We start from the raw sequence: 144,179 nt of genomic DNA, 5'->3' as shown, positions 1-144,179 counted from the left end.
TTTGCACGGCCTAGGAAAAACAGCCTTGTCGAGCGAGTGGGGACTGCACCCTCAAAATGAACTCGTTTTCACGACCTACATTATACACGCTTGCCAACAGCCTACATTACACATTCAAGCACGATGGCCGAATATAGATCATATCGATTATCCATAGTTAACTTAATGCTAATATGCATAGCAACTAATCATCTCTATGTGCATATGTCTGTTTTCTTACCTCAAGTCATGTGTTGATGACAAGGTGACCTCAAGTATGATCCTCTTTCCCAAGCCTCACGGAACTCCAAGTCACAACATAGATGGCACGCTTATTAAGGACTAAGTCTCAATCACAGGTTTCAAAACAAAACCCTAGCTCTTAGGACCTCCCATTCCATTCAACTGGGTAATGGAATCGTCCCCCGAGCCCCCAAATGAGCTCCCAAATCCCTAAAAAAATACACCCTAAAATAGCATTAGCACCACGAAGTGCCCCCCCCCCCCCCGGGCAGTGCCGCAACTATAAACGTACTGAGAACCCCTTCTAAAATTTGTGTATTTTGAGCTGCAGCGCCCCTTCTAAAGGGTCGTTGCACTCCCACAAATAGAGAGTTTTCCCTATCCTAAATTCTCACATTAGCATTGTGACACCTTCTGGAAGGGTTGCGGCACCATGACAGTCAGAGGGCAAAGCCTGCCCTCAAGGAAACGCAAGCGGGCTGCAGCACTCTTCCCAAGCGTCGCGACGCTACCGCGAAAAACCTAAAACTGCGTTTTTCCAAGCATTCCAATCCCAAAGTTTCGATCCCAAAACAGATTCCCAGCAGATTTTACCCAATAATTTTACCACAATGAGGATTATAACCCCAGAACAACATCCAATCCTCTCTAAAATGCCCAAAAACACAAAGATACCAAGATTTACCATTTAAGCTTTGAACTTTAAAAACTTACCCAAAATCTGAGAATCCCAGCCAAGATTGCGAATTCAAACTCAGTTACAAGCTCAGAATAGCCACCAAATCACGTCTCCATCATCACTAACTACTCCAAAATCCCTTAAAAGCTTCAAACCAACATGATTTATCTTACACTCAAAATAATCAAAAACACCTCAAATATAAATGAAAACAACAGCCACTAATCCCACTTTACTAGCTTCAATTATTTCCAAAGTCCTCAATTTTGTACCCATAGCCTTCTGCAAACTTCCCCATGAAGCCCTAATAGACTTAGAAGCTCCATGAAGGCGTACTATCTCTTTCACATAGAGATCATCGTAGTGATCCACTGTAAAATCCATCCTCACAGGCAAGAAATGGGCTGATTTGGTATACCCATCCACAATCACCCAAACTGAATCATGCTAACCCACGGTCCTGGGTAATCCCACTACAAGTCCATAGTAATGTCCTCCCACTTCCACTTAGAAATACCTAAAGGTTGTAATAGCCCTGTTGGTCTCTGGTGTTCAGCTTTCACCTGCTGACACATTAGTCAATTAGCCACATATTCAATCACATCGTTCTTCATCCCAGGCCACAAATATAGCGATTTCAAATACTGATACATCTTCATGGTGCCTGGATGGAACGAGTACGGTGTGGTATGAGATTCATCTAGAATCTCTCGTCTGATAGCAGAATCCATCGGAACACGAATTCGTTCTTTATACCTCAACAAACCCATGTCTGAAACGGTGTTTTCCTTAGCCACTTCAACTAGGACGTCCTCTCTATGCCTCATCCAACTGAGGATCATTCATCTGACTTTCCTTTACTCTCTCCAAGAGAGTAAAATGTAAGGTGATGTTGGCTAACTAGCCCACCACCAACTCTATCCCTGCTCTAGTCATCTTGTAACGCCCTACTACCTAGGGATTGTTACACTGTGTATTATAAATAGTGCTAAAGTCATTAAACGAGTCATTTGGCCATAATCATGTAGCTAAATGTGATTAACAGTTTAGGGTTAAAAATTTTGGTCAAGGATACAAACATTTCGCTAAAACATTTACTGTATACATGGGATCCCAAAATACATTTGAAAGGTTAATTACAATAAAAGAGTTACAACCTGCCGCCCTAAGCAGCAAAAAATGGTTTAACCCTAGTTCCTCTTTAAACCCTCGATCGTGGTGGTCAAACAGCTGCATATGTACACATCGTCACCTAAGCTCTCCAACTCAAGGATGGTCCAGCTTTCTTTTACCTTTACCTGCACCACATAGCACCCATGAGCCAAGGCTCAGCAAGAAAACTAGAACATGCTGATAAGCAGTTAATAACATGTCACCAAATCATAATAAGCATGCCTAGCAGTAATAACCCTACTCATGCATGCAGGCAAGTACAAATAAATGATTATGAAGTCATTTTGGCTCGACGCCCTAGGATATGAGACTAATAAGTCACCTTGGGGCCCTGGGCCCTGTCCTTTGTGTGACCAGCTTTCAAGTTGATCTAGCATACTCGGCGCCAGGTTGTCTTCGATCAATAGATCGGTCAAGCGTATGATGTGCTTATGGTTAGCCTAGATCATCTGGACTGGCACTTAGCGTGTTATTGCCCTGCTTGACTAATACGTCAATACCTTACGACCAGCATTCAGAGTGTTATTATCGTCCTTGACTAATAAGTCAGAGTCTTTCGACCAACACTCACCATGCTAATGTCGTCCTTGACTAATAAGTCAGTGTCTTTCGACCAGCGCTCAGCGCTATTGCCGATCTTGACTAATAAGTCAATGATAGGATATGTGACTATTAAGTCACCTCAGGTCTCTTAGCCATATCCTCTGTATAAGCATACCTAGCGCTGACCAGCACTCAACGTGCTAAGGTCATTCTTGACTAATAATCCAATGCTAGGATATGTGACTAATAAGTCACCTCATGTCTCTTAGCCATATCCTTTGTATAAGCATACCTGATGCTTCTGGTTAGCCTAACCAATACAACCAGCGCACAACGCTATTGACGTTCTTGACTAATAAGTCAATGCTCTTCAACCAGCACTCAGTACTATTGCCTCTCATGACTGATAAGTCATAGCTTTACGACTACAATTCAGCACTATTGCCGCTCTTAACTGATAAGTCAATGCTCTTTGACCAGCACTCAGCACTAGTGTCGTTCATGACTGATAAGTCAGAGCTTTATGACCAGCGCTCAGCACTATTGCCATTTCTGACTAATAAGTCAGTGCTTCCTCAATGAGGTAATGCAAACAGGCATATATCATATGTCAAATATCCAGATATAAGGCATTCAACATGCTCAATCAATAATCACGAGCATAATCATAATCATGCACATTTACATAGACTCAAGCTCTGATCAATTCCATATTCAACAATCATGTCATGCCATAATCACATGTATCACATGCATCACATACTGGGTGCAGTTTTCTTACCTTTGGCCCAAGCACTGGCTACCAATAAACGACCCTCGAGCACGATCTTGATTCTGAACCCCTAGCGATCACCTAGTCACAAACATAATATAGAATCCCATAAAAAAATGAGTAAATAAAGGCTTCCGGACAAAGTCCTAGCCTCCGGGACATCAAACTGGGTAGTAGGATCGATCCCAAGCCCTTAGGTTTAAGTTCCCACGACTAAAAACCCAACCTGGCCAAAAATGCACAGCCAGATTGCGTCTTGGCCCTAAGGGTCGTGGCGCGCCTCCTAGACAGACAGCCCTCTGCCTGGGCTTCAGGGCACGGGCCGTGACTTGCCCCCTAGAGTCGTGGCACGCCCCCCAGGCAGAACCCCTCTTAGTTCTAGGCTCACACAGGTCACGACTTCCAAGAACAAGGTCGCGACCCAACCTCGAACCCAGCCATTTTATACGTTTTCTCCATTTAAAAACCTTCCAAAAACTTATCCAAACATATCCAAATCCCAAAATCAAAGTTCCCAAACATCTCAATTTCCCAAAACCATTAAAACTCAAGTCCCAATCAAATCAAAAACTCCTCCAAACGCAAAATCCAATCAAAGCTTAAAATCTCAAAACTTAAAGCTTGGATTACCTTTGATTAAGTCGTTTCCCAGTTAAATCATCCGGCTAATAAGCTTCTAATCTTCCCTAAAATTGTTATGACTCTAACCTTTCTTGAATCTGAGTCCTAAAACTTGAGTTTCCTTCAAAAATGATAACGGCGTCCAAAAGGGATAACGGGGGAGAGAGAATGTACTGAACGTTCTTTTTATATTTTTGATAGGTTACTTCGAGCTTAAGTAACCTCAAGCAAATCCTAATGCTCGGGGTCTCAAAAACGCCCCCTGGGGTAAAATAGTTAAAATTCCCTCTTGATCTCACTAACTCCCAATATATCATCAAATAATCATTCCCATTACCCAATATCCCGGTAATGTGCTAAATACCCAAAATACCCCTTGACTCACATCGAGTCAAATATGGGTCCCATTGTGACTTTCCCACTAGCTTGCTCCCTAGGATCATCTCGTGCCGAGTGACCCAAACATATCCACATAATAATGTGGTCTCACACATATATCATTTATATGTCAAATATACCCATAACCCAAACATATCCACGTAATAATGTGGTCTCACACATATATCATTTATATGTCAAATATACCCATAACGGGCCAAATTACAACAATTGCCCAATTAATCAGAAACAGCCCCACATGCATATCAAGTCATATTATAATATAACTCACATAATCACATATTGATACACATATATATCACATAATCACATAATTTCCATAATTTTCCATCCTGGCCCCCTAATCAAGGCCCTAAGCCTTATTACACATCTCCTCAGCCAACTCCTTTGATATTTGGTTCAAACTGAATAATTTCCCCGGACCTCTCCAACTCAAGGCATCTGCCACCACGTTGGCTTTCCATGGGTGGTAAATAATCACACAACCATAATCTTTCACTAACTCCAACCAATGCCTCTGTCTCATGTTCAAGTATTTCTGAGTAAAGAAATACTTTAGGCTCTTGTGATTAGTGTATATCTCACACTTCTCCCCGTAAAGGTACTGACACCATACCTTCAACGCAAAGACCACCACTGCTAATTCCAAGTCATGTGTAGGGTCCGCTATTCATATTCATTTAATTGTCATGATGCATATGCAATCACCTTTCCCGCTTGCATAAGAACATAGTCTAACTCTCTGCTTTGATGCATCGCAATAGACCACAAACTTCTCTTGATCTAAAGGAAGACTTAGAACCAGAGCAGCGATCAATCGCCGCTTCAACTCCTGGAAACAGTTCTCGCTCTATCTAACCATTCAAAATTTAGGTTCTTGCGTGTCAACTCCGTCAGTGGTGTCACAATCCTTGAGAACTATTCCACAAAGTATTAGTAAGGAAACTTCTGATCTCAGAAGCACTCCTTGGCCTTAGCCAATCCCTGACTGCCTCAATCTTGGCCAGATCCTCCTTGATCCCATCTTTACTAACGATGTGACCGAGGAATGTCACCTGAGGTAACCAGAACTCACACTTCTTGAACTTGGTATACAATATGTGCTCCCTCAGTCTCTGCAATACCAACTGGAGATGCTGTTGGAAAAAGCTTATACAGGATCTTTATTTATTTTCATGTATATCTAATATTAAACAAATTAATACGAGATAGCCTAAAACATGTTTCTAAAATTGAATTCAAAGAGAAACAAATAATATAATATTTACAGTATACGCAGCGGAATTAAGAGTCCTTCCTTCAGTTTCTCTAACTCTTGTATCCTTTCTGTCGTAGAGTATTATCAAGAAACTGAACCGATCTTCTATTTTCTTCACGATCTTCCAATGTATCCTTAGAACCACCTAGACTAGTGTGGGCAATTCTCAACACATGAGATAGATATAGAGAGAAGAAGAGAAAATAACAAAGAGGCTTAGAAAAGGACTTGTGTTTAGAGAGAATCTAAAACTATCAGAAAATCTGACGTGTGACTTATCTGCCGTCTTTGAAATCTTCTCTCTAAGCACTCCTTTTATAGACTCAATTAGGCCATTTAATTTAATTAAAAAAATCAATAAAATAACAGCCATTTTGAAGCCCTAGGTCGAAATTATCATGGGCTATAGGCCCGTGAAATTTCCCATTTGATTATAAACCCATTGGACTTAAAATCAAGGCCTGTATTATTTTCTATTGATTTAATTAATTAAATAATTATTTAAATCCTTTATCAAATTAATTATTTATAATTTGAACCTTGATTTAAATTTATTTATTAATTTAGATACCAATTTATCTTAATTAATAAATCTGCCATAATTTCTCTTTTCTTCTCAAAATTATACAACTCCGTGAAACTATCCAAAATTGACCTGGTCAACTTTGATAATTCTAATTGATAATTAAATCAATTAATTGAGACTATCTAGATGATTTTATCCAAGGTACAATGGGGACCATGGGCCTATGAAATCAAGCTCCAATAAGTTATCATAAATCTAACAAATAAATTTACTAACTTATTAATTCCTCGTGACTCCACTATAGACTTGGAATTGCACTCTTGAATTCATAGAACGCTCTATAACAAATATAGATACGCTATTAATTATCCATTGTTACAACCATAATTGTCACTCAATCCTCTATAGACGGTCTACAATGAGATAGGACTAAAATACCGTTTTACCCCTCATTGTATTTTATCCTTAAAACACTTAGTTCCTTGTAAATGATATTTCAGTAAACTAATTTAATTACTGAAATGAGATCTCTATCATTTAACACCTTGAACCAAACTAAAAGGAAACCATCGTTTCACTTCTTCATCAGAAGCTATAGATGTTCATATCTATGATTAACACTCCCACTCAATTATACTACCGAGTTCCCAAGATGTAAGTATGGGCTAGTCCGTAGGGTAAGCTGGTAACGAACAAGTCAAAGAACTCAAATAATACAATCAGTTAGAATACTAACCACTCAGAATTGAGATTGAATTGACCTATGGTCAACTATATGATATGACTAGAATAGATAATAACGGCATGTTTACTTATCTTATCAACTGTCAATATCGGTCCTGTCCGATGTAACATATACATCCGATCTTATCTACTTTGCTAATGTTCTGGAAAGAACATAACACTGTAATGTGTAAGTAGATCATATCGTAGATTGGCAAGTCAGTGTAAATCCGGTGCACTAACTAATCTTAGGACTAACTTATTTTGAACATATAATCATATTTATATTCCACTGTGATTACGTCACTATAAATAAGATTAGCTATATGCTCGGGATTTAATAGAAGTTTATATTAAACAAATAATCATGAAAATAAAACATGTGAGCAAAGTGAATGACCAAGTCAAAAAATGATTTCTATTCTTTTATTGATAATAAAATGAGATTACAAAGAATTTGAGTTTTAATTAGGGCATAAAACCCCAACAGATGCTACTCATGCTCTACCTCCGACTGAGAATAAACTAGAATGTCACCGATGAAGACAATCACAAATCTGTCTAGGTAATCTTTGAACACTCTGTTCATCAAATCCATAAAATTTATTGGGGAATTAGTCAATCCTAATGACATGACTAAGAACTCATAATGCCCATACCTGGTAGGAAAAGCTGTCTTCGGAATATCCTCATCTTTGATCCTCAGCAGGTGATAACCAGATTGAAGATCAATCTTTAAGAACACTGTCTTGCCCTGTAGCTGATCAAACAAATCATCAATTCTAGGCTGTGGATACTTGTTCTTGATAGTCATCTTATACAGCTCTCTGTAGTTGATGCACATCCTCATGGATCCATCCTTCTTCTTCACAAATAAAACCGACGCACCTCATGGCAAGAAACTAGGCCTAATAAACCCCAAATCCAGTAACTCTTGTAACTAAACCTTCATTTCTTTCAATTCTGCTGGAATCATTTTGTATGGCGCTCTAGACATTGGTTCTGTCCCCAGTGCCAATTCAATAACAAATTGTAACGCCCTAGATAACCAAGACTGTTACATTGTTAGGTTAAATAGTGCAAGACTTGCTAATCAAGTCATTTAAATAAAAACATGATCCTAAGGTTAACCATCAGATTAGGGTTAAAAGATTTTGAACATAAACGGTTAATTTTCATTAAAACGGATGTTTAAGACATGGGATCCCTAAAACAAGGTACAAGTGATAGTTACAATTCTCAACAGTTTTACTAAAAACAATAGCCACTCTAATGGCAAAATACAAGTTTTAGGCCTCTATCCCTGTACTTTCCCTCAGTCGTGGCGGTCGAGCAACTGACTATGTACATTCTGCCCCAAGAGCTCTCCAGCTCATGGTTGGTCCAGTTTCCCTTTGCCTTTACCTGCACCACGTAGCACCTGTGAGCCAAGGCCCAGCAAGAAAACCAGAAATAGCAAACACATGTAACAATAAGGATATTCAATCAAGCTCATCTCATTCAAACATAAAACAGAGTACAAATATACAACTAATCAATGATAAACACATAATCTCAAGTTCTCAAATAATCAGGGTTAGCAAACTTAGGCCAAGCCCCCTGTTGATCTAGCTAGTCCCAGCTCGCTTAGGCCAGGCCGCGCTCAGTACGCTTACCATCAACCCCATCTCCCTTAGGCTGGTCATTCTTGTATATCACATCAATCTTATAAGAACATAGTATAAGAAATCAATAATTGGGAATCTCAGTCTCATTCATAACCACGCAGGGGTGCAGTTTTCTTACCTTGAATTCCGAGCAAAGGACACAGAATGGTCCCGAGCATGATCCTCAGTCCTGAGCCTTGGCGATAAACCTAGTCACAGTGGCCAATGGGTAATAATCAATTTCTAATCCAAATAAATACTTAGGAGACAAAAACTAGCCTCTGGGACCTCGATTTCTACTAAACCGAGTAGTAGAAATCGTCCCGAGTGCTTAGGTTTGAACCCCCGAGCCTTACCAATTCTAGAAACCATCCTAAGGTAAAATCCCCTAGGCGGGCCGGGCCCTGACCTTAAGGGTCGCGACGTGCCCCCAAGTCAGAGGCTAAATCCCCAAGCCTCTGGGGGAGGCGGGCCGCGACTTGCCCCCCTTGGGCTGTGGCGCACCTTCAAGTCAGAGAGCACACCCAGGCGCTCTGGGCATGCGGGTCGCGGCGCACCCCCTTGTATCCAGAATTTCAGGGTTTTCCCCAGCATCTTTCCCAGCCAAAACCACATAATTCAACTTTAATAAACACTCTAGCCTAAAATCAAGCTTAGCTACGAACTTACGACCTTTAATCACATATTTTAAACACTAAATCTTATCAATCCTACTGAAACCTCTATTCCAATTCAGTAAAATTCTATACTCTTTCTAACACCCAAAATCAATCATCAAGTTCACACTCATGCCAACCCAAACTCTTAACACAAACCCAGCAGAATTAGAGAATTAGACTAGAGTTCTTACCTCAAATTGTAGCCTAGTCTCTCCAGCAGTATCCTTGCACAAACTCAGCTTAATTCCTTAGTCTAACCCAGCCAAGTTCAGCTTCAAATCCCAGCTTGTGTCCTTAGCTTTTCTTTCGAAATTCAGAAATCCTCTTAGGCTTCTTGAGAGAGGAAAGCGTGAGATGGAGAGATAGTAGGAATTGGGAGTTCTCAAGTGGCTTCTAGCTTAATTTAGAATCCTACAAAGTATAACCTTTAACCCCTAAAAAGACAATATTGCCCCTTTAAGCTTATTAATCCTCTAATTAACTCTAAGGGTAAAATGGTCATTCCGCTCCCGGTACCCGCTAATTCCTCAAGTGTTCCTAATATTTACAAATTAATCCTGTCATCTAATTAATTATCAAATACCTATCCCATATTTAATAAATCCCAAATATTCTCTAAATTCCCAAAAATACCCCTAGGCTCCCCTCAAGCTGGGTATTAAACCCCGATGTGACTATTTCACTAATCCGCTCACTAGGACCGCCTCGAGCCATATGCTGTAAATATATCAGCATAATAATGTGGATATCACATATAATCACATTTATGCCCTCAATGGGCCAAAATTACAAATATACCCTTATAAGTTATAAAGGGCCACATGCATATCTAATACTCGTAAACATGCTTATCACATATTCATATAATCATATTAATCACGCATGCCACATAGTCACGCATTTAACCATTTAAACACATATATGAACCAATTATGGCCTCTCGGCACGCTAACCAAGGCGCTAAACCCTATTAGAAATTTTAGGTCGTTACACAAATTCTATCTCTTTGTGTGGTGGCAACCCTAGTAATTCTTCTGGGAATACATCCAGAAACTCACAAACTAACCTGGTCTCCTCAGGCCCAACTGGTACAACCCTAGTGGTATCCACCACACTAGCTAGGAATACTATGCAACCATCTCGCAATAGGTCTCTAGCCCTCAATGTTGATATCATAGGAATGTGGGGTATGTGCAGTTCTTTCAAATACAAACAGGTCCTCGCCCACAAGTTCAAAAGTTACAATCTTCTTTTTACAATCTATGGTTGCCCTATACTTTGCTAGTTAATCCATACCTAGAATCATATCTAAGTCATCCATAACCAGCTCAATCAAATCCACTGATAACTCTCTACTATCCACCTCTATCGGCAACAACCTGACCCATCTCTTGGAGAATACCAAATCCCCAGTAGGAAATAAGGTCCCAAATCCCATAGCATAATAATCACATGGTCTACACAATCTACCAATCACTCTAGTGATACAAAGGAATGTGTAGCACCGGAATTAATCAACACAGTATAAGGTATACCAGCACTAGAAACTTGACCTATCACTATTGAGGGCCTAGCCTCAGCCTCTGACTATGTTAGTGCAAACACTCGAGCTGGAGTCAACTTGTCTGCCTTCTTTGGTTCTTCAATCTTTACCCTCGGGCAATTTTTCTTGAGGTGCCCCACTATACCACATAAAAAGCATGCCTTCACTCGACATTCTCCCAGATGACATCTCTTGCATCTGGCACATTCTGGATAAGTCCTCCAGCTCTCATTGCCGCCCTGGATGCCAATCTGTATACCTCGTGGCCTTCTATCTGGGCATGTAACTATAGAAGTATCTAGGGTCTTTCTCTTCTGGTCACTAGGGCCTCCACCCTTACCAGACCCTGAGTATGGAGGCACCACCCTCCTAGTATCCTTTCTGGTTGCGTTCTCGCACCAGATCTTGTTCTTTGTGCCCTCAGCAGTAAAGGTCTTCTCTATCATCTGAGTGTAAGTCGTTACTCTAGGTACATAGGTAATTCTGACATCCTGGGCTATCATAGCATTTAGCCCACGAACAAACCTTTCCTTTCTTATTACATCAGTTGGCACCAAGTCAAAAGCGAACTTGGCCAACCTATCAAATTTCAGAGCGCACTCTGTCACTGTCATGCCATCCTGCACTAAATTACTAAACTAGTCTACCTTTGCAGCTCTAACTGCATCGTTATAGTATTTCCCATTAAACAGATTTTTGAACTCTTCCTAACTCAGAGTTTTCACATTCCTTGTTTGGGATACCACTTCCCACCAAATTCGAGCGTCCTCCTGAAACATAAACATGGCACATGCCACTTTCTCATTACCTACCACCCCCATAAAGTCCAGGATGGAGGTGTTCATATCCATCCACTCCTCAGATCGTAGTGGATCTAGCTCTCCCTCAAAAGTAGGAGGGTGTTACTTTTTGAAGCGCTCATATAGAGGCTCCCACCTATTCTGAGCCCCCGGCTGCTGCTGTAAAATTTGTACCACGACATGTGGCATAACTGGCGTGATGTTCCCTACTAGAACCTAGTGTTATCTTGACAAGAGGATCTCATCCTCATGTCTCTGTAATTTGGCTTGCATTTCAGCAAGCACCTGTTGCCAGTTCTCAGGGGTTGGCAAAGGATTCTGACCCTAATCATTATCTCTGACCTAAATTGTGGTGCCAACTAGTTCATCTGATTTACCTGGAAGCATGCTTTCAGTCTATCTACAATCAATGACTCAACTCATCACCCCAAGGTCCAAAAACTGAACCAATAAGCATACACATGCAGTAACAATGCTAATAAGTATTTCAATAGCTTTTGCATTCAGTAATCATGCTATTAAGGATGTCTTTTCATATTCATGCTCACTCATAGTGCTAATAAGCATGTTCTTAACATTAACAAGCAAATAACAGTGCTAATAAGAAAATAACAGGGCTTTGAAAGGAAAGACATTAAGTGAGGGCATTTCTGTCTTTTGGACCTTTTGATTAACTTAGCCCAGCTGAGTTTATTAACTCAGAAACTACAAAGTTCCCTCTCTCTCCTCTCTCATGTATTCTCTCTCTCTCTCTCTAAGTCTTTGAATTTTGATGAGAGTTCTTGAATTCTAAAGTTTAGAAGCAACTTTGGTGGGAATTGAGTTGCTTTGGGAGAATTTAGAGGTTGTTAAGCTTAGAGAACAACTAGGAATCGTTCTTTGCAGAGGTATTCATTTTTAGCTTTTAGTTTTAGTTTTGGGAGTCTCTAAAGTTTTTCTTGAATTTTGAGTTTCAGATGGGTTTTGTGAGTTTTAATAGTTATTTATTGTGTTTTCGTACTGTTGGGACCATTATAATGGTCAATTCTGTGTAAAATTGTGTTTTGGGATGGATTTGGGGTTAGCTGCAATTTCTGAAATCGCTGGAATCTAGGTTCGTAGGGTTGCGATGGAACCCAAACGTAAGGACTCGGGAATGGTTCTACTACCTGGTTTAGTAGAATTCAAGGTCTTGGAGGCTAGGATTTGGTCCAGAAGCCTTTATTGGTTTGTTTCTTGATAGTTATTCCTTGTTATGGTTGTGACTAGGGTATTAGGCTCAGGAGGAAATGATCACACTCAGGGTCTCCATACACTATCTGCTCGGGACTTGAGGTAAGAAAAATGCACCTGGACTGTGGTTAGGGCTTGAGCCCTAGTTATCAAACATGGTTATAATCGTGCTTAGAATGTTTTATTAAACATGTTTTACTACGCTGTTCATATCTCTGTTAAGTAATGTATGCTTATCTATTATATTTGATTGGAAAGTTCAGCTTATAAGTCGATGCACAATGATGTGGCTAGGCCAACCCAGAAGTGTGATATATGCTTGTACAACCCTATGGCCTCTTGGAATATAAAGCCCACTAAGGGAAAAATCAACATTTTGACTCTCTAATCCCGCATTATTCACAATTCCCACTTAATTCCATCATATACCAAATACTACTAATTTTCCCAAAATATGACTCATACTCCAATGAGTCCCGGTAACTCACTGAATTATCAAAATACCCCCTTGGCTCACCCCGAGCCGGGTATTAATCATTGTTGTGACTAAACCGCTATCTTGCTCTAAAAGGACCAACTCCTCCTGAATATCTCGAATATGTCCACATAATAATGTGGTCTCAATCACATAATACAATATAAACACCATTATACCCCCCAACGAGTCAAAATTACAAATATGCCCCTTTTAAATAAAAGTGGGCATTTTACGAACATTTAATATACTTAAACATGCATAACCAGTCATATCATAATGCAACTCATGCAATTCACATAATCAAATAAATATTCAATTAAATCACATATTAACACATAATAATCCAATAATGCCCTCCTAACACCTTAATCAAGGCACTAAGCCTTATTAGGAACTTTGAGACATTACACATCTTACCCACAATACTAGGTAATCCATCCATAAGGTCCATACTTATATTTACCCATGTCTAAAATGCCCACAGGTCATAATAACCACGATGGTCCCTGGTATTTAGCTCTCACTTGATGAAAAGTTAGGCGCTTAGCCACAAACATACAGATTTCAAATCTTGATACCCATTCATGGTTCCTGAGTGTAGCAAACATGGAGTGGCATAAGATTCATCCAAAATCTCTATCTTGATGTCAGCATCTATAGGAACACATATCTAATTCTCTCATTTCAACCCATCCATGTCAAATTAGTAGGGCCCTTAGCCACTTCTACTAAGATTCTATGTTTCACCATTTGTAGAATTATATCTGTCAATTCATTAATCCCAAATTCTATACCAATTCTAGTTGTTTCTTCAACTGACTTTGCTGTGATCTATTTTGAATCATACACATGGCCTGGACCTTTCCAACTTAAGGTATTAGCCTCCACATTAGTTTTTCCTGGGTAATAAAGGATTTCACCTTCAATCATTCACGAGTTCTCACCAAGCTCTTTATTTCATATTCGAACCCCTAAGGGTAATAAAACACTCTCTAAACTTTATGCCAATGTATGTCTCACACTTCTCCCCACATAGATACTATCGCCACACCCTAAACACAACATCATGACTGTCAACTCAAAGTCCTGTGTAGAATATTTTTGTTCTTATTCCTTTAACTGCCATGAACCATAAGGAGTCACCTTCCCAGCCCACATACGGATACATCCTAGTCTCTGTCGTACCGCACCTCGAAATACTACGAACTTTTCATTATCAAACAATGAATATTGTATCCACCATACATATGTGGTATATCAGTTCACCACATACTTATAATGATACCATGGTGCAATGATCAGCCTCTGTTTCAACTATTGGAAACTCGATTCACATCTACCGATCCAGAAAAACCTTAGGCTCTCACGTGTTGATTCAGTCAAGGATATTGCAGTCTTCGAAGATTCTTCAACAAAATGCCGGTGGTATTCTGCCGGTTCCAAGAAACTTCTAACCTATGAAGTGTTCCCTTGGCCAATCTTTTACTGCTTCTATCTTAACTAGATCAAGCACAATCCCATCCATTTTCACTAACGTAACTCCAAACATCACTCAAGGTAATCAAAACTCATCCTTTTTTAACCTCTTTTGCAATTTATGTTCCCTTAACCTCTGTAATACCAAACAGAGATGTTGCTTGTGTTTTGTCTCTGATTAGGAGTAGGCCAATCTGTTACCGATAAACTCAAACACAAATAGTCCAAATTCTTCTAGTCCACGTAGGCCGCCGGAGCATCGGTCCACAATGTCCATACTTAGTGCGGGGTAGTAATTCTTGAAATGTCTTTTCTCTTGATCCTTAGCTGGTAATAACTACATCAAAGATCAATCCCTAGGACCATTGTCTTGCCTTTCAATAGGTCACACAAGTTGTCATTCCTTGGCAGTGGTTACTTATTCTTGATAATCACCTTGTTCAGCTATCTGTCTTTGGTACAAATCCTCAATGACTTGCCCTTCTTCTTAACAAATAATATTGGTGCACCCTGTGGTGAGAAACTCGGTCAATCAACCCCAACTCGGGTAGCTCCTTCAACTAAACCTTTAACCTTTCCACTCTGGTAGTGTCGCTCTATGCGATGACTTGAATACTAATTCTATCCCTGATGTTATTTTGGTAACAACCTCAATCTCCTCACGTAATGGCAATCCCGGTAGACCCTTCGATCCAACTGGTACAATCCTTGTGGTATCTACCACACTAGCTTGGAATCCCATGCCCCCTCCTTGGGATAGGTCCCTAACCTTCAATATTAAATTCATAAGAATGTGAGGCCCGCTCATAGCACCCATGAACACAAACGGGTCCTCTCCTTCAAACTCAAAATTCACAAGCTTCCTCTTACAATCCATGGTCGCTCCCCCTTGGCCAACCAATCATACCCCGTATCATATCAAACTATTTTATTACTATTCTATCAAGTCCTCAGATCACTCCCCACTTTCTTACCTCTACCGGTAAAGGTTTAATTCCACCTTCTAGAGGCTACCAATTTCCAGTATGCAACAACGTCCCAAATTCCACAACATACATATCACGAGGTCTACCCAATTTATCAATAAGCTCACTAATTAAACAATAACATCTTAAGTGCCAAAATAAATTTGTATTATATAAGAAGAATCAATGCTAGGAATCTGACTTATCACCACGAAGGGGCTAACCTCAGCCTTCATCTATGTCAAAGCAACTACTCAAGTCAGAATTGAATTGTCATCTTTCGTCGGTTCCTCCTTTTCCAATTGCGAGAACTCTTTCTTCAAATGCTCCACCACGTAGCACAAGAAACATGCTTTAACACGACTTCCTCCCAAGTGGCATCTTCTACACCGAGTGCACTTTGGGTAGCCCTCTAGTTTTCACCCCCACCCTGATGGCTACTCTGAGCACCCAGGAACCCTTTCTCTGGTCCAGGGGTGGTAAATGTGTCTATAGCCTTTATTTTTTTATCATTAGGGCCTCCGCCCTACCCAATCCAATAAATGGAGGTACCATTCTTTGAGCGACGCACCCTACAACACCCTCTATCCACATCTCTACTTCTGTGCCCTCAACAGCAAGGGCCTTCTCTATTTCTTGAGCATAGGTAACAATCTCAAATACTGGGGCAATTCTGACGCCCTGGGCTACCCTAAATTTCATCCCTCGAACAAATCACTCCTTCCGAGCCACATCAGTCGGCACCAAGTCAAATGAAAACTTGGCCAACCCATTGAATTTATTGGCATACTCTATCACTGTCATGTTTCCCTGAACCAAATTCATAAATTAATTCGCCTTCACAGTTCGTACTGCGTCATTGTAATACCTCTCATTAAACAACTGTCTGAATTCCTCCCATCCCATTGTAGCGACATTCCGAGTTTGGGATACCACTTCCCACCAAGTTCAGGCGTCATCTCATAGCATACACGTGGCACAGACCACTCTATCATTATCCGCCACCCTCATAAGGTCGAGGATGGAGTTAATCATGCCAATCCACTGCTCAGCTCTAAATGGATCTAGGTCACCCTCAAAAGATGGAGGGTAGTGTTTCTGGAACCTCTCGACCAGTGGTTCCCATTTGTTCTCAACCCCAGGAAGAGTCAAAACTGGTGCCACTGCCAGCGGAACAAACGGAGCAGCGTTCCTTGGCAAAACCTTTTGTCTTAACCATCTGATTTCTTCCTCTTGCCTCTGCAATCTCGCTTGCATATCGGTAACCCTCTGCTGCCAATCCCAAGGGGAAGGTGGAGGGTTCTAGACATGAATATCATTTCTGGCCTCTAAATCAACATTGCCTAGTCCAACTCACTGCCTTGGATGCATAACTTGCAAGTACATCTGCCATCAATGACTTGGCCTATCAGGCATGATAATCGTATCCAAAAACTGTCCCATGCTCAAAACCAAACAACACAGCATCCACATGCAATAACAATACTAATACACAAGTCTATAACATTCATGCATCAATCAATAGGCCCTGCTACAACAATATATATCATGCTCTCTATTATAGCATGCAGATAAGGCATACAGTTCAGATGAACAATTAAACAACTATTCAACCCATTAACAACCTAATCCTAAGTCGAGCTTGTCTTTAGCAGTGAGCGTACATATTCAGTCAATCTTCAGGAATCATAAGTCTTGGCAGCTCTGATACTAAGTTGTAACGTCCTACTAATCCAGGACCATTACATTGTGTGTTTAAAATAGTTCTTAACTCGATAGGCGAGTCATTTGGACTCAAAAGTGTAATTTCAAATTAAACGATGGTTTAGGTACTAAAAATTTTGGTCAATAAAATTAAACTTTTCATTAAAAGGATTGAATATATACATGGGATCCCAAAAGTTTATAAACAAAAGATAGTTATATTAAACATTACAAAAATAGTCAACCTAAGCGGCAAAATCGAACTAATGTTCTAAGTTCCTCATAATACCTTGACCATGATGATCAAGCAGGTCGAATATGTACGCATCGCACCAAGGCTCTCTAACTCATGGCTGGTTACCATTAGCTTGCCCTTACCTGCACCATAGAGCACCTGTGAGCCAAGGCCTAGCAAGAAAACCCCCAAAAGGCATAATAATAATCTAATTATTCATAAGCAATAAACATATGCTTCAAAGACAATAAATATATTCATTCCAAGCATATACATCATAAAAACGCTTCAAAATTACAAGTATATTTATTTCAATCATATGAATCATTTACACAACCTAGGAAAAACAGCCTTGCTGAAAGAGTGGGGACTGCACCCTCAAAATGAACTCGCTTTCATGGCATGCGTTACACACTCTTCCTGATGGTCTACGTTACACACGCTTGCCGACCTGCCCCATGTTCAAGCACGATGGTTGAATGAAGATCATATCGATCATCCACAAATAATTCAATTCTAATATGCATATCAACTAATCAACTCTATGTGCACAACTGTAACGACCCAAAATCACTAATATGGCTTAAGGGCCTTGATTAGTGTGCCGGGAGGGCATAGTTGGTTTATGTGTGAATTTATTGATTTAATGTATGATTATATGAATGTAAATGTGGTTAAATGTTATATCTGTGAGAACCGCATTATTATGTGGGTAGATCTGCAGCGAGTGATTTAAGGCGATCCTAGGGAGCTAAATAGCAGGAAAGTCACAACAGGGCTTAATATTTGACTTTGGATAAGTGAGGGGTATTTTAGGTATCGGCTAGTTATTTAGACTATCAGGTTATGGAAATAAATATATGGAGATATACTTGAGGTTAGGAGGCTTAGGCGGGAATAGTGGGGAATTTTACCATTTTGCCCTCGGGGACGTTTCCGGTACCCCGAGCTTCGGGATTGATCTAATTAGCTAAGATTAGACTAAGTTATCAGAAAGTAGTAGATCAAAAGACCCAAACCAACCCATGTTCTCTCTTCTCCTCTCTTCTCTTTTCTCTCCCAAGAAAACTATAAGGAACTAAGGTGAATTCAGCTGCAAATCTTGTGATTTGAGCTGAAGTTTGAGGAATTAGCTCAGCACTAACCAAGGAGCACTCAACAAAGGCCAAGGTAAGAATTAAGTTTTGTTTAAGGGTGTTAGAATTCTGAGTTTTGGTTAAATATTAAGGGTGTTTGTGGTTTGAATATTTAAGGACTGAATTGGAGCTAAGAAGCTTGGGTTTTGGCTCAGAAGTTGTTAAGAAGGTGGTTCATCAAAGAAGGTAAACTTCAATTCGTAATCTACAGGTTAAAATTTGAGTTTGCATGACTGGTTTTTGTCTTTTGAGCTGCTGGGTTTTAGAAATTAAAATGAGATTTTAATGGGTTTTAAGTTGGATTTCTGTTGGGTTATGCTGTTAGAATCATGTTAAAAGTCTTGTGATTAATAGGTTTTGGATTTAGGGTGCTTTGGGGTGGTTTTGAATAAGGTTAGGATGTTAGATAGGGTGGTTTTTTGGGCACGAAGGGTAGGGTTGCGGCTCTGTTCTAGAGTGTTGCGGCCCTATGAAGCGGAGAAGTTAGGGAGGCTCGGCCAAAGGGGAGCGCCGCGGGCCACAGGGCAGGGCCGTGGTGCGTGTCTGTCTTCTGAAGGGCTTGTTTTCTGTTTTAGGGGGGGTCGCGGCTAGGTTTCAAGGGCCACATACCTTAGGTGCATTTCCAATCTTTTGGGGATTTTAAGCGCGGGAACTTAACCTAGGGTGCTCGAGATCGATTTCACCACCGTGCTTGGTGGAATTTGATGTCCCAAAAGCTAGCATTGTACCCAGAAACCTCTATTTGAATATTAATGGAATCCATTGCCTTGGTTGTGACTAGGCGATAAGCTAGGGCTCAGGAAATGGATCGTGCTCGAGAGACGTTGCTTGTAGACACTGAACGTGGAAATTAAAGGTAAGAAAACTTCACCTGGTTATGTAATTGTAATGGGACTAAGGGTTCCCTAATATGTATGCTTTGAAAGGATGGTATTACGCCATGTAAACAGTAAACCAACGGCCTAAGAGTGCCAAGGTTACACTAGCGCACAGGGCGCGACTCGGCCATTGGTAATCGAGGATAGCTTATTATGCACTGAGCTCAGTTTAAGCGGGCCAGAGTCAGTGGGGTAAACAGAGGGTGCGGCCTAAGTTGTCGGCCCTGATAATCATGTAGCTTAATTGTTATTAATGTTTAATTGCATCTTTGACTCTGAGTACATGTTATGTGGTTAATATGAGTGTTAAGTGTTTGATCATGCCTAAAGAATTAATTATCTGTTATTGTTGTTTGTGATGCATATTATGTTTTCTTGCTGAGCCTTGGCTCATGGGTGCTACGTGGTGCAGGTAAAGGCAAGGGCAAACTTGATCATCCCTAACTTGGAGAGCTCTGTGAGCTTATTGTACATGACTAGCTGCTCAGCCGCCACGGTTGAGGGGAAGGCAGGAACAGGGGAACCAGAAATATCTGTTTTGCCTTAGAATGGCTGATGGTTGTCTGTATTTTAGAAATTCTGTAAACCGACTTGTAAACATTATTTCCTTTTTGGGATCCCATGTGTAAAACTGTTTAATTATATAAAATGTACCTTTTGAGATCAAAACCCTTTTTAACCCTAGCACATTCATGGTTAGTGACACGTTTTTAATTAAATGACTTGATTAGTAAGTCCTGCACCTTTATAAGTACACAGTGTAGCGGTCTTGGCTATCCAGGGCGTTACAACTTGGTATCAAAGCATCCTAGGTTTAAGGGTTCTTGAAGACCGGCTGGACATGTACATTCTCTGCTAGAGACAAGCTCGATTCAGGGTTTGGTAATGTGTATATGTACTTATATGCTTATATGCCTGAAATGAGTTATGAATGTTGTTATTTATTGGATTAATAGGATGTATGAGATACTGATAGGGCGTAGCCCTTGACGAAAATATCAAGGCTTGCTTATTAGGATCACAGTGCATGTAAATGAATATTTGAATGATTAATTGTATATTGTGCATGGATGAATGCTTTTATCTTAGCTGTTGTGTGGTAATGTTGGGGCATGCTTATTAGCAGTCGGTGCATGTGGATGAATGCCTATATTTTGATTGATTGTGATTGGTTATGTTCCTTTGATGGATTTTGGAGAAACTTTTGCCCTGTCATCATGGTTTGACTGTCGAGTCGTTGATTGCAGATTGACTTGGATAGCTATGCGTCCAAGAAAATCTACTCGACTAGCCGGCACTAGGTCTGGGACCGGGGGTGATGACCAGGGCCAGATCCTCCGCTAGTTCCTGAGAACTGGCAACAACTCATGGCAGACATGCAAGCTCGATTACAGAGCCAAGATGAATAGATTCGTCTACTGTGACAGCAGGCTCCATCAGGGAGCACTGCCCCTATTGTACCACCTGCAGTGGTACCAGTTGTACAGTCTGGGGAGGTTGGGAATAGGTAGGAGCCGTTATATGAGCGGTTCAGGAAGCAGCAACCTCCAATCTTTGAGGGGGGACCTGATCCATTGAAGGCTGAGCAATGGCTAACTATGATCACAACTATCTTGGATTTTATGAGGATAGAGGGACATGATAGAGTGGCCTGTGCCACGTATATGTTGAGAGAGGATGCCTGCATTTGGTGGGAGGTGGCTTCACAGACCAGGGATGTCACTACTTTGAGTTGGGAAGGCTTTAGAGACTTGTTTAGCCAGAAATACTACAATGTTGCTGTGAGGGCAGCAAAAGTTAATGAGTTTGTGGGTTTGGTGCAGGGCAATATGACTGTTACAGAGTATGCCCTAAAGTTTGACAGGCTTGCGAAGTTTGCACTAGATCTTGTGCCTACTGATGCTGCTAGGCATGATGGATTTATCAGGGGGCTTAATGCTGTGATATCCCGGGATGTTAGGATTACAACGGTACCTGGAGGAACAACTTATGCCCAGGCTGTTGAGAAGGCTCTTACCACTGAGGAAGCGGAGAACAAGATTTGGAGGGAAAGTGTAGTGAGGCACGGGGGTCGTAGAGTGGTGCCTCCTTATTCAGGGACAAGTAGGGGCAGAGGCCCCAGTGACTTCAATAGAAAGACTCCTGACACTTCGACCGCTGCTGGTCCTGATAGGAGGGGTCAGGGTGGTCAGGGTGGCCGTCAAGGTGGCGGCGAGGCGTGGCGGACCTATCCAGAGTGCCCGAGGTGTAGAAGGCGTCACCTGGGCGAATGTTGGGCCAAAGCTTGTTTTGTGTGCGGAACAGTGGGGCATCTCAAGAAAGACTGCCCAACAGTGAAGAAAGGTGAGGTAGGGAAAGTGGATAGCTTGACTCCAGCTTGAGTATTCACTTTGATGCAAGCAGAGGCCGAGGCTAGTCCCTCGGTAGTGACAGGTCAGCTTTCTAGCGCTGGTTCTCCTTTTATCGTATTGATTGATTCTGGTGCTACACATTCCTTTGTTTCTAGTAAAGTGATTGGTAGATTGTGTAGACCTAGTGAATATCGAACTACGGGGTTTGGGACTTTACTGCCTACAGGGGAACTGGTAATTTCTAGGAGATGGATTAGGGCACTGCCAGTGATGGTGGATAGTAGGGAGCTTTCTGTGGATTTGATTGAGTTAGACATGGAGGATTTTGACATGATTCTAGGGATGGACTGGTTGGTCAGATATGGGGCTACTATTGACTGTAGGAAGAAGATGGTGACCTTTGAGCCTGAGGGCGAGGATCCTTTTGTCTTTGTGGGTGCGGTAAGTGGACCCCGCGTACCCATGATTTCTGCATTGAGAGCCAGAGACTTGTTGCAGGGGGGATGCATAGGTTTTCTGGCCAGTGTAGTGGATACCACTAGGGTTCTGCCAGCAGGGCCAGGAGAGACCAGATTGGTGTGTGAGTTTTTGGACGTATTTCCTGAGGATCTACCAGGGTTGCCGCCGCGCAGGGAGATTCAGTTTGAGATTGAGTTAGCACCGGGGACGAAGCCAGTATCAAGGACACCATATAGAATGGCACCAGCAGAGTTGAAGGAACTAATAATACAGTTGCAGGAACTTCTGGATTTGGGGTTCATCAGACCTAGTTATTCACCATGGGGCACTCCAGTGTTGTTTGTTAAGAAGAAGGACGAGACTCTGAGGATGTGTATAGACTACAGAGAATTGAACAAGTTGACTATCAAGAATAAGTACCCTCTACCGAGGATTGATGACCTGTTCGATCAGCTACAGGGAAAGACGATGTTCTCAAAGATTGATCTACGATCTGGTTATCACCAGCTGAGGATCAAAGATGAGGATATACCGAAGACGGCCTTCCGGACGCGATATGGACACTATGAGTTCTTGGTCATGTCTTTTGGTTTGACCAATGCCCCGACAGCTTTTATGGATTTGATGAACAAGGTGTTCAAGGACTTCTTGGATCAATTCGTCATTGTCTTCATCGACGACATCTTGGTATATTCCAATTCAGCAGCAGAGCATGAACAGCATCTTCGACGGGTTTTACAGAGATTAAGGGAACATCAGTTATATGCTAAGTTTAAGAAGTATGAATTTTGGCTACTAGAGGTGACTTTCCTTGGGCATATAGTTGGTGCAGAAGGGATTAAGGTGGATCCGTCCAAGGTGGAAGCAATGAGAGATTGGCCGAGGCCAAGGAACGCCTCAGAGGTGTGGAGTTTCCTTGGGTTGGCAGGTTATTATAAGCGGTTTGTGGAGGGATTCTCAAAGATTGCTTCACCGATGACAGAATTGACAAAAAAGAATCAGAGGTTTGTTTGGTCAGAGAAGTGTGAGAACAGTTTCCAAGAATTGAAGCGACGACTTATTTCTACGCCTGTGCTGAGTCTTCCTTCGGAGGAAGGAAAGTTTGTGGTTTACTATGATGCATCGAGGATGGGTTTAGGTTGCGTGCTGATGCAAAATGAGAAAGTTATAGCTTATGCATCGCGGCAGCTGAAGGAGTATGAATAGCAGTATTCTACTCATGATTTGGAACTAGCAGCAGTGGTATTCACACTGAAGGTGTGGCGTCATTACTTGTATGGGGAGAAGTGTGAGATATACACTGACCATAAGAGTCTGAAGTACTTCTTCACCCAGAAGGATCTGAATATGAGGCAAAGGCGTAGGCTAGAGTTAGTTAAGGAATATGATTGTGATATACTGTATCACCCAGGGAAAGCCAATGTTGTAGCAGATGCATTGAGCCGGAGGGGCCCAGGACAATTGTACAGTTCCACCCAGATCTCGAGAGAGTTAGCTGATGAGATGGCCAGGGCAAAGATAGAATTGGTGGTGGGTCAGTTGGCTAATATTTCCTTGCAGTCGACCCTGCTAGAGAGGATAAAGGAGGGACAATTGGTAAATGCGCAGTTGCAAGATGTTAGGCAGCATGTCCTAGCTGGGACAGCTAAGGATTATTCTGTTTCTGAGACTGGCATACTTTGATATCAGGGTCGGATTTGTGTTCCGGCAGATGAGGGGATCAGACGAGAGATACTGGATGAGTCTCACACTACGCCATACTCGCTTCATCCGGGTACCACGAAGATGTATCAGGATCTATGGACATTATATTGGTGGCCCGGGATGAAGAAGGATGTGGTAGAGTATGTGTCTAGATGTTTAACATGTCAGCAGGTAAAGGTTGAGCATCAGCGGCCAGCGGGATTGCTTCAGCCTTTGGGTATCCCAGAGTGGAAGTGGGAGGACATCACGATGGATTTTGTGGTAGGACTACCCAGGACAGTGGGACTTTGTGACTCGGTGTGGGTGATAGTAGACAGATACACCAAATCAGCTCATTTTCTGCCAGTGAAGTCGACCTATACAGTGGAACAGTATGCAGAGTTGTATGTAAGGGAGATAGTTCATCTCCATGGGGTTCCAAAGTCTATTGTATCTTATCGAGATCCTATCTTTACCTCTAATTTTTGGGGAGCTCTACAGAGAGCTATGGGAACCCAGTTGAAGTTTAGCACAGCTTTCCATCCTTAGATTGATGGACAGTCTGAGAGGATGATTCAGGTGTTGGAAGACATGCTTAGGGCGTGTGTGATTGATTTCGAGGGATCTTGGAGTAAGTATCTACCATTGATTGAGTTCTCGTGTAACAACAGTTATCAATCCACGATTGGAGTGGCTCCTTATGAAATGTTATATGGGAGAAAGTGTAGATCACCCATTCATTAGGATGAGATGGGTGAGAGGAGGTACTTAGGGCCATATATGGTTCAGAAGACTAATGAGGCTATTGAGAAGATTCTTGCCAGAATGCTTGCTTCGCAGAGTAGATAGAAAAGCTACGTTGATCCTAAGCGTAGGGACATGGAGTTCCAGGTTGGGGACCACGTGTTTCTGCGAGTTTCACCATTGAGAGAGGTAAGGAGATTTGGAGTAAAGGGCAAGCTGAGCCCTCGGTTTGTTGGACCTTTCGAGATCCTAGAGAGGATTGGACAGGTGGCTTACAGGTTGGCCTTGCCACCGTCCCTATCAAGAGTTCATGATGTGTTACATGTCTCCATGTTGCAGAAGTATGTTTCAAATACGACGCATATGCTGAAGTATGAGGACTTAGAGTTACAGATAGATTTGTCCTATGAAGAGCGACCAGTTCAAATTTTGGATCGAAAGGACAAAGTTCTACGGAATAAGACGATTCCGTTAGTTAAAGTGTTATGGAAAAATAGCAAGGTCGAGGAAGCGACCTGGGAGTTAGAGGCAGCGATGCGGGATCAGTATCCCAAGCTATTCAGGTAAATTTCAAGGGCGAAATTCTCAGTAGGAGTGGATAGTTGTAACGACCCAAAATCACTAATATGGCTTAAGGGCCTTGATTAGTGTCCCGGGAGGGCATAGTTGGTTTATGTGTGAATTTATTGATTTAATGTATGATTATATGAATGTAAATGTGGTTAAATGTTATATCTGTGAGAACCACATTATTATTTGGGTAGATCTGCAGCGAGTGATTTGAGGCGATCCTAGGGAGCTAGATAGCAGGAAAGTCACAACAGGGCTTAATATTTGACTTTGGATAAGTCAGGGGTATTTTAGGTATCGGGTAGTAATTTAGACTATCGGGTTATGGAAATAAATATATGGAGATATACTTGAGGTTAGGAGGCTTAGGCGGGAATAGTGGGGAATTTTACCATTTTTCCCTCAGGGACGTTTCCGGTACCCCGAGCCTCGGGATTGATCTAATTAGCTAAGATTAGACTAAGTTATCAGAAAGTAGTAGATCAAAAGACCCAAACCGACCCATATTCTCTCTTCTCCTCTCTTCTCTTTTCTCTCCCAAGAAAACTATAAGGAACTAAGGTGAATTCAGCTGCAAATCTTGTGATTTGAGCTGAAGTTTGAGGAATTAGCTCAGCACTAACCAAGGAGCACTCAACAAAGGCCAAGGTAAGAATTAAGTTTTGTTTAAGGGTGTTAGAATTCTGAGTTTTGGTTAAATATTAAGGGTGTTTGTGGTTTGAATATTTAAGGACTGAATTGGAGCTAAGAAGCTTGGGTTTTGGCTTAGAAGTTGTTAAGAAGGTGGTTCATCAAAGAAGGTAAACTTCAATTCGTAATCTAGAGGTTAAAATTTGAGTTTGCATGACTGGTTTTTGTGTTTTGAGCTGCTGGGTTTTAGAAATCAAAATGAGATTTTAATGGGTTTTAAGTTGGGCTTCTGAAGGGCTTGTTTTCTATTTTAGGGGCGGGCCGCGGCTAGGTTTCAAGGGCCGTAGCCCTTAGGTGCATTTATGATCTTTTGGGGATTTTAAGCGCGGGAACTTAACCTAGGGTGCTCGGGATCGATTTCACCGCCGTGTTTGGTGGAATTTGATGTCCCGGAAGCTAGCATTGTACCCGAAAACCTCTATTTGAATATTTATGGAATCCATTGCCTTGGTTGTGACTAGGCGATAAGCTAGGGCTCGGGAAATGGATCGTGCTCGAGAGACGTCGCTTGTAGACACTGAACATGGAAATTAAAGGTAAGAAAACTGCACCCGGTTATGTAATTGTAATGGGACTAAGGGTTCCCTAATATGTATGCTTTGAAAGGATGGTATTACGCCATGTAAACAGTAAACCAACGGCCTAAGAGTGCCAAGGTTACACTAGCGCACAGGGCGCGGCTCGGCCACTGGTAGCCGAGGACAGCTTATTATGCACTGAGCTCGGTTTAAGCGGGCCGAAGTCAATGGGGTAAACAGAGGGTGCGACCTAAGTTTTCGGCCCTGATAATCATGTAGCTTAATTGTTATTAACGTTTAATTGCATCTTTGACTCTGAGTACATGTTATGTGGTTAATATGAGTGTTAAGTGTTTGATCATGCCTAAAGAATTAATTATCTGTTATTGTTGTTTGTGATGCATATTATGTTTTCTTGCTGAGCCTTGGCTCACGGGTGCTACGTGGTGCAGGTAAAGGCAAGGGAAAACGTGATCAGCCCTGACTTGGAGAGCTCTGTGAGCTGATTGTACATGACCAGCTGCTCAGTTGCCATGGTTGAGGGGAAGGCAGGAACAAGGGAACCAGAAATGTCTGTTTTGCCTTAGAATGGCTGATGGTTGTCTATATTTTGGAAATTCTGTAAACCGACTTGTAAACACTGTCCTTTTTGGGATCCCATGTGTAAAACTGTTTAATTATATAAAATGTACCTTTTGAGACCAAAACCCTTTTTAACCCTAGCACTTTCATGGTTAGTGACACGTTTTTAATTAAATGACTTGATTAGCAAGTCCTGCACCTTTATAAGTACACAGTGTAGCGGTCTTGGCTATCCAGGGCGTTACAATAACTCTATGTGCATATGCTAGTTTTCTTACCTCACGATGGTCGAGTGTGATCCTCTTTCCCGAGCTTCACAGAACTCCTAGTCACAACATAGATGGAACACTTATTAAGGACTAAGTCTCAATCACGGGTTTCAAAACTAAACCCTAGCTCTCAAGACCTCTCATTCCATGCCACCAGGTAATGGATTTGTCCCCCGAGCCCACAAGTGAGTTCCTGAATCCCTAAACAAATGCACCTTAAAACTTCATGAGCGCCGCAACTCTAAACGATCCGTGAACCCCTTCTAAAATTTGTGCATTTTGAGTCGCGACACTCCCACAAATAGAGAGCTTTCCTTATAAAAAATTCTCACATTAGTGTTTAGGTGCCCTTTGGAAGGGCACCGGCACCACGACGGTCAGAGGGCAAACCGTGCCCTCAAGGAAACTCAAGCGGGTCATGGCACTCTTCCCAAGCGCCGCGACGCTACCACGAAAAACCCCAAACTGCTTTTTTCCAAACATTCCAATCCCAAAGTTTCGATCCCAAAACAGATTCCCAGCAGATTTTACCTAATAATTCGACCACAATGAGGATTATAACCCTAGAACAACATCCAAACCTCTCTAAAACACCCAAAGACACAAAGATACCAAGATTTACCATTTGAGCTTTGAACATTAAAAGCTTACCCAAAATCCGAGAATCCTAGCCAAGATTTCGAACTCACACTCAGTTCCAAGCTCAGAACAGCCACCAAATCACGTCTCCATCATGACTAACTACTCCAAATCCCTTAAAAGCTTCAAACCAACATGATTTAGCTTACACTCAAAATATTCAAAAACACCTCAAATATAAATGAAAATAGAGCAAATAACTTTCTTACATCCTTTGAATTCGAATTCCCTAAGTCAAATGGATTTCCAACAGCTACCAATCCCATTTTACTAGCTTCAATTATTTCCAAAGCCCTCAAAATTCCCAAGACTTGGTTTGCCTTAAGTCTTTCTTTGTGCTTAAGGAGTGAGAGAGAATAAGATCCCCAAGGATAGTGGCTAGAGCGTAAAGGAGCGATGGCTGCCAATACTTAGCCTATTTTCCTATCAAATAGGTTAAATGACCATTTTGCCCCTAGCTCAAATACCCCACTAATTAACCCCAAGGGCATTTTGGCCATTTAGCCTAATTCCCCACTAGACCTCAAATTGTACCCTTAATCTCCAAATTAACAAACCAATCATCCAATACAATTTATTTCCCATCAAATACTCTCATTTATCAATAAATCTTGAAGTGTGTAAAATTACCAAAATACTCATTGGCTTATCTCGAGCCAAGTATTAATCTCTGTTGTGACTTTCCGCTAAAATTGCCCAAAAAGATCCACTCCTGTCGAATATCACAAATATATCCACATAATCATGTGGTCTCAAGCATATAGCACATAAAATACAAATATACCATCAACGGGTCAAAATTACGAAAATGCCCATTTTTAACAAAAGCGGGTCTTTAAACACATTTAATACACATAATCATGCATACTCGATTATATATTAATATAATCCACATATTTGTCCCACGTGCCCTTTCGGCACACTAATCCAAGCACTTAATCTTATTAGGAGTTTTGGGACGTTACAACAGGTGTTGCATTGTCGCTCAATCACTAATCGTTCTCCATGGGAAGGATGACGTTTATTCTTAGGCCTTCCTTGTTTTATCTTCTTTGGGCGGCTGAAAGGATTTTTCTCATCTAGTGTTCTTACTGTCATGCACTTGATGTCTTCAGGGATAGTCCATTCATCCTCATTACCATAAGCGTATATAGTTTCTACATAAGAGGCTTTCCTTGACTCTATCTTGTAATACTCAAATTTCATGGAGTATATGTTCACATTTCTTTTTAATGATGTGCATAATGCATGACGACATATAATACCAATTATTTGAAATACACAACATGTACAGGCCTTATTCAATAAATCTACCTCCCCATTGTGCTCACCATCCAACACATGAAACTCATGTTGCCCCATAGTATAAATAATCTGGCCTTTTCTGCCATTGCAACTAATTTGACCTCATATGTCGGTGCCAGAAAAGTGTTACTCTTCTTGCTAGTTTCTCTTCTATCACAAAACCATGTTTGGAGTGTGAATAGAATATACTCCACAAATGTAGTTATTGGGTAGCTTCATGCGTCCCTAGTCTTGTTGTTAAAGCTTTCGACATAATTGTTTATCATTATATTGTACCTAATTACAAATGAAATTAAACTATTGTCTCTATACATAAATTAAACCATTACAAATGAAGTTAAATAAATGTAATTAGTTCTTATACCTATTTCCGGGAAAGTAAGCTCGTGACCACCTATTGAAACCAATGCCTTCTAAATATTGCGCTATAGCTAGGTCTTTCGCCTTTATCTTCTCAAAATGATGAGAAAACTCGGATTTTCTAAAAGAGTATGCCGCCAAGTACATCTCTTTATGACAGTGATCTATCTTGAATTTTGCAACAACATTCATACTAATGTGGTGGTAACAAGCACCATGATATGCATTTGGGAAAATTTTCTCCAACACGTGCGTAATACCTGCATGCCTATCAGATACAAAAGCCAAGTCATCAACTTCTTCAAGTGCTTCTTTCAACTTTGACATGAAATACGTCCAAGAGTAATGATTTTTTCTATCCACAATCCCAAAAGCAACTGGATACAAATGGTTTGCATCCAATGCAACTGCACATAACATTTGTTCACCGTATTTTGTCTTCAAAAAAGTGTCGTCCACACATAGTACAAGACTACATGTATGAAACCCCCTTACACTAACTCCTAATGCAAAAAAAAAAAAAAATACTTGAATCGGTCATCCTCAGTTACAAAATTTGTCAATGTACCTGGGTTTTTCTGTTTTAGCATGTACAAGTATGACAGTAGCTTTTGATAGGACGATTCAAGTGTCCCCCTCACATACATAAGAGCTTTATGTCGGCATCTCCAAGCTTTTTTGTATGATAACTCAATTTCATAATCATTCTTTATGTTCACTCTTATGTTGTTTGTCATGTTGTCATTCGATCCGGTTTCATATTTCTTCCTTATGTAGTGCCCAATAACCCAAGGTGTTGCTTGATGATGGTCTTTATGTCTAAGTTCAAGTGAACAAGTGTGTTTGTTGGTGAAGCGAGTAATGTTAAACATCTCAGATTTGGGTAACTTTTTCCCCCTCAATCTCCACTAGCAATTAAGATCCCTACAAGTAATATACCAAACTAATATACCGGATTTCTTCATGACAAACTCAAATTTCTGCTTCATTGCATACAAATGGGCTTTTGTTTTCAAGTCTAGCTTGTTCTCAAAAACTTGGCTTACCTTTATTGCTCCACAACTCACTCTAGATGACATTGGGATAACATACAATGGACATGGGAGATCTTCTCCATAATATATTGGAACAGTCCATCTTTTGTCGTGATACTGGGTATGTGGCTGACTACTTTCTGATCCAATAGTATTTCGTTCTTGGCTTTTTCATTATGTGTGGGTTTAGTTGGATTTTGATTATCTTCAATTGACTATCTACGTACGATGGCATGACCGTCGACCCTAACATCCTCAGTATTGTCTTCGGAACTACTACACCCCTTAACTACGTCATCATCCTCAACCAAATGAAAAACTGGATCATCATTGACATAGGGATCGTACTCATAACATTTCCCAAGCAGATTTTCTGTTTTTGGATTAAAAGTCTCTTGATGACTACGACCCTCCACCCTTATACTTGGGCGAGGAGCTGTATCTGGAGCAACTGTTTGGATCTGACTCACAAATTTTGGGTTAACACTTGCTCTAGGAGATGGATCAAGAATGCCATTGTTCTTTGGAATCTTAGTAACACATAAAGGAACTCGATGTTTTATGGACTTGGAATTTTCTGATACAAAAGCGGTCACTCCTTCATCATCTTTGATTTCATGGGGATCTAAGCAGAAATCACAGCATGTAACAGGGATTTCCAACTTTAAGTCAAACAATGAAGTATCCACGTTCAGCTTAGAAGACAGCTTATCCAACAATTGTGTGTAACTAACATCAGTTTGTACTTGAATAATAACATTAGAACCCCTTTTGAAAGTCCATTTATCTCCTTTTTTTCCTAAGGAAAAAGTAGCGCGGTCTTCCACGTTTGAGATCACCGTTTACAATAGTGTACATATATGTGCTCACTAGAAGTGCAATAGAAAGACCACCATCAAGCAGCACCTTGGGTCGTTGGGCACCTTATCAAGAACAAATATGCTACTGATGGCACTAGCTACATGGAAAACAACATAAAGGAGGATATGAAGAAATCTTTTGGGATTGGTACGAGTTATATGAAGGCATGGAGATGTAGAGAGAAGGCACTTGGTTATGTCAGTGGGGCATCTGAATAATCCTACTCCAAGTTACCTTCTTACTTTCACATGTTGCAGCAAAAGAATCCAGGTACAATAACCGATTTTGTCACTAAGGATGGTCGCTTTATTTATTGTTTCTTCTCACTTGGAGTTTGTAGAAAGGGATTTACATCATGTCTTCCTGTGATATGTGTGGATGACACTTTCTTGAAGACGAGGTATGGAGGCCACATGTTGTGTGTTGTTGCATTAGATGCGAATAGCCACATTTATCCGATTGCGTTCGCATTGGTGGACAGTGAGAATCACAATTCTTGGAAGTATTTCATGATGAAATTGAAGGAAGTCATTGGAGTTGTTGATATTCTGGCTTTTGTATCAGACAGGCATGCTAGCATTATTCATCCTCTTGAGATAGTCTTTCCTGATGCCTACCATGATGCATGCTACCATCATATAAGTATGAATGTAATCGCTAAGTTCAAGATTGATCACTGTCACACGAAGATGTGGAATGCGGCATATGCATTTCAGAAGTCAAAATTTCATAGGTTCTTTGACAATATAAAGCAAATGGATCTTGCCATAGGTCAATATCTCAAGGGTATTGGCTTTGATAAGTGGACTCGTGCTTACTTTCCTGGGAATCAATACAATATAATGACAAGCAACTGCGCTGAAAGCTTCAACAACAAAACCAGAGACAAAAGAACCTTCCTAGACACTACTTTTGTGGAATTCATTCGTTTCACACTTCATTCATGGTTTTTTGGGCGCCGTGATGAGGTATAGAAGTGCACATCCAAATTATCACCAATAATGGAGAAAGATTTGGCAGGTATTGCAGCTGATGCAAGGTACTTGAAAGTCCAGGCTCTTGGACATTTCAAATTTTATGTGGTTGACCTAAATGGTGATGGTGAAGTGAATTTGATGACCAAATCATGATCTTGTGGCATGTTTGAGATTATAGGGATACCTTGTGTTCATGAAGTGGCTGCAGCCATCAACCGTGGTATCAACATTTACTCATTGTGTTCCCCATTCTACACTACTAAGATGTGGAGGGAGTCGTATAAAGAAAAATTTACCCATTCAACAACGGAAGGACGATCAACTGCAAACAACATAAGACATTGATTTAATTAAAATAATAATAAAAGATAAACATATAGCTAAACATAACTTATTAACGTCAATCAAATATAACTTACAGTGCCCTTCGATAACATCGGTGAGAGAACAACCTTGGTGAAATCCTTATTCTTCCGGTTCAACCAACTAAGCATCTTTGGGACCATATTTCTTGAGCTCACAACAAACTCCATCGCAAGCTGCTGAATGGCCTCATATGCCCAATACTGTAACGCCAGGGCATAGCCATAAAAACTATACTTTGACTCTTGTTGCACCTTGGCATCCTTCTTTTTTTCATGGTTAGCCTTCTGGCGCTGCATGTCATTCTTACAAGAATTTAAAAGCCTCTTGTAAGAAAACTTCCCCCATGAATAGTTGAAGAAGTAGCCTATGTCCTCAACCATTTTCAATATATCTCGCCATATATTCAACTTTCCCTCTATGGTATTTAGAACCCCCTCAACCAACAAATAGATACCTAGCTTGTACACATCTTTGACCACAATACAAGTTTTGAAAGCATTCTTCAATTGTAGGAGATTTACTTTCTCAGCATCATTGAAATACTCCTTTATCAAGCGGTCACTGGCCATACGCTCATCCAACTCTGCTTGTGACGATGCAGAACTAAAATTCAACCCTGTCACTAGAGCAAACTCTCCTATGCCGAATCTACATGACTTGGAGCCCAAAAAGAAATGCACCTCTTCTTCTTTTTTACTTGTGATAACTCTAGCAATTAGAGTTATTTTTATGCTTTTAAACTTATATTTTTATCAAGAAAGAGTGGTTTAGGGTGTTTTGTAGTGTCTTTATTTTAGTTTTGTCAAATATTAAATATAATAAGATAATATTAAATATTAGTATAATGCTGGAAAAATATATCCTCAATTATGAAATTCGGCCTTGGTAGGTGGTTGGTAGAATTTTGGACATTTAGAAAGAAATTGAAGTTTTAAATGGTCTCAGCAGGAGGGAGTGCTGCAGCATTGCAGTAGCATCGCGTCTGCCCAGTCAGCTGCTTCAAGGGCCCACGTGGGAAAGTAATTGGCCAACTCGGTTTTTTATTTATTTATGTAATTTGGGTTGAGAAATAATTAAAAGGGTTTTGGGCCATTAAAAGCTTGTGGACCCATTGGGCTTTAAAAGAAAGAAGAAAAGAAGAAGAAGAAAGAAAACAAAGGCCCACGTGGGGCAAAAAGGACCAAGGGATAGGAAACCTATTATCATCATCTTTTTCCCTAACTAGAAAAAGAAACACGTTGAGACCAAGAAACAAGAGCAGCCGCCTGATATATTTGGAGAAGTATATACATATATATTTGGGGTAGAGCTTTAAAACGTGAAGGAGAAGAAGAAAAGCAAAGAGAAAAAGCTAGAAGAAAAAGACAACTTGGAGACATCCAATTGGCTTGCCTTTCTTACTCCACTCTTAGTTTTTCTTTAATTTATCTTTTAAATTTATGATTATGGATTGTTATTATTTGGGTATTTTTGAGATTGTATTCATGAGCTAAACTCTATATAGCTAGGATAATTTGAACCATATTATGTGAATTTTCTTGGTACGTTGAGATTGATGCTTATGCAATTTTAGGTTTATTCATTCAAATATTTCTCATGATTAATACTTGCTAATGATTGATCACCTTTAGTAAGAAGTTGGGTTATGTTCAAATTTGAAAAGTTTAGAATTAATTGACACACTATTTGAACGGTGCGTGCTTGAATTCATTGATTTCAATATTGTAGTGATATAGACATATATTATTACCATGCATAGTCTTATGGAATTGATGCTTGAATTAAATCTTTGAAATTGAATTAGCATAGACATATGTGATTTAATTAAAAGATTAGAATCATAGTTCTTTGACGAAACCCTATGAAAATTAATTAAAATTATGGACTACTAGATCACCAGTTGTTGCAGCATCAGTCCAGCATCATTGTCAGGGTTGCATATTAGGGGGATAATTATTCTAGTTGCCATCATACCATTTGTTACTCCTTGAATCAATTTTCCTAAGTCGTTTCTTTTATTTTTCCGCATTTAATTAGTATTTAATTACTTAGTTCTTAGACGACAATCTCTTTAATTAATTTTAGTGCTTTTAAATCATTTTGTTAAAACTTAGTTTCAAAACAAAAAAAAAACTAAAAAAATAGTCCTTGTGGAGATGATATCTAGTACTTGCTACTGTATTACTTGTTGTTGACAGTGTACACTTACACTTTGCTTAAATTTACGCAACAAGTTTTTGGCACCGTTGTCAGGGATTAAGTCATTTATTGTGAAATTAAGTATATTGAAATTTGGTTTAAATTTATTTTGTGCTAACTTGGGTGATTCTCATGCAATTTCAGGTTTACACAGTGTATGAACAAGAATCAAGACCCTGAACTACTTCCCACGGATCCAGAAATCGAGCGTACATTTAGAAGAAGGCAAATGATACAAAAATCAAAAAGGGGAGTAGTGATGATGGATGCTGAGCAAGGAGCTCAACAAGGAACCGCTCAAAGGGCAGCAAATCAAGTGGGAGTTGCTCAAGAAAGAGTAGCTCAAGAGAGAGTAGTTCAAGAGGGAGTAGCTGCCAATAATGGGAAAAATGCAGTGATTGTGGCTGATGACAGAGATCGTGCTATTAGGCAATATGCTCTCCCACTCTTCAATGAGCTTAATCCGGGCATCGTTAGACCAGAAATCCAGGCTACACAGTTTGAGTTGAAGCCTGTTATGTTCCAAATGCTTCAAACTTTAGGCCAATTTAGTGGGATGCCAACAGAAGATCCTCACCTTCATCTTTGATTGTTCATTGAAGTGAGTGATTCATTCAAGCTGCCCGTAGCTACAGAAGATGCCTTAAGACTGAAGTTTTTCCCATACTCCTTGAGAGACAGAGCGAGAGCTTGGTTGAACTCTTTGCCATCTGATTCTGTGACTACTTGGAAAGAGTTTGCTGAGCAGTTTTTGATGAAGTATTTCCCTCCCAATAAGAATGCCAAACTCCGCAATGAGATTACTTCATTTCAGCAACTTGATGAAGAATCTTTTTACATGAGGCATGGGAGCGGTTTAAGGAGTTGTTGTGCAAATGCCCTCATCATGGCATTCCTCATTGCATCCAGATGGAGACATTTTATAATGGTCTAAATGCCCATACTAGAATGGTAGTTGATGCTTCGGCAAATGGGGCTCTTCTTGCTAAGTCCTATAATGAAGCATATGAAATCCTTGAGAGGATATCCAACAACAACTATCAGTGGCCCACTACTAGATCAGCTACAGGTAGAAAGGTGGCTAGTATTCATGAGGTAGATGCCATCAGTTATTTGGCAGCCCAAGTTTCCTCTATTTCGAATATGCTCAAGACAATGAACATGGGAATGAATCATTCAATGGGGCAGCCTATGGGGATACAAATGGGGCACATGGAAAACATTTCTTGTGTGTATTGTGGTGAGGGTCATACTTTCGACAACTGTCCTTCCAATCCAACAACTGTGTGTTACATGGAGAATCAAAATAGGAATGGTCTGTATTCTAATTCCTACAACCCATCATGGAGGCAACATCCTAACTTCTCATGGAGTAATCAAGGGGCTAGCCCTAGAAATTCTTCTATGCCACCAAGACCAAATTTCTCACTGGGTTATTCCCCACAAGCACCACAACAACAAGCAATGCAATCTAGCTCTCTTGAGAACATGTTGAAGGAGTATATAGTGAAAAATGAAGCCATGATCCAAAGCCAAGCAGCATCATTGAGAAACTTAGAAAACCAAGTTGGGCAACTAACTAATGAGCTTAGAAATAGACCCTATGGTACGTTACTAAGTGATACCGAGAATCCAAGAAATGTGAGCAAGGAACATTGTAAAGCCATCACTTTGAGAAGTGGGAAGGAGTTGGAGAATTCCAAGACAAATTCTAGGCATGAGGGTGAGCCCTCTTCAATTTAAATAAATGAGGATCTAAAAAGATGCTGAAATTCCTAGTGTACAAAAATCTGCCTCTGCCCAGAATGCTGCAGGAATGCCGCAGCATAAGCGCTCAGATAGCTCAATTTCAAAGCAGCCACCTCCATTTCCCCAACGTTTTCATAAGTAAAAGTTGGATTCACAATTCAAGAAATTTCTAGATATGTTGATGCAGTTGCATATCAACATCCCACTTTTAGAGGCACTTGAGCAAATGCCTAACTATGTGAAATTCATAAAAGATGTTCTTACAAGGAAGAGAAGGTTAGGAGAGTTTGAAACCGTGGCTCTAACCAAAGAGTGTAGTTCATTTCTACAAGACAAGTTGCCACCAAAGTTGAAGGATCCTGGGAGTTTCACTATTCCCTGTACTATTGGAGATACTTATTGTGGGATGGCTTTATGCGATTTGGGTGCCATCATTAACTTGATGACAATGTTTGTTTTCAAGCAATTGGGGATTGGAGAAGTTAGACCTACTACAGTTACTCTTCAACTTGCAGATAGATCTCTTGCTCATCTAGATGGGAAGATTGAAGATGTGTTGGTGAGGGTAGACAAATTCATATTCCCTGCTGATTTTATTGTGCTAGACTATGAGGTGAGTAGAGAGGTGCCCATTATCTTGGGGAGGCCATTTCTTGTGATAGGAAGAACTTTGATAGATGTGCAGAAGGGTGAGCTTACTATGAGGGTCCAAGATGAAAAGGTGACTTTTAATGTTTTTAAGGCTATGAGAATTCCTGATGAGGTCAAGGAATGCTCAGTGGTTTCAATGGTAGATTCTTTGGCATCAAGGGCGTTTGAGACTAGTAATGTTGATGATCCATTAGAGAGATTATTGTTGTTTGACTCTCACAATGATGAAGATGAGGAGGAGTACTTAGCTTGGTTGGAGGCTAATTCTCAAGGTTTAAGAACAAGAGGCCAATTTGATTCATTTGAGTTGTCGTCTAGGGAGTTCAAAGCTCCTAAACCATCCATTGAAGAGCCACCTAAGTTGGAGTTGAAAGTCTTGCCATCACATTTGCGATATGCCTACTTGGGTCCATCATCCACTTTACATGTGTTGACGCGGTTCTTCGCCAACAGGTAATTAAGAAGATAAGAGAAAGGGATTAGTGCTTATGTTGAACCGAAATAGATGAATGATCTTTTTAGAAATGGGCTGGTGACACAACTACGTTTTTAGGTGGTTCAAAGGTTAAAATCCTTCTACTCCACCAATCAATATTATTGCTATATGCTTGGTATTCTTTTACAGGGTATTTTTTTACATAATAGAATCCAACCATTTGTAACTCCCAGGGTCTCCATATTTATAGGAGAAGGCACCTAGAAGTTGGTAAGAAGGTCATCCCGTGACCTTCTTACCTATCATGTCAACTCTGTGACATTCATGATTAATTCCTAAAACCTGACACATAAGTGTGGTCTAATCAATAGGTAAGGGGATAATGGGCCGCATGGCCCAACCCAGTCGTGGGTGTCTGAATACGCACGTTCATACTGCGTGTCCAAGAAGTCAGGGATATATCAGACACGTGATGTCTGATATATGCACGTTTACTTTGCATGGTTGACTTTATAAAGGGTCACAGCCTCCAACTCTAGCTCGTACCACAATCTGGATGCTTCACTCGTCCTGTGGCCTTCAAAGTCCAAACTCAGCCTATTCTTGGCAAACCCTTAGGTTACCTCGAGCTGAGGAGGTAGGATCTTTCTATGGCAGCTCCGGTCTTGGGGATGTCCACGTGGTAGACATGATTAGGCCGAATCTCATGATTAGGCCGTATCTCAGCTTGCTAACAGCCCGTGGGAAATCCAGGGCATACATTTTCCCCCCAAGCCCCTGCTCGTGGTTCACGAAGTCGCATAGGGCCACAGTAGGATCTTTTAGGCTTCCCCATGAACTCTTCATATTCCACATTCTACGCAGGCGCTGAATACGTGGAACATCGTGGTTGGCGACAGTACGTCTTCCGAGAATCGCATTTAATGGCCTAGCCTATACTCAGCTGTCGTTTCGTCTTTCGAGTGGAGGGCCTTGGATCCCACATCAGGGCAATCCAACGGTCCTCCTCATGTGGCCCTTCACGTATATAAAAGGGGTGGCCACCTTACGCATGGGCCACCCGTTTATTTGAATTTTTTCATAAATTTTCTTCTTCTTCTCTCTTCATTTTCAAAAGAAAAAACCCTCTTCTTTCCAGCTGTCATTCCTAGCACTCAAGAAGTTCAGGTGTAAGGGCCCCTTCGAAGCCTTGGAATCAACTACTCCGATGAAGCCCCAACCCAGGCGATCCCTTCATCCTCTTCTCAACTAGAACATTCAGTAAGTCTCCTGACCATGCATGTTTTGAAATTATTTTTCACTGTAGCTTAGGTAAATATTTACTATAGCCACATGCAGGGTTTTGTTGGTTTTTTTGTGGGCATGAAGGGTAAAAGCCTTTTAGGTTAGGGTATCGTTTGCGGTAGGAAACCTTGTAGGAACACGGTTTATAGGGTGCTTTTTCTGGGGAGATTTCTCGGTAGGATTTTTGGTGTGCTTGTTCAAAATATCCAGTATTTTGGGTGCAAAATCGGGTAGCTTAGGGGACACACTTCACAGGCGGTTTTGCCTCTCTTGCCTATTGGAACTTTCCCTCCAAGGAAAAATTCTATCCTGACCCTCCTGACACATGAATTCCGAGTAATCGGGGATTTGTTGGGGGCATTGGCGCGTGTTCATAGAACCGCGTGGTCTCACTCTCCACGGGCTAGGCTTACCTCAGCTCGTGTCAAGGAAACACACTCAGATTTTTCTCCATTTTAGGTCGCCTTCTTCTAAACTTTCTTCTTTTTGTTCGCTAGGCGACCAGATGGGACCCAAGAAGAATGCTCCCAAGAAGCCTGTAGGCAGCTCATCCTCCCGACAAGACAAAGGAAAGGAGGTGATGGCTGAATCCCCGATTCCCAACTTCGGGCCAGCAGTGGAACGGAAGCTCGAGGTGGCCCCCGACGCATTCTTTGAGACGGAGAGGATCGTCTCGAAGATCACTAACCAGGCGAGGGTAAACAAAATATTCCTCTCCCACAACATCGAGCTGGGGAGGGGAACCGTGGTTGCCCGACCTCCCTTAGAAGGCGAGCGGAGCTACGCGTCGCTTGATGAGGTGTTCTCGGCCTGGAGCGACGAACATTTCAAGGCGGGGGCCTTCCTCCTGTTGGATCAGTACTTCGCTGATTTCCTCAATTACGTGAGGTTGGACCCATTCCAACTCCCCCCCAACTCTTATCGTTTGTTGGTGGGGTTAAGATACTTGTTCTTGAAACAGGAGTGGGAGGTCCCCACTCCTGCGGACATTCTGTATTTCTTCTGCCTCAAAGCCAGCCCGGAGCAGCGGGGGCAAGGTGACGGGTTTTATTACTTAACCCGGTTCCCCAACACGGCTGCGGTCATTGAGCTGCCCAGCCACCCCAATGACTTTAAAGATCAATTCTTTATGTCGATGGGGTTCCGAAACTGCGAGCTACACTACTTCAACCGTCCTCGTAAGTTCCTTTCAACCTTAGCTCGTAAGTTAAGTACCAGTTAGCTCCTCCTGTATCCATTTCTGACTTAGATTAATTCTGCAGCTATCTTCGCGAGGACAGAGAAGTCTGTGATCCTCGGGAGCCAGTACGAGACACTGGCGGGCTTGCCCCCCAGTGAAAAGGATTATCGCCAGCTTGTGACAGACGAGACGATGCTGGCCTGTAAGCTGATCTCCCTAGGCCAGACTCTGAACCTGAGGAGGCCCCGAGTGCTTCCCCCAGCCCGCGATACGAGGCCTATCATCGTGGAGGAGGTCGCGAGGGATGAAGATGAGGAGGACGAGGAGGACGAGGTGCCTCTCGTGAGGACGAAGAAGCAGGCATTGGAGGTCGCCCAAAGAACGGACGAGGAGAGGATCCGGTCCGGAGCAGCTGCAGGTCCCTCCGGCCAAGGTAACCCTTATACGTTTAGGAACTTAGATAGGGCCACTGCAGACCCCCGGCTAGCTAGGTTCAACCCCAGACAGATCGTCCAACGCCATCGAAGTGACCCAGACTTAGATGAAACCCTGCTCCACTGCGTCGACCAGCTCGTGTTGGACTACGAAAGTAGCCACCCTAGGGGGACCATAGTTGTAGACAACACCCTAGCTTTTAGGTCGGTCCTATTCGAGGAGTATGGGACTAACCTTCGGTCATGGCTATCACTTCGCGAGGGTACTGTAGCTCCAGGGCTTAGGCAGTACATAGAAGAGTCTAGTCCTGAGCCAGCTCGAGAAGTGATTGTCTTAGATTCCCCTAAAGAAGCTCCGGGGCCGACGGTCGTCACCGTAGACTCTTCCTCTAGCTCGGGGGGTAGGATTCCCTTTAGTACATATATATACTTGAATTTCACATTTTTTTCCCTTTGTTTCTGTTTTTTTATGACTGCTAACTTGTGTACTAACCATATATTTGTTTTGCCAGAGGAGATGTCTCAATCCGGGGGAAAAAATCTGCGGGCTGTGTTCACCAGGGGGAACTCCCCAGCTGGGGCCTCTGGGCCCAAGATGAAGAAGCTCCGGATGGTGAAGAAAGCCGCCGGGACCCCAACCAAGTCTCCTGCAAAGGAGAAAGAGCAGCCCCCAGCCGCCCAGGTCGAGAAAACCGTACCTCCTGCTGTAGGAGGGAGCATGCCTCCACCCCTTCCTCGAGCTCCGGCCTTCGTCCGGGGCACAGGGGCGGAACCCGGGACTCCGACGATTGTGCCTTCCGAGGTACGCATCCTGGTGGACCCCCAGGATCTGGAGAAGATCCCAGATGTCTTTAGGGGGATGGTGTACGAGACAGCGAACTACGCCATCAGCCACTTCTACCGCTTCAAAGAGACGGAGCTACGGGCCATCAAAACGATGAGCCCGGTGGGCGTGCTGGAATCCTCATTGGGCATGGCCCTTACGGTAAGCTGACCTTATCCTTTTGTGATCTTTGATTAGCATGCCTTGCCCTGTTTTTCCTTTCTCCCCTCTTTTTTTCTTAAGGTCGTTGCTTCTCCGTTCACAGAGCGCCTTGGCCCTTCACAGGAGCATAGCCAGGACCAAGGCCCAGCTCGAGGATATGAGGGGCGAGCACCAGTCGGTTGTGGCCACCCACCAGACTTCCTTGCAGGAGGCTAGGGATGCCCTGGCGGCCGCGCGGGCCAGGCTGGAAGAAGCCCGCCCCAAGCTTCAAGAGGTTGAGGCAATCAAAGCCGCCCTCGCCGCTGCGCAGGTGGAGCTAGAGACCACGAAGGCCGGGGCCGAGGAGGCCAAGGCCGCCCTGGAAGCCGAGAAGGTAGCCTCCAGCACCGCCATGGAGGACATGCTCTACCACAGCTGGGTCTACAACCCGGACGGTGACTTCTCCTTCTTGGGAGCGGACGTCTGGGAACCCTTGCTGGAGGGGTTTAAAGCTCGCCTCGAGAAAGAAGCACCTTCAAAGACCGGGGAAGTCTCCGGCGCAGCTGAGAAGGAGGGCGAGGCGGCGATCTCCACGGGGCAGCCTGGCAGAGCTTAGGGCCTTCCTCTTTTGCACCCTTGCCTTTAGTATCATTTACTTTCTTTTTTTTTTGTAACTTTTGCATGAGGTGTTTCCACCTCGAGACAATCTAATTATCAATTTTATTTTTAATTGACTTATTTCCTTGTCTTTACGCACTTTAGTTACTATTTCGAAAAAACTTAGTTCGCGTTAATTTTTGTCGATATCTCGTGCTCTTTAAGAAAAACAACGATCAATTGATTTAAATTAACTTCTAAGTTTTATGACCTGGTTATATCCAGGAACTTAATTTGAAAACTTAGTCCATGTTAACTTTTATCAATATCTCGTGCTCTTTAAGAAAAACAACGATCAATCGATTTAAGTTAACTTCTAAGTTTTATGACCTGGTTGTATCCAGGAACTTAATTTGAAAACTTAGTTCGTGTTAACTTTTATCAATATCTCGTGCTCTTTAATAAAAACAACGATCAATCGATTTAAGTTAACTTCTAAGTTTTATGACCTGGTTGTATCCAGGAACTTAATTTGAAAACTTAGTCCGTGTTAACTTTTATCAATATCTCGTGCTCTTTAAGAAAAACAACGATCAATCGATTTAAGTTAACTTCTAAGTTTTATGACCTGGTTGTATCCAGGAACTTAATTTGAAAACTTAGTTCGTGTTAACTTTTATCAATATCTCGTGCTTTTTAAGAAAAACAACGATCAATCGATTTAAATTAACTTCTAATTTTTATGACCTGGTTGTATCCAGGAACTTAATTTGAAAACTTAGTTCGTGTTAACTTTTATCAATATATCATGCTTTTTAAGAAAAACAACGATCAATCAATTTAAATTAACTTCTAAGTTTTATGACCTGGTTTTATCCAGGGTACAGCTTAGTTCGCGTTAATTTTTATCAATATCTCGTGCTCTTTAAGAAGAACAATGATCAATCGATTTAAATTAACTTCTAAGCCTTTTAAGGCGACCTGGTTATATCCAGGTACCATATGCCCCCCAAGTAACTGGGAAAGGGTCTTTCATGGTTACTTTAGATTACACTTGTAAACATGTACAATCATAAATGAAAAGTTAATTCGCATTGCTTAATACATAATAAATGGCCTTTTAGGCCTTACAAGGGAATCATTGATAATATCTCTTCAAATGGATGGCGTCCAAGTTCGTGGGACTGCCCCTCCATCAAGCCGAGCTAGTTTATAAGTTCCCTCTTTAATGACCTCGATGACTTGATATGGTCCTTCCCAGTTCGGTCCCAATACTCCATCTTTGGGATCCTTACCAGCTAAGAAAACTCTTCTGAGGACCAGGTTGCCAATGCTGAAGGCGCACTTTTTGACTTTTGAGTTGAAATAACGAGTGTTTTTTTGCTGATAATGTGCGAGCTGGAGCTGTGAATCTTCTCGTCTTTCATCAATCAAGTCGAGGGAAGTGCATAGTAGCTCGTGGTTATGATCCTGGTCATATGCCTGGACCCTATGCGACAGCACCTTAATCTCCACGGGGAGGACCGCCTCACTCCCAAAAGTCAGAGAGAAAGGAGTATGACCCGTAGGAGTCCGGTGCGAGGTCCAGTATGCCCAGAGAACCTGAGGGAGCTGTTCTGGCCAGACCCCCTTGGCTTCGTCTAGTCTCTTCTTGAGGCTCGCCTTTAACATCTTATTGACGGCCTCGACCTGGCCATTCGCCTGAGGATAGGCCACGGAGGAGAAACTTTTCACAATTCCATACCTTTTGCAAAATTCGGTGAAGAGGTCTCTGTCGAACTGAGTCCCATTGTCAGAAACGATTTTCTTGGGCAGTCTGAATCGGCAGATAATGCTCTTAACCACGAAGTCGAGGACTTTTTTGGAAGTTATCGTTGCCAAAGGTTCTGCCTCAGCCCACTTCGTAAAGTAGTCGATGGCTACCACGGCATAGCAGACCCCGCCTTTTCCAGTAGGGAGGGCGCCAACTAAGTCGATTCCCCAAACTGCAAACGGCCATGGGGAAGAGATCATCTTCAGCTCGACTGGGGGAGCTCGGGCAACTGAGATGAACCGCTGGCACTTGTCTCACTTCTTGACATACGAGATCGAATCCTTAGACAGAGTGGGCCAGTAATATCCTTGCCTCAGGACCTTTAGGGCCAAGCTTTGCCCCCCAGTGTGATCTCCGCAAAAACCCTCATGCACCTCCTACAGGATGGCCTTTGCCTCGCCTGGAAGAACACATCGTAGGAGAGGTAGGGAGTGCCCACGTCGGTATAGCACCCCGTCCACCATCGTATACCTGGGAGCTTGATACAGTACTCGTCGCGCATCATTACACCCTTCAGGTAGCATCCCCTCGGTGAGATACTCGAGGATGGGGGTCATCCAGGTCGGCCTAGCGTCGATCATCTCGACCTCCGCCCGGGCTTCTTCTATACTTGGTTTTTCCAAGAACTCTACCGGAACTAACCCCAGAGCTTCCGTCTCTCCGGAAATGACGAGCTTGGCAAGACCGTCTGCGTTAGCGTTCTGCTCCCGAGGTATCTGCTCGATTGAGCCTCGCCCAAACGTGGACAATTCAACTTTTACCTTTGCTAGGTAGGCAGCCATCTTGGGTCATCGTGCCTGATATTCGCCCAGAACCTGGTTTACCACGAGCTGGGAGTCACTGAAGCACTGAACGGAGCTCGCCTTCAGCTCCTGGGAAATTCTTAGGCCGGTCAGCAAAGCTTCGTATTCGGCCTCGTTGTTGGAGGCCTTGAATCTGAATCTCAGTGCCGAGTGGAATCTATGTCCCTCGGGGGATATTAAAATGATTACAGCCCCAGAGCCATTCTCATTGGATGAACCATCCACGAAGATCCTCCACGACGCCTGGGCCGAGGTGACCTGGGGTGAGTCTTCTGCAGGATCCTCCCGGAATCCTATGCATTCTGCTACAAAATCGGCCAGGGCCTGGCTTTTTATGGCAGTTCGTGGGGTGTACAAAATCTCGAACTGACTGACTTCGATAGCCCACTTTAACAGACGTCCAGATGCTTCAGGTTTTTGCAAAACCTGCCTTAAAGGCTGATCGGTCATGACGTGTATTGAGTGGGACTGGAAGTACGGCCTGAGCTTTCGGGAGGCTGTGATGGGGCAAAACGCCAATTTCTCCATCAACGGGTACTGGGATTCAGTTCCAAGAAGTCTTTTGCTGATGTAATAGACAAGTTTCTGAAACCGGTCTTCTTCTCGGACCAATACAGCACTAGCTGCATCCTCTGTGACAGCTAGGTAGAGAAAAAGAGGCTCTCCTGCTTTTGGTTTGGATAATACGGGTGGCTCGGCCAGATGTGCCTTCAGGTCGAGGAAAGCGCCTTCGCACTCTTCTGTCCATTCGAACTTCTTATTTCCTCGGAGCAGGTTGTAGAATGGCAAGCACTTTTCGGTGGATTTTGAAATAAATAGATTGAGGGCTGCCACTCTTCCTGTCAGGCCTTGGACATCTTTGCGCGACCTGGGTGAGGGAAGCTCGAGCAATGATTTGATCTTGTCGGGGTTTGCCTCAATTCCTCGGGTATTGATGATGAAACCCAAGAATTTTCCCGACGCGACTCCAAAAGTGCACTTCTGCGGATTAAGCCTCATGCCATACTCCCGTAGTATCTTGAAGCATTCTCCCAGGTTGGAAACATGGTTATCGGCAGTCTTTGACTTGACTAGCATGTCATCAACGTACACTTCCATGTTCTTCCCGATCTGGTTTGCGAACATTCTATTTACTAACCTTTGGTACGTAGCACCGGCGTTCTTCAGCCCGAATGGCATGACCTTGTAACAATAAACGTTAGTCGGGGTCATGAAGCTGGTGTGCTCCTGGTCCGCCAGATTCATAGCGATCTGATTGTAACCTGAGTACGCATCCATAAAGGACATGAGCTCATGCCCCGCCGTGGCATCCACCAGTTGGTCAATCCTCGGCAATGGAAAACAATCCTTGGGGCAGGCTTTATTCAGGTCGGAGAAGTCAATGCAGGTCCGCCACTTCCCGTTGGGCTTCGGGACCAGCACGGGGTTGGCGACCCAAATCGGAAACTTGGCTTCACGGACAAAGCCGCACTTCTTGAGCTGGGCTACTTCTTCCTCTAAGGCTTCAGCCCGGGTTTTTCTGAGGCGCCTCTGCATTTGGGACTTCGCAGGAACGCTTTTTGTAACGCCCTGGTTACCCCAAAACAGTTACGGTGAACAGTGGACCGGAAATTTGACTCGCTACCCGAGTCCTTTGGTCAAAAACGTGCTCTAAGTGTAATTAACAGGTTAAGGTATAAAACCAACAAAAAGGAAATGGAGATTTTCATTACAAACTGCTCTGCAGAGCTAATCAAAACATTTACAAGCTGTTCTCAGTACAAAATGGTCGCTACTGTTTTAAATTTACAATCCCGCCGACCTAAGCGGCAAAAATAGGGTAAACCCCCTACTTCCTCTGAGAACTCCTTGGCCGTGGTGGTCAAGCGGCCGCATATGTACACATCACCACCTAAGCTCTCCACTCAAGGCTAGGTAAGCTTTTCTTTTCCTTTACCTGCACCACATAGCACCCATGAGCCAAAGCCCAGCAAGAAAACATAACACTATACATAAGCATTATCAAATGATTATCATTATAATCACACTGAGCATAAAGCTTTCAAACAAATGAGTGAACATCACATGAGGTCCTGATAAACCATACTGAGTGACTGACAAGCAAGTCACTAATTCAAATGGAAGAGTGGCTGCTAGGTAAGCCACTAGCCTTCAACGGGTTCTGGTAAACCATACTGAGTGACTGACAAGCATGTCACTGGTTCAAGTGGGAGAGTGGCTGCTAGGTAAGCCACTAGCCTCCAAGCGCTTATTTCATTCATCGACCCTTGGGGTCGGTCTGGCATTAATGCTCTTTGAGTCATTCAATGCTGATAGTCGATTAGATCTAATCTTTATTGGCTTGCGTTAACACACTAAGGCCGTCCTGACTAATGAGTCAGCTCAATGTGACCAGTGCCCAGTACCACTGCCGAACCTGACTAATAAGTCAGTACCATGCACAAGTGAGCAACATATGCTAAACATTCTATATTCAATCCAAGTCCATATTTACACAACCAGCATGCCTCATGAATATCCATGCATGTCACACTTGGGGTGCAGTTTTCTTACCTCTGGTTCGAGCTAGAATGAATAAAAGAACGACCCCTGAGAACGATCAACCTTTTGGTCTTTTAGCGGTTACCTGGTCATAACCAATTATGGATTCCATCAATAAAATGAATAATAAAAGGTTCCCAAACCAAAACCTAACCTCCAAGACATCAAACACTACTCAACCGGGTAGTAGGTTCAACCCCAAGGCCTTAGGCTTGAATCCCCAAGCTAAAAACTCCATTCTGGCCAAAATTTCCCTAAGGGCCGCGGCCCGCCCTAGCTGCGCTGCGGCGTGCCTCCAAACAGAGGCGGCCTAACCCTCACAGGCACCTTGGGCCGCGGCTCACCTATGCCATGCCGCGGCTCAATATGCAAAATAGCCCAGAATTCAACACGCACCAGCAAGCCTCCTCCTGCGTTTTCCCTTGGAACCAGCCCTTCAAACCAACCCAAAACCTCCTCCAAACACTCAATTTAACCTCTAAACATCACCCATAACTCTCCCTCATCAAAACCCAAGAAAAACATCAACCTAACTCCCTTTAATTCCAACTATCCACCAAAGAATTACAAGCTGAAAACTCAAAGCTAAAACAGAGATAAACCAGAAAGTTATGGCTGAAACTCACCTCAAATTCGAAATCAAACCCTCTTCAATGGCTTAACCAAGTCTACAACCTTAGCCCCTTGATTTCCTAGCTTGATTCCACACTTTGAGCTCAAAAACTCCAAAGAAGAAAAGAGAGAAATGGATGTACGGGAAAGGAAGTTCTTGCTCTGTTTTTGTTCTATTTCTACAGCCATCTAAAACTTCACATATATCCAAACCCAATGACCTAAATACCCCTAGGTCATTTAAGGCTTCTAAAATCATTTCAAGGGTAAAATTGGTACTTTCTACTTATCCCGTTAATCATAATTAACGCTTCCCAATTCCCGTCAATCTCAATATTCTCAAAAACCAATAATTCACATCCTGTTACCCTTTAACGCCCGGTAACATTCTAATCATTAAAACACCCCGAGACTCACCCCGAGCCCTGAGTTTAAGCCTGTTATGACCAAACCGATAATTAACATACCATGATCGTCTCATGCCGAATAGCTCGAACTAACCCACATCATAATGTGGTCTCAAAATATATCACCAACATGCATCCAAATAAACAATTTACCCCCAACGGGCCAAATTACCATCACACCCCTGTAATTAAAAATATTGACTCACATGCATGCATTTCACATCATATTATAATATAATCAACATATACATGCATTTTATCAATTAATAACATAATTAAGCAAGTATGGCCCTCCCAGCCTACTATTCACGCCGTTAAACACATCGGAGATTTTGGGGCATTACACTTTTATCTAGATGAAGGGTGTGCATGATGACACTCGGGCTGATTCCCACCATGTCCTCGTGTGACCATGCAAACACATCCATGTTGTTCTGCAGGAATTTAGTCAGCTCTGCCTTCCTCTTGCTACAGAGGTTTTTCCCGAGCTTGACCATCCGTGAAGGGTTCTGCGGATCGATGTTTATTTCCTCGAGCTCCTCAATAGACTGGAGCTCGGACCTGTCCTCGCCTATTCGGGGGTCAATATCCTCACTTAAGACGATATTTTCCCCTTCGGCGCTCTGAGGTTTTTCAATCTCAGGATCAGCTAAGGGTTCCTGAGATTCCTCTTCACCACCTTGGATGGCCATTGCTAGCTGCCCAGGTTTCGATTTTCCCTTCATGGAAATGTTGTAGCATTCCCTGGCAGCGAGCTGATCGCCATAGACAGTGCATATTCCCGTGGAAGTAGGGAATTTCATCGCAAGGTGGCGAATGGAAATGACGGCCTCAAAGGCTATGAGCATGGGTCGTCCCAAAATTGCATTGTATGCGGCGGAGCAGTCGATGACCACGAACTCAAGGAGTTTGGAGACTGTCCGAGGTCCTTCTCCTAGGGTGATCACCAGCTCGATAGTCCCTATAGCCGCTGATCCCTCTCCCGAAAAACCATACAGCATCATGGAGGTCGCCTCCTGCTCGGCGACAGTCAAACCCATCTTCTCCAATGTGGACCGAAATAGAAGGTTTATCGAGCTCCCATTGTCGATCAACACCCTCCTAACTCTCCGATTAGCGAGCTGAACTGCTACGACCAGAGGGTCGTTATGAGGGAACTGGACATTGTCCCCATCTTTTTCTGTAAAAATGATCGGTTGCATCTCCAATCGCTGCTGCTTTGGCAGACGCTGCTCCGGAATGAACTCTACTCCATTATGCGCCTTGAGTTCATTTACGTACCTCTTCTGGGCACCCTTGCTCGTGCCAGCCATATGCGGACCTCCAAATATTGTGTATATTTCTCCTCCTATCACGGGAGGAGGGACGTCCTGATCTACCCGAGACCCGGGCTGACTGACCGGGACTTTCGGAGCAGATCGACTTGCTGGAACTCTATTCTGCGCGTATTGGGCCAAGGGGCCGGCTCGGATGAGAGTCTCGATCTCATCTTTCAAATGCCTACAATCATCGGTATTGTGGCCAACATCGTTGTGAAAACAGCAAAATTTGGAGGTGTCTCTCTTCCCCTTCTGGTGCTTCAACGGCTCCGGCCTCTTCCAGGGGAGACGAGTAGAATTTGCCAGGAAGATATTCACCCTAGAGTGGGTGAGTTTCGTATAAGTCGCGTAGATGGGCTTAAACTTGTCTACGGGCTTATTTTTCTTTGGGCTGTGCTGGCTGCCCTCGCCGTTCCCCTTTCTTTTGCCTCCACCGAGCTGGTTGTTCTGTGTGACGTTTTGGGTCGCTGTCGCCACCTCCGTCCCCACTCCAGTGGGCTGCTCAAGGGCCTGGCTGGTCCCTGCAGCTGAGGCTTCGGCCTCCTCCAAGTTGATCCATTCTTGGGCCCTATTTAGGAATTCGTTCACTAAGCTAACTCCCTTCCTTTGTATATCTTTCCAGAGTTCCCCTCCGACAAGGATTCCAATTCTCAGGGCCATGAGCTTGGAGCTGTCATCCGCGTCTCTAGCCCGAGCAACGACGTTCGTGAACCTGCTCAGGTAAGCCTTCAGAGTTTCGTCGGGCTGCTGCCTCACGTTAGCCAAAGAATCGGCCTTGACGCGGGCATCCTGGGAGGCTCGGAATGCCCTTTTGAAGTCAGCAGAAAAAGTCTTCCAGGAACTGATTGATTGTCTTTTGCTTTGTTTGAACCACTGCCTGGCTGGTCCAGTCAGTGTGGAGGGAAATATCAGGCACCTCAGCTCGGGGCCAATGTTGTGAGCCATCATCAGGGTGTTGAACATCCCTAGATGATCCGACGGATCTCCGTCTCCATTGAATTTGGACAGGTGCGGCATACGGAAACCGGGTGGGTAAGCCGTTGCTGCTATGCTGGGGGCGAAGAGCTCCATCTCGTCCCCCGAATCATATTCATCTTTCTCTTTCTCCGACACGAGCTTCCTCATCAACTCCTCCATCTGAGCCAGGCGCTCGAGGGTTTTGTCCTGATTTCCTTGGTTATTCCAAGGCTGCTCAACAGCTCCGGATCCATTGTACATATTTGGTGGGTTATTGCCCCTCCTATCTTGAGATAGCTTATTTGGGGCATTCCCACCGTTACGTACTTCGGACAGGTCTCCCCCTGAGCGAGCATGGCTACCACCTCCTACTGGCTCTCCTCTATGAGAGTTAAGGTGATCTCACAGGTCGCCTCCCTGGGTGGTTTGAGGACTTTGTACCGAGCTTAAACGCTAACGCAGGTCTCTGCCAGAAAGGTCGCTTCGGCGACTGCCGGTCCAGTAGCTCCCGTTAGAAAAGCTCGGAGTTTGCCTTTGGTGGTGAGGATCCGTGCTTTCTCTCGGTGCCCTGCTACGTCAGGAAGGCCCTGCGGATGGCGGGTTTCTCCTGCTACTTCCGTAGGCTGGAATATCTCGGATGGACCGAGGTGGAGATGGATATCTTATTGGAGAGGGAGGATGCCTGACCGGGGATGCAATCCTGGTTCCATCAGCACGGATCAAGTTAGGTGGGGGCCTTTCGGCCCTGCCAACATGTGGGTCCCGCGCTTGGCGATCTGGATGAGACGCAGGACGGCTGGTGGGGATGGGCTGATGCTGTGAGCCCTCCCCGGATCTCCTTATGGAATTTCCTCGAGATCTCGTGGGCACGCTCGAAGCTGGTTGGGAGCTGGGAGTTGAAGTTCGGACCGAACGGTTGTACTGTTGTTGTTCGGCTCTAGGCATTCCTTCGAAGTTTGCCTCTCGACGGTGCGATGAGGGAATGGAGTTAGCTGTCGGAGGTCTGTCCAAGTGGCTATGCCTGGACCGATTACCCCGGCGGGACTTACGAGTCTCGCCTTGCCTCTTTCCGACGTTAGCGTCGGTTGTAAGAGGGGGTAGTCGGGCCAACACATCCTTGATCTGTTGATTAGCTGTTGCTAGTTGGCTTCTCAGCTGAGCATTCTCCATCTCCACCGCAGTGTACTAACCTGGGTTTGGATTAGGTGGCCGGGGCGCCGAACTTCCAGTGTCATCTTGGCCCACCGGCTGCTTGCCCGGCCGCTGTTGAACCTCAGGAATTTGTTCGCCGGGGATGGCGATATGATGAGCCTCCTGCCCATCAGGAATTTGTTCGCCGGGGATGTTTGCGACAGCACCAATCTAACTTGCTCTCAATGAAAGCACCAAACTGTTGACGCGGTTCTTCGCCAACAGGTAATTAAGAAGATAAGAGAAAGGGATTAGTGCTTATGTTGAACCAAAATAGATGAATGATCTTTTTAGAAATGGGCTGGTGACACAACTACGTTTTTAGGTGGTTCAAAGGTTAAAATCCTTCTACTCCACCAGTCAATATTATTGTTATATGCTTGGTATTCTTTTACAGGGTATTTTTTTACATAATAGAATCCAACCCTTTGTAACTCCCAGGGTCTCCATATTTATAGGAGAAGGCACCTGGGAGTTGGTAAGAAGGTCATCCCGTGACCTTCTTACCTATCATGTCAACTCTGTGACATTCATGATTAATTCCTAAAACCTGACACATAAGTGTGGTCTAATCAATAGGTTAAGGGATTATGGGCCGCACGACCCAACCCAGTCGTGGGTGTCTGAATACGCACATTCATGCTGCGTGTCCGAGAAGTCAGGGATATATCAGACACGTGATATCTGATATATGCACGTTTACCTTGCGTGGTTGACTTTATAAAGGGTCACAGCCTCCAACTCTAGCTCGTACCACGAGCTGGATGCTTCCCTCGTCCTGTGGCCTTCAAAGTCCAAACTCAGTCTATTCTTGGCAAACCCTTAGGTTACCTCGAGCTAAGGAGGTAGGATCTTTCTATGGCAGCTCCGGTCTTGGGGATGTCCACGTGGTAGACATGATTAGGCCGAATCTCATGATTAGGCCGTATCTCAGCTTGCTAACAGCCCGTGGGAAATCCAGGGCGTACAACATGTCATTATTTCAGCGGAGTTGAATCATGATCAAGAAGAAAAGTTGCTTGAGGTGTTGAGAAAGTTTAAAAAGTCCATTGGGTGGACTATTGCAGATATTCAAGGTATTAGTCCTTCTTTGTGTATGCATAAGATCTTGCTTGAAGACAGTGAAAAAGGTTCTATTGAGGGGCAAAGAAGATTAAATCCTATCATGAAGGAAGTAGTGAAGAAAGAAATCATCAAGCGGTTGGATGCTGGCATTATTTATCCTATCTCTGACAGTTCATGGGTGAGTCTTGTACAGTGTGTACCTAAGAAGGGTGGGATCACAGTGGTGAAGAATGAAGACAATGAGTTGATTCCTACTAGAACTGTGACTGGATGGAGGATTTGCATGGACTACAAGAAGCTAAACAAGGCCACTAGGAAGGATCATTTCCCTCTTCCTTTCATTGATCAGATGCTAGACAGATTTGCTGGGAGAGAGTACTATTGTTTCCTAGATGGGTATTCTGGTTACAATCAGATAGCAGTGGCCCAAGAAGATTAACACAAGACTACATTCACTTGCCCTTATGGCACCTTTGCATTTAAGAGAATGCCATTTGGTTTGTGCAATGCTCCTGCTACATTTCAGTGGTGTATGATGGCAATCTTTACTGATATGGTTGAGCAATTTCTAGAAGCTTTCATGGATGATTTCTCAGTCTTTGGGAATTCTTATGATGAATGTTTGAGCAACTTGTCTAAGGTGTTGAAGAGATGTGAAGAGACAAATCTAGTCCTTAATTGGGAAAAATGTCACTTTATGGTTAAGGAAGGTATTGTTTTGGGGCATAAGGTATCAAAGCAAGGGATTGAAGTGAAAAAAGCAAAAATTGAAGTTATTGAAAAGCTACCACCTCCTAATTCATTGAAGAACATTAGGAGCTTTCTTGGGCATGCAGGTAACTATAGAAGGTTCATTAGAGATTTCTATAGGATTTTCCAAGCTTCTTTGCAATCTGTTAGAGAAGGATACACCATTTCATTTCGATGGAGCATGTTTGAAGGCTTTTCAAGAGTAGAAAGAGAGATTAATTTCAGCCCCTATCATTATCGCACCAGATTGGAGTTTGCCCTTTGAACTGATGTGTGATGCTAGCGATTATGTTGTCGAGGCTGTCATGGGGCAGTGAAGGAACAAGGTGTTTCACTCTATTTATTCTGCCAGCCACACTTTGACAGGAGCTCAATTGAATTACATTGTAAATGAGAAGGAGCTACTAGCCATTGTCTTTGATTTTGAAAAGTTTCACTCCTATCTTGTGGGAACTAAAGTGATTGTCTACACCGATCACTCAGCCATAAAGTATTTGATTGCCAAGAAGGATGCAAAGACAAGATTGATTCAGTGGGTGCTTTTGAATGTTGAGATTCAAGATAGAAAATCAAGTGGCTGACCATTTATCAAGAATGGAGCGTTAAAAAGATTCCAACTCTCTTGTCCCCATCAAAGAAACATTTATTAAGAGTATGTCCTAAAAGCATGTAAGAAACATTTATTATTTCAATGAATAAATAAATACAATGGTCTATTATTGTTATATTTAGATTATTTAAATTATTGTTTGAATAATTTCTTTGTAAATATCAGAAAAATTCCATATTTATTATTGAGAATGTGATCTTGTATTAGTATGAGAGAATTAAGATCACATGAATGAATAAAAATAGTCGACAACAAATTGAAGTTATGGAATTCTTTAATTAGGGTTGTAAGTACGGTTTACTGAGTATCATGTTGATACAAATAATCTAGATTCGGATTATTGTTGTGGTAAGACATCTTGGTAAAGGTGCTTTATATAATATGATTATATATGACAATGACCGATATGAATAAAAGTCTTTATCAAAAACCATTTAATAATAAAGATTTGTAATTCATATCATAACTAATGATCATTTATAGATCAACCTAAATACTGAGTGTTCGTGAACTCTTGTTTATGTTTATTAAATCTTTTGATTCATTTGTTAAGGCCTCTTCATAGATTGAGGCTAATGACTTTTGTTTTGGAGATTTAATATCATGGATGACTGGGAACATGTATCAACAATACGGAATCTAATCTTTCCTAACGGATCGTATATTGGTTCCCTTAAGGGTTAATTCTGGAACCACTACAAGAAAAAACAGTATTCATAACACTTAAAAACTGCTAACCAGAAGTATTCATAACACTTCTCAAAACGCTAACATAGCCCCTGTTATTAAAAGTCATGTCTTTTCTATAACAGTTTTTGAATGTTATGTTTGATGTTATCTTAAAGTATTCAATGACACATTTTTAGTTGCTATCATATTAAAATAATAACGCTTAGTTAGAGTAATTGGTTATAAATTTGAAGGTTAATCTTAAACGTTTTGTATAACACTTTTCAACTGTTATAATTGATTATTTTGATAGTGTTTTTAGTTTGTTATATGATATAAATCATAACGTTTTGTTACACTTATAATATGTATCCAAGACAACCATAAATACCATATTAAAAGTCCAGTAATAAAATTTTGTTATTTTAGTCTAGATAAAAGATTTTTAATTTTGTTGTGTAAGGATAATTATAAGTTTTCTTTTAAATTAAAAGGTTTTTATTATCGTATTTGGATAAAAAAAATATCAAAATTAATCACAAAATATAATATTAAATAGATTGATAAACCATAAGTATTACATTAAACAAGAATTACTTCATGAGGTCTTAGTTCTAACTTAAGTTTGAAAGCATACATAATAAAGCTCTATAATCTTGAACATCTTTTACTTCAAAAATGAAAAACAAAGCCATAGCAAGATACACAAAAAGTAAACCATGAAACTTGCTCCATCCTTCAATTCATCATCCACTGTGCCCTTGTCTTTGTTGTGGGTCGATTTGCTTAGCTACATAAAATTTAAATAATTAATGCTTAAACATAAAGTTAATAGTAAACTAAAAGAGTACATAAAAAAAAGTAACATAAGGGTAGGTATGTTAAGACATTGAAAAACATGCATCATATTTCACAACCAACTATACAAAAGTTTCTATAATCAGAGATAAAGAAAACTAGCAAAATCAAACTATTATCTTCCTTTAGAATTTACAAGCTATGAAAAAAAAATAAGAAGTTTGAAAAATCAGCATTTCCACAATTTCTTATTTAGATAACTATTGATAAACATGACGTGTATATATTATTTATGTCTTAATAATACAATTTCTTCAGTTTTATCATGTTTTTACTCTTTCTTGCTAACTAAAGTTTAAATGAGCTACATGTACCACAAGAATAAGACTACAAAAATAAGACCACAAAAACAAATCAATAAATAACAAGAACAAATAATCAGAAGTAAGAAAGATACATGGCTAATGGATTTAGAATATCATTCCTATAGATCTATTTTTTATGAAAATCAATAGCAACTTTTAAGGAAACTTACTCAAGCAACAAATACAACCAACAAGAAAGTAAAAGTCAGTACAACTCTAATTCTGTTCAATTAATTTCTCACCACCATCACTACTATAAACTGAAAAATATAAGGAGACAACTAAGTATGTTCTCACATCAACATCTAATTCAAAACCTGTTTCGTACATATAACCCCAGAAATTTCATACTAAATTCTACATCCCTAATCTTATATCAACAAGTATTAAGCACAAAAGAAGTACTCTAATTCCCTAATCATGGATCAACAAATATTAAGCACACGAGAAGAGATTAAAAATTCTAACACTCCACATTAAGTTTGAAACTATTAAATAATGAACGATGAAAAGTTATTATAAACAAGAGAGTATCACCAACTAATATGTAGCAATAAAATTTTATTTATGTACATTTCAATTTTAAAATAATTCTAAATCCCAATTGAGTTCTTTCCTCTGAGCAAATAGCAATGCAAAAAAAGATAAGCATTTACTAGTTAAATTTCAATGCCATAACAATCTCAGACCTATCAGCCTATTAAAAAAGAAAAAGCTAAGCAATAGTGATTTTTCCACAAAACAAACATTTAAGTTCAGAAATGAAAGAGAGGAAATCAGAGCAGAAGAGAATACAACACTTACTTATAATGATCTAAAAAAAAAGAGTAAGACTAACATATTCATAGTAAACCATAACAGATCAATCAGCTACCACTTAACTAACTGTCAACTTGCTTAATCAGCCAACTAACTAAGTTAAATAATTTGCAATTTGGGCAAGTTTATATCATATGGTAGGAAAAGAAATTGTTATTACAATAGCTTACAATCTACTGACTTGGGCAAGTTTATATCATTGCACCCTATGTATACTTAAACTAATTTAAAGATGAGAGAAAGTCTGGGAAGGGAGTTAGGTAGACAAAAGAGTGGAGAGAGAGAAAATTCAAAACAGAGACAGATTATGCATAGAGAACAATTTAAACAATAAATATTTACAACAGGAGCAAAGATCAAGACTTCAAAGTCAATTTATACACTTTTTTGCATAACTCAATATGAAACAGCCACTCCTTCATAGAAAATTAGACATATTAAATGACTCAAAACATAAATTAAACGAACAATTATAATATCATTCTCTCCTGTTTAACTTAGTCCCTGTCATTGTATTATAATTTTACTTAATCAAGTTCTTCATTCCTTCATACCAAACAATAAGAGAAAGATATGTTTCTTTCTATCACTCTTATTTTCTATCAATCTTTATGTTTTGGCATCATCTTCGTTTTAACATCATATTATTTTTATTGACTTACTTTCTGATTAAAATTAGCTCAATGAAAGGGCAAATTTAAATATATGTAGGCAGCGAATGAAAATAATATGAAGTCACTCAATTTCTTAATTGAATAAAGGTGAAATAAAAAGCTCAACACCTTGGATTTGATCCAGACTAAGTGGAATTTCTTAAGCCAAAACTCGAGTCTCAAAGAAAATAAAGATGGGATCAAAAGCAAGAGCAAACTCAGTAGGTCATTTCTTCAAATGCTGAGAGTAGATAAACCATATACATAAAAGAATTTCATGATTATAAATGAAGCATACTTGTATGAAAATATTTCACCTTGAGTTTTCCAATTGCCTTCAAGCTTAAGATCACTAGATCAGAGTCTAAGTGCATGCCTGCACAAAGAATTAAGAACAATGTCATCCTAAAAAACATTAAGAAAACTTTCAGCATCACAAATGTACTTACTTCAACAACCATGCAAAAGATAGAAATAAAAGCTAACTAAGTGTTTCTAAGTCATAATATAGTGGCCAAAGTTATAAATAAAAAGTGCAAAAAGTAAGAATTAAGTATTCATCAACCAAGAATGAGACAAATTAAAAGCATAACTAATATGAGAGGGATAGGTATATGTCTAAACATTCACAAAGTTTTTTTTTTACCAAACCAAGAATGTTCATATGAAATGAAAGATACAAATGCTCAAAAGCAGAAATGCAACAAAGTTGAAGGGCCACTAAGAAATGCAATGTTAAAGCGTCAAAAACAGAAAAGAGAAACATATAGTTCATCATATATTATGTGAATGGTTTTCCTCACTAACTATAATTAAGAAACATGTAACAACAAGGAAGAGTACTCTATTATTGTATCTCAATATGTTGAGGTAACTGAAGCAAAAAGACCAAATAATACATATTAGAGAAATGGTATCAAACCAGAGAATAGGTAAAGTTAAACATATATACATAAATAAACAAACATAAAATACACACATAAAATAAAAGCCAGATTCCCTGTCTTTTATTTCTGTTTTGGTTTGTTTTGATGGAGTTTTCCTTCTTTACTTGTATTTTTCTTAAGTAATAATACAGGTAGTTTTGTTTCAAAAAGAAAATTATGTTGCACCAATTTGTAAACAATATATTCTGGAGATCATCTGAAACTCAATAAAAAAAAAGGTATATGACATAGTATTTTTTTAGCAACTAACCATTTCAATGTCAGAAAAATATGGGCTGCCCAGTGTTAGGCTCCTGAAATTCTCCTCACACCAATGCTCCACATACATCACAAAAGTGAAGTAGGAGTCAAGAATCTATACACACATGTTAATGAAATTAACACATGCCTACAGCCAAACAAGGTCAAAAGGCCACTAGAAGTACAGGAAGAAAAATTTAAGAAGAGTATGAAAGCATCGAAACTCACAACTGCGGACTTTGCAACTGCAAGATAATCAATAGAAAGCCAAAACACCTAGGAACGTAAACTTGTCAGAAAATGAGAAAGAAAGCAACAAAGTATCACATATATTAATTTCAAAAGTAACAAATCAATTGCAGAAAAGCATTGTGCCAGATCCATATATATGTAGTATTGAAAAAGAAAGATTCACTAATAATATTACTGAATGTGTTTTTATTAATTGTTGTACATAGTATTACTCACTATTATAAATATGCCTTAGTTTCTTGATCTTGTACTAGTTACCTGTTGGTGTCTATAGCCCTTGTTCTAACCCCAACTTTAAAGCCAAATATAAGCCACAGAGAGGCCTTTAGTGCTACTGCAAAGAATGTGAGACACCATTCAGGATTCCTTAATTATAATATACTTAATAAGCTAGCTATAACAAATAAAAACACTTAGTGACACTATAATAAATAAGAGTTCAAGCAAGAATTAATCACATGAACAGGCTTAGACCAAAAATTTACCAAGCTGAATTTCAGAACAAAAGGGGCTTGATTTCTTGGAGGAGAAATCCCAAGCTGGATTTCTACAAGTTGACCTTTCTACAAGAACTGATCATTATCATCATAGGTAACAAAAAAAATCGATTCATTTCTCACTGTAAGTATAGAATGAATACTTCTCATAAACTTTGGAAAACATACATATTCATATTGGCAGTCCTTATTCTTAACCAATACCCTAAATGTGATTGATTCAACCCTTGTTTTTAAGTTTGCTACTATGTAGCAATGAGAAGCTTATGTAAAAACAACAATTTTTTTTTTCTTTGTCCTTAGGCTCTCCTAATTGTACAGTTATCTTTGGCCTCCATAGCATGCAATTATATTTGGAGTTTTAGTGCAAAAATTTTCCAACTAATCAAATCGAAAGTCGTCTCATCATTTCACAGAGATTTTTCATCAATAAATTGAAATGAATCAACCAATTACTAGTCATATAGTCGCTGGTCTTTTGAGATAATTTAGTACAGATATAACATAATTAAGGTAGGAATAAAACAAAAAATGATACCATTTTCAATTTTTCTCACCCTAACTACAAAAATAATGCTACTAAATAAACACATCAAAGATTTTTTTTTTTTTTGTAAGTAACACATCAAAGATCATTCAAAGGAGCTTCCAATAGAAAACTTACTAATTTCCAAGAAATGTGGATACATTGTTGCTGCTAATTGTTTTGTATTAGAATCTAATTGTTTTATGTAGAGAAAGACAATAATTCTCTTAGTTCACTAAAGACAAGCTCATTTTGAGCATATATGCATATCAATATATATTCAGTGTATTTCTTAGGCATACAAAATTATGAAAATATACATGAATTAATGTCATCAGCGCATCTTGGACACAGATCCATCCACATATACTTGGAACTATAATGTTTAAAGTATAGTGATATTTAGAGTGCAAACCAACAAAAACAAAATAACTTTCAATCTCTATTAAAATTTGTAAAATCGTGACACATTTTATCAAACATATAATTCTAAGTTAAAACAGAGTATGACCTTTGATAATTTGTTTTAAAAAAAAACATTACTAGTAAGCTCACCTTCTCTTTATTTTCAACATTGTTAAAAGTTTAAAACATGACCCTTCATGATCCAGGAGCTAAATTTTGTTTGATAATACCCAAAATTCTCCTTGAACAATAAACCAAATAGCAATAACAAAAAAATATAAGAAATTGATATTCCTTTGTATACGTATTAACTCAACAATGCCAACATATTAGAGAGAAGCATGCTTTTTTACAAACTTAATGAGCTTGAGAAAGATATTGTTACCTACTCTAATCATTTGGTGACTTTTCTGTAGGATTGGTAGAGACGTCAAACTCAGGAAGAATGAAAACAACTACATCATTCCACTTTGGTGTAGAATTCTCCTGCAATAATGTTGAGTTTTATTTTGAAGAACAAAGAGATAGAAAGTCAAATATGAAAAGAACTAGAACTAAAACAATTGTACAATGTAATTTTATACCTTCATTCCCTTTATTACATCCTCAAGAGTAATAACCTGTAACAGAGACAAAAAAAATAAGTCTGGATTAATAAAAAAAATGTTTTGCAACTGTTAATGAGAACACAAAACAGTAGCACCACCAACACAAAACATAGAACATCAAAAATCAATATCATATTCAAATTTCATGCTAAGATCAAAGTAGCCCCTCACTTCAAAAAAAAAAAATCAGCCCCTCTTCCTCACGGAGTAGGCTCAATCACCTTCATCACTTAAAAAAACAATATATATATATATATTACTATACTACAAACACAAAGAATGTATATATATGTGTGTGTGTCTATATTCATATTCAAATGATTTATTCACATTAAACTGAAAACTGAACAAACGAAAAGATATATGAGCACCTGAGAGAAGCGAAACCCATTAAATCTACCACTACTAAGGTTATTCATAAAGACTTTAAGATTGGAGCACTCATAAGAATATCACACGAATGGAAGAAAAAATAAACAGTCACTTAATCAAAAGGCAAAACTAATCACTGTTAAATCAAAATCTTGATATTCTGTCAATGATTAAAAAAAAGGCAGATTAATAAATTATCAAATGATATTTCGCTTCTTCCAAAAGAGCCATCATCAATTTACTCAAAAAACTACTAATAAAAACCCAAAATAACTATTTATATCTTAGCCGAATCCTTAAACTAGCTAACAACAATAGGAAATTAAAAAATGCCTTTAATTAATACATAAATCCAACGAGAACCTGTGAGTGGAATGAAACAAAAATAGAAAAAAGAAGAAACTAAACCAGGAGTGTTTATTAGTTTCAGTATCCCCAAATCAACAAAACCCATATGATTAATGGAGCTATAACACTGCTTAAGGGTTTCAGTATCCCCAAGTAAAAAAATTTAGCATCTCACAAATAAAAAACAAAACTAAAAAATAGAGCACATTAAAGCAAATAAGGTCCGAAATTTCCCTTAGAAGAAAGATTTGTAGCTGAAATTTGAGGCAAAAAAACAGAGGTAATGGGTGAAAGCTAGTAAATCCACTCAAAATAAGAGCATAACCGTCGAAAGCAGGGAGAGAGAGAAATACCGTCGAGCCCACACACCGTTGAGCCCCGTTTCCGTCGCTGTCCAGCCTCTTGCGCCAGCCACCTACATGAGAAATGGTAAAACTTGAAGACAGATCCAAGAGGTTAGATGTGAAGGAGATAGAGAAGTGAGACTGAGAATAGAGAAGTGAAGGAGATAGAGTTGACTGAGAATAGAGTTGAGAAGTGAGAGAGGGAATGAGAGACTGAGAATAGAGTTAGGGATTGAGAAGTGAGAGAGACGGGATGAGAAAGGTTGGGTTAGATAATAAAACCAAAAAAAGACGCGTGTATTTTAATTGGCGCCTATTATTTCAGTTGCCGCCATTTGTCTCCAAAAGTTTGTATGTGTTTCTTATTATTTACCCATAGCATTAATAACGCTTTTTAAATTCTATCATATTTGACCGTAATATTTGGTCAAAAATGTTGTAGTGAACTGAATGATTTTGAGCTCAAATCTATAATTAGATTATAGATTAATTATTCACTAGTGAATTAATGGTACTTAAGGAATAAGAAGTAAATTAGAAAGGTAAAATAGTAATTCTTCCATTCTAATTTATGAACTAATTAATTAGAGGGTTGAACTATTGTAAGATGGTTATATCAATGGACAACTTAAAATAAGATTTCTGTAAAAGTATATCTATAACATAAAGAGTTCAATTCTGAATTTATAATGGAGAAATATCAGAATTAATAAATTAAATATTATGATTAAATAGTTTAATTATTTAGTTTTAATTTATTGGAGCTTAATGTTATAGGTCTATGGTCCCCGAAATGGCTCAAACAAACACTAACAAAGATAAATAAAAAAATGGGCAAAAGGACTTATTTGATAAGTAAAATATTTTTCTATGCACTAAACATAATTATTGTATGATTATGTGTAATTAATTAATTATTTGATTTAACAAAAATATAATTAATTTTGAATTAATTTATTTTTGGGAATTTTGGTATTTAAATAATGATGAAAAAAGTGGGAAAATCGCATGCCCTCCTGGCATGGGTTGGGCATGTAGCACAGTGCACAAACACTGTGCTACACGCACAAGAAGATTCCAGAAGAATCTTGGTTCAACAATTTTAGTTATTTAAATATTAAATAAATAATGAGATATTTTAATATGATTAAAATATTATTATTTAAACAAAAATCTGATAACTGATTAGTTGTTTTTAAATTGTTTAAAATAACTAATATTATTTATTTTAATATATATTGGATATATTAAATATAGGAGACCAGTTTTTCCAGAGTGATACTTTTCAGAGATAGAAAATATTTCGTGAAATCTCCCTGAGAGAAATAGAACAGTGCTACAAGCATAGGTCACTGTTCTTCACAAATTTAGGTCCAAACTTTATCAGATCTTATGTGTTGAGAACATCTGATAAATAGATTTTGCCTATTGTTTTGTATAACGAGCCCACACTCGTTCTTTGTGTGTTGAGAACATTTTGGAAGATCTTGGTGTGAGATCTCAAGGATTTTGTCGTACAAAAAGATAGCAGCAAGGAAGGACTTGAGGAAATTTTTCTATTCATCTCTTTGATTCAATATATATATGTATGTGAAGAAGTAGATCTAGAAATCTTGTGGGATTAAATTAACAATTTTGATTGTTGTTCTGCTGCGTATAATCTCTTATTTGGTCTATAAATATCAACAACATTCCCCAATGAACAAGTGTTTGAGGTCAACCATTCTCATGAGCTTCCTTGGTTTGCTGGTTTTGCTAATTATTTGACTAGTTGGTTGATGCCACCAGAGATGACTAGCCAACAAAGGAAGAAATTCTTGCATGATGTGAAGTCTTATTTTTGGGAGGAGCCCTTTCTATTTAAGCAATGTGTAAATCAGATGATTAGAAGATGTGTTGCTGGACATGAGGTAGAGGGTATTCTGTTTCATTGTCATTCATCACCTTGTGGTGGTCATTTTGGGGGAGCACATACCGCCGCCAAAGTTTTACAATCTGGTTTCTTTTGGCATTCTCTATTTAAGGATGCTCATGCTTATGCCGCTAGTTGTGATCGCTGCCAAAGGGTTGGAATCATCTCAAGAAGACATGAAATGCCTCTAACTAATATACTAGAAGTTGAATTGTTTGATGTTTGGGGGATTGATTTCATGGGCCCCTTTCCACCCTCGTATGGTAATTTGTATATCTTGGTGGTTGTTGATTATGTTTCTAAGTGGGTTGAAGCCGCTGCTTATCCTACCAATGATTCCAAGGTGGTCATGAGGTTCTTACACAAGCATATTTTCACTAGATTTGGCACTCCAAGAGCTATCATAAGTGATGAGGGAACCCATTTTGTGAACAAAGTGTTGGCTAGCTTATTGGCTAAGTATAGTGTGAATCATAAGGTGGCTACAACATACCACCCTCAAACCAATGGCCAAGGGGAATTGTCTAATAGAGAAATCAAGAGTGTTCTTGAGAAGGTGGTGAATCCAAATTGCAAGGATTGGTCCAAGAGGTTGGATGATGCTCTATGTGCCTATCGAACAACATTTAAAACTCCCTTGGGAATGTCTCCGTACCGCTTAGTGTTTGGAAAAGCATGCCACTTGCCAGTGGAACTTGAACATAGAGTTTATTGGGCACTCCAACAACTCAATCTAGACTTGCAACTGGCGGGGGAAAAGAGAATGCTACAACTTGATGAATTGGAAGAAATGCGCTTGTTTTCATATGAGAATGCAAAGCTTTATAAGGAAAAAACAAAGAGGTGGCATGACAAGCATATCCAACCCCGTTCATTTGAAGAAGGGCAGCAAGTTTTATTGTTTAATTCTAGACTTAAACTGTTCCCTGGGAAGCTCAAGTCAAGGTGGTCTGTGCCATTTACTATTACTAAGGTTTATCCTTATGGGGCTATGGAGTTGAGAGGAAACGAAGGAGGTGAATTCAAGGTTAATGGACAGAGGTTGAAACAATATTAGGGTGGTGAGGTTGAGCGAAACAAGACCTCGCTTACCTTAATTAATCCTTGAAGAGTCATGTGTTGAGCTGATGGGCTTAAAGCTATACTTGGAGAGCAGCAAATTAATTATATATATATAGTATTCTATTTTTGTTCATGTTTTTCACCTCCTTCCTTCATTGTCTATGTTGTGGATTTGAATAAATTCATGTTCTAGGGTGGCTATGAGGATTCAGGTAGTTTTATGGGTCGATTGAAGCAAATTTGGACATGTTTCAAGTTAGGACTTGGTAATATTTATGGTTGGTTTGCTGATCATTTGAATGATGGAAAGTCTGGAAGCGATGCTGCAGCTATGCTGTTAAGCTCTTTAGTGATGCTGCAACATTGGAGGTAGGTGAGATTTGAGAATTCTTAAGAAGGTTTGGGCAAAGTTCAGAAACTACCCCATATAAAAAATAAAAATACCAATCCCTAATTTCACCCCTCCCAAAACTTACAACTCTGCCCCAAACCCGATACCCACCACCTCCACCCGACTTCTGAAGCCCCATCATCTCCGACCACCCTAGACAAATCGCAACCACCTCCCTCCATCACTCACCCACCTGCACCACCAAGCCACCACTAAGAACCACGAACCCCGTCCACCCAAACCCATAGCCCCAACTCGCCACCACGAACCCACAGTCCCGACTCGCCACCACAAACCTCGCCCACCCGAACCAGCAGTGACTCACCCACCTTCACCCGACCCCCCCTGCCGTGAAGTTCCCAAACCCACCTCACCCCCATAGCCCACGACACCCATCCAAGCCCCGAAGTTCCCAAACCCATAGTCGCGACCCACCTACAGCCGCCCCCGACCCTAATCTGCCGAACCATGACCCGTTTCATCACCAACCCAGTCAAACACTGCCAACCAATGTCACCCAAGACCCATTCGAAGCTCTAGCACTCTCTTGGCTCCCACTTGCCCATTCAAGATACATATTTGGTAGCTCATTGCTTTGTTCTTCCTTGGGATTTCAAGCACATTTTTCCAAGAACAAGAGTTCATCCACAAGTGTAGCCCAATCCTTCAAGGTACCATATTACTCTTGTTTCATCAATTTGAGCATTGCAATTGATTGTGGCTGGGATTGGTTGTTCCTGCGATTTGAATGGCTACTGTACTTGATTGGTCACTGTGCTCACGACTATGAAGAGGTTTATTGCTGTATTCTAGCCAATTTTTCTTTTTTTGGGCATCTGTTGAAGCTGAAATTTCAGAGGCATATTACAATACTTTGGGGATATATTTAACTTGATAAGCAAGGGTTGTTGATAAGAAAAACTTTTGGGCTGCATTCTATTGTTTTGATTCTTTGTTGAGAATGCCTCGAAGAAAGAAGCAAGTCGCTAGGAAGCTCAGTTCTTATGTTAAGTTCAGCGGTACTGAGGTTGTTGATCGCTATGAGAACACATTTCGCAACCAAATCTTTTTAGCAGACAAGGGATTTAATTTGAATAGTGTTGATGAAGTAGAAATGCCCCTTTATGTTCGCACTCCTATTGAAGCACTCTGTTGGCAGCTCTTTTGTAGTCCTCGCCTTATGCCTGATGATACTATTGTGAGGGAATTCTATGCCAACCTTTGGCCCACCCAGTTACCAAGTGTCCTAGTACGCGAAACCGAAGTCCCACTGACATCCGCTGCCATCAATGCTCTTTATGGGTTACCGGATATTGAGGATGATGACTATGCAGCCATGTTTCAAAACTGTGATCCAGAGTTATGCCAACAAGTATTAGATGATCATACGGTTCCTGGCACTCAGTGGATATCCTCCCCCACCCAAGGTTTCCTCACTTGTAGGTGAGAATTTTTATCACCTGAAGCTAAAGTATGGTTCTACTTTGTCCACAATAGTTTTATGCCCACCATGCATACTTCCACTGTCAATATGGAGCGAATGTTCTTGTTGCTTGCCATCATCGGAGGGCATACCATCAATGTGGGTAGAATCATTGCCCAAGCAATACGAGAGTGTGCTGGTAAGAAGACAGGGCATACCTTCTTTCCCTCTCTGATCACGCAACTATATCATCAAGCGGGTGTCCTAATGGTTGAGCAGTGCCCTGAGAAATATTTATTTCTGATCATATCACCCACTATTACATCTCTTGAGTGTCGCAGACTTCTGATTCACAGAAGCGTGGGGAAAGTTCTTCTTTTGCCCTAGATGTTGACCATAACCCACCTGTTGCGCCACCAGTTGAGAATGAGGCCCCTGCTATGCCTACTAATGCCTCCTCCAGCGCTGCTCCTGTAGTTGACCCTCACCACTGCCATATGATGGAAATGATGCATTTTATGCATCAGCAGCAGCAGGTTTACTGGCGCTATGCCCAAGTGCATGACCGGTCCATCGAAAGCATACTTGAGTGGAATTTCACCAAGCCTTTCACATTCTTGCCTCAATTTTCGGATAGCATCCTAGCACCATGGAGAGGAGTTAGCACCGAAGACAATGAGGAGACTAGCGATGAGGACGCCAATGGTGGTGATCAGTGATAGGAGGGAGTTTTCTTTGTCTTTTTCTTTTATTTAGTTTTTATTTGTACTGTTTCTTGTTGCTGTTGTTCTTCGTTGTGTTGTGTTGGGTAGAAATGAGGACATTTCTCTCTCTTAAGTTGGGGGGGGGGGGGGTGTTGTTTTTATTTGCTATTGTGTCGTCTTACTTTCTTGCAATTTCTTGTCTTAAGTTTTAGATGTTGCTTAGGATTGTTTTATGCAAGTCTAGAGTCTAGGTTGTATTGGAATCAATTTTTTTAATGGTTTTGTTTAAGTGTGGTATGGCTCGATGATAAAATTTCAGAAAAACAAAATTGCAATATTGGTTAACTCTTGTGTATTAGTGAGCCTTTGGTACTTAAAGATTTTGGTGATAATTCAACAATAGTGAGATTGTGTCCCAATTGAGTGTGCATAGTTTGACCATGAATCCCTCACCCTAGATTAAACTAAGTATTCATGAAGGTTTAAGTTTTTAGAATTGGCTTGATAATTCCCTTGAGGTGAAATCGTAGGAGGCTTAGTGATTTAGAGAGGATTTAGGTCATTTTCTTGGACCGTTTGAGATTTTCATGCCTACTGTGTAATTACTATCCTTATTGACCCAACTTTGAGCTTATTGGCCTGTTTTTTTTTCATATAACCTCAACTTGATAGCTAATTCCATTTTGAATATCCCATTTTTTATTCTCACCGGGGGGGAGTGAAGAAAGAGAATCTTGGTTCTTGGGGTGTTCATAATTGGTTAATTACTACACTTATATGCTCAAACTTGTTAATTGTGTTTAGGCCTTATTATCTTCAGTGCTTTTATTTTAAGAATATTACTTGTTAGTTGTCTTATTTTCATATTATTAAAAAAAATATGAAAAACATAGAAAATTCAAAAAAAAGGAAAAGAAATATGTGTTTATATTTAGTAGTGTCAATAGATAAGTTGTTTGTAGTTGTTTGTAACCATATTTGAGCATATAAGTGTAGTATTCATAGAAAGAGGGAATTGAGTACTATTGAGTGAGTTGGGGAGATTGAGTTCACTTGTAATGGGCAGAGGATGTGAATTCATTAGATCCAAGGCAAGCTAGGTTTTAAGATTTTCGCCTACAAATTCCATCTTAATCCATTCCTTTAGCATAGCCTACATTACAACCATGTAAAGACCTATTGATCTAAATCACTTTGCCAACTACATTAGTGGAGAGGGGTTATTGAGTTCAACATATGAAAGCATAGATTAAACCTTAAGATTGTTGCTTAGTTCAATCTAGGGAAGATGGGTTGATTGGGAAGAACTAATTGTGCACTAATTGGGAATACATTGAAAACTTGGTTGGGTTAGCATCTTAATACTTGAGAAATTTGGCTTGCATATACACTTGAATTATTAATTGAATCTTTGATTTGAGAGCTTTATCCCCACTTTAATATGACCATTTTCAAATTGATTCTAAGCGTCTTGTTTTGTTTTGTTGTGTCTTTTGTGTTTCTTGTGTGTTGTTAGGTAGTAGAGTCATCACTCGAGAAGAGCAATGTGATAAGTTTGGATGTGTGATAATTCTAGGAATTAGAGTTATTTTTATGTTTTTAAATTTATATTTTTATCAAGAAAGAGTGGTTTATGGTGTTTTGTAGTGTATTTATTTTAGTTTTGTCAAATATTAAATATAATAAGATAATATTAAATATTATTATAATGTTGGAAAAATATATCCTAAATTGTAAAATTTTGTCTTGGCAGGTGATTGGTAGACTTTTGGACATTTGGAAAGAAATTGAAGTTTTAAATGGTCTCAGCACGAGAGAATGCTGCAGCATTGCAGCAGCATCGCGTCTGCCAAGTCAGCTGCTTCAAGGGCCCACATGGGAAAGTAATTGACCAACTCACTTTTTTATTTATTTATATAATTTGGGCTGAGCAATAATTAAAGGAAATTTTCCAAAAATATAACTTTTATACCATCAATGTGCAAAAATATGGGAGTTATACTTTTCTTAATTTGTATGAGGAAATTTATTAAAGAAAAAAATTAAAGTATGAGAAATACAATTAGTAGTTAACTAAAATATGAAAATGCCACATTTTTTTTATCATAGTAATGTTTCCTTTGATTTTTAAGGTAATTTTATTTTATTTTTTTCAATTTTTTATTTTTTCCTTCATTTTTTAAGTTATTTTTTCTTTCTTTTTTTCCTTACTTATTTTTTCTTCCTTTATTTCCTTTTTCTTTTTCTACCAATTTTTTCTTTTATCCATTTTTTTTCTTTCCATTTTTCCATTCTTTTTCTTCTTCTTCTTTTTATTTTTGTATATTTATCTATTTATTTCTTTCATTTGTATTGTTTTTTTTTCATATTTTTTCAATTTTCTTTCTTTCTTTCTTTTTTTTTCCTTTTTTTCCTCCTATTTTTTCTTCATTTTTGTATTTATTATTTCTCCTTTCATTTTTTTTTTCATTTTTCACACCTATGAGCTTTTTTTCTTTCTTTTTCATTTTTTTCTACCAATTTTTTCATTCATATTTTTTCTTTCCATTTTATATTATTTTTCTTCTTCTTCTTTTCATTTTTGTTCATTCATCTATTTTTTTCCTTCAACATTTCTTTTGTTTTGTTTTTTTTCATATTTTTTTAGTTTTTTTCTTTCATTTTTGTACTTATTCTTTTCTCATTTCATTTTTTTTTGCTTTTTTTCACACATATTTTAACATTACATAATTATTTTACTATTTTTTTTATTTATTATTGTATTTTTTTTTTATAGTTTTTTCCACTATATGTAAAAAAATTCAAGTAAATTTTTTCAGCATTTTCTTTTTACTGTAACCCTTATAAGAACACTAAAATTTGGAAAGAAAACTAATAAAAATATGAAAACGTGAAGTTACCTTGATAGGAACATTCAAATCTAGAAAAATAAATTATATGAAGAAGATGGGAGAGAAGGGAAAGGAAGTGGATATGATTTTTTTTTTATTTTGAGATCTGTGGTAACTAATTACCTTCCCGTTCTTTGTGTATATATTTCTGGGGGTAACTGGTTACCTTCACATTCTTTGTATGTATATTTCTGAGGGTGACTGGTTGCCTTCACGTTCTGATTTGTGTTTATATTTATGGTTTCTTTATGGTAACTGTTTACTTATGTTACTAAAATCATAGTTACTTCTTCTTCATTTTTTAATGAAGTGTTCTTCCTCTTTTTCCTTCAAATTTGATCTTTCTTTTCATATTTAATATGAGTAACCCGTCACCCCTCTTAGGGTAACTGGTTGCCCTTCTTATGGCAGAAAGTTACTCCTCTCAGGATAACTGGTTACCCATCCTGTTACATGTTATTTAACCTAGCTCTAGGATTTTTTTTACATAACTGTCAAAGATCAATTAAGTAACTGGTTACCTTACCAGTATTTGAAAAAAGAAACGTAAATTATAAAAAAAAAGGAAAAATTGTTTATGATAAATAAAAATAATTTTAAACACAATTCATATTACAAAATAAAGAATTTTTTTTTTTTTGCAAAACAACCGATAAAAATTTAATATAAAAATAATACTCAAATTACAAACATACCCTTCCAAAATAATAAAATTTGATTAAAAGTAAAACTATGGCATAAACAAAATTAAAAAAATATGGGAAAATAAACCCATAAAAATGAAAATTCTTAAAAAAAGCCATAGATTAACTTTTTTTTAAAAAAAAAACCATATTTTTACACAATCTATTAAAAATCTTATATAAAATATAATTTCCTCATAATTAAAAGGGTTTTGGGCCATTAAAAGCTTGTGGATCCATTGGGCTTTAAAAGAAAGAAGAAGAAAACAAAAAAACAAAGGCCCACGTGGGGCCAAAAGGGCCAAGGTATAGGAAAACTATTATCATCATCTTTTTTCCTAACTAGAAAAAGACACACACTGAGACCAAGAAATGAGAGCAGCCGCCTAATATATTTGGAGAAGTATATACATATATATTTGGGGGAGAGCTTTAAAACGTGAAGGAGAAGAAGAAAAGCAAAGAGAAAAAGCTTGAAGAAAAAGACAACTTGGAGACATCCAATTGGCTTGCCATTCTTACTCCACTCTTAGTTTATATTTAATTTATCTTTTAAATTTCTGATTATGGATTGTTATTATTTGGGTATTTTTGAGATTGTATTTATGAGCTAAACTCTAAATAGCTAGGATAATTTGAACCCTATTATGTGAATTTTCTTGGTACGTTGATATTGATGCTTATGCAATTTTAGGTTTATTCATTCAAATATTTCTCATGATTAATACTTGCTAATGATTGATCACCTTTAGTAAGAAGTTGGGTTAATGTTCAAATTTGAAAAGTTTGGAATTAATTGACACACTATTTGAATGGTGCATGCTTAAATTCATTGATTTCAATATTGTAGTGATATAGACATATATTATTACCATGCATAGTCTTATGAAATTGATGCTTGAATTAAATCTTTGAAATTGAATTAGCATAAACATATGTGATTTAATTAAAAGATTAGAATCATAGCTCTTTGACGAAAGCCTATGAAAATTAATTAAAATTCTAGACTACTAGATCACCAGCTGATGCAACATCAGTCCAGCATCACTGTCAGAGTTGCATACTAGGGGGATACTTATTCTAGTTGCCATCTGTGCGCCCTGAATATCAGCACGTACTTTGTTGAGGCAGCTCGGGAAAAGCGAACTAAAACAAAGCCATAAGCAATACGTCACGTGTTCACCATTCATCCGAGGAAATCTGGTACGTTCCCCTAGATGAATAGCTCGAATTGATGAATCATTTAGTAGCTTATCACCTGGAACCATTGTATAAACATGGCACCAAAAGACACGAGCTAGATTTACATTAAGCTCGTAGTACCTCAGAGGCTTGACATACCCCAGGGTCTTTGTAAAGTTGGCCATGCAATATAAACGTGCCTATAACAGACATCACGTGTCTGTTTAATTCCCGAATTCCCGGATACACAATTTAAACATGCGTGATCAAACATCACGCCCCTGATTAAGGCCATGCAGCCCATTACCTTTTTATCTGATTGAATAGACCGCACCTCCGTGTAAAATTTAGATATTAATCATCAATGTCACAAGAATGATGTGAAGGATCAAGAGATCACGAGATGACCCCAATACCTACCCAGGGATCATTCTCCTATAAATACCAGGATCTTGGGTAGTGCAAGGGGTTGGATTCTTTCTGTAATGCAAATACTCTATAAAAATAGCAAGAGAGAGAAACAGTAATAATATTGACTCGTGGACTAGGGGGATTTTAACCTCCGAACCACGTAAAATTGAGTGATCATTTCTCTCTTCATAGTTGACTTCCAGCATCCTTGAGTATTATCATTTTCTTATTACGGTTTATCATTAAGCACTAATTCATCTTAGTTATTCATATAATTCACTGTTGGTGAAAAACCGCGCCAACAGTTTGGTGCTTTCATTAAGAGGATTTAGATTAGTGCTATCACAAAAACTTGATCATGGTGGTCACCCATTCGAGACATGGTAACGAGGCAGATCAACATGGTGGGCAGGAGGCTCACCATACCGCTGTATCCAACGAACAAGACCCGGAGATCCAGCAAAGATCGGGGAAACAGCCGATGGGCCATGACGACACTGGGAGTTCAGCGCCTCTACCGCCAAATCCGAACCCAGGTTACCTGACGACAGAGGAAATGGAAAACATGCAGTTGAGGAGTCATCTAGCCAAAGAAAATAAGCAAATCGAGGAAGTCTTGGCCCGGCTACCCCCTCTTGCAACCGACGTTAACGTCAAAAAGAGGCAAAACAGGACTCACAAGTCCCACTGGGATAGTCAGCCACTGGTTCAAACCTAGAAAAAACCCACTAAATTGACGAACCCATTCCACAGATCACAGATTCAACATGCATTTCGCTTAAAAATGGATTTGAGTTTGAGATCTAACCTGAGGAAAAATGTGTCGTGGGTCTCAGGTTTGAAGGGAATGAGTTGTCGTGTGTCTCAGGTAGATGGAGGTAGACGGAGTTAAGGGAGATGAGGGATATGAGTCGTCTGAGATGCTCGACAGGGTTTGGGCTCGACGGGAGTTGGGCTTGATGGATTTTGGGGTTTGTTGTGAGAGAGAGAAACCGAGTGTAGAGAGAGAAGTGAGAGGTTCAGTTTTGTTGGGTGGAAAAATGAGAGAGATATTTTGGGTAGACTAGGAATGTTTAGCAAAGTGAATATTAGTAGTATTTTTTTTGTAACAGTAGAGACTAGTGTCCATTGCTATGCGTAAAGAGTGCATGAAATTTTCCCATTCAAATTTCATGCCACCTATGGTAAATAAGAACATCATCACCAGTCATCTCAAAGACTGAAACTAAACCCTTAAACCCCCGTTTTTGGCAACCCCACTTTTTGGTCTAGTGTAATATCAACGCAACCTCTTTTGAGTTCAGAACAAATATGGCTGCCAGCTCAGTTCCTATAGCACGCAAATCCCCGCTCCTATCCCGTTTTGTGGGTTTTTCTCGCAGACCCATCTCGCCTACTTCTGACCCGACTCGAATTCCGGCAACCCGATCTCAGACGAGGGAGTTTAGATGCTGTTCCTTGTGTTCCTACGTGAAGAAGCCTCTGAAATCTATTAATGGTGGCGTCCTCAAAAGGGATTTGAGCTATTTTCGGATTGTTTCGGGGCCATTGGGTTTCGATGGTTTTCGAGTTTCTGCGGTTTCAGGTGGTGGGTCAGATGGAGCTGGCGGAAGTGGCGGTTCTGGTGATGGGAATTATGGTGGTGGAGGTGAAGTTAGTGGTAGTGGTGGTGAAAACAATTGGTCTTTGATTTCATGGTAGAGTCTTACCGTTCTTCTTCTTCTTTTTTTCTTCTTCTAAATTTCTGTCATGTTTTATCTGCGGTGTTCTTGTTGGAGTTTGTGTGTTTCACCTGTCTCAGCTGGCAATTCTGCTGACACAACATTCTTAATAACTCTTAGTTTTGTGTTTTGAGTGAATTGTAGAGCAGATAATTATAGAATTCCTTACTTTGGAATTTGGATAACTAGAGAGCTAATTCATGTCGATGTTTCTTTCAATTAGTCATATATATGAAATGTCAAATGGTGTTTTATGTCATCGTACTTTAGTGGACTTCTAAACAGGGTGTGGTATGAAATGTGTTGTTAATGGTTTTATGCTTTTGAGATTAAAAGAACAAAATGAGATCCTCATTCTGCAAGTCTAACTTGGAACTTGTATCGTTACAGGTACTTGGGTCTTCTTGCAAAATATCCCGTGGCAACAAAAGCTGTAACATCTGCATTGTTAACTTTAATCGGAGATTTGACCTGCCAGGTAAATTCTGCATTGTAGAAAATACGATTATTTGGTTTTTCAAGGTGCATCTTTTTTTCCCCTGCTAATGTACCTTTGGTTGCTATCAATATTACTGTATGAATAATACTATGTTACTGCTCCTTAGAAAATGGGACTAAATAGAATTAAAAACTTATAGTTCTTTGATTGATTTCAATTAAGCCTTATCTGCTATCCATAGCTGGTTGCAAAGTGCAAAGGATTAGAAGAGAGAGATTTTAAAGTCCAATCTTACATAGGTTTCCAAAGCAGCTAAAACAGTAAAAAAAACAAAGGGAAAGGAAAAGGAAATCACACTCTCAATGGCTTTTTTTCTTTCTTGAAAATTCTCATATCACTTGTTATCCCCAAAATTTCAGTTCGAGGACGTGACAATTAGAAGTGACAAGTGGCAATGCATGGTCAGTAAATGACACATTAATAGTTAATGAAATGTGTTGGCTCTTCGGAGTTGTGATAAAGTGATCTAACTGATCTGATAGAATTTATGTCCGACTGGTGAAGATTTTTGACTGACCAGTCAAGTGTTTTGTTAGACTAGAGATGTGTCATGCTAGATCAGAGAAGTGTCCTACTAGACCAGAGATGTGCCATGTTAGCCAGAGATGTGTCATGTTAGACCAGAGAAGTGTCATGCTAGACCAGAGATGTGCCATGTTAGACCAGAGATGTGTCATGTTAGACTGGTGGAGTGTATGGTCGACCAGTGAGGTGTTTGGTCGACCGGTGGAGTGCATGACCGACCAGTGAGGTGTTTGGCTGACCGGTGGAGTGCATGGCCGACCGGTGAGGTGTTTGGTCGACCGGTGGAGTGCACGGCTGATCGGTAAAGTATTTGGTCGACCGGTGGAGTGCATGGCCGACCAGTGAGGTGTATGGCCGACCGGTGAGGTGTTTGGCCAACCGGTGGAGTGCATGGCCGACCGGTGAAGTATTTGGCCGACCGGTGGAGTGCATGGCCGACCAGTGAGGTGTTTGGCCGACCAATGAGGTGTTTGTCTGACCGGCGGAGTGCATGGCCGACCAGCGAGGTGTTTGGCCGACCTGTGGAGTGTATGGCCGACCAGTGAAGTATTTGGTCGACAGATCTTTCTTCAAGGAGTGAAGTTGGCCGACTAGACAGATCATCATTATGCAAGCGAAGTTGCAGTAACGGCTTCGCCTGGAATTAGTTGTACCTAGGGGTGAACATTTGACCCGAAAAACCCGCAAACCCGCCCGACCTGCAGCCCGAAAACCCGTTTTTTGGGAAAACCCGTCAAAATCGGGTGAAATCCGACCCGAACCCGACAAAAGTCGGGTCGGGTTCGGGTTTGAAAATTTGTTAGCCTCGGGTTCGGGTTCAAACCCGAAATCCAAAAAAAAAAATGGTATTTTCGAAAAAAAATGGTATTTTTGAAAAAAAGTGTAAAAAATGGTATTTTTGCAAATTTTAGCTTTTCGGCCCAAAACCCAATAGGCTCAGCCCAACCCAAAATCAAACCTGAAATCTGAAAAAAAAAAATGGTATATTTGAAAAAAATGGTATTTTTGAAAAAAAAGTGTAAAAAAATGGCATTTTTGCAAATCTGTGATTTTCGGCCCAAAATCACAAATGGCCCAGAAAACCCGAAATTACACCCGAACCCGAACCCGAGTGAACCCGAACCCGAGTGAACCCGAACCCGAAAAAACCCGAAAATTTCGGATCGGTTTCGGTACCATTTTTCTTAACCCGAAACCCGCAAAACCCGAATCCGATGAGCCCGAAACCCGAAAATCCGACCCGTGTGCACCCCTAGTCGTACCTATGCGGGAATCTCTCAGTTTATCCCAAAGAAGTCGCATATTGTTGTATTTTAAATGTTATTATTAATTAAATATTGTTGCAGTAATAGTAAGGACCCGGTCAAATGGAATATCTGATGTACGATCCATGAGCCTATAAATAAATGGCTCATGGCATCATTTTAGGGATCTGATCTTTTTAGACTGAGAAAAACACTCTAGTTTGGAGACTTTGGGACTGTTACTTGGGGTATTCTTGGGGCATTTTCTAAGAAAGTTTAGAGAGAGAAACTATGTATTTTTCTACTTATACTTAAGAAACTCAGTTGGGTCAAGTTCTAAGTATAGGATATATATCACAACTCCAAGTAGATTAGGTTATTACCAATAAATTGGAGCTGAACCACTATAAAATTATCAGTGTCGTATTTTTCTCTTGAAGGTTTATTGTAGTTTTGACGTCTACTCGTCGTTGGCCAAAATCGTGGTCAACATTTTGGTGCTTTCATTGAGAGCCTGAAGAGAAGAAACACACGACTATCGTATCAAGATAGCGCCCAAGAATACTAGTGTGGCATCCAAAAAGTCAGGCACGTCAAAAGAGCCTGCTAGATCAGAAGGTCCTGGACCGTAGAACCCAGAGACTGAGCCCAGGGTCTTCCTCGAGGAGACCACTCCAGAAGTTGAACAACTCCAGGAAGCAATAGGTGCTTTCCAAGAGGAGATGGTGCAATTCAATGCTCGGCAGGAGTCTTTCGCTGAAGAGATGGCCAGGCAGAGAGCTGCGTTAGAGCAGCAAATGCGCGATATAGAGGCCAGAAGCGAAGAGCTCAAACAGCGACAGGAGAAAGTCGACCGGAGACATCGTGAAACAGCACTTGCTCTAGAAGTGGCTACCCAATTGGCCCAAGCCAATGCTCAAGCCGCAGCACAAGCAGCCATCCAGGGAGCAAGATAATAATGCTGGTCGAAGGACCACTGACAGAGCCAATTCTCGGGGACTGGACAGAAGCAGGAGTGTAACGACCCAATTTCGCTAATAAGGCTTAAGGGCCTTGATTAGCGTGCCAGGAGGGCATGATAGGAATTATGTGTGATTTTATGAGTTAAATGCATGGTTATGATTTAAAGCATGTTATATGACTATTTGTTTATCTGAGATGCATGACTATGTATATTAGTATGCATGTAGGCCCAGATCGTGTTAGAAGGGCATAATTGTAATTTTGGCCATGATGGGCATAACTGTATTGATATATGATGATTGTTGAGACCACAGTGGTATGTGGGTGTATCTGTGATTTGTGACTCGAGACGATCCCAGTGAGCAGGCTAGCGGAAAGTCATGATAGGAATTTATACCCGGCTCGGGGCGAGCCTGGGGGTATGAACAGGAATTCAGAGAATAGATTGAGATTTATTTTGATGATGGGGAATATTTATTTGGTGGTTTATCAGGTGTTGGAAAGCAACGGGAAAATATTAGAGACACTTGAGAATTAGCGGAAATTGGGTAAAATAACTAAAATGGCCCTATTTGGACAAAAGGATTTAGAGTTAATAGGAAGGGCATTTTGGTCATTTGGCTTTTAGAGATTTATTTATGAGGCTTTACACTTAGGGGGGATTTTTAGAGAGTGTGGGCTGTGGAGAGAAAGAAAGAAAAGAAAGGAAAAGGAAAGAAAGAAAAGAGGGAAAACAGAGGGGTTTTCACAAGGGACGGTTTGTGCATTTTTGCACCATTCCGCTCCATTTTTCTTGGAGCAAAGCTTAGTGGAGAGCAACGGTAGGCTGAGCATCAAGGATCTTGGGTTAGACTTGAAGATTTGGCAAGAACACATCAACTTTTGAGGTAAGTTTTAGAGATTTTCGGTTTTAAGGGTTTTGATGGTGTGAGCTGTGTTTTGAGCTGAGTTGATGGGAATTTTAGGGAATTTCTGGGCAAGCTTTGATGATGAACAAGCTAAGGAGGCCTAGGGTTGAATCAAGGTCGAAATTTGCATTAATGGTAAGAATTCTAAGCTCTCAACTTGTTGTTGACTGAATTTTTGAGTTTAGGGTTGATCATGGTAGATTTTGAGATTTGGGATAAATGTTCTTGGGATTTGAGGATTTGGGATGCTTGGGATGAATGGAGAGTGTTCATAAGCTTGATTTTGAGTTTGGTAAAGATTTGGAGAAGTTTGGTTTGAGATTGGTTGAAAGAAATCGCAGAAATGCGATTTTGGGTTTTCTGGGCTGCAACTAGCGCTACAGCGCTAGTCAGTGGGCGCTGTAGCGCTAGCCCCTGTTCTGGGGAGGTGAATTCTGCTTGTAGCGCTACAGCGCCCTCTTTAGAGCGCTGTAGCGCTGCACTGTTCACAGAGGTGAATTTTGGGTTTTTGATGAGGGATTTTGACCTAGGGTTCGGGGCTCGATTCCGCCACTTTGTTTTGGGGATTTAGGACTTCCCGGGGGCTCGGGATTGGTCCCGAGGCTAAGTATTCGAACTTGGGGTTCGGTGTTGACTTTGACCTATGTTTGTGCCTAGGTGTGCGCTAAGGCTCGAGTGGGATCGTGCTCAAGGAGTCAGGTGATCTAAGCTATTGAAGGGAAAGGTAAGAAAACTATAACACCCGTAGGATAGGGCGTGGGCCCATAGTGTGATTACTGGGCACGGCCCTATATTGCATGTTGCATGATGAGATGATTGCCGGGCATGGCCCTATATTGCATTACATGTTAGGGTGCAGATTTAAATAAATTGGCATTTGTTTGAATGTTGCTTGATTTATGTTATATATGATTATAATGAAATGAACGGCAAGGGCCGAGTGCGGCGTAGGCCGGGTACGGCAGCGGAGCCGGAAGTAACACCTAGCACATGGGATGCTATGGTCAGGGTAGGACCCAGGGATACGGGTGGTATCCCTACGATGAAGACCGAGACCCCAGGCTTCGGTAAGGCTTCGGGGGCGGCATGGCCGTGTTTGCTTAGTCTAATGGTTGACTTGTTTATATGTGGATTATCTGTTATGATAAACTGTATAAATTGCATATGTTATGCTCTGCATGAGTTTTCTTGCTGGGCTTCGGCTCACGGGTGCTCCGTGTTGCAGGTAAGGGCAATGACTGAGTCAACCAACCATGAGTACGGAGAGCGTGAAGCGACGCGTACATGTTTGGCCTGCCCGACTGCTTTGGTTGGGGGTTTATTTGAAAATGACTGTAATAATCTATGATTTTTATAATTGATCAATTGTAAACTTATTTTAAGAAGTAAATAGTTTTCAAACCTTATTTTGGGATCCCAAATGTTTAATGCTAGAAGTTTTATTGAAACAACGCATTTTCAAAGATTACAGCCTTAAATTTTAATTAGTCACACTTTTGTTTCAAAACCTCGGTTAGCGAGTTCATTGCACTGTTTTGTCTTAAAACTCACTTAGTAACGGCTCTAAGGAAGTAGGGTGTTACAAGGAGTAACTCCCCTGGTCAAGAAGATGATGGGGATCGATCTAGAGTTGCCTCGACGCAAAGGGAGCATTCTAGAACCCCCTCCAGGAGCCACCGATCAGAAACTTCTAGATCAGGGAGTCACCGATCGGGCTGTAAAAAGGCTCCACCCAGAAAGGATCAGACCAGGACTCCTTGAGATAAGAGGACTTCACAATTCAAAGATGGGCATGGTCGTGATGAGGCTGATAGTCATTTCAACGACCAGTTAAAGGAAAAGTAGGGCAACGACCAATAAGGAGGAAAAGGCTGCCCGGGGCGTACCGAAAGTCTTCCACTGCACCCCAGCCAGCAGCGTAGTGGGAGAGCGCAAGTCTCGCGTAGTAAGCCTTCTGAAAAATCGAAAAGTACGGTGTTCAATCGGGCAGGAGAGCATGCTTCCCGGAAGGATCTGAGGGACGTTATAACCAACTAGAGGAGGACCGTCCCGGTCGAAGGGCAAAATCTGAACCGCTCTGCCAGTCAAGTAGAAATACTTGACGAGAGTGCACCAGATGGTAATGCCCGACCAGGCGGTCAAGACCTTGGAACTTCATCAGTTGCACCAGCCATCCAAGCCCAGCTTGACGTGCTAACAGCTACAGTGCAAGGTTTGTCAAAACGACCTTCCGGGATAGATGCGATAGATCACCGGAGTGGTAGCCCATTTTGTGCCCGGATTAGAACGGCCCAGCCACCGGCAAAATATAAAGCACCGCTTCTGCCAGTATATACAGAAAAGACAGATCCCATCAGACATGTTGGGAAATTTGAGGACCAGATGAAATTGCTCGGAGTAAGTGACGATTATCGGTGGAGTTTTCCCGACTACTTTGTCAGATACTGCCCAGGAATGGTATTGGAAGTTTAAGCTGAACTCCATTACCTCTTGGGAAGCATTCAGCTTCGTTTTGTAGACAATTCAACACTGCCCGGACTCCACCAGTTTATGCCAACCATTTGGCAGATATCAAACAAGGGAAATATGAGTCTTTAAAGAATTATATATAAAGATTCATGAGAGAAGCTAATAGAGCAACTGCTGTAGGAGACGAGGGGAAGATGGTTGTCATATCCGCTGGGATAACTTATCGGAGCCCTTCGTGGGATAGTATACATAGAAATCCAATTTCAACACTTCAACAATTTCTTGACCGAGCAGACAAGTATATGAAATTGGATGATGCAATCGAGAAAGAGGAGAATGACATAAACAATCCGGGCGGATCAACTGTCCCTCCTAATAATGGTGGAAAGAAACGTGGAAATAACGGGTCTGACCACCATGAGGAAAAGAAAGCAAAGTTGAGTTCAAACGAAAAGCGAACCAAGTATGAGCCTCAGCTCACTAATTACACCACTCTCTCGACCAGCCGAGCGGAAATATATCTTGCTAGTCATGAAGAGGTTCCCTACAAGAAACCTCCACCCATCAAGAAAGAGATGAGGAAGACAGATATGAGTAAATTTTGTCGTTTCCATGGAGATTATGGTCACGACACGAATGAATGCAATCACCTCAAGGACGAAATAGAGTTTCTTCTCCAGTCGGGCAAGTTGAGAAAGTACCGGGCAGAGACACCCCAAGGAGAAGGAGGCAGCATCAATCCTGGGTTCAAACGACAAAGATCTCCACCCTTGCAGCCCGGATCTGTGGACTTTACCTTAGACACTATATGTGGAGGTCCACACTTGGCTGAGGATAGCAACGAAGCAAGGGAGAGGTATGCTGAGCGGGAGTGCTAGGATCAGGAGCCACTGGAACGGCGAGCGTCTATGAATATATTATTTCTAAATACCGCTTTCAGAGTGGTAGTTTAATTTCAAGTTGTTTAACTTGTTATTTAAATTTTGTTTATGAGCTGGTTATTTGCTGACCAGTCATCTATTTTTGAACAATTTTTGTTGTTTAAGACTCGTTATTAGACACGTTTTGTCTTTTTTAATTTACGAGTAATAAAAGAGACTACGCGCAGCGTGGTCGATTCTTGCTATAAATGTGCATGTGTGTTGATTATTCGAACAATGTTCAACTGGTCGGTAAAATCGGACAGTGTTCAACTGGTTGATACGTTCAAGCAATGTTCAACTGTTCGAATATTTTCAATATATTCTATGTGTTTCACGAGCAATTAATTGCTTAAACAGATTCGGTCAAGTAGCAAGTGACCTAGGATCTTTCAACCCTCGATCAATTAGGGGGCGCATGGGGTATGCTGGTATATAATTTAACACAGGCAATAAGAGTACGAGTAAACATATTTGTTTTCAGGATGACTTGTAAAATTTTTAAGTCAAAAAAAGGCCATTAAGCTAACTTGTTTGACAAAACTTAAGTAACTTAGAATTTTTCAAAATTTAAAGTTAGAAGCAAATATTCATGTGACAAGAAACGTTATGCTCATAAAATGTTAGAGCAATAAGAGAGTGAGAAAGTATACTTAGTATGGACGTATGAAATGTCTAGAATTTCTAAGTTAGAAAACTAAGTATTCATGCGAAAATATAAGGCATACATCAGAGTGACTTTACTATTCACAAAAAATTGATAACTTTTTAAGTCTAAAATGACTTAGAATGTTTCAAGTTAACAAAGAAAAATAAAATATAATTGCATGAACCATAAAGATTTTGTGCAAACCCGAGGACATAAGGGCATGCATCCAAGCGGTTAGGCTGTGGTATCCGAGTAGATGGCGTGCGTCCGAGGAGCAGCATGTCCGAGGAGTAGCATTGCCAAGAAGCTGTTTAGGTTCTGAGGCACAAGGCCTTGTGTTAATATTATCAAAGTACACAAGGGGTGTGGAAAATCTACACCCCTTGTGTTAATACAAAACATGATACAGCCACAAAAGAACCATAACCTTTTAAGTTGTATAGTTTACTGTCAGTCTCTTTTTGTTTTTATATTCCTAATTTAGGAAGTACACGAATTAAAAAGAATCTCTCTTTTTTATTAGAAAAATTGAAAATTAGAACCGGTAAAGATGCAATAATTAGTTTATTTGAGCATAAAAGACTTAAGTGCAATTATATAAAAGTCAAAATGTAACTTCAAATCTGGACTGATATTAAATGTATTCCTTACACTTGTATATTCACGAGATATTTTGGTAGATATGTTTTTTATTGCATAGGAGAATACACTCTAACTTATGATCCTAGTGTTGTTTTTTCATCCTCGATACATCATTTGTAATTTAAATATGTAACGACAAATTCGAATGATGTGTTTTTTCATCAGTGGATTAATGTTTTATAGTTTGGCTAGGAATCCTGCTATTTTGTTTGCTGTTGGTATAGGTGCCATAGTTCTCCTGGTTTTGCTCCTAGATACTTCATTTATTTTTACATATTATACTATATTTAATTTTTGCATGAGTATTACATTAGTAAACTTTTTCAAGAACTCAACTGTTTGTATCAGATTGCAATTGATCAAGTTCCATCACTGGACCTGAAAAGGACGTTCTTGTTTACATTATTGGGGCTTGTGTTAGTAGGTCCAACATTACATTTCTGGTAATGCTCCAGACTCATGCCTTGTATTTGTAATTGGATGTATAGTTGTAACCACTTTCTACTGTAACCAGAAATTGTATCTGCTAATCCACGCTTCAAATGTCATTGGTTATTGAAGAAATTGTTTTCTGGGCATATTTCTTTCTGTAATACTGTCAAGGATTCCTGTATGTTTTTTCAACTTTTTTTTTGGTAGGTAACCATTTGGTATTCTGTGTTCTTGTAAAATATCGGTTTGGTACCTTGTGTTTATAATAATGCTCATTTGGTACACCGTATTTTAAAATCGTATATATTTGGTACCTTGTATTTTAAAATCGTACATATTTGATATACTAAACTCAAATTTAATTAATAAAATTTTACCAATTTAATCAACATGCTCTCAATTATGAGTTCTAAATTCATAATTAATTACTTAATTACATATAACTAATGGAAATTTGGTCATATTGACAAAATTTTATTTATCAAATATATATGATTTTATAATACATGGTACCATACGAGCATTATTGAAAAAAGAGAGTATCAAAATGATGCTTTGCAAAAATATAGGGTACAAATAAGTAATTTCTTTTTTTTTTCTTTATTTGTGTAGGTGACTTGGTTAAAAATATTTAACTTCATTATTTACACAAGTATCTGCATGAAAATAAATAGGACTTTAAGTTGTACTCTTCACTGACTTGACATCGGGTTATAAAATGCATACATATTTTTATAATTAATGTAGCACCAAATGCATGGGATGAAAACCAATACAGAAATTTGGTACCGTGCATTGATTATTATCATATTGGTCAGAGTTTTGATTAATTATATTTGATGTGTATGTAGGTATTTGTATCTGAGCAAATTGGTTACTTTGCAAGGAGGATCAGGAGCTTTTTTGCGTCTTTTAATTGATCAGGTTATCTTCTAGAGTGTATTGGTATTGCCAACAAATGACAATAAATTTTAATCATCATATGTATTGCGACTAAATGCGGCCTTTGAATGTGATGCATCTTTCTTGCAGTTCCTTTTTTCTCCTATATTTATTGGAGTTTTCTTATCTACATTGGTGACACTAGAAGGAAGACCTGAACAAGTTGTACCCAAGCTTCAACAGGTGTTGCTCATGGCTTTCTATAATCAAGCAGTATAAGAACTTTTTTTTTTCTAGTGGTATATATTCAATTCACGTGTGTTTTCTAAATATTCCTTGCTTGTGCGGAAACTTTTGTTGCAGGAGTGGTTTTCTGCTGTTGTTGCTAATTGGCAACTTTGGATACCTTTCCAATTTCTCAACTTTCGATTTGTTCCACAGCAATTTCAGGTTTGTGTTTTCTTCTTTAATATATTTGCCTGCATGTGTTTCACTTCCTACATAAACTCAATTCAGACTCGATTATAAAATATTGAAGCTGAAAGGGTAGTAAACCATTGCTGATCTCTTACGTCCAAGAAACCAATTCAGGGGCAATTAACTAACCATTATTATTTGATAAGCCATTGTATTGAGAAATTTAAAACCTTCCTCACTCAACCAAGCTCTCCCATCATTGTCCTAGTCTGTATTCTGTATTCATGAAGAATAACATACAAGGTGCATAATATATATAAGAAGGTTCCCAACTGAGGACCTTAATCCTAGATTTACAATATTGAAGGAAAGAAAATATACAAATGTAAATACATTTATGGCGTGTTTGGAAATAAATGTGTAATTACTAAGGTAGTAATTACACTATATTTTAAAATACAAGGTGTATTTGGAAGTCAAGTGAAAATCACTTATAAATTCCTATTATGTTTGACAAAACAATTACTAATTACACGAAAAATAATATCATGTAATAAATACTATCTAAAATTGATAATAATTAGTAATTACATAGTGTAATTATACCCAATTCTTATGGGGGCTATGAGAATCGGAGAGTAATTGAGATCCCTCAATTAACTCCAATTACATAGCTACTGTGTAATTACATGGTCAGACAAACACGCCAAATCGAGTAATTACTCTGAATTATACCAAATTCCAATTGCCGAGTGACTTTCCAAACAAACAAATTCATATCCCAAAGACTTTGGAATTGAGAATTCTAATCCCTATACAAAGTTTTTAGAGAGAAGAAACTTCTCTTTTTTCTCTTTTCTTATTTCATAGTAAGAAAATACATCGTATTTATCCTAGGGAGCAGAGACAAATCTGCCTAACAAATAATTAGGAGAATCCCTTGATTATAGGAGAGTATCTCTCACGAAATCAAGGAATAAAACTGAAATTAAACTAAGATATTTTCTAATAACATACTATCATAATTATTACAAATAAGAAAATTAATAACTGATCACAGCTGCAATACCACCTAGAACCAATGATAATTTTAACACTCCCCTCAAGTTGGGTTGTAAATATTAGTTAAACCCAACTTGAACTTAAAAGCTTCGAACTTGATTCTAGGTAGAGCCTTGGTAAGAATATCTGCTGTTTGAAGTCCTGTTGGAGTGTAGATCAGCAAAATAATCCTTTACTCCAATTTTTTCATAATGAAATGCTGATCAATCTCCACATGTTTAGTTCGATCACGGGGAACATGATTTTTTGCAATATTAATGGTAGTTTGATTATAGCAATACATCTTCATGGGTCCTTCAATTGAAAATTTTAACTCCATTAGAACCCTTTATAGCCTCATTCCTTTGCAAATATCTTGAGCCATAGCTCGAAACTTAAGCACTATTTCTTGACACAACTGATTACTTTTTACTTCGCCAAATAACCAAGTTTCCTCACACAAATGTACAATATCTTGAAGTGGATCTACGATCTGTTGTAGACCAAGCCCAATTTGCATCATTGAAGATTTCAACACTCATCATTGTATTTTTCTTGAAATAGTCCCTTGCTTGGTGTCATCTTGAGGTATTGTAGTATCCTATACATGATGCTCATGTGATTTTCCCTTGGATTATTCATGAACTGACTTACAGTACTAATAGCAAAGGTTGTATCTGATCTAGTGTGAGATAGGTAGATAAGTTTTCTTACTAGTCTTTGATATCTTTCTTTGTCTACTGGGGCACTCGTATACTTGATATTGTACATTTGATATTGCAACCCATGGGAGAATCTGTTGGTTTACTCCCTAACATGCTAGTTTCTTTCAGTAAGTCTAGAACATACTTCTATTGAGAGAACTAGAGCAACTTCCATTCCTAGGAAATATTTGAGATTTTCCAAGTTTTACTCTTTCGCTAACAAATCTTTGAGTATGCACAGTTCTTCCTCATGATCACTAGTCGATATAATATCACCCACATAAACAATAATTATTGCTATCTTTCCTCCATTAGAGTGTTTAACAATGTGTGGTCTGATTGACATTGAGAGTAGCCATACCTTTTGTCAGCCTTGGTGGAACGATCAAACCAAGCTCATGGATATTGTTTGAGACCGCAAAGAGACTTATTTAGTTTGCATACTTTGTTAACATTTTCATTCGTAACTAAACCTTGAAGAATGTTGATATACACCTCTTCTTCTAGATTGCCATTAAGAAATGCATTCTTATCACCGAGTTGATGTAGAGCCCAATCTTGATAGCAGCCAATGACAATAATACTCTGATTGTGTTTAATTTTGCAATGGGAGCAAATGTTTCCTGGTAATCAACACCATAGAATTGAGTGAACCGTTTTGCAACCAGCCTCACCTTGAATCTATCTACATTCCCATCAGCACTGTAAATATCCATTTGTATCTACTGACTTCTTTTCAATAGGCAACTCAGTAATTTCCCAAGTTCCATTTTTCTCTAGAGCTCGAATTTCTTCTTCTACTGCGATCCTCCATTCAGGATACTTAAGGGCTTCTTGAATATTATTTGGAATCGGTATATTGCCAAACTAGTAGTGAATGCACGAAAAGTAGGTGGCAATCCATCATAACAAATGAAATTATAACTAGGATGGTTTGTACAAGATCTCACCCTCTTTCTTTTTGCTATTAGTAAATCAAAATGACCAACTTGACTATCACTAGGGATAGAATCGATTTTACCAACTGCATTTCCTTTGATTCTGGATTTGGTTTAGCATCATGACTTTACTCAAGTTGTGTTTGAGATGCTATATTCTCTTGGTCTTTCTTCTTCTTCCTTGAATAGACAATGAATTGATTTTCATCAATAGAATTTGTTTGAAGTGTATTTTGAATAGGAACCAAATGTTGATCAACTTGATTATTTTGAGGATTAAGATTAGATTCTGATGGTTCAGGTTGTGGATCAAAAAACTCAGGACTGGACAATGTTTCTGGTTCAACGAGGCTTGAAACAGGGGCTGGTTCTAGTGTTTCAGGGCTGGAAACAATTTCAGAAATGGGAAAAACAGGTGTTGGTTCTAGTGATTCAGGGCTGGTTGAGCATTCTCCCCCTGAACATCATATTTGGGGTAATAGGACTGATGTTCAAAAATGTGACATCCATAAAAGTATAAAACTTCCTTGTCAATGGAGAATAATATCTGTACCCTTTTTGGTTTGGTGCATGCCCAATATATATACACTTAATTTCTTTAGGGTCTAATTTACATTGGTTTTGAAGGGAGACAATCACAAAAACAGAACCAAACACTCTTGGGGGTATATTTGAGAAGAGTCTGGTAGTAAGAATGAAGGAGAACTTGAAGTGGGGTTTTGAAGTGGAGAACACAGGATGTCATTATGTTAATAAGGTATGTAGCAATGAGAATAGCTTCTCCCAAAAATATTTTGGAACATTGGTGGAAATCATGAGAGCCCTAGCAACTTCTAATAGGTGTCTGTTTTTTGTCTCAGCAATTTCACTTTGTTAAGGGGTATATATGCAAAAACTTTGATAAAGAATTCTCTTTTTTTTTTGTAAAAATTATCCCAAAAAGTTGTTAAAGTAGTCTCCTGCATTATCAGTTTTCAAATTTTTAATTTTTGTATGGAATTGAGTTTGAACCATACCAAGAAAAGTTTTGAAAATTTGAGACACCTTTGATTTTTCCTTCATGAGAGATATCCAAATTAGTCTAGTGTGATCATTAACAAATGAAACAAACCACTTTGGACCAGTTACAAATTCTAGACGCTCCCCAAGTGTATCATAGAGAATGGTTGAGAAGATTTGTATGGTTGGATAGTATAAGAGTTGTGAACATGTTTAGACAACCGACTAATTTCACACTGGAAAAGTTTGGAATTTTGATTGAATAATGACGGAAAAAGTTTCTTGAGGTACAAAAAATTAGGATGACCAAGTTGATAATGCCACAATATAACAACAACACTATCATTATTAGATTTGAAAACAGAAAAACATTTTTCTAATCCCATCTTTTCAAGTCGTCCTTCATTTGAATTGAAAGCCTTAAGAATATAGTTCCGAACTTATTTCAGCATTGCCAATCGTCCTCGAATCCAAATCTTGAAGAATACAACCAGTTGAACTCAATTTAGTAATCCATATTTTCTCCTTGGTGAGTTTACTTATAGATAGTAAGTTACAATCCAAATTTTGTACCAAAAGAACAGAGTCAAGAGTGAGATTTTTTTTAAATACTGAACCAGTGCCAGTCGCTTGGGATATAGTGGCATCAACTATTTGAACAGAGAAAGTACCAGAACTTGGTTTATAATTTTATAAAATTGATGCATCTCCAGTTATGTGTTCTAAAGGACTCGAGTCAACAATCTAGGTATTGGCTTGTTCCTTTTTAACCTTCAAGGCATTTAAAAATTTACCTCTCTGTGCCAAGGACCCAGTTCCAATAGTGTAGTTGTTGTTGCTCCATGTGAGCTTAACAACTTTTGCAAAATCTCCATTTGCTCCTTGCTGAAACCTTTTGAATCAGATATAACACTATTTTCAACAATAGCTTGATTGGCTCCCATGTTTAGTCATTTGATGGCCAAGATTTGAGATATGCTCTGATACCATGTAGTTTTTAGAGAGAAGGGACTTTTTTTTTCTTTCTTATTTCATAGCAAGAAAATACATTGTATTTATCCAAGAGAGCAGAGACAAATTTGCCTAACAATCAGGAAAGTCCCTTGATAATTGGACAGAGTATTTCTGTGGAAATTATTCGCTGATAATTTTTCATTGAGAGCAAATATACCTTTAAATAGGTACTTTTTTATTGAGAGCAAATATACCTTTAAATAGGTATCGTACACTTTTAAATAGGTACTGTATAGAATAAAGATATATTTGGTAAATTAATACCGAATATTCTGGTAATTACAAATATTATAGGCAGTCTATCAAATAATCTAAATATAGAAATATACAATCCGTACATAGTGGTTTCCTAATTAAGAGGATACCGAGTAATAAAAGACTAACAAACACCAATATTTCCTACACCCTCCCTCAAGCTGGTGCATGGAGATTCCATATGGCCAGCTTGCACAGTAACTCATTGAAAACTTCTTTTGATAGACCCTTAGTCAAAATGTCAGCCTGTTGTTTGCGTGGAAAATAAATTACGTATAATTCCTTTTTCATCAATTTTTTCATTAATGAAATGTATGTCCACTTCAACATGCTTCATTCTGTCGTGATGGACTTGATTATGTGCTATGTTGATGGCTGATACAATTTTAGAGGCTCAATTATTTGAAGCTTTAGTTCTTCAAGTATACGTTTAATCCAAATTAATTCGCATGCACCTTGGGCAAGAGCTCTAAGTTCTGCTTCAGCACTACTTTCAGCTACCACTGGCTGTTTTTTACTCCAAGTAACCAAGTTCCCCCAAACTTTAGTACAATAGCCAGTTGTTTACCTTCTATCTTCAATAGATCCTGCCCAATCTGCATCTGTGAAGGCCTCAACTCTTCGTTCCTCGTTCTTCTTGAATAATAACCCAGTCCCTGGTGTTTTCTTTAGGTAGCTTAGGAAAGTACACCGCTTCTAAGTGTTCTTCTAGAGGATTGTGCATGTACTGACTAACTAGACTCACAGCAAACACAATGTCGGACCTTGTATGAGACAAGTAGATTAGCTTGCCCACTAATCGTTGATACATTCCTTTGTCGATAGTTTCCTCTTTGACTTTCTTCTTGTACTTTCCCTTCGGTTCGACTGGTGTTGCCACAGGTTTACAACCACTCATTTCGGTTTCTTTGAGGAGATCCAGCATATATTTTCTCCGTGACATTGCAATACCTTGTTTTGTTCTTGCAACCTCCATTCACAGAAAGTATTTTATCAGTCCAAGGTCTTTTACTTCAAATTCTTGAGCTAACACACCTTTTAAGTTTTTCTTGCCCTTTATAATCATCACCTGTTATTATCATGTCTATCAACATAGACAATGGGAATACTCACCTTTGCCTCTGAATGTTTTAAAAACAAAGTGTGATCTGATTGAGCTTGTTTGTATCCATGCTTTTTTATCACCTGATTAAATCTTTCGAACCATGTCCTTGGAGATTGTTTTGGACCATAAAGAGATTTCTTTAGATGACATACATTCTCCACTCCAAATGTCTCTTCGAACCAAGGAGGTATTCTCATAAAAACTTCTTCCAAATGCCCATTGAGAAAGACATTTTTTATATCTAGTTGTTGTAGGGGCCAATCAAGATTGGCAGCAATTGATAGTAAGACCCTTACTGTGTTTAACTTGGCAACTGGAGCAAACGTCTCGTTATAGTCCACGCCGTATGTTTGAGTGAATCATTTCGCAACTAGTCTTGCTTTGTATCTGTCTATTGTTCCATCAGCCTTGTGTTTCACTGTAAACAGCCATTTACATCCCACCAAATGTTTATTTTTAGGTTGATTGATTATTGTCCATGTAGTGTTTGCTTCTAGTGCACCAATCTCTTCAAACACTGCTTTCTTCCATTCTTTCTGTGAGAGAGCCTTGATAATATTTCTGGGAACTACCACTTGTTCGACTTCTGCTAGGAAAGCTTTATAGTGTGGAGTTAGTCGACTATAGCAAACATATTTGGACATTAGGTGTTGAGTACAACTCTGAATGCCCTTCCTTTTGGCAATAGGTAACTTAGATTCGGGTTCTACCGTTCTAGAAGACTCAACATTAGGAACATAATCAGATAAAATAGGGTTCAAAGAAGGATTACTTACAGCAGGAATAGTTTCTGAGTCGGAGTCATGGGATGTTGGAGCATCAGTTGGCTGTATTACATGAGAGTTTTTCTGTCGACGAGAGTAAACTAAGATTTCCATAATTTTTGGCCGTGGCTGAGATTGTTGTTCAGATGAACTTGGAATTGTATTAAACTTGGAAAGTTCAGGAATAACTTTAGTAAGACAAATATCCCAACTGGAGACATCACTAACAGTCCCTCCCTGAAGTGGAAAGTTGGAATAAAATAGTTGTTCTTCATCGAATGAGACGTACATACGTCGAGTAGAAGGATGATAACAATTGTATCCTTTTTTTTGTAGAAGAATAGCCCAACAAAACACTTGAGCACTCTAAGATCAAACTTAGAGCGATTTGGTCCAAGAACATGCGCATAAGATATACAACCAAACATTTTTAATGGGAGATTAGAGATAAGTTGTGTATGAGGATATGCTTGAATGAGCATAGAAAGTGGCGTTGTGATATTTTAACTCTCTAGATGTCCTTCTATTAATAAGATAAACGACAGCAAGAATAGCTTCGCCCCAAAAATGTTTAGGGACTGAAGTTGAGAACAGAAGAGCTCTAGCAACCTCCAATAGGTGCCTATTTTTACGTTCAACAATCCCATTTTGTTGGGGGTGTACGTGTACAAGAACTTTTATGAATGATGCCGTGAGAGAGAAGATAATCACCTAAGATAGAGTTAAAATATTCAGTTCCATTATCAGTGAAATACTTGGAGATTTGCATGGAATTGATTTTTTATTATAGAGTGAAATTTTTTAAATGTGATGGCAGCATCAGATTTGTTTTTAATCTGTGATTTGTGTGGCTGCAATTTGTGAGGAGAGCAGAAAAAAAAAAATCTATTCTCAGGGTGAGAGGATTGACTCTGATACCATGTAGAAATTGTTCACTGATAATTTTTCATTGAGAGCAAACATACCTTTAAATAAGTACTATACAGAATAAATAAATATTTAGTAAATTAATACCGAATATTCTGGTAATTACAAATATTATAGACAGCCTATCAAATAATCTAAATACAAAAATATACAATCTGTATAAAAACTAACAAACACCAATATTTCCTACAATCTCTCACGAAATCTAGGAATAAAACTGACAAAAAAAACTTAAAGATATTATAACATACTATCAGAATTATTACAAATAAGAAATTTAATAACTGATCACAGCTGTAAAATACAGCTTTACAGGTGTAATATCACCTAGAATCAATGATAATTTCAACACATTAGGTAACAGACCAACTTCCCTTAATCAACCAACTTGACATTCTACAATAATGAAATGGGAGTGTGTTTTGTTGAATTGAACATGGGAAAACAATCATACCCAGGTATTTGAGACTTGGTTCTCTCCCAGAGCCAAGGTTTGATACATAACAAGATTCAAGATGACCTACACTCTCTCTTACACTTTATTCCCAAAATAAACCTGATCTAGGCAATTAAAACTTCCCTTAACCATCTCAATACACAAAATCCTCTCAATTAAATTGACCTATGTCGTGCATAGGTGTACCTGAGTGGAGATCTATAACTGCACTTATAAATTAAAATTTACCAAACATTCAATAGTTTCATGGTTCAGCAGATTTTTCTCCCAATACAGCTGAGGTTGATAAATTGCATAAGTTACAAGTACAGCATATCTATGTAAAACCTAAGGTTGAGTAAAATAGGGTTAAAATCCATTTAGTGTATTGTATGTTAATATTTACTTGGTATGTTATGTATTTGACTCTGTATAAAAAGCTCAAAACTATGTAAATTGAGTTGTTGTCTTGAAAGCTTTTTGTGATGCTTACAGAAGGCTGGGCCTGGTCCTGCCTCTTTGTATGATGCCATTATTCATTATGCGGGAGCTGTCTCATATGATTCAATTTTTATTTTTTCGCATTTAGACTAAAGCCTATTCATTTCTTTGACTTAAGTACTCGAGTCCATTCATCCATTGTTGGATTTTCTGTTCTATTCTTTTTATTTCTTTCCAGGTTTATCTAGATTTTGTGGACAGATGAGTCATTTATGTTCAGATTACAAAAATGAAAAGTGGAATTTCTATAAGCCTTTGTATACTTGCGATTATATAGTACTCACTGAAGGAGAACATTTTGTAGTGTTTCGTTTCATGTTTTATCCCAAAATCAACTGCTGTAATTTTTAATATTTTTATAAACACTATCAAATTTCAGGTCCTTGCTGCCAACTTTATTGCTTTAATTTGGAATGTAATTCTCTCATTTAAAGCTCACAAAGAGATCCTTCCGAAAAAGGTATGTTATAAATACAGAAAAGCCTAGGACATCTATGCATTTCCTTTCAAAATCGATCTGCTTAATTAAGTGCTTTAATATATTATCTTTTACGTTGAACTTTTCCTTTTTTTTTTGGTTTTAAGAAACTGAATTTCATTGAGTAATGACTAGGCATTGACCAAATGCATGAGGGATATCCTGGCCACCAAACATAGTGTACTTCCATAGTGCAAGTTTTGCTAGAGAATGAGCAACTCCATTAGGGATCCTTGGGCACCTCTGGGAATTTAACCTCAAAAATTTCATTACAAACGTGGATGATATCCTTAATTGTAAGTTTGGATAATTGTTTCATTTTATTAATTAACCAAAAAGCCGAATAAATAGATACATCATATATTTAAAAAACAAACTAATCCACAAGTATAGGAACTGACTAACAACTTAGATTCTAACTAATACTCTAGTTGTACATCTAAATATACGGTAGACTAATTCTAATTTTGAATTACAATTTTCTACACTCCCCCTCAAGTTGGAGCATAAATATCATACATGCCCAACTTGCTTACAAGAACCTTAAAAACAGGTTTAAATAATCCTGTAGTCAAAATATCAGCAGTCTGTCCTCTTGTAGTGACAAGCAAAGTGCAAATAATCCCTGCTTCCAGTTTTTCTTTTATAAAGTGTCAATCAATTTCAATATGCTTCGTCCGGTCATGTTGTAATAGATTTTGTGCAATACTTATTGCTGCCTTATTATCACAAAACAATTTAAGAGGCAACTCAACATCTTTCTTCAAGTCTTCAAGAACACGTTTTATCCATAATAACTCGCAAATTCCATTTGCCATGGATCTAAACTCAGCCTCTGCGCTGCTCCTCGCCACAACATTCTGGTTTTTACTCCTCCAAGTTACAAGATTCCCCCAAACATATGTGCAGTAACCAGAAGTTGATTTTCTATCACTCGACCCTGCCCAGTCAGCATCTGTAAATGCCTCCACTGACTTGCTGTCAGTTTTCTTGAAAAGTAATCCCTTTCCTGGGCAGCTCTTTAGATACTTCAGTATCCTATATGTTGCCTCAAGGTGCTCCTTGTATGGGTAGTGCATAAATTGACTCGCAAGACTCACAGCAAAGGAAATGTCAGGCCTAGTGTGTGCCAAGTAAATTAATCTTCCAACTAATCTTTGGTATTGCTCCACATTAACTGGAGTTCCATCTTTTATAGCTCCAAGCTTCTGATTTGGATCAATCGGAGTATCGGCTGGTTTACAAGCACTCATCTCGGTATCATTAAGTAGATCTAAAATATATTTTCGTTGTGAGACAACAATACCTTGTTTAGATCTAGCAACTTCCATACCAAGAAAATACCTTAATTCTCCCAAATCCTTCACTTCAAATTATTTAGCCATCTTTTCTTTTAAAATTTCCAATTCCTTGTGGTAATCTCCAGTGAGAATTATGTCATCCACGTAAACAATCAATATGGCTACCATCCCTTCTTGTGAAAACTTGGTAAAGAGGGTATGATCGGATTGAGCTTGACAATAACCCTGTCCTTTTACAAACTGAGTGAACCGATTGAACCATGCTCTTGGAGACTGCTTTAGTCCATATAGTGCCTTCTCCAGTTTGCATACTTTAGAATTAAACCTGTCTTCAAAAGCAGGAGGCGATCTCATATATACTTCTTCTTCCAATCTTCCATTAAGAAATGCATTCTTCACATCAAATTGTCTGAGATTCCAATCAAGATTTGCTGCAATAGATAACAAAATTCTTACAGTATTAAGTTTAGCAACTGGAGCAAATGTCTCTGTATAATCTATACCGTATGTCTGAGTAAATCTTTTGGCTACAAGCCGTGCTTTGTAGCGTTCGAGAGTACCATTTGCTCTAAATTTTGGAGTGAATACCCATTTGCTGCCAACAACAGGTTTTCCCTTCGGTAGCTCTTCAAGTCTCCATGTCTGATTCTTCTCAAGAGCTTCCATCTCCTCATAAATAGCCTTTTTCCACTTAGGTTGAGATAGAGCCTCCTGAATACTACTTCGAATAACCACAGATGATAGATTCATGGAAAAAATAGTGTATACAAAAGATAATTTTGAATATGAGACATAAGCAGAGGTAGGATATTTAGCATAGACTCGCTTTTCTTTTCTAAGGGCAATAGGAAGATCAGGTCAGAGTTTTGCTTACCACTTTCAAGTTCTGGCGCCGGTTCAGACTCTTGACTTGCTGGTAACGTAATAGGCTCTGTACTTCGATTTGTAAACTTCCTTGTGTAAACTCGGTCAAATAGAGTACTTGACCGATCTCTATACCTGTCCTCAGTTAATTCTTGAGACATACTTGGCTGTTTTTCAGGACTTAAAACCATAGACTCTGGTATTAGAACCGTAGTCTCACTATTAGTGGTTAAACTTTCCTGATTTCGTGGAACAATAAATTTTTTCGTTCTTAATTCCTTGGAAAATATATCATCTTCCTGATTATTCTCCCCCTGAAGATGAGAAGTGAAAAATGGTCTTGATTCAAAGAATTCAGTATCCATGGTAACAAATGTTTTTCTAGAAACAGGATTAAAACATTTATACCCTTTTTGGGTTGGGGCTATCCCCAAAAAAACACATTTTTTCCCTCTTGGATCGAACTTACTTGCAGTTCTATCCGGATTTTTGATAAACACAATACATCCAAAATTTTTTAATGGCATAGAATGAAACATACGAGATTGAGGAAATTCTATTTGAATACTAATCAGTGTCTGAAATTTCAAAACTTTTGAAGGCATTCGATTTATTAAATAGGTAGCATGAAGAACACTCTCTCCTCAAAGATATTTTGGAATTTTTGCTGAAAGCATTAAAGCTCGTGTAACTTCAAGAATATGCCTATTTTTCCTTTCAACTATGTCATTTTGTGGTGGTGTATCTATGCAAGAGCTTTGATGAATGATCCTATTTTTTTCAAAAAAATTGTTTAATGTGTGAACAAAATACTCACGCTCATTGTCATTCCTAACTATTTGAATTTGTGTTTTAAACTGATTTTGAACCATGTGATAAATTTTTTTAAAAACATTTTCAACTTCAGATTTTTCTTTTAGAAAAAACACCCAACTTACTCGTGTATATTCATCAATTAATGTGAGAAATCATCTTTTACCCGAGTGTTGATACACGAGACGCACCCCATATATCGCTATGAACAAGTGCAAAAGGTCTGGTTGATATATATGGCTGCGATGGGTAGGGATTTTTATGGTGTTTAGCTAAAGCACAAATTTCACATTGGAATAAAGGACTTTTATTAAAAAAATAACTTAGGAAACAATTTACTTAAATAATAAAAACTAGGATGTCCTAGACGAAAATGCAATAAATAAATCTCATTATTACTTTGGGTGGTAGAGATCTGCAGGCAAGCGCTCTCTTGACCTCCTTTATTATAGTTCATTCCCTCTTCAAGAATATAGAGTCCATCACGTTCCCTAACATTGCCAATCGTCTTCCCCGATTCTAGTTCCTGAAAATGACAATGTGAAGGATAAATGTTAGCTTGACATTTTTGATCTTGGGTCATTTTGCTGATGGAAATAAGATTACATGACAAGTTTGGAACATGCAATACTTTAGATAAGGTTAAAGAAGGTGAGATAATTATATCACCAGTTCCAACAATTGCTGAAAAAGATCCATCAGCAATTCTAACTTTTTTATTTCCTGCACAAGGTTTATATGTTGAAAATAACCTAGAATTTCCAGTCATATGATCACTAGCACTTGAATCGATGATCCAAGTGTTATTGGGCTTAGAACAAAAATAGGATGCAATAGAAACTGTTTTACCATTTTGTGCAAAAGAGCAGGAAGGAATATTTCCAGATTTTTGTGTGGTCTGTAATAGTTTCAGGAGCTGCTCAATCTGATCCCTTGTGAAAGCCGGCTGTCCAGAGGTATTTTGTGGCTCTTGTGAGTCTTCAGCCATGGCTTGATAGCCTTTTTCTGGTTTCTTCTTTCCCCCAGGTGGAGCATTGTTCACAACCTTATTAATCACACGCTAGCAATCCGATTCAATAGTGATGTTGTAGCCTAATCTTTTGTTCAATTTCATGACATGGAGAATGGCCAAGGCTTCTACAATTGCTAGATCAAAAGTACCATTCATCGTCCAAGTAGCAAAGGCTAACATTTGGTCGTGATCCTCCTGAATAGAAGTCCCTAGTCCTATTTTTTGAAGTGCGTTGTCTATAGTCACATCAGAAATTAAGTTTGTAGTGCCTGGTGAAGGAATGCTCCAACGGGATGGGAGCTAGAATGGTGACAGTGGGAACTTGAGGTCATCATATGGAATTTATCAAGGTAATCTAAGGGCCAACTAACAATCATATCAACGTTAAGCCAAATGTCTTTATGGACTTGTTTATACCATGCACGCCAAAGAACCGAGAATTTCTCCATCTCCCAAACTACCAAATGGTCTATAATGTTTAGAAAGAATTCAAAGAAATTAGTGGCATCAACAATCAAGAAAAAGCATCGTGGACAAGAATTAAAGAAGACTAGCCCCCGAAGAGCTTGGAAGGTACACTTGAATGTCGTAATGCAACATGGAGAAATTTTATCATTGTGGAGCTCATGCTTATCGAAGTTAGTCAACGTGGCAATCCATTCAAGAGAAGCCTTCCAAGCAAACATTTTAACCTTTGGAGGAACATGTAATGACCAAAATTTCTTCCAATAGCGAGAAAGGCACAAGGACGAGGAAGCTTGATCCAATCCTTGAGAACAAACAACAAATCAATAGCCACTGTGGACCAAGTACAATTCAGAGTCATCAAGGTGCCACACAAGCTTATCAGTGGTCGCAATAATGGGCCACGAAATAGAAAGGATAGCCTCTGCGTCATCCTTGTCAAAAGCATGATATGTCAACGAAGCATTCCAGTCTCCATTATGAAGTTTGAGAAATTTGACTGTAGATGCACCACATAGGATCCTAGCAGAATGAGAGGTTGGTATCACCTCAAGGGATCCATCTATCAAAATTAATAGAGATGTTCGAGCCATCACCAACTTGCCATTAGGAGCCATTAATAGAGTTTTCTCCTCCGAAGAATGCTACGCCAAATGTAAGATGAATGACTTGTACAGCAAGAGACTCAAGGCTATTGTACAAACGCCAAGCCTACTTAGCTAGGAGGACTTGGTTGAAATGAAACAAATTCCTGAATCCTAATTTGCAATCATTTTTGTGCCAACAAAGATGGTCCCAAGTACAGCAATAGACTTCTCTTTTAATATCACTACCTCTCTACCAAAACCTAGCATAAAGATGTTAATATCATGAATAAGGGCATTTGGGATTCTAAAAAGGTTCTTGGGATAGATTGGATGGTCACTTTCAGTTAAACCTCTCTACCACCCGTTGAGAATAGTTTGGACATACAACTGAATTGTTTAACCTAAATTTTATCTATGATGGATTGAAACAAGCTTCTTTTACTCTTGCCAGAAAAACATGGAAGCCTAAAGTATTTTTCATGATGAGCCACCACATTGACCCCCAAAGCCTTATCCATACCCTTTCTTTCCACCTCCACATTGTTAGGGCTAAAACAAAAAGCAAACTTAGAGAAGTTCACAAGCTGCTTGGAAGCCTTACTATACCACTTTAGAATATCCTTGAAACGACCACAAACCTCCCAGGATGCTTTCATGAAGAAAAGGCTATTGTTTGCAAAGAAGTAGTGGGATATTGTAGGACTAGTGGAACCACAAGTAATGCCCTTTAGAAATCCCTTTGCAATGCCCCTTCTGACAAGTAAAGAGAGACCTTTTGCAGAAAAAAGAAAGAGGAAGGGGGATAAGGTGTCCCCTTGACTTGGGATGAGGCTCCCAACAATTTCCTCATTAGTTAAAAAGAAGTATTCCACAATGGAAATGCACGCAAGGACTTTATGAATTTAGTCTGTGTGCAACCTCAGTTTTGACATCTTGCAGCAAAGGGAAGACCACTCAATTCTATCATATGCTTCCAACTTTTAGACTAGAGTCCCATCTTTCCCAACTTTCTGTGTTTAAGAGTATTCAAATATTATTAAGGGAAGATTTGCAGCAAAAATTAGTAAGTAGTCTAAAATGTTGCACTTAAGTTACTAAGTGATTTTTTTTGGGCAAAAATGAGTAAGTAGTCCAAAAAGTTGTACTTAAGTTATTAAATAATGTTTTTGGCAGCAAAAGTCAATAAGCATCGTGAAATATTGCACTTAATTCATTAAGTAATTTTTTGATTGCAAAAGCTCACATTTTACACTAATTTTGTCTCAATTTTAATTAATTAATACAAACCTGAAAATATATATTTTTAACATTTAAAAATTATTTGAAATCTGTTTTAGAAATATAAAATAATTTAAAAGTTTTAACATGAAAAAATTATCTAGTTCTACTTAATACTTGCGAAAAATTTTAGGTATAATTAGATAATTTTTTCTTGTTAATTTTTAAATTTTTTTTTTATATTTTTAAAAATGATTTCAAATAATATTTCAAAGTTAGAAATATAAATATTTTTTAGATTTTTACTAATTAATTAAAATTGAGATAAAATCAGTGTAACAAAAAAACTACTAGTGACTTAAGCGCAACATTTCATACTACTCAATGACTTTTGCCGCCAAAAAAATTACTTAATGACTTGAGTTCAACTTTTTTTTTATTACATATTGATTTTTGTAGCCAAAAAATCTAGTTAGTGATTTATGTGAAAAAAGATCATCAGTAATAAGTCTTCCACGAAGAAAAGACACTTAATTCCTTAGAGACAACATTCCGAAGGAACTCTCATTCTGTTCGTCATGACTTTGTGTAGATCTTATAGAGGACATTCTAAAGGCTAATGGGCCTATAGTCTGTGGCTTTAGAAGGCTCACTAACGTTAGTATGAGAGTAATGATAGTCTTATCGATGTTTCTAATACAACAAGATCCGCTAAGAAAAACAAGACAAGCGCTACTAACATCTTTACTAACAATGTCCCTTTTTTTTTTTTTTTTTTTTTATAAAAGCCTTTACTCATACCATCAATGCCAAGGCTTTTGTTCGGATTCATTTGGAATAAGACTTGCTTAACATCCTTTGAATTAAATGGTGTCGTAAGCTGCTCATTCATTGTAATGGTCACCTGCGTATGAACAGACTCAAGGACCTTGGTCATTTATTCATCAGAGGGTTGGTTCGAGCAAAATAACTTCTAAAAATAATCCTAAATAATCACAGCCACATTTGAATTTCCTTCAAGCCAAAGGTTGTGAAAAAACTCGAAGTAAAGTTTTTCTTTCATCTACCCGGCTACACACTTAAAGAAATATGCCATGTTTCATCCAATTTTTCTTTTTTCAAATGGAAGACATCTGGTTCGGTCTCAACCTTCTTGGACTTGCTCCATGAATGAAGCATTGGAGAGATTAGCGTCAATTGTAAAGAGCTCTTTCTTTCATTCTTTTTCTAAATAGCAAAGCGGTGGTGTTTGTAGCATGTGCAATTCCATCTGGCTAGTTGTTGGGCCACGTTCTCAACGTTTAACAAAATCTTTTGTATCTTAGTGCACGTATTATTTTTCCATTCCCCAGTGACAATTTCTTTGCAATCATCTTCCTCTGCCCAAGGTTGGTTGAAATGAAACCAATAGGAGCGGAGTAGATAGCGATCTAGGCTTGGGGACTGATGTGCGAGCAACCTTGTGTGGAGAGGTCGATGGTCCGACCCCCAAGTTCTGAGGTCGTGGACAATAGAGGTCTAACCACGCATTATTATAGTGATGCAATCAATTCTTCTTGAATAAATGTTTGACAACCATGTCTATTGCACCAAGTATATTTTGGTCCTTCTTAAAAAGGACCACTAAAAAATTATTCATGGAATGGCTTTGGTGAGACAATCCTCCATCTTTCTCACTATCATATATAATTTCCTTGAGGTCTCTGCCACATAGCCAAAGACAATAATGCATGTGAGATAACCTTTTCAACAACTCCCAGAAGTGATGTCCCAAGCTACTTTAGGCTGTTCGTAAAGCCCTGCGAAGCAACATTTAAGAGTGCTTCCCATGGAGATCATAACATCGATGCGAGTTTGAGAATAAGAAAGAAGATCCACTCCAACATGAGCCATTCGTATTAGACACAAGCTGCTTCTACGACCAACCTTATCAACGTGGCAAGGAATAAAAATGCAGCATGAGCCTGGGGTGTTTAACAAATTTTTTGAGCTTTCATTCTTGGCTTTCATGTGAGTGGGTTTTTTCGGATTTGGTGCCTTGGAGCAAAATAGTCCCATTTTGTATCAAATATTAAAAGAAATGTCCCTGTTTTAATTTTTTTTTAGTAAAATAGCCTAAATCTTGTATATGATTATTAATGAAGAAATTAGACGACTAGTGCCCACTTTTAGATATTCTTTTTAATTTTTACCCATTTATTAATATTCTTACTTCTATACCCAGATTTATAATGAATATTCCCATTATACCCTTTCTCTATACAATGGCAGAGGCAGCTGTCCAGTTGCCTGCTGTAAAAAATTAAGTTAAATTAATTGCAGCCCTTGATAGCATAAGAAGCAGCACAATCATCGAATCCAACTCTTTTTATTGTTAGTTAATAACTTTGAATAATATATAATAACAAATAAACACAACAAATCTGCTGTTGTATGAGAAATCTGGTATAATTTATCAAATTCTATATTTTAAGTAGTTAGTATAGTTGTTCATTAAAATAGATATATCATTATATAACCTCAATCTGTTTTCTTTAAATAGAAAATATTTCATCAATTTGTTTCGTAAAAAAATCTAAATATTATAAAACTCTAATACATCATAACACAAAAAATTGATAAACCATAAAATAAAACATATCTAACCAAAATAAATTTGATATACCATAACGTAAAAAATATTTATATCATGCTAATAAAACTACCAAACATATATACCGTATTATCATATACTATCAAATTTAAATATATATAAACTTAAAATAAAATTAATCAAAATTGATGTTTCACAGTATAAAAAATAGATATACTAGTGTACCTAATTTTGTTTCTGGTATATTTATGTTTACTTCTGTAAGATCTATTTTAGGTCTATAGTATATCTATGTTTGACTTTGGTATATTTGCCTGTATATCCATAGTTGTCAATGGTACATATATGTTATTTTTTGTCAGTGTATCTGCTTGTTTTGGTCAGTATATTTTATTTTATTTAGTAAGTATATTTAATATTTTTTGTATATCTATTTTTTGGGAGTGAAATAATATATTTTGTTCCAAGAAATGAGTGGACACAAAATAATAATATTGTGTGATTATTTAAAAATTTAAGAATAAATTTGGAAAATTAATAATGTAATAAACCAAATTTGTAGTTTATTTTGTAATTAAGAAGATTAGGTGTATAAACCCTATAAATAAGATTGTATCTTTATGATGGAATACACATATATAAGAAAAACAATTTTCTCTCACAAATTTTTATATGGTATCAAAGCTGTAAGGTTCTTTCCTCCTTTTTTCGATTGGGTCCATCATCCCTGTCCAGTTCGACCATTCGTTTAGGGTTCCGACGACATCTCCGGCTCTAGGTGACATTTGCAACTCCAGTTCGGCGTAGCTCCGTTCGTCGTCCTCGTCTAGACGCTGGCGTAGCTCTCCGACCGGTCCAACCCTCTACTCGTCGCTCTCATCTGTCGTCCAAGTTTTTCCTCTCAGTCCAGCGACATCTTGTCTTCTTTGGCAAAGTCCCAAGCCCTCGGACCAGTCCCTGTCAGCATTCGACTCAGCTTCCTAGCACCCATGCGATTTCGTTTGGCATCTGCTGCTTCGGTTTTCCCTGTGCAACTCAACCCTTCTCTATCTCACTTCCTTCGGACTAAGGCCCAAGCTGCTGTTCCAGGCCCAAGTTTTTTTTGTTCAAAAATTGTTCCAGGCCCAACAATGTCAAGCAATGAAGAAGTTTCATCCCACACCAGTGGGCCCACTCAACCTACAGCCCAAACTCAAGCCTAAAGTCGGTCCTCTAGCTCCATGGGCTCCATTTACAGTCATGATAGTAGCTCTCTACACATACAACCCACAATGTTGATGGTAAGAATTATCTATAATGGGCATAGTCGGTAAAATTGAATATTTGTGGGCGTCGCAAACTTGGGTACCTCACCGGTGACCTTCCAGCCCCTTCTCTGACGGATGCAAACTACAAGGTATGATAGGCTGGGAATTCTACTGTCCTTGCATGGCTTATTAATTCAATGGATCCTAAAATTAGTCGAAAGTATTTATTTTTTAAAACTGCTAAGGAAGTATGGAATGCTCCTAAAAAGATGTACTCTGACCTTGGGAATGCCTATCAGATTTTTGAAATTCGTACAAAACTCAAAGAAATCAAGCAAGGTAATCACATTGATACCCAATATTTTTCAGACTTACAAGACCTGTGGTAAGAACTCGATTTGTACCCGGATACCACACCTTTGTGTGCTAACTGCACCCCACTCCAGCGCCAACAATTAGAAAAAGAGCGCGTATTTGAGTTTCTTAATGGGTTGAACAGTAATCTTGATGAAGTTCGAGGTTGTTTGGTTAGTCATTCTCCGTTTCCTGACACTGGAGAAGCTTTCTCTGAGGTTCGGCGTGAAGAAGCACATCGTCACGTCATGCTTACCACTCCAAAACAGCCGCCCATCGAGAGCTCAGCACTGGTCTCAAAGTCTGGCCCCCCACAATTTGGTAGAACCACTCCCGACCCTCGACCTAATCGAAAGGGTGAATGACCTTGGTGTGATCACTGTCAACGTCATGGGCACACTCGCTCCACTTGTTGGGAAATTCATGGTAAACCACCAAACTGGACTCGTTGCCAGAATGACAAAAATGCCTACCAAACTCAAACTGAGGGTCACACAAATTAGAACGGTATTGCTGCCCCTTCATTCAGTAACAACTCGAGCATTTATACATGCTCCTCAGTCAATCCTCCATGACACCCAAGTCTGGTCCAGAGTCTCACAGTGCCTCAGTTGCACATTCTGGTATTTTTTCTTTCGTTTTCCAAACACCATGTATCATCGATTTAGGCGCCACTAATCACATGATAGGTTTACCTCATTTGTTTGATACTTATTGTCCTTGCCCTACTACCTCTAGTGTTAAGATTGCAGATGGTACTCTCTCATCTATTGCAGGAATTGACACCATAAAATTGTCTGCTGATTTACTTCTTAAATCAGTACTCCATGTTCCTTCATTAAAATGCAATCACTGTCTTGCTAAATTTGTGTCCAATTCTTGTCAATTTCAGAATCTATCATCGGGGAGGATGATTGGCAGTGCTAGGATTCGTGAAGGACTTTATTTCTTTCAATATCCGCCCAAAGAGCAGCCTTCTTTTCATTGTTTGACTTCAAGTTCTATTTCTAATTCTGTTTTTGATTCAAATTCTTGAACAATTATGTTATGGCATTGTTGACTTGGACATTCAAGTTTTATGTATTTAAAACATTTGTTTCCTTATTTATTTATCAATAAAAAGGTTGCTGATTTTCAATGTGATATTTGCCAACTTGCTAAACATACTCGTGTGTCGTGTCCTCGCAAACTATATACACCTTCCAGCCCTTTCTCTCTTGTTCACAGTGACTTACGGGGACCATCAAAAGTCACTACCTCTTCTGAGAACGTTGATTTATTACATTCATAGATGACCATACGCGGATCACTTGGGTTTATCTACTTAGGCACTAATCCAAAACCAGCTAGGTCTTCCAAAACTTCCACCAAATGATTCACACATAGTACCAAACCTCTATTCGGACACTCTGTACTGATAATGGTACTGAATATTTCAATACCAATCTCGATCCCTATCTTCTACAACATGAGATTACTCATCAAAGTTCCTGTGTGGATACTCCGCAACAGAATGGCATAGCTGAAAAAAAAATCGTCATTTCTTAGAAGTAGCTCGTGCCATTATGTTCAATATGCATGTTCCAAAATATCTTTGGGGCGATGTTGTCCTTACCGCTACTTATCTTATTAATCGCCTCCCCAGTCGATCTTTTTAGTTCAAGACACCGTACTCTATTCTTCAGTCTCTTTACCATCATATTTCTACAAATACTCTGCCAGTCAAAGTTTTTGGCTGCACTGCCTTTGTCTACATGCACTCCCAACACTGGAGTAAACTTGATCCTCGAGCCATAAAAATACTTTTTCTAGGTTATCCTCCTACACAGAAGAGCTATCGTTGTTACTATCCTCTCACCAAGAAATCCTACACCTCAAGGGATGTCATTTTTTTTTGAAAATTCTCACTCCCATCTTGCTTCAGGGGGAGCACATCCATCACGAGCAAGAAGCTCAGTGGTCGTGGGATTTACAATTACCCCTAGATATTTCATTCCCTTTAGAGCCTGATACTCCTCAAGATCACCCATCTTCGCTTCTCACGTAAACAGAGAAATACGAGTGTATACCAGAAGAGAGAAATAAACAAGTAACAAATCCATATCACAGTCAAGAATTCGATCCAGTGATAGAACCACTTCCCTCAGATGATTCAGGTAAACTTCCCTCAAACACTCAGTCAAATCTAGATATTCCTATTGCATTAAGGAAATGAACTAGATCTTGTATCCAACACCCTATTTCAGAATTAATCTCTTATGCAAAATTATCATATCCATTTAGAGCTTTTACCTCTAGTCTGTCAGATATTGTGATTCCCAGGAATATCAGTAAAGCATTTGGTACTCCTCAATGGAAGACGACAGTTCTCGAAGAAATAAAAACCCTCGAGCATAATGGAACTTGGAGACTAGTGGAGTTACCACCAGACAAGAAAGTAATAGGGTGCAAATGGGTATTTATGGTCAAATACAATGCAAATGGATCTATTGAGAGATACAAAACACGATTAGTTGCCAAGGGTTTTACTCAAACCTATGGAATTGACTACATTGAAACCTTCGCTCAGGTTGCCAAACTCAATACTATCAGAGTACTGCTCTCGCTAGCAGTCAACTTGGGTTGGGAGTTGCATCAACTTGATATAAAAAATGCATTCTTGAATGAAGAACTGGAAGAAGAAGTGTACATGAGTCAGCCACTGAGTTTTGAAGAATCTCTCAATACAACCAAAGTGTGCAAGCTAAACAAATCTCTCCATGGTATAAAACAATCTCCTTGAGCATGGTTCAATCGGTTCCTGAAAGTAGTCAAAGGACTTAGATACATGCAAGGTCAAACAGATCATACCCTCTTCATCAAACACTCAAAAATTGGAAAAATGTCAGCTGATTGTGTATGTTGATGATATCATTTTCACTGGCAACCATACTGAAGAAATGATTTTGATTAAAGAAATGTTGGTAAACGAATTTGAAGTCAAGGATCTTGGTGCACTCAGGTATTTTCTGGGAATGGAATTTGCTAGGAGCAAAAGAGGAATTTCAGTTTCTCAAAGAAAATACACTATTGATCTCCTAAATGGAACAGGAATGCTTGGCAGTAAACCCAGCAAAACTCCAATCGAGCTCGGAGACGAGAAAAATGTTTGAAGGAAGTTCAGTTGACAAAGGAAGGTACTAGCAGCTAGTTGGGAAGCTTATCTACCTTTCACACACTAGACCTGATATTGTTTTTGCAGTAAATCTGGTCCGTCAATATATGCATGATCCATGTTAAGGACATCTTAATGCAGTATATAGAATTTTGAGGTATCTAAAGCAAACACCAGTAAGAAGTATTTTCTTCAAAAAGACAACTGAGAGGAAGGTTGAAGTATTCATAGATGCATATTGAGTTGGATCAGTTGATGATAGAGTCTACATCTGGGTATTGCACAATTATATGGGGTAATGTGGTGACATGGCGAAGTAAAAAACAAACAGTGGTTGCAAGAAGTAGTGCAGAAGCCGAGTATAGAGTCATGGCACATGGAGTATGCGAAGCAATATGGATTAAACGCCTATTGGAAGAATTGAAGATTGAATATGAAGCCCCCATTCAGCTTTACTGTGATAATCGGTCTACCATCAGTATTGCACATAACCCTATACATCATGACAGAATTAAATATGTTGAAGTGGACCGACACTTTATTAAAGAGAAGATTGATGGAGGAACTATCAGCATTAAGTATGTACAGATGGATCAACAGTTGGTTGATATTCTCACAAAAGGGTTATCCGAACGAGTCTTTGATTTTCTAGTAAACAAGCTTGGACTCATCAATATCTACAGGCCATCTTGAGGGGGAGTATTGACAGATAAGAGAAAATTAAAAAAAAAAATTCCATGATTTGATTGTAGCTGTAAATTAGTAATTTCTTTATTTAGAAGATTTGTAATTATCTTTGTGATTTGTAGTTTATTCTATAATTAAGAAAATTAGGTGTATAAACCCTATAAATAAGATTGTATCTTTCTGATGGAATACACAGATATAAGAAAAATAATTTTTTCTTACAATTTTTTATAATAAACTTTAATATACTATAATTTACAAAAAAATTGAAATACTATAACTCAAAAAGTACATTTATTGTGCTAATAAAATTATACACCATTGTAAATGCAGAAAAATTCACCGAGGCAAAGGTTTGAGTACAACCTAAGGATCACAAAGCCTCACCTCACAAGCGAGGCCTCTGCCTCGCACACCTAGGCCTTATGGTCTCGCATTGGTGGCCTCCATGTCACTCAAAGGCAATGCGAGGTGTGGATGATGAAAAATTGTAAGAGACGACGCCCAACAAACACTCAAGAGGAGTTCCAAGAGATAGGAAAAGCCTCGAGGATCAAATTCGCACCTCCCTGGAGCTTGGGGGGCGAGCTCAAGCCTCTATGGAGTTTATTGTTTACTAAGAAACTAATGTGAGCATGGAGAAATGACAAGAGAAGCCAAACAAGATGCCAATTCCCAAGAGGTGCTTTGAAGAGATGGAGGAGACACGAGGACCAAGCTCACACCCCCTAGGACCCTAGGGGCGAGTTCAACTAAGGGGTGAGCTCAGGGCCCTTCTGAAGCCCAAACATAGGTTCGACCCCTCCCAGGAATATGAAACGTGTGCAAGACTCCCTAGAAGCTAAGAATATGGTTCAGAGGACCTCAACAACCTTGGAATACCAACTTAAGATCATCACTAAGCTTGAAAGGAAACAAGCTCAAATAGTCCCTATAGCCTGGAGGCAAAGTACCTCCTCAACCTTGAGCTATAAATGCCTGCACTCAAGCTCTCAAAGGCTTATCAAGATACAGACAGAGGAGGTACGAAAAAGGCCTGAGTAGTACGGAGTATGAACTAGACATGACCATCAGAAGAGTAGTGGTCGTACTAAGTTGGAAGAGTAGGGGTCGTACATGTTTAGACAGGTAGTGGTCGTACATCCTCCCACGCCTCCGACAAATGTCAAGCCTGAAGCTTGACACCACTAATGCTTGCTCCATGATCCTCTGAGGTGCCACATAGTACTACCACCTCTTTGTCCCCTTGTGATCATTTTTGTACTGAGAGAGGTTAAAAAAATCATTGTACCCAAAGGCAATTGAGTGATGCAAACACTTTTTCTCTGCAACTTCATTTTATGTTTTAAGTTCTTTTTCACATTCTTCTAAGTTCATTGATTGTTTGCTAAACTTTGGATTTTTTTTATCTAAGTTCGTTGACGAGTTCTCACCGTCAACAACTACCAAATTGGCTTTTATATTTTATTTTTATATATAAAAAATAGATACTAATTATCATAAACAAAATTTAGTAGTATAGTAAAAGAAAGTTAATATTCCATGCAAAACAATGTACAAGATTTTTTTTCTTCGAATGGGATTAGGAGGCACCAAATTTAATTTGTTTTTCTTCTTCATGCCCATTTTTTTGGCATAGCAACGCTCTACACTGCTACCATGATATAAGATTTTATATTTTCGATTTCTTTGAATGAGTGGAGTTGCTCTGTAAACTATTGCTTAAATTTGTGTTTCTCTTGAATGGGTGGAGGGGCGACCATTCTTGGGTACCTCGACACCCTAAACTATTAAGCCAAATTTGTGTTTCTCCATTGAACTTGCGAGATGGTGCTTGGGTGTCATAATTTGTTGCTAAATTTAGTTTAATTCCTTAAGCGGGTGGAAGGTGGCCATTTTTGGGGTCTAGACTCCCAAAGCTATTGTCAAAATTTAGATTTGTTTATTTTTCTTATTTGAATAAGTGTATATATATTTTGGATGCAGGGTGTCCAGGCCAATACCGATATACTACAATATAAAATTTAATATATCATGCTAGTAAATTTATATACTATAATTTTTTTTCCTTCAACAAAAACAATTAATAATAAATAACAATAGCGAAATTTGATATATTATAGCATAAATAATAATAGAAAAAAAATCAAGTAATACAATTTTGATATACAAAATAATATATCATACTACACAAAAATAATATACCAACAACACTAAAAATAAAGAAAAAATCAATATAGCTTTAAAATAAAATTAATTGAAGAGAGAGAGAGAATATGGTAAATTTGGAAATTAAAAAATATAGTAAAGTAGAAGAAATAAGAAACGGGCTATTTTTCTCTAACTTAAAATTAAGGACATTTAGCTTTGTAAACTTCTTACATAGGATTATTTGTTGTAATTTCTTATTCTTTTTCTCACCTCATTTTATCCTCTTTTCCTCAATTCACTTTCTTCCTCTTATATTTCTCACCCCACTCGCTCGGTTCACTTTTTTTTTTTACCTTGCTTTCTTTCTTATCATTCTCTTTCTTCAGTTTATATCTCATCACTCAAATTCTCTTTTATTATTTTCTATCTTTACTTTTTCTCATTATTTTCTCTATTCTTCTCACTCTTCATCACATTCTATTTCTTCACTCTCTCACTCCACACTTTCGTTTTCTCTCATTGTTTCACTTCACTTGCTCAACTCTAGATCTATTTCTCATGTCTCCATTTTCTCTCTCATGTCTTTTTATTTCTAGACTGTCTCTTTTATTTCATTTCTCATATTTATTTTATATCTTACACTAAATTTCAAATTATTTTTGTAAATGATAACATTTTTTTAAACAACTAAACGTAAAAGTTACCAAACAAATATTAAAATAGTAAAATAAGAAAAAAAATACTTTTGCTTTTTCATTAAATAAACAAAAAAATAAGTGTTACCATTATAAAGCAGTGTTTAGTTTTGTTTTGTTTTGTTGTGTTGTATAGTTTGTGTTTGTGCTTTTTATTTTTATATATATTTCTTTGATACCTTATCTTCTTTGATGTCTGCTTCAGTTTATTATCATTGAGTTGCTACTTATTTTGAAAAACAGAATAGGGAAAGTGAAATCCTCTAATATAAATTTTAGCTATAACTGCGGTTCTCACTGTCTGATTCTAACTTCTGTGTAAACCATGTGTTAACAATCAAAGGTTTGATGCTGACTAATAGCAAACCTAGCCTGTTCAACTTGAAGATTTCTGCCATGTTGGAATGATGAAGTTTGAAGCTTCTGTTGATCACATTATTATTAGATATATTGATCATTATTAGATATATTTATTTAATTTGAACTTATATGCAGAAATACTATTACAATCGATCTGTAAATGGTATTTGATATCATGTTTTGCTTTATTTAAAATCTGCCATTTGCCTTAGTGTGGGAACTAAACCCTTTGATTGCCACTTTTGACAATCACATGTGATTAGTAGAAACGACTAGGTGGAATGCTTATGGGAAGAGCAGTAGTAGAATTAAAGGTAATTGGATAAAATGGCTATGAAGTGTTCAAAAGATATGTGACATCAATCTTTAGATTCTTTGTTCAATAATGGAAACTTGCTTTTTCCCAAAAAAAAAAAAAAAAAAAAATTACATTACACAGTTCATTCTTTGATTATGTTTCATTTGATGCATTCTTTGATCAATAAAACAAAGCTTCTTATGATACATTACTCAATTCATTCATTGATTACCATCTTAATGAGCTATGAGTTAGGATTACATCTAGCTTCTAGCTAGTGTTAGTAGCCTTTAACAGTAGGTGGAAATAAAATTGAGGGTTTGTTACAAGATAATAAAAAGGGGTTACTTCGGTTGACAAATCAGTGCGAAAACATTCTTTGATCAAAATTTTAATTAATTTTTTTAATATTACCAAGGTATCTATATAATAATTACATAATATATCTAATATATTTTAAAAAATCAGTTTAATATTGATTTAAAAAAAAATTAAATATAAAAAAGTTTCATTAAATTTAATTAATTGTAAGCCTAAACTTAATAAATATATTATGATTATTTCATCAATTGAAAACTTAAGAACAAAGAATAAATATATTAATTGATGAAATAATAATAATAATAATACTAAGTAATTTTAGGTTTTCAATAAATCAAAGTTATTAAAATATTTTTATTCATAATTTTGGATTTTCAATTTTAGAAAAATAATTTAAAAATTTGACTTTTTTAATATATTAATTAATTTTTGTAATTAAAACATAGCTATTTAATAATATTGAAAATAATTTTAATTAAAATTAGGGTGCTACATGTACTCACAATTTTTTTCTTCCGCACTTATTTTTAAATAAACTATTAAGTTCTTAAAACTTCTTTTCACACCTTTAAAAAAATTTAGTAAAAAATTACTCATTAGTAAATAATTATATTTTTTAAATTGTTTTAGTTTTATAATTTATTATTTAAATAGAATTAAAACATATTTAGCATCCTCAATTAAAAATACTATCACAATTTTTAATTATACTTCTAATTAAAAAATATAACAAATATAAATATAAATAATTTTAATTACATTTAAAAAAAATGTTTCATTAGAATTAAATTTATTTGTAAAATCACAATCTTCGATTTTCATTTGTAAAAGTTAAAATATGTCCATTTAAAAAAAATGATAAATTAGTTAATATATAAAATGATATATTAGTTGTTATGAAGCTGTGGTAAAAATAAACTTGTATTACTTTTTAATATTAAAGGACATTTATATCAATATACTAAAATTATATATTAGAAAAAAATGAGTATGCTAATAGCAATATTCTTAAAATGATGTTCAATGGTTGTTTTTGTATTGATTTGTCAAATGTATGGTTACTATTTTAGTATTTATTAAATGACAGGGAGTAAATTGGTACCGAAGTAAACAATGGGTAATAGAGTGGTATGATTCCTAATAAGAATCCTAACATTCAAGTTCTTATTTTTTATTTTTCTATTTTTTTTAAATCATTGCATACAAGATATTTAATTGTTTACCAAGTTGGCAAGGTTCACACTTATCGGTAGATTCTCTACCCGGTTTGGGTAAACCACGAACAGTATCTACATTTGACAAAAATTTTCAAGTTTTTAAAATTAATGTGACCAAATTTTTCATATCACATATCAGTAGAATTGCTTATGGCAGTGTCAAGACAAATTTTGAGAGAGATTATAGCAATTATGAATTGATTTGAATCATTTTAGAGCACCACTTTTATTTTGATCAATCACATTTCAATCATCACAAGAAAAATTAACAATGTATCATTGATCACAAATTTGACTTATGCTAATTAAGTTAGCATTCAATCCATCAACTAGCAGAATATTTTTTAGTTTAGGTAACCCTTCCAAATTTAGGGTTCCTTTTCTAAGAATTTTACTTGCCACACCATTACCAAAAGTTACTGCACCACATTTCATAGATTTGAAATTGACGAGTATGTTCTCGTCACTTGTCATATGTTTAGAACATTCATTATCAAAGTACCAAAAATTAGATGTATGAGAACTATGGCATGTAAAAGTGGCAAGACAATTATTCACATTCTTTTTGACCCACATTTGTTTAGACGTAGAAGTTTTCGTTTGCACCTTTTTGAAATTCACATGATAAAAATAATTTGACATAAAAAATTCATCATAGTAAAGCACTTTGGTTGAATGTGACCATTGGTGCCACAAAAATGACAAGTGGGAATGAATTTTTTAGTCCTTCCATAGGACGTAAGATTTTTACCTATAGGTCTCTTTGTCGATGAGACATTTTGCGATGTTGATGGATCACAACCCTGCAATGTTAGATCAGAAGAAAAAATAGGTAATGAACAAGCTTGAACAAGCACATTTTTTCCTTTTGATTGAGGTCTTTTAGATCCCAGCCCAACATTGTTTCGTCGACCTCCATTCTTGACCTCCTCAAAAATAGTAAATCCTGGATTGAGCATCTTTACATTTTTCTTTATAAGTTCAAGCTCTTTGTTCAATCAGGTAATTTCAACATTTTTATAAAAAATCTCAGTTTAAAAAATTCTTGCATTTGATTCAAGTTCATCATTTATGTAAGAACGAGATTTGATAATCTTTGCATTTGATCGATTTACAGCACATAATTTAACTCATTCATCATACATTTTCTTGTAAGATTCTTCTAGTGAATCATCATTGACTTCTGATTAATTAGAATTAGTGTCAACAACATCATCAGTACTTATCGTATCATCAGTAACTTTATCTACCGAAACAGTATTGTTTAGGCAAACAAGTTTTTATTTTCCTGCAAAAAACAAGGAAGATTGGAGAACACAGATGTCAAAGCAACATTTTCACTATCTTCATCACTACTTTCAGAGACATTATCACTCCAAGTGGCATTCATACCCTTTTTTTTTATTTCTCTTCAAGGTATTTGCACATTCTGACTAAATATGACCAAAACCATCACACTCCTTGCATTGAACTCATTTTTTATTGGTTGGAAAAAAAATGTTTAGAAGATGTGTTCCCTTTTGAGAATTTAGGAAAGACTATTTATGATTTTTTCCCCCGACCTATGACCAATACATTATTGTGCCCCTTGATTTTTCGAGCCGTTAAAAATTACACCTGAACTATTCACAGTGTTGTAAAGTGGGACTTCTGTTAAGTTTTTTCCTATGTGGCTAACGGATTGCTGACTTGTCATTTCCATTTCAGCGTCATGTGTACAATTTAAAATAAAAAATAATTTAAAATTAAAAAATATATATTTCTTATAAAATATTACAATTAAAAATATTCCAAAAACTAAAAAAAATATATTTTTTCTTTTAAATTCTTAAAAGAATAATTTTTTTGAATAAATTCTTAAAAGATTAAATAAATAAAATTTTTAAATATTAAAAAAATAATCCAAAAATGATTTATTTTATTTTACAAAACTTAAACTAATCGAATTTAAACTTTATTAATTCCATTATTATTAAAAATAAATAATTGAATTTTTCAAAAAAAAAAAAACATTAGATAAGTTTCAATTTATTTTTTCAATATTTGAAAATTTTATTTAATTAATCTTTTAAGAATTAAAAAGACAAAAGAATTTATTTTTGAATTATTTTTAATTTTAATATTTTATAAGAAATATATATTTTTAATTTAAAATTATATAAATGATGCTGACATGGTAATGGTGAGTCAGCAATCTGTTAGCCACATATGATAAAACTTAACAGAAGTCACATTTTACAACACTGTGAACAATTAGGGGTAATTTTTAACGGCTCGAAAAAATCAGGGGGCACAATAATGTATTGATCGTTGTGCACAATAATTTACAACACAAGATCTCACTAAGAGTTTAGTGAACCACTCTGATACCAATTGAAATTCCATTTTTTTAAGATTACCAATTGAATTTAATCAACAATTTAATTAATGTGGAATAGTTATAAAATTGTTTGACTAGACAGATATTCTGATGTATCAGGACAGATTGGTGATGAATCAGAATATACGAACATACAGTAAACAAACTAAAAGTAAAGTGACACAAGAAGTTTTCTATGTGGTTCAGAAAACCTAGTCCATGATGGGGTTACGCCCAGAGATAAAATCAATTAGTAAAGTCTCAAGAATACAATAAATAATTGACTTATACAATATTAGACTCCCTCTACATCCTTGTCGCTACCTTGAAGTATTCTACTTTAGTAATCTGATTTTGATAAACACCAAGAGCATGAAATCCCTTCTAACCTTGATGAGTGCTCGCTTCCTCCCGAAGCGAGACTTCACTTCCTTGATATAACTCGGAATTGGACGATTAAAAAATATATGGAAAGCTAAGAAAAAGAATCAAAATTTGTATTTCTTGAAAGATTTCTAAAAGAGTATTGAAAAATTATCAAAACCAAGTGTGAATTTTCAGACTTGTAATTCTGAGCTCAATCATTGCTTGTAAAAAATCATAAATTCTTGGAAGTCATAAAAACACAAAATAAAAATATTAAACATATATAAATAAATAATCACGTGCATAATCATAGATAAATAATGAATTAAAAATAGACAAATTAGATACTTATCAAATTCCCCCACACTTGACATTTGCTTGTCCTTGAGCAAAAAAAATAAAAACTAAATGCAAATGATAAACGAGTTTTAGGCTCGTTTATGGTCTAGATTTTATGTTGGTTTTCGTTAGTTTAGGGTTATTTTATTGCAGAATTATGCTCGTTTGTTCATGTGTTCAGGTTTTCCATGCTAAGTTGGTGAAAAGAGAGAAATGAAGTGAAAGTGGAAGAAAATATAGTTAATTTGGAGAAAATCGTGTTTTTCGAGGTCGATATGTACGAGCTTTGATACTATCAATAGTGATACATTGCTATCAAAGTGGCGCCACAATGCTAGGAAGGATATGATGGAGCCTGTTGAATTTGTAAGTAGCGCCACAGCGCTACAAAGCAAGCGCTACAACGCTATCAAGACCAGCAGAGTAGCGCCCCAGCGCTACATCAAGGGCGCTACAACACTAGTGAAACAATTTTTAGTGCATTTTTGGTTCTGACTATAGTGCCACAGCGCTATCAATGCGTTTTTTCAAATTTTAAACCACTTTTTGAATGGAAAAATGGTATTTTCACTTGGGAACCTTGGAAAACTATTTAAGCAACATTATTCTGTGATTTTTGATAAGTAGTTCTAATTTTGTAAACCCTAAATCTAGAAAAGACTGCTACTTTAGATTTTTTTTTTTTTTTTTTTTTTTTTTTTCTGGTTTTAACTTTCTAGATTTTTCTTTTCATCTGAATTCTTTAGGTTATTTTTTTATGAATAATTATTTGAAGTTTATTTTCATAATGTTATCTATGAACTAATTTAATTTATCTAGGGATTAATGTAGTCACTAGGATTTCTATTTAATTTTATTATGATATTATATTGATACTTCTTCTCTATTCTAAGCTATATGATGTTTGTTTAATGCTAGTAAATACTTGATCAATATTTACTTGATTTAATGGTTTTGATTCAAAATTCGAAAGATGAGAATTGAATATGCTGTCATTGTATAGACATAGGTTGCATATTGGACGAAAGTACCTGTATGACTTGTGTAGTATTTAAGTTTCTTTGCTTAATGCCTTCTATATGTTCAAGTTTATCACAGAAATGTAGAAAACCTGCATATAGACTGAGATCTTATATCTTGAAAAAGAATATGAATCAATTATATTAACATGCTATTAGAATCGAAAGAAGAGAATTAGAATTGATTAGTAAAATTAATAGAATGAAAAGTTGATGAAATTAATTCCTAGGGTTTTTATTATTGATTTTTAATTAGTTGATTCATTATTTTGTTTTCAGTTATTTAAATTCTGTTCAGAATTTAGAATAGTCATTTTAATTTTAATTATTCATTTAAGTTTAAATTCACCAAATAGAAAGTTAAAGAACAATTAGTGGTATTTGGAAAGCAGTCTTCATGGGATCGACACTCTACTTATTATGTATTACTTGATTTGACCATGTATACTTGCGTGTTAAATTTTCACAGACCATGTTTTTGGTGCCGTTGCCGGGGACTTAAATTCCAATATCACAGTTCATTGTTATTTGTTTTAATTTAGTTATTTTATATTATTTTATTTATGTTTAACATTTATTTGGATCAAGGTTCTATTGTGTTTCAGGAATAGTTGGTATATGCGAAGCAATAGAAAAAATGAGATTATACCAATAGATCTGGAAATTGAAAGAATGTGCAGACAGAATCGGAAAACAAAGAGGAGATTGGAGTTTACCATGGTTGACAATTTGGGAAACAGTGCTAATAATGGTCAAGTGACTGCAGAGGTTCCAAGGGAGCAAGGACCAAGAACATTGAGAGACTATGTGCTTCCTACTGTTATAGGAGTGCATTCATGCATCGGACCTCCAACCATTGCTGCAAACATTTTTGAGATTAAGCCAGCAATCCTTCAAATGGTCCAATCAACTGTTCAGTTTGGAGGTATGCCAACGGAGGACCCCAATTTACACATAGCTAATTTTCTGGAGTTATGTGCTACGTTCAAGATGAATGGGGTGAGTGATGATGCTATAAGATTGAGGCTATTCCCATTTTCACTAAGGGATAGGGCGAAGAGTTGGCTGATATCTTTACAGGAGAATTCTATCACTACATGGGAGGAGTTAGCTCAGAAGTTCCTTGCCAAGTTCTTTCCTCTAGCGAAGGTTGCAAAACTAAGGGGAGAGATTAATAATTTTTATCAGATGGAAGGGGAGTCACTGTATGATTCTTGGGAGCGATTTAAGGAGTTGTTAAGGAAATGTCCACATCATGGTATAGAAAAATGGATGTTGGTGCATAATTTTTACAATGGGTTGACTGGAACAACTAGAACAATTATAGATGCTGCGGCGGGAGGTGCTTGTATGAGTAAGAGTGCTAATGAGGCATATGAGCTATTAGAAGAGATGGCGATGAATAATAATCAGTGGCCAACAGAAAGGGGACAACCAAAGAAGGTTGCTGGAATGATGGAATTGGATGCTATATCCATGCTTGCAGCTCAAGTAGCAGCCTTGACAACGCAACTACAAAAGACTACACTCCCATCTCAAGCTATACAAGTTCAAAACCTGTGTGAATTGTGTGGTACAACCCATCCACCTAACCAATGACCTGCTCTAGATATGAATAACATGCCTATGGAAGAAGTACAAGCTATAGGGAATTACCCGAGACAACCCAATAATCCCAATTCCATGACCTACAACCCAAGCTGGAAGAACCATCCCAATTTTTCCTGGTCCAATAATCAAAACACTCAACAACCTTACCCTCCACCTCAGCCACAATATCAACCTTCCCAAAATAAACCACCATATCAACAACAACATGCATACCAACACCCTCCACTTGGATATTATCAACCACAAAATAGACCACCACACCAAATGCCAATGAAACCAGCTGAACCCCAAACTAATGCACTTAACCAATTTATGACTGAAACCAGGGCGTCCATAAGGAGTTTGGAGACTCAAATAGGGCAGTTGGCTACTTTAATGTCTAATAGAGCTCAAGGAAATTTGCCGAGCACTGCAGAAGTTAATCCAAAAGAATAGTGTCAAGCTATTACTTTGAGGAGTGGAACAAGGTATGAAGAGCCAAAGAAGAATCAGTCAGAAGGGAAATACACAAGGCAAAGAAGAAGAGAAGTCTAATGAAGAAAAGATTACTGAAAACCTTAGCAAGGAAGAAGAGGTACCACCTGTAACGCCCTACTACCTTAGAGCCGTTACTAAGTGAGTTTAAATCATGCAATTAACTTGCTAAACGAGATTCTTAGAACAAAAGTGTGACTAAGCTAAAGTCAAAGTCATAATCTTTGAAAATAATTTCATTTCATTGAAAATTATAAAAGTTTAACATTTGGGATCCCAAAATACAATTTAGAAATATTTACAACTCAAAATATAATCACAGTCGACTAAACAACAAAATCCTGTTTTATACATTCATCTCCCAAAAATGCCCCTGACCTTGGCAGTCAGGCTGACCAAACATGTACACGCCGCCTCACGCTCGCCATACTCATGATTGGTTGACTTTCTCCTTGACCTTATCTGCACCACAGAGCACCCGTGAGCCGAAGCCCAGCAAGAAAACTCACAAACAGACAACATATGCATATCAAACACTTATCAGTTAAACAGGCCATCAACTGGCTAAACACATACGGCCACGCCGTCCCAGGCGCCTTACCATGCCCTGGATTCGCGGTCTATACCGTGAGGATATCCTATGTACCCTTTAGGATCTACCCTAGCAACTCGCACTCCGCGTGCTAAACGCTGCTTCCGGCCCTGGCCCCTTGCCGCACACGGCCTTGCACTCCACGTGCCTATCGCCGTTCCCGGCCCTTTGCCGTTCTCGGCCTTTGCCGTTATCGGTCTTCACCGTTCACGGCTCATGCCGTACAGTCAACACATTCACATATGATAAAGCTAGTCAACAAGCTAAACATACATAACTCAAACAAAGGGTCAAACCCCACAACACAGTCATATAGGGTCGAGCCCCGCAACTCAAGCTCTACGGGAAATAGTAGTTCTCTTACCTGTGTCCCAAGCTTCTTACGCACCAAAGTCACGAGCACGGTCCTCTAACCCGAGCCTCTCCGAAAACCTAGTCACAACACATTTAAAACATTCTTTAATACTAACCAATCCAAAACCATTTCCCAGGACCAATCCTGTAACGCCCTGGATAGCCAAGACCGTGACACTGTGTACTTATAAAGGTGCAGGACTTGCTAATCAAGTCATTAGTTTGAAAACGTGTCACTAAATATGTAAAAGCTAAGACTAAAAAAGGTTTTGGTCTCGAAAGACTAATTTCATAAATTTAAACTATAGTAAACATGGGATCCCATATGAAAACAAGGTTAGAACAAGTTTACAAACTCTAAAAAACACATGAACATCCACTAGCCATACTAAGGCAAAACAGACAGTTTTTAGGTTCCATGTCCTTGCTTGATCTCAACCGTGGCGGCCGAGCACTTGGCTATGTACATTCTGCTCGCTGAGCTCTCCAATCAGGGCTGATCTAACTTGCCCTTGCCTTTACCTGCACCACGAAGCACCCGTGAGCCAAGGCCCAGCAAGAAAACATCATAAATATCTCAAACAATGATAACAGACAAACAATTCAGTAAGCATGTACTCCCTCCAGATGATCCTCAACATATATTCAGCATATGCAATCCAATACAAGATACATTCTATCACATATAATACTCATGTCACATAATATTCAGGGCCGACGACTTAGGCCGCACCCTCTGTTTAACCCACTGACTCCGGCCCGCTTAAACCGAGCTCAGTGCATAATAAGCTGTCCTCGGCTACCAGTGGCCGAGCCGCGCCCTGTGCGCTAGTGGAACCCTTGGCGCCCTTAGGCCGTTGGTTCTCTAAATGGCTTGCATGGCATAATACCATCTTTTCAATCATTTACATTAGGGAGCCCTTAGTCCCGTCTCATATAATCAATCAGGTGCAGTTTTCTTACCTTTAGTCTATGCGATTATCGAATCACGAGCAACGCCCCTCAAGCACGATCCGGTCCCAAGCCTAAGCTTTTATCACCTAGTCACAACCAAAGTATAGGGTTCCATTAATACTCCAATATAGGTTTCCAATTACAAAACTAACCCCCGTGATTCCAAATTCCACCAAGCACGGTGGTGAAACCAAACCCGAGCACACTAGACCACTTTCCCGTGCTTAAAACCCTAAAAAACTCATGTGTGCAACCAAGGGCTGCGGCCCCCAAAGCCTAGCCGCGACCCTTCCTCAAAACAGAAACCTACTCCCACGCTGAACCACACATGCGCCGCGGCCCTTGCCTTGGGCGCCGCGGCGCTCCCCCTTCGCCGAGCCTCCTTGGCTTCTTTGCATGCTAGGGCCGCAGCGCTCTAGAACAGAGCCGCGTTCCTCCCCTTTGAACCCATAATTTACACCATTCCTAAGCCTGAAACCTCACTTTAAACCACCCCAAAGCTTCCCAACTCCTAACCAATTAATTCCCAACTTCTTTAGCATGATCTAAACCACATAATTCCCAAGAAAACACAGCCTAACACACTCTAATATCCTCCTTTGAATTTCTGAAACCCAAGTGCTATAAACACTCAAACCAGCCACTCAAACTCAATTTAAAACCTCTAAATTTGGAGTTGAAACTTACCTTTGCTGTAGAGTCACTTCACCAAGCTATAGCCAAGCTATGTTCCCAAGTTTTCCCCTCTTAATTCTGCCTTAAACACCAAAACTATACTTGTTTCAGCACTTAACCAAAACCCAGCTAGAACTCAGAATTCAACCACAGAAAAGATGTTTAGATGCTTACCTTAATCCCTATTTTAGTTCCTTGATTTACTCCTGAGCTAAACCTTCAATTCCTCACCACAAATCCAAGAGATTCCAGCTTGTTTCCCCTTAGTTTTTTGTGTTCCTTTCCTTGGTTTTCCCTTAAGCGTGAAAGAGAGCTGAGACTAAGTTTAAGTCGGTTTGTGTTTTTCTTCTAAAAGCTTCTCTATGTCTAACTTACTTGTTAAGTTAATCCCGAGGCTCGGGGTGCCGGAACCGTCCCCGAGGCCAAAATGGTAAAATCCCCCAATATTCCCGTCTAGACATACTAACCTCAAATATATCTCCATATATTTATTTTCATGACCCGATAATCCAAATCGCTACCCGCTATCTAAAAGTACCCCCGAATTATCCAAAGTCATAACTTAAGCCCCGTTGTGACTTTTCCCGCTATCTGACCCTAGAATCGTCTTGAGTCGTGCTCTGTGAACCTGTCCACATAATAATGTGGTTCTCACATATATCACATATCATATTACCACACAATATAATTAGTTATCATATAAACATTATTAAACATATAATTACTCATTAAATCTCAATTATTCCATTAATGCCCTCCTGGCACACTAATCAAGGCTCTTAAGCCTTATTAGCGAATTTGGGCCGTTACAAATCCCGTACTCTTGGGACCTCCAATTTCCCAAAACAAAGTAGCGGAAACATCCCCCGAGCCCCCTGGGCAAAAGCCCTAAAATGGAAAATTTCCCTTGCCCAAAAATAGCCTAGCGCCGTGGCACTACCCATTGAGGGCCGCGGTGCCCAGAAGGGCTCCTGATGCCTGATGCGACTTTGCGCCGCGGCACCAAAGAACAGGGCCGTGACGCCCCTACGCGAACCCAGAATTCTAGGTTTTCCCCTATATTTTCCCCGAGCCATAACACTCCCAATTCAACCCCAATGCATACCTAAACCCCAAAATCAATCCAAAACCTCAAATAAACCATCTAGCAACCTATAAACACCAACAACAAGCACAAGCACATAATCACACCCATAATTCACACTTTGGTTTCAAATTTCAGAAGTTTAAACCAGTAAACCAGAAACTTAAACCAAGGCTTATAAAACTTAAACCATGTTTCAAAATTCCTAAACCACACCAGAAACAAACCTCAAAATTGCATAGAATTCTTACCTCAAGTGGAGAATTCAACCTTAAGCTTCCTTCAATTCCAACTTCAAGCTAAATCCTCCTGTTTCTCAAACTGAATTCCCGCACAAACCAGCCACAAACCAACTTTCAATTTTCATTCTCACACTCTAAAAATCAAGCTTAGAAACTTAAACAAAACAGAGATAAATTCTTACCTCTGAATAAATCTTGGCCTATACTTGGTTTTAGTTGCTTCAAACCAACTTAATTCTCCTCCTAAGTTTCACAATTCCAGCTCCCTTCCTTTTTCCTCCTTTCTTTCTAGGTTCTCCTCCAACTTCCAGCAAGAACAAGAGCATCTAAGTGTAAAACGTGAATGACATTTTCCTTCAGCCAAACCTATCCAAATCCCTGCCCAAAGACCATTTTACCTTTCCATTTAATTCCCTTTTCTAACTAAACCTCAAGGGCATCCTAGACATTTCACATCCCTTACAAATATACCATTTTCTCACCTAGAATACTTATACTTAACGGTTACAAATGGTCACTCAAGTTACTAAAATACCATTAGCCATTAATTAAAGTCCACAAACCCAATTAATAAAATTCCCAAAATACCCCTAGGCTCCTCTCGAGCCGGGTATTTAATCCCGTTGTGAATTTTAATCTAATTAGCTCCCTAGGACCGTCTCGGCACGTGTATCACAAATAATTCACAATTTTATCAACAATATTACATATATTACATTTATACCCTCAGCGGGCTAAAATTACCAATTTGCCCCTAACAATCAAACGGGGCCCACATGCATATTTAATCACCTAACACATGCACCCTAATCACATATTCATTAAATTCACATAAATTAACACAGTTTAAAAATTATTGCCCTCCAGGCACACTAATATAGGCTCCAAGCCTTATTAGCAAATTTGGGTCGCTACACCACCTGTGAGCATTGACCATCATGTTAGAATTCCATATCCACAAAGGCTTCGCAAGCATAATTTGGATAAGCAGTTTGCAAAGTTTTTAGAGGTGTTCAAGAAGCTACATATTAATATACCGTTCGCAGAAGCATTAGAACAGATGCCCAGCTATGTGAAGTTCATGAAGGAGATTCTGTCTAACAAGAGAAATATGGGTGATTATGAAATGGTAGCGTTAACAGAAGAGTGTAGTGCGATTTTGCAAAGGAAACTTCCTCAAAAGTTACGAGATCCTGGTAGTTTTACTATTCCATGCATGATTGGGGAGTTTGAATGTAAGCATGCACTTTGTGATTTGGGGGAAAGTATTAATTTAATGCCTTTGTCAGTATTTTGTAGACTTGGTTTGGGTGAAGCTAGGCCAACCACAGTAACATTGCAGCTGGCTGATAGATCTGTGAAGCATCCACGTGGAATTATAGAAGATGTGTTGGTGAAGGTGGATAAGTTTATATTTCCAACTGATTTTATAGTTCTTGATATGGAGGAGGATGAGAATGTTCCTATTATCTTGGGGAGGCCATTTTTAGCAACTGGGCAAGCATTGATAGATGTGCAAAAGGGAGAGTTAAGGCTAAGAGTACAAGGGGAAGAATTAGTATTTAATGTGTTCAAGGCTATGACTTATCCTAAAACAAGTGAAAATTGTTTTTCAGTGGATGTGGTAGAAGAGGTAGTAGGGAGAAGAAAGTTAATTGAAGATCCTCTTGAAATTAGTCTTACAGTTGATGATGTAGAAGGTGAGGATAGTGAAGAGGCATTGAGTTATTTGAAGTGGATACAATCATATGAGCTGTGGAAGCATAAAAAGTTTGAAGAATTGGGCGAGGGACTGGAAAGACCATTACCATCGATTTTGAAGCCACCTGTGTTAGAACTGAAGGCTTTACCGGAACATCTATGCTATGCTTATCTTGGAGAGAAAGAGACTCTTCCGGTCATAGTTTCATCATTTCTTTTGGAAGTAGAGGAGGAGAAGTTGTTGAGGGTATTAAGGGCTCATAAAACTGCTGTAGGTTGGACTCTTGCTGATATAAGAGGAATAAACCCATCGACAGTTATGCATAGAATTTTGATGGAAGAAGATGCTAGACCAACTATTGATGCTCAACGAAGACTTAATCCAACAATGAAAGAAGTGGTGAGGAAAGAGGTCTTGAAATGGTTAGATGCTGGAGTAATTTATCCTATTTCTGATAGTGCTTGGGTAAGTCCAGTACAAGTAGTACTTAAAAAGGGTGGCATGACCGTGGTGAAGAATGAGAGTAATGAATTGATTCCAACAAAGACTGTGACATGTTGGAGGATATGTATATATTACCGGAAGTTGAATAAGGCAACTAGGAAAGATCATTTTCTTTTGCCTTTTATTGATCAGATGTTGGATAGGTTGGCGGGGCATAACTACTATTGTTTTCTAGATGGGTACTCAGGTTATCATCAGATTGTAATTGCACCAGAGGATCAAGAGATGACAAATTTTACATGTCCTTATGGTACTTTTGCTTTTAGAAGGATGCCATTTGGGCTATGCAATGTACCAGCCACATTTCAATGGTGTATGATGGCGATATTCTCTGACATGGTTGAGAAATGGATTGAGATTTTTATGGATGATTTCTCGGTTTATGGGTCTTTGTTTGACAATTGCTTGACTAATTTGGAGTTGGTTTTAAGGAGATGTGAAGAGTCACATTTAGTACTTAATTCGGAGAAGTGCCACTTTATGGTGAATGAAGGAATTGTATTGGGGCACAAGATTTCTAAGAAAGGTATTGAGTTAGACCGAGCTACGATTTCTACAATTGAGAATTTACCACCTCCAGTTTCAGTTAAGGGAGTGAGAAGTTTCCTTGGTCATGCAGGGTTTTATAGAAGGTTTATCAAGGATTTTTCTAAGGTTTCAAAGCCTCTATCTACTTTGCTGATGAATGGAGTTCCTTTTGATTTTGATGAAAAGTGTCACCAAGCTTTTAAGATACTTAAGGAGAAATTGATTTCGGCATCTATAGTTGTAGCACCTCAATGAGATTTGCCATTTGAATTGATGTGTGATACTAGTGACTTTGCAGTTGGGGCAGTGTTGGGACATAGAGTTGACAAGGTATTTAGAATGATTTATTATGCAAGTCGTACCTTGAATGATGCTCAAATTAATTATGCAACTACAGAGAAGGAGATGTTGGCCATAGTGTTTGCCTTTGATAAGTTTAGGCCATACTTGATTGGGAATAAGGTGGTTGTTTACACAGATCATTCTGCGATAAAATATCTTATGACCAAGAAAGATTCCAAGCCTCGTCTTATTCGGTGGATTTTGTTGTTACAAAAATTTGAAGTGGAAATTAAAGATAAGAAGGGCACAGAGAATTTGGTGGCTAATCACTTGTCTAGATTGAAGGTTGATGATGATTCTCTTGATAAAGAAGTTCAGATTAATGATGATTGTCCTGATGAGCAGTTGTTTGAAGTAAGTGTTTGTAAAGATGTTCCATGGTTTGCAGACTATGTTAATTTTTTGCTGCAAAGGTTATACCTCCTGAGATGACAAGGAAACAATTGAAGAAATTCTATTCGGAGGTGAAGCACTATTACTGGGATGAGCCTATTCTGTATAAACATTGTCCTGATCAAGTTATTAGAAGATGTGTGCCCGAAGAGGAGATGTTGTCAATCCTGGCTCACTGTCATACATTGCATTGCGGTGGTCATTTCGGAGGAACAAGGTCAACAACAAAAGTTTTGCAGAGTGGGATTTACTGGCCTACATTAGTTAAAGATGATAATGTCTTTTTCAAAAGTTGTGATCGTTGTCAACGGACTGGGAATATATCAAGAAGAGATCAAATGCCAATGACTGCTATTTTGGAAGTCGAGTTGTTTGACGTATGGGGAATAGACTTTATGGGACCTTTCCTGTCATCGTATAATAACAAGTACATTCTGCTTGCGGTGGACTATGTTTCTAAATGGGTAGAAGCTGCAGCAACTCCTACTTGTGATGGGAATGAGGTACTTAGATTCCTTCACAAAAATATCTTCACTCGGTTTGGTACCCAAAGAGAAATTATTAGTGATAGGGGAGTCATTTTTGCAACAAGTCTTTCACTACTATCTATGCTCATTACTGTGTTCATCATCGAAAGGCATTGTTTTATCGTCCAATTGCAAATGGTCAAGTCAAAGTGTCGAATAGGGAGATTAAAGGTATCTTGGAAAAGATTGTAAATACGTCAAGGAAGGATTGGTCAAAGAAGCTCGATGATCCACTTTGGGCTTATCGCACTGCATTTAAAACTCCAATTGGTATGTCACCATATCGATTGGTGTTTGGTAAGGCATGCCATTTACCAGTGGAACTGGAGCATAGAGCTCACTGGGCTGTGAAAAAGTTAAATCTTGACCTCTTTATGGTGGGACAAAATAGGCTTATGGAGTTAAACGAGCTTGATGAATTCTGAAATGAAGCTTATGAGAATGTGAGAATCTATAGAGAGAAGTCGAAGGCCTTTCATGATAAGCAGATACTAAGGAAGGATTTTCGACCAGAAGATAAAGTGCTGCTATTTAATTCAAGACTTAAGCTCTTTCCTGGTAAATTGAAGTCGAGATGGTCAGGACCGTACATGGTAGTTGCTTCCTTTCCTTATGGAGCAGGGCAAGTTCATAGTGAGAAGACGAGACATTTTAAGGTGAATGGTCAGAGATTGAAGCATTATTTGGAGGGCCCGGTGGAAAAAGGCCAGTTCGTGGTGATTTTGGAACCACTTTGATCTGAATACAAACAAGAGTCCGGCTAAAAGACGTCAAAGACAATGCTCTTAGGAGGCATTCCTAAGTTATTTTTATTTCTTTTGTAATTTAAGTTTATGTTATTTGTTTTTGTTTGGTTTGGAATAATGTTTATTTTGAAAACAAGCTCCCAAGGAAAAACTGCCTAGGCGGGTTGCGACTTACCCCCTATGGGTCGCAGCGCGCTCCCCTGACCAGCCTCTATCTCCTCTCTGTCCAGAGGCACAGGCCGCGACTTGGCCTCTCAAGTCGCGGTGCACCCCCCAGGCAGAGGCCTCCCCTGGTGCATGGCTCTGGCTGAGTCGCAACTTACCAAGAAAAAATCGCGACTTGGCCCCACGAACCAAGAAAATCCTCCGTTTCTAGCAGCCAAAACCCATCCAATCTGACCCAAAATCATTTCAATAACATAATTGGACCATTACAACAGTACTAATATGTTCCCAGCAATAAAACCCACAAAAAATATAGCTTAAAACTCATCAAAACTACACCTTCAATCTTTGAAACTCACAAGCTCATAAACACTTAAAAACCAGCAAAGAAACACATAATTTAATTGCTAGAATTCATAATTTAAAGCTTACCTCTATTGAAGATGGATTCCACAAACTGCTACTGAATTAATCCTCAAGATTTTAGCTTCAGTTCATGTAATCCTAGCCCGAAAATCCCTTGGTTCTTCAAGGACTTAGCTTGGAAAGCTTGAGAGAAAAGAGAGAGAGAAGGAGTCGGTCTAGGAAGTAGCTTCTAGCATTTCTTTTTGTTTTATCTAACTTAACTAACTTAAGCTAATCCCAAGACTCGGGGTACCAAAAACGTCCCCGAGGGAAAAATGGTAAACTTCCCAAATATTCCCCCCTAAACTTTCTAAATTCAAATATATCTCCAATTATTTATTTTCATAACCCAAATAAATGTCTATTACCTAAAATACCCCTTGACTCGCCCCGAGTCAGGTATCGGGTCCCGTTGTGACTTTCCTGCTAATTTGCTCCCGAGGATCGCCTCGTGTCGAGTAACCTAAAATAACCCACATAATAATGTGGTCTCTCACATATATCACATATATGCACATAAATACACAATTATGCCCGCAACGAGCCAAATTACCAAAGTCGCCCTTCTAACAAGAAGCGGGCCCACATGCATATTTAATACCCCTAAATATGCACATTTAATCATATTATCACATAAACTACATAATTACAATTAATATAACAATTAAACACATAATTCCATATATTGCCATCCCGACCCCCTAATAAAGGCCCTAAGCCTTATTAGGTAATTTTGGGACGTTACAACTATCCCTTCCTTACAAAAATTTCGTCCTCGAAATTTTACCTGAACAGCTCGAGAAACTGAGCTTGTATATCTGCCTCCAGCTCCCAGGTCGCTTCCTTGACCCTGTTGTTCCTCCAAAATACCTTAACCAAAGGTATAGTCTTGTTCCTCAAGACCTTGTCTTTCCTATCAAGAATTTGAACTGGTTGCTCCTCATAAGATAAGTCTGCCTCCAATTCCAAATCCTCATAACTTAGCACATGAGTTCCATCTGACACATACTTCCTCAACATGGAAATATGAAATACATTATGCACGCTAGACAGTGGAGGGGATAAAGCCAACCTATAGGCCACCTGCCCGATCCTCTTCAGGATCTCGAACGGTCCCACAAACCTAGGACTCAGCTTGCCCTTCTTCCTGAACCTCTTCACCCCTCTCAGAGGTGAAACCCTAAGGACGACATAGTTTCCCACCTGAAACTCTACGTTCCTCTGCCTACTTTAAGAAGCGAGCATCCGAGCTCTAATCTTCTCAATTGCCTCAGTGGTCCTCTGGATTGCATCCGGACCTAGATATTTCCTCTCACCCATCTCATCCCAGTGAATGGGCGATCTGCACTTCCTACCATATAACATCTCATAAGGTGCCACTCCATTGGTAGACTGATAATTGTTGTTATAAGAAAATTCTATCAGAGGCAAATATTTACTCTAGGACCCTTCAAAGTCTAACACACACGCTCTTAGCATGTCCTCAAATATCTGGATAGTCCTCTCAGACTGACCATCGGTCTGAGGATGATAAGGTGTGCTGAACTTCAACTATGTACCCATCGCCCTCTGCAAACTCCCCCAAAACTCCGTAAAGATAGGGTCCCTATCAGACACGATAGACCTCGGCGTCCCATGAAGGCGAACTATCTCTCTCACATAGAGATCTGCATACTGGTCAACTGTGTAATTCGTCCTTACTGGTAGAAAATGAGCTGACTTCGTGTACCGATCCACAATGACCCAAATAGAATCGTCTGGCCCACTGTCCTGGGTAAGCTTACCATGAAATCCATTGTGATATCTTCCTACTTCCACTCTAGGATATCTAGAGGCTGTAACAATCCTGCCGGCCTCTAATGCTCTGCCTTGACCTGCTGATAGGTCAGGCACCTCACTACATACTCTGTCACATCCCTCTTTGTGGTGCTTGGATGAAGAGAATACAGAGTAGTGTGAGATTCATCCAGAATCTCTCATCTAATCTCGGTGTCCATCGGAACACAAATCTGACCCTTATACCTCAGTAAACCCATACTCGACACCAAATAGTCCTTAGCTACTCCAGCTAAGACGTCCTCTCTAACCTGTCCCAACTGTGGATCATCCAACTGTCTCTGCTTGATTCTCTCCAAGAGAGTCGACTGTAAAGTGATGTTGGCCAACCGGCCCACCACTAACTCTATCCCTGCTCGAGTCATCTCATCAGCCAACTTCCTCGATATCTGTCTGACACTATATAACTGTCCCGACCCCTTCCAGCTTAAGGCATCTGCTACCACGTTGGCCTTCCCAGGGTGATAGAGGATCTCACAATCATAATCCTTTACCAGTTCCAATCAACATCTCTGCCTCATGTTCAAATCCTTCTGAGTGAAGAAGTACTTTAGACTCTTGTGATCAGTGTATATCTCACACTTCTCACCATACAAATAATGCCGCCACACCTTTAGTGCAAAAACAACCACTGCTAGCTCTAAGTCATGCGTGGGGTATCACTGCTGATAGTCCTTCAACTAACGTGATGTATAGGCAATCACCTGTCCTGTCTGCATAAGTACACAACCCAAACCTTGTCTCGAAGCGTCATAATAAACCACAAATTTACCCTGATCTGTAGGAAGGCTCAAAACTGGTGCGGTGATCAAACTCTCCTTGAGCTTCTGAAACTGTCTTCACACTTATCCGACCAAACAAATTTTTGATTCTTGCGTGTCGACTCTGGCAATGATGATGCAACCTTGGAGAACCCTTCCACAAAGCGCCTATAATAACCTGCCAAACCCAAGAAAATTTTAAACTCTGAAGCGTTCTTCGGTCTTGGCCAATCTCTGACTGCTTCAACCTTTGCTGGATCCACCTTAATACCATCTTTATTGACTATGTGACCCAAGAAAGTCACCTGTGGCAACCAAAAATCGCACTTCTTAAACTTCGCATACAGCCTGTGCTCTTTCAACCTCTGTAATACCAACCTAAGATGATGCTCGTGTTTTGTCTCTGTCTGAGAGTATATCAATATATTGTCGATAAATACAATCACAAACTGATCTACGTAGTCCTTGAACACTCTGTTCATCAGATCCATAAATGCTGCTGGGGCATTATTCAATCCAAATGACATAACCAAAAATTCATAATGCCCATACCTAGTGTGGAAAGCGGTATATCTTCCTCCTTTATCCTCAGCTGGTGATAACTAGATCGAAGATCTATCATAGAGAATACTATTCTACCCTGCAACTGGTCAAACAAATCATCAATCCTTGGCAGAGGATATCTGTTCTTGATAGTCAACTTATTTATTTCCCTATAGTCGATGCACATCCTTAGAGAACCGTCCTTCTTCTTCACAAAGAGAACTGGTGCGCCCCATGGTGAGAAACTGGGCCTGATAAAAACCAAGTCCAATAAAACCTGTAGTTGAACCTTCAGTTCCTTCAGCTCCGCTAAAGCCATCCTGTACGGTGCCCTAGACACTGGCTCTGTCCCCAGCACCAACTCAATCACAAACTCAATCTCTCTGTGTGGAGGTAACCCTGGAAATTCCTCTGGAAACACATCTAGAAACTTACAGACTAACCAAGTCTATTCTGGTCCCACTGGCATGGCCTGAGTGGTGTCCACCACACTAGCTAAGAACCCTATGCATCCTCCCTACAACATGTCTCTATCTCTAAGTACTGATATCATAGGTATACGGGGTCCATGCACAGTGCCAACAAAAACAAAGGGGTCCTCACCCTCTGGCTCAAAAGTTACCATCTTCTTCTTATAGTCTATCGATGCCCTATACTTCTCTAGCCAATCCATACCAAGAATTATGTCGAAATCAGTCCTCTCTAACTCCACCAAGTCAACTGACAACTCCTTTCCATGCACTGTAACTGGTAGTGACGTAATCCATCTCCTGGATACTACTAACTCTCCAGTAGGCAATACCGTACCAAACCTCACAGAAAAGAAGTCACAAGGTCTACACAACCCATCTATAATCCTACTAGCAACAAAGGAGGGCGTAGCACCCGAGTCAATAAGAACAGTATAAAAGGTTCCAACACTAGAAAGCTGACCTGTAACCACCGAGGGACTAGCCTCGACCTCTGTCTAGGTCAAAGTGAACACCTCAGCTGGCCTCAGGCTGTCCACCTTCTTTGGCTCTTCTTTTCTGGCTCTCAGGCAGTCTTTCTTCAGGTGCCCCACACTACCACAAACAAAACAGGCCTTCGCCTGACACTCCCCAACATGATGCCTCTTGCATCTAGGACACTCTGGGAATGCCCTCCATGTTTCACCGCCACCCTGGCGGCCCATCTGCACACCCCGTGGCCTCCTATCTGGCCCTGGAACTGAAACTTTGTCTGGGGTGTTTCTCTTCTGATCATTGGGGCCTCCGCCCCTACCAAAACCTGGAAATGGAGGTCCCAACCTCCTAGAATCTCTTCTAGCTGCATTGTCATGCCAGATCTTGTTCTCAGTGCTCTCAGCTGTAAGCGCCTTCTCTACAGCCTGTGCATAGGTAGTCACTTCCGGCGCAGTAGTAATGCGAACATCCTGGGTTATCATAGGCTGTAGCCCCTGTAGAAATCTCTCTCTTCTGGTTCCATCAGTGGGACCCAGATCCCCAGCAAACTTTGCCAATCTATCAAATTTTAGGGCATATTCGGTTACTGACATGTTACCCTGAAGTAAGCTGCTGAACTTCTTAGCCTTAACTGCGTCATTATAATATATCTCGTTAAACAAGGTTCTAAATTCTTCCCACTCCATTGTGGTAACCGCTCTAGTCTGGGATACCACCTCCCACCATATTTGGGCATCCTCTCGAAACATATAAGTGGTGCATGCCACTCTCTCATTACCACCTACCCTCATAAAGTCTAGGATAGTGGTTATCATAGTCATCCACTGCTCAGCCTTCAGTGGATCAGAACTGCCCTAAAAAATTGGAGGGTGCTGCTTCCTGAATCTCTCATATAGGGGTTCCCACCTATCTCCCCCTGTCTAGGGCTGTACAACTACCGGTACCTCAGGTTGTACCATTGCTAGCACTGCAGCATGTTGGTTCCCTGCTGGAATCTGTTGCTGTCTTAAGAGGCGTATCTCTTCCTCTTGCCTCTCTAACATGGCTTTCATGTCAGCAAGCACTTGCTGCCAGTTTTCTGGAGCTGGCGGTGGGGCCTAGCCCTGAACATTCCCTTCACTGGCCTATAACTCTTGGCCAGCCAATCTCTCCGACCTTCGAGGGTTCATTCTAACACTATATGCAACCTACAAAGATCAATCGACCATTAGGTAAGTCATAACTATACCATTTACCGCCTGACGGTCCAAGATCATCAGATAACACACTTATGCAATGCTAATAAGCATGCTCTCATACAATAAATTTACTCATTCATTCATAGTGCTAATAAGCACCTCCTGATATCCATCAACAAATAACAATACATATAAGCATATTCAAGTATTTTCCACAAATCCAACATAACTAATAAGCATGTTCTTCAACATTCATGCAACAGTCAAGGGCCATGCCCTATCAGATAATCTCATGCTTCCTAAACAGACATGCAGATAAAGCATTCATATCATATTTAAGCATTTAACCATATAAACACATAACAGTTACAAAACCCCGAGTCGAGCTTGTCTTTAGTGGTGAGTGTACATGCCCGACCAGTCTTCAGGAACCCTTAAACCTTGGCAACTCTGATACCAAGTTGTAACGCTCTCCTAATCCAGGACCGTCACACTGTGTACTTAAAATTGTGTCAGACCTGCTAATTAGGTCATTTGGCTTAAATCGTGTAACTAAGGTTAGTGACAAGGAAAATTTTTGGTCAAAGAACCATTGAATTTTATTTCAAAAGTGTTATACAACATGGGATCCCAAAATATTACAACACAACTATTTAAAAGTGGACATACATAACAAAAAGTTACATCAGTCAGTCTAAGCGGCAAAATAGGGCTATAACCCTAGTTCCTCTGAGATACCCCAGTCGTAATGGTCGAGCAGCCACATATGTACACGCCACCACTGAAGCTCTCCAACTCATGGCTGGTCAAGCTTTCCCTTTCCCTTACCTGCACCACAAAGCACCTGTGAGCCGAGGCTCAACAAGAAAACAGAACGTGCAATAATAGAGAATATAACTTTAAAATAACCATTCAATAAAATCAATAATATCCACTCATAACCAATTTCTTATAAATTCAATCGCACGATCATTGGATCAACCTGGGGTCATCGCCTTATTCAGTTGGATTTTAAGCCAACTCTCGGGCCTATGCCCTAGCTACATGACCATAGAGTCACTTGGGGCCTCGCCCTTGGCTCTATCTCACTAGCCATAGAGCTAGCCCAACCCCCGTGGTTCATCTTCGACCTTAGAGTTGATCAACGTAATAGTACGTTGCTAGTTTAGGCCAATGCCTTGCGACCAGCGCACAACGCGCTATTGTCGTCCTTGACTTATAAGTCAAGCCCTAACCCAGGATTACATACTTTACTTATAAGAAATAGATGTGGATAGGCACATCCCAACAATTAAGCACATATTCATGCTAATCATACAATTCCATTGAATAACCATACCCACGATACCAAACATAATCACATAAGGGGTCACATGCCCTAATCATAGAATTCATGTAACGAATATAAGCACTTAAGCATTTATCAACAAGCCTTTAGAACAATTGTAACGACCCAAATTCAGTTAGGCTTAAGGGCCTGGAGTAGTGTGCCAGGAGGGCATAATGGAATTTTGTGTGTGTCTTTAATGAGTTTGATGCATGATTATGATTTAATGCACGTTATATGACTATTTGAATTATTCGAGATGCATGACTATGTGAATTAGTATGCCTGTAGACCTGATTGTCTTAGAATGAGCATGATTGTAATCTGGCCATGTTAGGGCATAACTGTGATAATTGTACTATGTGAATTGTGCCATGTGAGTGTGGTGTTATTATCAGGATGCACGCATCGAGACGGTCCTAGTGAGCCAATTAGTCTAAAAGTCACAACGGGATGTTGTACCCGGCTCGGGAGGAGCCTAGGGGTACTTCGGGAATCTTATAAGTTGAGTTGAGAATGAGTGGTTAGTTATTGGTAATTGAGTAACCTGGGTAACCGTTTGTAACTGCTGTGGGTAACAAGTTTTAAGATAAAAAGTGATAGAATTGAAATAGAAGTGTAAAGACTTAAGTGCCCTTGAAGGTTTAGTTAGGAGGGATTATTAGGAAGGGGTAAATTGGTCTTTTGGCAAGGCAAATAGACAAGTTTCAGCTGGGTATATGGGGTATACGGTTTGGGCATTGGGTCACTTGAGGCTTTGATAGAAATTGAAGAGAAGAAAGAGAAGGAGAAAGAAGAGCTAGGGCAAGCAAAAAAAAAAAAAAAAAAGAAGAAGAAGGGTAGAAGGGCTGAAGTGGGAGCTTAGGAGGAGTTCAAGGAAGCTTGTTGGGTGGATTCTTCACTTAAGGTATGGATTTTATACACACTTAAGTTTGGTTTCTGTGTTGATATGAGGAATTTAATGCTTGAATTAGGCTTTTCAAGGTTTTGGTTTGGGTTGCTGAAATTTAGAGATCAAAGGTGTGGATCTTGGGTGTGTTGATGTTTTGATCTTGTTTCTAGTGTCTATAGGTTGTTAGATGGTTCATATGAAGTTTGGAATTGAGTTTTGGGGTTGAGATATGTGTTTGGGTTGGTTTGGAGGTATTTTGGATGAAGGAATTGAAGGAGAAAAACCCAGAAATTCGGGTTCGTAAGGGCGCGCCGCGGCCCTGTTCTAGGGCGCCGCGGCGCAAGGCTGGTTCCAGGGGGGTGTGGCCTCTGACTTGTTAAGCGCCGCGGCCCTGTAGGGCTGAGCCGCGGCGCTAGGCCATTTTCAGGGCACCAAAATTTCCATTTTTGAGCTTTTGCTCCAGGGGTTCGGGGGATGTTTCCAATGACTTATTTTAGGATTTTGGGAGTTCCGAGAGTGCGGGATTGGTCCCGGGAAGTGGTTTTGGGTTTGGTTAGTATTAAAAGTGTTTTATGTGTGTTGTGACTAGGAGTTCGGGGAGGCTCGTGCTAGAGGACCGTGCTCGTGACCGTGGTGCATCGGAAAGCACGGAATACAGGTAAGAAAACCGTAACACCCGAGAATAGGGCATAGGCCCACTGTGTGATTGCAGAGCATGGCCCTAGATTGTATTGTGTGCAAATGTGTAATATTAGATGAACTATTGTATGTTTGAATGGTTATTTCTGAATGTATTATATGTGTGATTGTAATGGAATGAACGGCTAAGGCCGAGAGCGGCGTAGGCCGGGTACGGCAGTGGGGCCGAAAGAAACACTCAGCACATGGGATGCTATAGCCAGGGTGGGACCCAAGGGATACATGAGTTATCCTACGGTGATGACCGAGACCCCAAGCTTTGGTAAGGCCTCTGGGGCGGCATGGCCGTGCTTGTTTAAATTGATGATTTTCTTATTTATCAGTGAATTATGCCAGCGATATTATTTGCATATGTTATGTGCTATTTGGGTTTTCTTGCTGGGCTTCGGCTCACGGGTGCTCCGTGTGGCAGGTAAAAGCAAGGAGTCAGTCAACCGGCCATGAGTATGGAGAGCGTGGGAGCGGCGCGTACATGTTCGGCCTGCCCGACTGCTTTGGTTGGGGGCATTTTGTAAATGGCTGTATTAATCCATTCTTTTGATAGTTAACCTGGTGTAAATCTATTTTTGAGTTGTAAATATTTTGTAAACCTTATTTTGGGATCCCAGATGTTTTATACTTAATGCTTTCAATGAAGTTAAACATTTTTAAAAGAGTACAGCCTTAAACTCTGGTTTAATCACACTTTTGGTTTTAGAAACCACTTTGAGTCAATTAAATGCATAATTTATGTTTCAAACTCACTTAGTAACGGCTCTAAGGTAGTAGGGCGTTACAACTTGGTATCAGAGCGAGCCAAGGTTTATTGGTTCTGGAGATTGACCGAACATGTACGCACGCTGCCATTGAAAAGCTCGACTCAGGGTTGATTGGTATGGTCAATTGATATATTCTTGAATATGTGATTGAATGCTTTGCATGCCTACTTAAGTTATTAGGAGCATGATGATTGTAATAACATATGCATGATGCTAGGGCAAGGCCCGTTGTATGCTGTATGATATTTGCATGACATTTTGGTCGGTTGATCTTGGTTGTTGTTGAGATTGAGAGGTGGAAATTTGACCTTGTTATCATGCCTAATGAGCGGTGTCATTGATTGCAGGCATTTAGTGCAATGCCTCGCCAATCATCGAGACTCCGCGGCATTCAGGCCGAGGATGATAACCAGGGGCAGGACCCTCCACCTGCTCCTCAGAACTGGCAGCAGATTTTAGCCGAGATGGAGGCTAGGTTGAAGAAAATAGAGGAAGAGCTTAGTTAGTTGAGGCAACCAGCTCCTCCACCAGCCACTGTGATACCACCACAGCCGAGTGTAGCACCGGCTCCGGTTCAACCTGTGACTGAGAACAGGTTGGAACCTCTATATGAAAGATTCAGAAAACAGCAACCCCCTACCTTTGAGGGCGGAGCAGACCCACTGCAAGCTGAGTAGTGGATGGGTACGATGTCTGTGATCCTGGACTTCATGAGGGTTGAAGGAAGGGATAGGGTTGATTGTGCCAGTTATATGCTCAGAAATGATGCACGAATATGGTGGGAGGTAGTTGGGCAGCGAAGGGATACTGCAACTATGACTTGGGAAGAATTCAAGAGCATTTTTAACGAGAAATACTACAGCGTAGCCGTTCGAGCTACGAAGGCGGATGAGTTTAACAACCTGACTCAGTGCAGGTTATCCGTCACCGAATACGCCCTGGTATTCGACAGATTGGCGAAGTTTGCGCCAGAGCTAGTGCCGACTGATGCGGCCAGAAGGGACAGGTTTATACGGGGATTAAATGTGATGATCGCCTGTGACGTGAGTATCACAATGACTCCAGAGACTACCTATGCGCAAGTGGTAGACAAAGCCCTCACTGCTGAGAGGGCTGAGGATCAGATCTGGAAAGAGGGCGCTGCTAGGCGTGATACCAGGAGGGTAGTGTCTTCTTCTTCTGGGCCTAGTTGGGGCAGCGGTCCCAGTGAGCAGAAGAGGAGAGTACCAGACTCATTTGCTCCTTATGGTTCTGACAGGAGAGTTCGCGGTTCTGTGGGTGGCTGCCAGGGCGGAAATGACAGCTGGAGAAGCCTTCCGATGTGTCCTCGATGCAGGCGACAGCATCAGGGCGAGTGCCGGACCAGGGCATGCTTTGTTTGTGGGAGCACCAGTCACTTGAAGAAAGATTGCCCGCAGGCTAAGAAGGAGGAGCCAAGGCAGGGAGACAGCCTCGCTCCTGCTAGGGTTTTCACCTTGACTCAGACTGAGGCAGAGGCTAGTCCCTCAGTGGTCACAGGTCAGATTTTTAGCGCTGGATCCTTGTTTACTGCATTGATTGATTCTGGTGCTACGCACTCATTTGTTTCTACTAGGGTGATTGATCAGCTTTGTAGACCTAGTATTTTGTATGCTAGGGGTTTTCAGACTATATTGCCTACAGGGGAACTGGTAGTCTCTAGGAGGTGGGTTAGAGCCTTACCAGTAGTGGTAGACGGTAGAGAATTGTTTGTTGACCTGATTGAGCTAGATATGGGCGATTTTGATATAATACTAGGAATGGATTGGTTGACGCGGTATGGAGCAACAATTGATTGTAGGCGACGAATGGTAACCTTTGAACCGGAAGGCGAGGCACCCTTTGTGTTTGTGGGGACGGTGAATGGACCACGGGTGCCTCTGATCTTAGCACTTAAGGCTAGAGACCTGATATAACCCACATAATAATGTGGTCTCTCACATATATCACATATATGCACATAAATACACAATTATGCCCACAACAGGCCAAATTACCAAAGTCGCCCTTCTAATAAGAAGCGGGCCCACATGCATATTAAATACCCCTAAATATGCACACTTAATCATATTATCACATAAACTACATAATTACAATTAATATAACAATTAAACACATAATTCCATATATTGCCATCCCGACCCCCTTATCAAGGCCCTAAGACTTATTAGGTAATTTTGGGACGTTACAAGGCCTTTGTTGGGAATTAAACCTTGGTGGTCTGGTAGGTGCTGCTTGTTGTTCGTTCCCATATCTTATAGTAGGATGATCCCTCTATCCCTCATTATAAGTATTTGAATAGGGATCATATTGTTTTCTTGGCTGCCCAGGAAACCCACCAATGGCATTTACTTGCTCAGTTTATACCTCTTGAAGAGTGAGACATGCATCAGTAGGTTACCCCACCAACTGAGATATGCCACAGGGTCTCACTTGCTGATCTAAAGCCATTTTTTGAACCATACTAATTAACTGTCCAAGCCGTTGCTCTACTTTAGAGTTTGTCTCATTTACTCCCTTAACTGAACCCTCATGATGAACTCCAAACTGTTGGGAGTTAGCTGCCCTATTAGAAATTAAACTCCTAGCTACAGCAGGAGTCTTGTCAACCAGTGCTCCCCCACTTGCTGCATCAATCATGCTCCTGTTTAATTGAAATAGTCCTTCATAAAAGTATTGAATCAGGAGTTGTTCACTTATTTGGTGGTGGGGGCACCTAGCACATAGCCTCTTAAATCTCTCTCAATATTCATATAATGACTCCCCAGTTTGTTGGAGAATTCCACATATTTTATTCCTTGTACTACAAACCTTAGATGTTGGGAAGTAATGCTCCATGAACATTGTCTTCATTTCACTCCAGGTATTAACAGTTCCAGGCTGAAGGTAATAGAGTCATTCCTTTGCACCATCCTTCAAAGAAAATGGAAATGCTCTTAATTTAATATGCTCTTCAGTTACTAATGTTAGTTCCATACTAGAGCAGACTATGTGAAACTCTGTCAGATGCTTATTCGGGTCCTCTCCTGGTAGCCCATGGAAAGATGGTAGTAAATGTATGAGGCCCGACTTGAGTTCAACGTTAATGTCCGACGCCGGATATTGAATACATAGAGGTTGATGGTCTAGATTCGGCGCTGCCAACTCTTTCAACGTCATTTCCCGAGCCATCTGAGACTTAACTGATGTTTCAGAGTCAGAATCGTCATCAAATGGTAACGGTATCTGTACTGGATTGACTTTCTTGAGTATCGTTGCCAGACATATACACCTGCAATCAATTTTTTTTAAACTAGTGAGTATGTAGTTAATTAAATTGAATAATAAAAAAGACTTACAATAGTCCCCGACAACGATGCCAAAAATTTGATGAGTGTCGTATACCGTATCAAATTAATTTTTTTTTATTCCTTATACCATCTACTTCAGTATAGCGGTAAATAAGGGTCGAATCCACGAGGATTGTGATCCAATTATTTTTCAAAATAAGAACTAAACTGAAATTAGAAAGAGATTTTAGTTTTAGAAACTGAAAACATAAAATGAAATAAATATAAAAGATTAAATAACTAATGATATAACAATATTAAATAAATAGTCATGAATTACTCTCCACCTTCGACAATCAATCTATCAATAATGACGAATAATATTCTCTATTCCCAATTAAACTATTAACCCCGTAGATAACACTTAAGCAGTCAATTATCTCAGTTTCCCTATTATACTTAATTAAAGCTAAGCACTCTTAATTAACCCTTTTTACCCAGCAATAAACCCATTAAGCATGCGATCTATTTAATTTAGTAAAAACATTACACTCTTTGGAAACAGGTTAATCTAGGCAATAAATTCATTAAGCATGCAATTCATTTAACCTAGGTTCTATTTTTCATCACAATTAAAATACCCGTCACAATATCCTAATTGTAATTTATCACTCTACTTAGAATCCTAAACTATTAGGTGAATAATAATCCTAAGATGATAGTAGCATAATTCAAACCCTAATTAGCGCCCGTCTAAACAAGATTTTACAAGATCCATGACATTCAAATAGAAAAATAGAAGCAATTTAATATAAGAGAATAGAAGAAATAAAATTCATCAATGCATTTAAGATCTCATGTCTAGGGTTTTGAAATAACCCTCAACTATAAAGAAAATTACTCCATAATCATATTCATATTCATAAACATAAATATTCAATGAAAATAAAAGAGTTTTGAGAAGAAAGAAAAAATAGATTGAAGAATGTTATTGCTGATGTCTTTTCTCCTTCTCTGCTTCTCCAGGCTCTAAAATTCGCAATCCAAAGTTGTATTCAAAGTTAAACCTAATCCCTTTTATAGCCCATTAAAAATTACATTTAAAAATTCAAATTTAAGGAAAAAATCGATCGCCGGCCGCGACCAGTGTTTCTTGGCGGCCGCAGGCACTAGAAAATGTATTTTCCAGAAAATTGGGCTCTGGCCGCAACCTGGGACATTGCTAGACGCGGCCACTACGTTCTGCGCCCCAGGATGCGGTGTGAAATAAGGCTGGTCGTGACCGTAGAAATTTTTCTGTTTTTTGGTTTTCTTCAACTGCAGCCACTGACAGTATTTTAACCATAACTTCTTCGATATAACTTGGAATTGAACGATTCAAAAAGCTATGGAAATTTAATAAAAAGATCTAAAATTTGTATTTCATGAAAGATTTCCAAAAGAGTATTGAAAAATTATCAAAATCAAGTATGAATTTTCAGACTTGTAATTTTGAGCTCAACCGTGCTTGTAAAACATCCCAAATTCATCACTTTTCACTCAAATGTCTTGGAAGTCCTAAAAACACAAAATAAAATTATTAATCATATATAAACAAATAATAAAGTACATAATCATAGATAAATAGTGAATTAAAAATACACAAATTCGATACTTATCACAAACAAACAAAGAGATAGTTGAACAAATGCTACTTTTTACATAAAAATAACTCTTCAAAATATGAAACATTATAATGGAGAAGAGTTAAGATTAGCTGCTGCATAGGTCTCTTATTTATAGAGTTTAGGAAACCCTAAGCCAAGCCAATCTCGTTTTTAATCGCAGTCAGATAAAATCAGAGAGTTTCTAAAAATAACTCTCAATTACCTTTAATGCAGAGAAATCCAGATGTAACAGAAGATCATTTTGTATCATCAGAAAATGGACGGACCTGGACTTATTTCTAAACTAAGTTCTTTTCAGAATTGATCTTTCTGGACACAAATATATTACAAGATAGTCAATTTAAATTAATTAAGACAAAAAAATCTGCACAATGATCGATTATATATTAAACATACTATTATAGACATAGTTATTATATATAAATAGAAAAACTTGTCTATAGATAATTTATTTAATATAAAATTCATACTAACCCAAAAGAGCACGATACACCAATTATACTATATGTATATTCTCGAAATCAGCACATAATTGGAAAAATATATAAATTAAAAAGTTACCAAATCTTAGAATTTTACAATAATTATTCATATAGTGAAGATATTTTTATATGTAAAAAGTGGGTTAGTATTCAATGGTTACATTAATTTTGACCGTTAGGTTTTTATTTGATGGTTGTGATTAATTTAATTAGAATTAAATTAATAACTTATAACTTGCTTTTTACCTAAGGCTAACATTTATTACAAATATTTTATTACCTTAAAAAGAATGTTTAAAAACTAAATTTTTAATATAATTATTAATTTGTTTCTAAAAATTGAACTTTCCAAAATTAATATTTATTTTATTTTTTTCATTTTATACTTCAAACTTTTTCCATTAAAATTAAAGAATTTTATATACTTAGTTATTTTGTTTGCAAAATTTGAAAATAATGATGCCCTCGACATAGTTTGATTAAGAAAAACTAGAATAATAATAATAATATACTTTAAAATTGTCATGTATATGT

The 144,179-nt window shown here is 38.9% G+C and overlaps 2 protein-coding genes, 1 long non-coding RNA gene and 2 other non-coding genes across 5 annotated transcripts; 3 read left to right on the top strand and 2 right to left on the bottom strand.

Annotated features, from left to right (window-relative positions):
* Nucleotides 1-36,039: 36,039 nt before the first annotated feature.
* Nucleotides 36,040-36,148, bottom strand: LOC133827680 (small nucleolar RNA R71). The gene has a single exon (XR_009890331.1). It is a non-coding gene; the product is annotated as a small nucleolar RNA R71 (small nucleolar RNA).
* A 1,031-nt stretch (nt 36,149-37,179) lies between these two features.
* Nucleotides 37,180-39,264, top strand: LOC133825178 (uncharacterized). Its single transcript, XM_062258159.1, has 2 exons — nt 37,180-38,062; nt 39,209-39,264. Exons 1-2 carry the CDS (start codon nt 37,180-37,182, stop codon nt 39,262-39,264), a joined length of 939 nt encoding a protein of 312 aa, XP_062114143.1.
* A 34,965-nt stretch (nt 39,265-74,229) lies between these two features.
* LOC133823251 (protein sym-1) lies at nt 74,230-112,423 on the top strand. Its single transcript, XM_062255911.1, has 8 exons — nt 74,230-74,817; nt 75,232-75,319; nt 84,009-84,103; nt 84,944-85,016; nt 85,125-85,217; nt 85,338-85,424; nt 94,455-94,535; nt 112,038-112,423. The coding sequence occupies exons 1-8, from the start codon at nt 74,432-74,434 to the stop codon at nt 112,041-112,043; spliced, it is 909 nt and encodes a 302-aa protein (XP_062111895.1). The 5' UTR covers nt 74,230-74,431; the 3' UTR covers nt 112,044-112,423.
* LOC133823252 (uncharacterized) lies at nt 103,895-111,394 on the top strand. Its single transcript, XR_009888210.1, has 2 exons — nt 103,895-105,630; nt 105,900-111,394. It is a non-coding gene; the product is annotated as an uncharacterized LOC133823252 (long non-coding RNA).
* A 6,705-nt stretch (nt 112,424-119,128) lies between the features above and the next one.
* LOC133827852 (small nucleolar RNA R71) lies at nt 119,129-119,235 on the bottom strand. Its single transcript, XR_009890502.1, has one exon. It is a non-coding gene; the product is annotated as a small nucleolar RNA R71 (small nucleolar RNA).
* Between the last annotated feature and the right edge of the window lie 24,944 nt (nt 119,236-144,179).

Source organism: Humulus lupulus, chromosome 3 (genome assembly GCF_963169125.1).
Source record: "Humulus lupulus chromosome 3, drHumLupu1.1, whole genome shotgun sequence".
NCBI lineage: Eukaryota > Viridiplantae > Streptophyta > Magnoliopsida > Rosales > Cannabaceae > Humulus > Humulus lupulus.
Note: the sequence above shows the minus strand (reverse complement) of the source record. Positions and strands in the feature narration are given on the sequence as shown.

Coding starts and splice junctions, on each gene's coding strand:
- LOC133825178 (XM_062258159.1), top strand. CDS start 37,180: ATGTTGATGCAGTTGCATATCAACATCCCACTTTTAGAGGCACTTGAG. Junction 38,063..39,208: donor TTTGCGATATGCCTACTTGG/GTCCATCATCCA, acceptor CATTTTCAAAAG/AAAAAACCCTCTTCTTTCCA.
- LOC133823251 (XM_062255911.1), top strand. CDS start 74,432: ATGGCTGCCAGCTCAGTTCCTATAGCACGCAAATCCCCGCTCCTATCC. Junction 84,104..84,943: donor GGTCCAACATTACATTTCTG/GTAATGCTCCAG, acceptor ATGTGTATGTAG/GTATTTGTATCTGAGCAAAT. Junction 85,425..94,454: donor TTGTTCCACAGCAATTTCAG/GTTTGTGTTTTC, acceptor ATCAAATTTCAG/GTCCTTGCTGCCAACTTTAT.